Source organism: Melanostigma gelatinosum, assembly GCF_949748355.1.
Source record: "Melanostigma gelatinosum genome assembly, chromosome: 11".
NCBI classification, from domain to species: domain Eukaryota; kingdom Metazoa; phylum Chordata; class Actinopteri; order Perciformes; family Zoarcidae; genus Melanostigma; species Melanostigma gelatinosum.
In genome coordinates this window covers 4,285,588-4,424,807 of record NC_136644.1, presented here as the reverse complement: position 1 = coordinate 4,424,807, position 139,220 = coordinate 4,285,588, and the positions used below count along the sequence as shown (strand labels likewise).

General features: G+C 42.7%; 10 protein-coding genes across 15 annotated transcripts; 3 read left to right on the top strand and 7 right to left on the bottom strand.

Annotated features, from left to right (window-relative positions):
• Positions 1-3,152: 3,152 nt before the first annotated feature.
• Positions 3,153-4,876, top strand: LOC306784900 (fibroblast growth factor 20-like; the record flags this gene model as incomplete). Its single annotated transcript, XM_079279085.1, has 3 exons — positions 3,153-3,486; positions 4,376-4,479; positions 4,631-4,876. The coding sequence occupies 3 exons, from the start codon at positions 3,153-3,155 to the stop codon at positions 4,874-4,876; spliced, it is 684 nt and encodes a 227-aa protein (XP_079135211.1).
• A 22,670-nt stretch (positions 4,877-27,546) lies between these two features.
• Positions 27,547-31,613, top strand: kpna7 (karyopherin alpha 7 (importin alpha 8); the record flags this gene model as incomplete). The annotated part of the gene is made up of 12 exons (XM_079279411.1): positions 27,547-27,890; positions 27,970-28,113; positions 28,186-28,268; positions 28,648-28,816; positions 29,010-29,109; positions 29,392-29,474; positions 29,845-29,931; positions 30,041-30,217; positions 30,429-30,662; positions 30,831-31,013; positions 31,130-31,276; positions 31,530-31,613. Exons 1-12 carry the CDS (start codon positions 27,825-27,827, stop codon positions 31,611-31,613), a joined length of 1,557 nt encoding a protein of 518 aa, XP_079135537.1. The 5' UTR covers positions 27,547-27,824.
• A 975-nt stretch (positions 31,614-32,588) lies between these two features.
• Positions 32,589-35,076, bottom strand: xpa (xeroderma pigmentosum, complementation group A). Of its 2 annotated transcripts, XM_079278191.1 has the most exons (6): positions 34,724-35,076; positions 34,523-34,628; positions 34,071-34,097; positions 33,734-33,899; positions 33,282-33,399; positions 32,589-33,177 (listed from the first exon to the last, which is right to left on the bottom strand). In XM_079278191.1, exons 1-6 carry the CDS (start codon positions 34,998-35,000, stop codon positions 33,023-33,025), a joined length of 849 nt encoding a protein of 282 aa, XP_079134317.1. In that variant the 5' UTR covers positions 35,001-35,076; the 3' UTR covers positions 32,589-33,022. The 2 variants fall into 2 exon arrangements, with proteins under 2 accessions (XP_079134317.1, XP_079134318.1); XM_079278192.1 differs by lacking the exon at positions 34,071-34,097 and having other exon boundaries at positions 32,592-33,177.
• A 2,380-nt stretch (positions 35,077-37,456) lies between these two features.
• On the bottom strand, positions 37,457-53,788 carry LOC306784786 (N-acetylneuraminate-9-phosphate synthase-like). Of its 2 annotated transcripts, none has more exons than XM_079278911.1 (7): positions 53,663-53,788; positions 42,864-43,000; positions 39,519-39,734; positions 39,336-39,435; positions 38,881-39,035; positions 38,359-38,625; positions 37,457-38,198 (listed from the first exon to the last, which is right to left on the bottom strand). In XM_079278911.1, exons 2-7 carry the CDS (start codon positions 42,993-42,995, stop codon positions 37,989-37,991), a joined length of 1,080 nt encoding a protein of 359 aa, XP_079135037.1. In that variant the 5' UTR covers positions 42,996-43,000; positions 53,663-53,788; the 3' UTR covers positions 37,457-37,988. The 2 variants fall into 2 exon arrangements, with proteins under 2 accessions (XP_079135037.1, XP_079135036.1); XM_079278910.1 differs by lacking the exon at positions 53,663-53,788 and adding an exon at positions 44,779-44,879.
• nansa (N-acetylneuraminic acid synthase a) lies at positions 51,650-56,253 on the bottom strand. The gene is made up of 6 exons (XM_079278912.1): positions 56,050-56,253; positions 55,126-55,341; positions 54,944-55,043; positions 53,663-53,817; positions 52,646-52,912; positions 51,650-52,522 (listed from the first exon to the last, which is right to left on the bottom strand). Exons 1-6 carry the CDS (start codon positions 56,179-56,181, stop codon positions 52,313-52,315), a joined length of 1,080 nt encoding a protein of 359 aa, XP_079135038.1. The 5' UTR covers positions 56,182-56,253; the 3' UTR covers positions 51,650-52,312.
• Positions 56,254-57,036: 783 nt separating this feature from the next.
• On the bottom strand, positions 57,037-65,213 carry clta (clathrin, light chain A). 2 transcript variants are annotated; one of them, XM_079278082.1, is made up of 6 exons: positions 64,971-65,213; positions 64,274-64,302; positions 63,545-63,662; positions 63,210-63,321; positions 61,949-62,002; positions 59,316-59,698 (listed from the first exon to the last, which is right to left on the bottom strand). In XM_079278082.1, the coding sequence occupies exons 1-6, from the start codon at positions 65,146-65,148 to the stop codon at positions 59,578-59,580; spliced, it is 612 nt and encodes a 203-aa protein (XP_079134208.1). In that variant the 5' UTR covers positions 65,149-65,213; the 3' UTR covers positions 59,316-59,577. The 2 variants fall into 2 exon arrangements, with proteins under 2 accessions (XP_079134209.1, XP_079134208.1); XM_079278083.1 differs by lacking the exons at positions 59,316-59,698; positions 61,949-62,002 and adding an exon at positions 57,037-58,173.
• Positions 65,214-66,555: 1,342 nt separating this feature from the next.
• gne (glucosamine (UDP-N-acetyl)-2-epimerase/N-acetylmannosamine kinase) lies at positions 66,556-79,387 on the bottom strand. 2 transcript variants are annotated; one of them, XM_079279535.1, is made up of 14 exons: positions 79,269-79,387; positions 72,921-72,992; positions 72,592-72,740; positions 72,251-72,497; positions 71,883-72,090; positions 71,636-71,788; positions 71,334-71,546; positions 70,862-70,949; positions 70,161-70,371; positions 69,711-69,840; positions 69,358-69,579; positions 68,381-68,563; positions 67,937-68,053; positions 66,556-67,736 (listed from the first exon to the last, which is right to left on the bottom strand). In XM_079279535.1, exons 2-14 carry the CDS (start codon positions 72,972-72,974, stop codon positions 67,501-67,503), a joined length of 2,211 nt encoding a protein of 736 aa, XP_079135661.1. In that variant the 5' UTR covers positions 72,975-72,992; positions 79,269-79,387; the 3' UTR covers positions 66,556-67,500. The 2 variants fall into 2 exon arrangements, with proteins under 2 accessions (XP_079135661.1, XP_079135662.1); XM_079279536.1 differs by lacking the exon at positions 79,269-79,387 and adding an exon at positions 75,225-75,235.
• Positions 79,388-94,537: 15,150 nt separating this feature from the next.
• cplx2a (complexin 2a) lies at positions 94,538-109,127 on the top strand. Its single transcript, XM_079279253.1, has 4 exons — positions 94,538-94,738; positions 96,194-96,278; positions 105,401-105,579; positions 107,389-109,127. The coding sequence occupies exons 2-4, from the start codon at positions 96,248-96,250 to the stop codon at positions 107,575-107,577; spliced, it is 399 nt and encodes a 132-aa protein (XP_079135379.1). The 5' UTR covers positions 94,538-94,738; positions 96,194-96,247; the 3' UTR covers positions 107,578-109,127.
• A 217-nt stretch (positions 109,128-109,344) lies between these two features.
• tmod1 (tropomodulin 1) lies at positions 109,345-125,955 on the bottom strand. Of its 2 annotated transcripts, XM_079277829.1 has the most exons (12): positions 125,676-125,955; positions 121,911-122,008; positions 121,546-121,683; positions 118,778-118,934; positions 117,500-117,616; positions 116,042-116,131; positions 115,009-115,139; positions 114,437-114,544; positions 114,009-114,152; positions 113,105-113,249; positions 112,385-112,484; positions 109,345-111,395 (listed from the first exon to the last, which is right to left on the bottom strand). In XM_079277829.1, exons 3-12 carry the CDS (start codon positions 121,666-121,668, stop codon positions 111,377-111,379), a joined length of 1,134 nt encoding a protein of 377 aa, XP_079133955.1. In that variant the 5' UTR covers positions 121,669-121,683; positions 121,911-122,008; positions 125,676-125,955; the 3' UTR covers positions 109,345-111,376. The 2 variants fall into 2 exon arrangements, with proteins under 2 accessions (XP_079133955.1, XP_079133956.1); XM_079277830.1 differs by lacking the exon at positions 112,385-112,484.
• Positions 125,956-127,744: 1,789 nt separating this feature from the next.
• On the bottom strand, positions 127,745-138,073 carry tdrd7a (tudor domain containing 7 a; the record flags this gene model as incomplete). The annotated part of the gene is made up of 20 exons (XM_079278594.1): positions 127,745-127,959; positions 128,632-128,792; positions 128,980-129,164; positions 129,508-129,665; positions 129,824-130,004; positions 130,477-130,587; positions 131,765-131,899; positions 132,030-132,113; positions 132,617-132,751; positions 132,828-133,039; positions 133,116-133,227; positions 133,414-133,606; positions 133,783-133,976; positions 134,435-135,205; positions 135,357-135,527; positions 135,928-135,980; positions 136,847-136,884; positions 137,229-137,343; positions 137,511-137,655; positions 137,870-138,073. The coding sequence occupies 20 exons, from the start codon at positions 138,071-138,073 to the stop codon at positions 127,745-127,747; spliced, it is 3,573 nt and encodes a 1,190-aa protein (XP_079134720.1).
• Positions 138,074-139,220: the final 1,147 nt, after the last annotated feature.

Sequence of the window (139,220 nt, the reverse complement as noted above, 5' to 3'; positions counted from 1 at the left end):
CCACATGAAGCATGGATCACTCTGTGAGCACAATTTAGCCAAAAGTTGAAAACAGATCAAACAATGACAATCAAAACCTGTTTATACAAATAAGCCCTTTAAAGGGTTGAATATGTATTAAGCCTTGAATTTGTTCCTTTCATTTCTACTTTGGTCATAATTTAACAAGATTAGCCTATTATGGTAACTAATAGGCTCCCTAATTGGTTAAAAATTGTAATAATTATTGCAAAATTACAACTGACCAGTAAAAAAAATCCTCAGAAGTTGAATGCCCATGATTTTTACCTGTAGTTTAACACAATTGACAAAGATGATATTAAATATTGACTGTGGTATAAAATCTGTCAATCTCGAACAGAGCTCCGAGCAGAAATGCATTCGCTCATGCACACCCTCATTTGATAACGTTTGCACAATAAAGGACAAAGTCTTTGTTGTGGTTGATTTTTGAACCCCAGGCTTGTCTGGGGACATAACAGTGGTGAGATCTCAAATGCTCATGCAGGTTCTAAGTGGCATGTAGAATAAATAAAGAGTCTACGTTTTGGGACCTTCTGAATCTGTCTCAAGGACCCCTGGAGTTCCCTAGACCCATGTTTGGACCACTTGCATTAATAACCTCAAGGCTACTTATTCAGTTATTTCATTATCCAGGCATTCGATTAGGTTGTAATTTATTTGTGTGTGTGTGTGTGTGTGTGCTATTGTGTGGGTGAGGGGGGATAACCCTGGGGGCCTCCTCCTCCTCTATGACTGCTATGGTGGCTATGGTTGGCTTTACTCTCTGTCCAAAGCATGCCACAAACCGACAGGACCGTAAACCAACATAAAATATATTCTAAAGCAAACCATGTTACCCTGGGAACTGTTTACATGCACCTTGTAAGCATGAGTGGGAATGTGGCACTGTAGTTGACACCTTCATCGTGGCCAGGTCGATATCCAATGCATCAGGATCTGATCAGCCTGCGGCGATTCCGATCGATCTTGTCCCCTCTGAAAAAAAACAAGTTCCCTTTTCTACTGGTCATAAATAATAATGAAGCTAGGGAAAGAGGGAGGAGGAAGCACTGACGCCACACGCATAGATGCCCACTCAGTTTAGCCGTCTGTCTTACACACATGCACACAACCACATCCACGACATAATATACGACATATAAAAAGATGAGCGCAACAGTAAAACAAGTAAAAAGGGTGCCACAATCACTCTTTCTCCCTGGCATGCATGGAGAAATCGGCACAGTACAAAATAACCGTCGTATAGCGCGCACACAAAACACCTCTGCACCTTCAACTCATTTATCAACGCAATTCCCAACGGAGGGGGCAGCTGTGTGTGCGTGTGGGTTTTGTGTGCACGAGCGCGTGTCTGTATAGCTGCCAAAATCAATGCCATATAGGCAGGAGCATGGGCCCCTGTGCCACTGCTTTGGTTTGACCCCGAACAAAAGCCCACATTTGATTAATACAAATGTATCTTCAGATTTTACATTAGTCTGATTCAAAGTACCCAATCTAAAAATTCATGAATGTCTGCAATCTGCTTTTGTTCTGCAAAAAAAGACGCTGAATTGAAGATCTTTTGTCTGCAATGATTTCCAGTGGAGGTGACCAGTATGACAGTTTGTTACACAACTATAACTACTATATGGCCAATGGAATGAGTTCAAAGTTATGATTAATAAAAAGATATGCATAAAAAATCGTTCATTTACATAACGAATTAACTGCTCCTGGCTCTTCAAGTGTCAAGTGTCGGGGTATTATCTAAGCTCACAGTTCAAACAGGTATATATTCCCCTCTTCTGGTTGTTATTGCCTGATCCCCTTACAAGATCCCTGCACTTTGAAGCCTCTGTGTCTTTGATTCGTCTTTTAAGACCACAATTAAGGATATATGGGCTCCTGCGCTGTTCAAAGCCCATGTGGAAAGATCAATGAAGGGATTGACAGTCAAGTGATGTCGTTTGCACAGGTGTGTGTGGGTGCGTGTGTATGTTTGTGTCTGTGCGGGCGCTGTTAACGTGAGGCTGGGTTACATAAAACGAGCGGGGGCAATAAATCAACAGCCGAGTGCGAAAATTACGCAAATGGGGGCTTTCCTCTCTCTCTAGCCGCACCTGAGTCATTTCGTTCAGGAGGCGTGGGGCTGTAAAGCGTTTAGGGTAATGGCAATGTCACTTTCATGCTGTTTGACACACACACACACACACTTACACACACTTACACACACACTTACACACACACATACTCCTCCTCTCTATGTCCATTTCACACACAAGTCGCTGCTGAAATGCGGACTCCCCTCTCACTGGCCACTGCTGAAGTGCCCATGAGCAAATTTGCATAGCGTCTAAATGAGCTTCAGTGAAGTCGTTGTGTTGCTGCAAGGGGGGGGGGGGGGGGGGGGGCGCGAGCATGCCATGCTCTTCCAAGTCCCTGCGCTCTCTGCACCGAAACTGAACATCAAAGGTGAGACAGGAGAACGACAAGCAGGGCGATGATGGGGCACATATGATGGCGATCGGGGCATAAAAATGCAACTCGGGGTTAATTACGCAAGGGAGAACTGCGCAACATGCTGCCGCTGGAGGAGAGAGCGGAGGGTACCGCAGAAATAAAGGGCTGAAGTGGATGGACAGAGACAGAGAGAGAGAGAGAGAGAGAGAGAGAGAGAGAGAGAGAGAGAGAGAGAGAGAGAGAGAGAGAGAGAGAGAGAGAGAGAGAGAGAGAGAGAGAGAGAGAGAGAGAGAGAGAGAGACCCTGAAGTGCTCTGGAGCAAAGGGGAGTATCCCGAGGTGAAGAGGATAGAGAGGGAGCGGACAGGGGACTGGAGAGAGGGATAAATAGCAGTTGAAGAGGGGAGAAGAGGGGACACTGACTGCTGCAACCGGCGATATCTGCATACATCAAGATATAGCGCGGGACTTAAATCTTAATTTGATGAATGATTAACGGTTCTGGTGAATGCGCCAAAACGCACTCATTGGGTATTTTCTCAGCCAGCACGTCCAACTTTTCTTTTTCTTCTCATCACGGGCTGACCCTCGTTTGCTGGTTCGTACCGAGGCTCTCCTCTCTGCTCATCACTTGGATCTCGACTTGGACCCCTCTTGCTGTGATCCGGATCGGCTGTCTTATCTGTGATGGGGGCAGCGGCGGAGGTTGGGAGCTTCGTCAACGGATTTGTGGACAGCTTTGGCCCCGCGGGCGCCGCTCCGGCTCGCGTTGGCTCTCATTTCATTCTCACGCCAGCTGGGGCGGTGGACTACAACTCGGTGACCGGACTGATGATGGGGGGACATGGCCAGCAGCAGGACCACCTGGTGTCCGCGGAAAGGCTGTCCCGGAGCCTGGCGGACCTTAGCCATCTGAAAGGGATTCTGAGGCGGCGGCAGCTCTACTGCAGGACCGGCTTCCACCTGGAGATCCGACCCGACGGAACCGTGCAGGGCACCAGGAAGGACCACAGCATTTTCGGTACACAAACCCTTCACAAAAACACCTATTATTATTATGATTATTATGATTATGATTATTTTTCGTGATAGTATAGTCTGATGTAGAATTTCTGCTCTAGGTTATTTTGTAAGATGCAGCAGACTGACAGGTACCCTTATAGTGGAGGCACTGGAAAACACACACACACACACAGAGAGAGAGAGAGAGAGAGAGAGAGAGAGAGAGAGAGAGAGAGAGAATTAAAACAACATCCAAACAGGTTATAATCAAATGCTGATGGACATGAAGTAGCCCACTGTGATGGCAGCTGCTGCTGCTATAACCCTGAACTGTAGTTTATGCTAACAGTTGGTGTTATAATGCATCCAGAGAAACACAGTTCATTTCAAGATGAAAAAGCTTTCCAGCAGGATATTGCTTTGAGTATTTCATGTTTGCACTTTTTTTTTTTACACCACATTTCCTTCTCGAGATTTGATTGGTCATCAAGATAAACGTCTGCAGCTTACTGCAGATCAAAAGTAGACCTCTGAGAGATTTATTTTAGTGCTGCAGACTGGAGCACTTCTGGCACTTGATTTATTCCATTTGAGACTTGGTCGAACTTCGTGCCAGAGGCCATTCCAGATGCCCAGCCTTGCTTGTCAGAGTCAGCGGGTGTGGATATACATAGAGCTATTTACTGTCATTTTTCTGTACTGAGCGCAGTTGAGTCTTAGTCTCACAGTCAATCCATCTTCCGATTTATTAAATTTAGCTTATGCCTCTTACTGTAATTATGTCACAAATACAGATATTGCACAAGCAGCAGTGGAACAAACCTTTGCAGGACTAAAGTCAAATGATTGTGCTCATTGTAATAATGGTCTGACAACTTAATGTAATGTAAAGTAATGTTTGTGTGCAGGTATTTTGGAGTTCATCAGTCTAGCTGTGGGTCTGGTTAGCATCAGAGGGGTGGACAGCAGCCTCTACCTCGCCATGAACAGCAAAGGAGAACTGTATGGATCGGTGAGTACACCCACTATTGACTACGCACTGAACACCAAAGGACTTTACTGGGCCAATTCTCAACATATCCGATTCGTAACCAATTGCCAACAGGTGACATATTTTGCATTGCTGTACTCAGATTTCCTTCTGCTTGTCTTTCTTTCTGCAGGAAAAGCTCTCTGCAGAATCCGTTTTTAAGGAGCAATTTGAAGAAAACTGGTACAACACCTACTCATCCAACCTCTACCGGCATGGCGAAAAAGGTGCATTTTACTTTGTTGGTTTGAACAAAGATGGGACGTCCCGGGATGGAACGAGGTCAAGGCGACATCAGAGGTTCACTCACTTTCTACCAAGGCCTGTAGACCCGGATAGAGTACCGGAGCTATACAGGGACATACTGGGCCAGAGCTGAGACTGACGGGGCATTACCATGACCCTGTCAGAGGCCGTCTGAGCTGAAAGGCAACCCAAGTGCACCTAATCCTAAACCCCTTCTTGAGGGACACGGAAAATCCTGTTGATCTGGGGATCATAAAAAGTGCTCCAAATCAACACTCTCCACCAATGGCATGGAGGAAGAAAAGAGACCTTCTATGAACCACACTAGCCGGGGAGTTTGACTTAACAGCACTAGGGATCTTCTGTGGAAGATGTGAAGGCCCCTTGACAGACACAGGCATCTGGGCCCCTAATATTGCCCCTTTATTGGCCTATGCAGAGGCTCCAGTGGCTAAACAGATGACATTTGGATTTGTTTAAGCTTCCCTGCAAGTCCAAAAATGCATGTTCAAGAGGGCAACAATGTGGGAACGAATAAGTGAGATTAACAACTGGCTGCTAGTATATTGCTTTTTACTGCTGTCGCTGATGAGTCTTGTCAATTCCACTGTTGTCAGTTAATTTTATTCAAAACACTACTGTGGCTGCTAAGTAAATTATTTATTAAAATGCTTAATCCACTGGCTGGTTTACACTAAAAGGTAGTTTCATGCACTGGAAATCAGCCATGTCTGTGGTGGGAAACAAATCTGAGAGTTGGGGGAATCACTATTCACGGACAGTCTTCTGGGATGGCTCGGAAGGATTCTCCTTTGAAACTGCTCCAAAGAGAGATGCTGCTCAGAACATTTTGACTTTTTTACAAAGCCACGCGGAACAAGCAAAGAAGTGCTGATCCAATGGAGCTTTATAAGGACTTGTTCTGTGGTGTACTGTGGCGAACTACTGCGTGTTCTGTTGAAACTCTAGAGATGCTTTCTAGAACCCAGTGAAGGATTTCTGTTGTTCTTCCACCGACTGCGGTCAAACAACGAGCACGGGACCGACAAAGACACCTTTACATACCTGTTGACAGATTGTATTCTTATTTATAAGTTTTTGTTTCCTAGGACATACATATATTTATTTCAATATATTTATTTATTTTGAGAATATATTTTTACAGGTATGAGATGAAATAAAAAAAATATCAAGAACAAGCCATGAATATTTTGTTATTTGTTGTGTCATCATCATATGAACTGCTGCTTTCCATTCTCACAGTGTTATTTATATTCATGTCAGTTTTCAGACTTGACAGTGTCGAAAGACCTCGTGTCATATGGGTCACTGATGAGGCAATCTCTTTACAGTCCAAAATAGGGCACTGTTGCAATATGTCCATTTATCATGTGGACATCTGGGCTTATTATTTGATCTGCTTGCATGTCTGCTTATCTGGAGCTGTTGTTGGACCAACAAGTCCTGGACCTTAAAGCTGGTGTCCAAAATAATTAGAAAATAAAGAGAATGGTCCAAGTCTTTTTTGAACCCCTCCTTACCTGGTAAACTCCCACAAGTTTCAAACTCCACAACCCCAGCTTGTGTTTAATATCTAGTCTTTAGACCCATACTCAAGTTTCTCAAGTGATGTCACTTGAGAAACTTTCTCAGACTTGACAAGGCTCCTCCAGAGCCACAAACGACATAATATGGTTCTATACCAGCTCAGTAAACATACAATACCACAATACAACAGTGAAGTTTAATAATAACCTACATGAATCGAGGAGCATACTTTGCCTTTTCTCACCATACAATAGCACCAATACCTCAAATACCACCTTTTTGCTACTGTGATCTCATCCGTAAAGTTTGTTTACGAACCACCGTGAAGAAAAAAAACATTAGCCTTCAAATTCCTTCATGATCAGGAATTCAAAGTTATGTGACAATAAAACTTTGAATTATAGATCAAACTGTCCTTCAAATAATGTTAGCGAGAAACAAAATGACCAATAAAAGCCTGGTTTGACTGAATTATTTCAAGAATTAAAAACAAAGGTTGGTTTCATGCATTTTTGTTTTTCTAAATTGTTCCTGTGACCATGTTTTCACTGATATCATTGGGAATCTTCAGATATATATTTTAACTGACTGACTGTAAGAATGTCTCACACAAACACAGGAAGGAGAAAGAGAGACCGAGGGAGAGGTGACACACGAAGAGTATGTGCTCCATACTGAAAGAGATGTGATGGCAGTAATGGGAACGGTGGAGAAAAATAACATGAAGTCATCAATGTAAAGAGACAAGCACGCACTTCCTCTGACAGACACTGCAATTAGACAAGTGACTGGCAGGCCGAGTGCACTGCACTCTTTCATCCTCCCCTTCACCATCCCTTTATCTCTCTCTTAACCCGCCTGTCCCCGGTGAGTCACCCCTTCTTCTTATGACACCCGAGACTGAATTGACCAGCAATAGGTGAGAGTAAGACAGCTACGGAGACAGAAAGAGGGGTGCTAGAGTTAGGAAATGATGGAGGCAGAACAAAATACTACAGTACGAGAAACAAGAGGGATAATTGTTTTTCAGCCTGCTGAAGGCAGCTCTGTGTTTAAAACAGTGAAAAACAACAGTTGAAAACAATCTTACCTCAAGGTCCAGTTAGCAGTTTTTGATAATTTGATGATAATTTGTGTGTATGTGTATTATTTACTCAATAGTGTTAAGTTTGCCAAACACATGCTGTCGTTCTCATTCTCAAAGCTCTTTCTACTGCAGCGCTGAAAGTGACTCTTTACTTCTTTAAACTTAGCACGCAAACAAGGCTATGTCAGACACCCCACCGTACGGGCCAACAAGCCCTTTGTAGTAGATAAACAATGCTGCTACTACTAATGTGGGGAATTAAGAACTCAGAATTTACAGGGATGTATCTGTCTCAAGCGTCAGTGTAAACTCTATATGTGCTTTGTGAGAACTGAAAGCTGTAGTTAAGGCGTTAAATCCTTAACTACATGGAAAAGACAATTCTCTGACAACTGTGCAAACTCCATCTGCTGATGATAATCTCGTGGTATGATCAAAAGTTGCAGAACTAAAGCTACTAAATGGGGCTTGTTTTGTCAATGTCCGCGTGTATGTGTGTCTATTTGTCAGTGCGTTCGTTTGTAGGTGTTCTGATAATTCAAGCGTAATCAGATTAAGGTAAAGCGGAGTGAAACTGGAGTCAGCATAATTTAGTTACCAGAGCTCAGTAACTTGTCAACCTTTCGTATTACCTTGGCGCACTAGAATTACCTGGGGACCATGCGTGATGTAGGAATCTACCCCCACGAAATGTGAAGTAACCTTTGTTCTACTTTGCACAGGCTAAGTGCTCTAACAGGCTTTAGGGGGCTATGTGAGTGAGGTACAATGCTTGGACCCCCTACTGTGACACCCAATGGACCCCTGCGTACTGAGGATCGGAGCGAAATAAAGACTGACCTCACAGAGAACTGAAGCAGATCTCGGTGTTACCTGTCAGCCTGTACCCTTCAACATCTGGCCTATGTTTGCCTGACACTGGGGAAACACCAGCTCTGTCAGATTTGTCTGAAATTGTTTTATGTCTCCAGCTGCATTTCACATCAAGGAGATATTGCCAGGTCGGTGCCAGCATAAAGGCTCATCAGCTCGGCAACGTGTTTCAGATAAGATTACAGGGTGCTGCGGTTTACATCTGCCCAGTTGTGCAGGCAGGAGCACGGCTACATTGTGTCTAGTTAAGACACGGGTCAGCGTGTGTATAATCCTCTGATAAGGGCATACAGTGATGAGCCGGAGAGAACATCAGACAGACAGCCCCTGAGTACCAGCATGTACCAGACTGACTGAGAGTGTGTGTCAGACACAGACACACGCACACACGCACTCACTCACACAAACACAGAGATCTTAAAACCAGGCAAGAGAGTAAGAGAGGTATGACTTGAAAGTGTGTAAGAAACAGGTGGGTTTCTAAGAGGAAGAATTAGGAAAAAAAAGCTGCATGTGGGTTCTTAGTGTTGCCGGCCTGTCAGGTCACAATCTTCCTTTGAAGTGTGTGTGTGTGTGTGTGTGTGTGTGTGTGTGTGTGTGTGTGTGTGTGTGTGTGTGTGTGTGTGTGTGTGTGTGTGTGTGTGTGTGTGTGTGCATGGAGGGGGAGGCATGTTTATGTGAGTCAAAGTGACTGCGTAGATTCATGTCAGTACAACTTCTGTGTGCGTGTGTGTGTGTGTGTGTGCGTGTGTGTGTGTGTGTGTGTGTGTGTGATCTGTGAATCTGTGTGAAGGTGAGCCAGGGGTTCTCCTGACTAGAGGGCTGTCTGACTGATGTGTGAAGACTTGCGTGTGCGTGTGTGCGTGTGTTGCTGTATCTCCACCATCCACCCCCTCTCTTCACTCTCTGTCTGTCCTCTGTGGGGTTTTCCATCGACTGGTTAGAGCTCCTCTTTTGGACCCACGCAGAGATAACCAGAGCGAAAACAGTAGACAAGGGGAAAATATCATCTTCTCTTTTAATCATTTCACCTCTTCGGTGCATCTTGCCTGTTTATTTGATGTCCATTTGAGGTCCAGCCACTGTCCCTTTTATGTTCCATAAAGTGTGTGAGTGTTTTTCTCAAATGGCAGGTGTAGAAGTTAGTGATCTCTGCTGGTACCGATCTACGTCCACACAGGTGTTCTTCCTGCAGTCGTCAACATACACATACACACATACACACATACACTCACACACTCACACACACTTAAGACATGCGTGCACAATCTGTCATCACCTCTCTGTGCGTGAGATTAATGGTGCCGTGTGAATGACTCAGCTGTGGTGAATTCAGACAAAAAGAAGAAAAGAAACCGATGTGTCCTTTCCAAATTCTTAGACGTATTCGACAGCTATGAACTCGTCCGACTTTGGACGAACAAATGACTTAACCTCCTAAACTCTGACGTGGCTTCATCTTAAAACCAAATTCACGTTATGCAGCGACACTCTGTTCAAACACACGAAACTTAAACTTCTCTTGAATCGCCGACAATTTCAACATGCAGAATCTTGGAGTTGCACACGACAATATAAATGCACAGAGTTCAAATGTGTTCATCGAAACATATCTACAGTACGCGCCCAACACTTTTGAAGATGATCCATGTGTGTTTTGTTTTAGGAAGAAAGCTCGTGGTCATGAGCGCACTTGAACTTGAAGGCGAGGATCAACTTTTAAAAAAAACAATGTTGACTGTTGGCACCACATGAACCACAGTCTCTTAGTCACATGCTTATATACCAAACCAACCAACTCGTTTCGGCACACACGCTTTGCAGCAATACAATGTCACATGACTATACTTCCAATTTTTGCTGCTGAAAAAGTGAAAAAAATGATTATTTTTAAAGCTGTGCTCATATTTTATGTCAACAATGGATCAAATGACATGTGTAGCATGAAATATGTCGCTTGTTGTGATGTACCACAGAGTATTATCAACAACTCTGCAGTTCCTGTCAGCTCTACAGAGATTCTTAGTCCCTTTCAGCTCATCGTTTCGGTTTTACAGTCCGCAACTTTACTGTGTTACAGACACTTTGTCGCACCCTTCGGTATCTGAGGGCACCGGACTTTCAAGTAACTACAATGTAAAGCTGTCTGCGTCATTGTTAGATGCTCAGAGGTGTTGGAAACTGATGACTTGGTATAAGGAACACAAAGATGAGGGCAGGTTGATCGGTAAAACAAACACAGGTAAAACAAACACAGAACCATCAACCAGAAGGTCGGTATTTGAGACTGGGCTCGAGTTATTTTGAAGTTAGTGATCCTTCTGATGTATTTTCTATACTTGTGTTACATGGGTAGTTTTAATTAGTTCACATCGTGGTTTTAAGCCACATATGTTTTTCCTAAACCATAAAAAAAACAGCCGATGCAGGTTGAAGATATTCACAAAAGCCGGATAGATGTTCTGTATTTACTACACTGAATTAAAATGTTGAAGACTATTACTCTGAACAGCAAACGCATTGTTTAAGGAAAGGGAATACGTTTAGAATAATAGAAAGTAGAGCCTAAACAGGGTGAAGAAGTTGACCAGAACAGTGTTAAATTATCCCAGAGGACACACCAATACACAGTCAAACCACATCAGAGGCTAAAGTAAACCAAGCGCACCTCCAAACCCTCCCGCTGTTTTCTCCCGGTCTGTTTCCAATGAAAGAGTGTTACCTGACATATTGCAGATGAAAGATTCACACCGGTGCACATATTTTCAACCCTGTTATCATCGACAGTTCAGAAGCCGCTGTACGACATGTTGTTGAGCAGAACGCACCGTGCAGATTCCATGTCAAATACCCATCTCACCACTGTCTTCAGCTCATATCCACTCACCGCAAATTACAAACAACACGGAATAAAATTGGGCAGAGAACGAAAGTTAGTTCTTTCATATCCCTGGATAATGTTGTATGTACTACTAAGTTTGTTTCTTAGATAATCATGACAGTCACATTACTTTTTCTGTTTGTTTACAATGTGTGTTGCAATTAAGATTTTCATTGGCCCCACGGTCACAAAACAGTGCCAGCACATATAAAATTCCCTTTTAAGTCATGCAAAAATATCAGCAGGCCATAATCGGTGGTGCAAAGGTTTTACGTGAAATAAGTGTTCGCCTGTAACTGCAAACTGTTTCCATCTTATCACTTTAATTCATTTAGCTGACTGAATTACGCTTCTGTGTGCAACAACAAACTCAGTTGAACCTGCAGGTGTTCAGATTGTTTAAAAAAAAAAAACGTGTTCAGAAAATGCTCTTTGTGACGTTGAACTCAAGCAGAATAACCACTTAAGCTGCCGTAGCTGGACATCCTCTGGATGGAGAGCGACTTTAAGTTAATTTCCTCTGTTTAGTTGTACTGTGTGAAATCTCTGGCCTCTCATTCCTGAATGTGTCAAATGATTGAGGGAAGAAAAGACGTCAAGTAAGAAACACAGCAGCCACACAAGTTTTATGTATAAGTTAGTCAACATGTGGGAGAATGAGTTCCCACTATAATTGATTACATATCAAAACAATACTAAGAATCTACAGACATGCTTGCAGCTTTCTGAGGCTCCTCTTTGACACTGCAGTGAATTGATCTATATGCTAACATCAGCATGCTAACATCAGCATGCTAACATGCTCACGGTGACAATGTCAACATGCACCTCAGGTAATGTGTTCACCATATTCACTATTTTAGTGTCTTGTGCTAATATGCTAATATCAATTGTGAAACTTGAACAAAGTGTTAGAAATTGATAATTTGATGTCTAATGCTAACATTTCTGCATTGAACTGTTTTTGATGATTTTTCTTTTCAAACTTCCTGACACGAGCTCACTGGAAGTGAAACTGCAACTTGAGAGTGAGTGGAAGTGCAGAGAAAGAGGTTCCTGGGAACTGCTGGGAGTGAAGAGAAGGGTTTAGAGATGCGACAGCGGACACTTATTCCCCCGGTGGTTCACCACCCTCGTATTGAAAAAATCATTTGTGCGGCTTCACAGCGGACATGTTCGCTCAATGCTATGGATTCACGGACAAATTCACTCTTAAATTCTTAATAGGAGCAGAAACATCCATAAACATGAGGAGGGGCACAGGGAAGGAGAGGGAGATCGGGGAGTGGTAAAATCTTCCGCAGTTTGAAATATACAGTGAGAGATACAATCGAGTTATGTGTTATGTTGTATTTAATGTGTTCAACAAACTTTAGGTCCCACAACACTTGGAGCATGCCTTGATTTGTTTCTGTAGTAAATGAGTTCGGACCAAATGCTATTTCACCTTTGAAATGATGATAGTAACACAGATTATAACAAATGAAAGTTGTACAAATTCAATGCGTTTGCCTTTGTAAACTTGGTGTATGTACACTTATTTGCTTTCTTGCAAAAAATTAGATGGGAAGATCGATACCACTCTTTCTGTGTTAAGTGTGATGGTTAGCCTAGCGCAGGCATGTCCAAAGTCCGGCCCGCGGGCCAATCACGGCCCGAGGTCAGATTTTATACGGCCCGCGCCTTCTGTCTTAAAATGCATTATTTATGGCCCGCCAGCACAGTCAAAACGGAATGAATAAATCATACAAATTCAACATGCAATTCCTATTTTTATCCTATTTATTTGTATCCAGTCTGGCAATCCAGATCCTTTCAGCCCTTTTCCTCTGGGCGATGTTCCACCTGGGGTTACACTCAATGACAGTCGTTAAAACAGATTTCCATTCATGTAATAAAAAGTGTTTCACCAAAGGTGTCTCCATCTTTTTCCTCTTCAGTATATTGTGTTTGTGTTGCATGAAACGAATAGATATGGTGTTGCCTGTTTCACCCACATACTGTAAACCACACTTTTTACAAGAAATGAGATATATATATATATAAAGGACTTTCAAGATGTGAAAGAAAGGCAGAATAGTTGTTGAGATGTGTTCAGACATGAATGCTTACATTTGGTTACATTGCTATTTGCTGTCATTGAAAATAAAATGATAAAATAACAATGTATGTATAGGCTACTTGTATTGTTTGAAATAATGTCAGCAGGGACTGTTGGCCCTTGGGCATTTTCACATTATCAAATTTGGCCCTCTTTGAAAAAAGTTTGGACACCCCTGGCCTAGCGTAAAGACTGGAAGCAGGGAGGACCAGCTCTGACTCTGTCTAAAGGTCACTAATGAAGTCAATATATCATATTTATTTAACAGAAACAGAAATGTAAAATGTACAGAAGCAGAAATGTTAAAGACAATAATTGATGATTTTATAGGGAGTTCGTGTACAGTCTCTGCTGGTTGTCCACCAGAAAGCTTTAGAGGTGCTGGGAGGTGCAATTCTGAACTTTTTCTTCGATGGTTGACCCGCCCTACCAACTGCTACAGCCACCCGGACTCCCCGTCTGCGAGGCTGTGGGGCAATGTAAAAACTTCACACTGCGTCTGTCTCTGTGTCTGAGACACAAAGGTCATAGTCTGCTTAACAGTTTAACAGTCATTTTAGCCAACTGGAAAAAAACCGCTGTAAACCCATGAGGATACGTGCCATCTGTTTATGGACTTGATATCATAATAAAGCCAGCTAGATTAGTGTGTCCTTCAGGACTCATCAACAGCATGAAAGCTGCCATATATTTTACGCAGGCCAGCTTGAACCTAAAAAGAGGTATCACAAACAGTATGAAATGGACATATATGATTTAGAAATTACCATATTCTTGAAATGAATTCACACCTTGAGGGGTCACAACCCCCAGGACGCTCCTAAATACTCAGCAGACCCTGAATTCAATGATGACCAAAGCTGTATTTTTATTATCAGCCGTCACGGGTAGTCTAACACCACTCAGCCTCTGGGGGTACACACACACACACACACACACGCACGCACACACACGCACACACACGCACACACACACACACACACACACACACACACACACACACACACACACACGGTGGAAGTAATTAAAGCAAGTGGAGCTAAATTGAAGTATATTGAACTCATCTCTCACACGCTCCCGCTCTGTCAATAGATCACTCGCCAAGTGCTATCGACTGCTGCAAAGACTTCCCTCTAACACACCTCTTTGCAGTGTGTGCTTCAGTGTGTGTGTGTGTGTGTGTGTGTGTGTGTGTGTGTGTGTGTGTGTGTGTGTGTGTGTGTGTGTGTGTGATGTGAGCTACAGGAATGAGAGAAATGGACAGAGAGGACAGCAGAATTTAGTTAGAGGGAGAGACATAAAGTGATGCTCTGTTCAGCAGAATTGGCAAAAGCTCATTTTAGGACTGCCCGTCATACTAAAACTCTTCATCCCTCATTTCCCCTTTCCTCTCTCTCTCTCTTTTTGTCATATTTTCCTGTCACCTAATCTGCCCTCTCTTTTCCCACCTCACTGTTTTATTCCTTCTCTCTAAATCCCTTCATCTCTATCCATCTTGTGGGAGGGGTAATGATTTTAACTAAATGAGAGTCTTGCACTTCCCCTCCCCACTAGATTAGCGGATCAATGGAACAGCGCTTGTGTGTCCATCATGGGGGAGATGCCCGTGTGTGTGTGAGTGTGTGTGTGTGTTTGTTAAGTCCACCATAGACTGTATCGTCATCATAAATACACGATACCACAGGTGACTCCGCACTGCACCGAGGACAAAGCCCTGCAGATGAGAAACGACAAGTAAAAAAATGACGGCAGAGCAGCAGCAGGGGAGCAAAAAGCTATGGATTTTTACTGAATAATCGGTTGGAATTCTCCACAAGGTCTTGACATGACAAATGTGTGTCAAGCACACCATCAATGGTGGAGGAGAAGAATGCCTCTGCTGCTCTGTTGAAATGCCTTTCCCCTCTGCTTGATGTGAATTCAATTGGAGTTGAATTGACTGTCTCCTATTTGTGATCAATCCTAAGTGGGTTTGCATCCAGCGGCTCAGCCTTCCACTGTATGTCTGAGCTGCACCTCCTTCCATTTATTCTGTTTGCCTGCCTTCCCCACACATCTCTCTCTATGTGATGCTCCTGATGTGTTTGATATGATTTGAAAGGCTGAATTATATTGATAATATTTCCAAGTTGGGGCGCATTTGCCATAAAGTTTCTCACGTTTCTTTTGGGCTTTTCAGTTACATTTAGTTTCCTACCCCTACAACCATCCCGTAGCTACCATGCACACTTATTGTAGAAAGAAGTCATCGTAAAAACGTTAGCGTTAAACATGATCATATACTATTTGAAACCTGCGGCCTGATTTATGTGTGTACAGTCAGTTTTGTGCCTAAACCCTGCATACACGTATTTCTATGCATAAAACATGATTCATCCATTTATTTTTGTGCTGGAAAATATGATCACATTCAGAACGATGTCTAACCACGTGCACCAACAAACTCTTCGTGGTAAACAGGTATAATTATGGGCAAAACTATTCCTAAATTACAGATACACAACCCTCAACTCCACCTCCAAGACCTGTATTTTTGTTTTTATTTGTAAAACAAGGTAATCATTTCGAGTAAGTTAATGCCTCTATTTCTCTACTGCACCACTGAGCACCTGTTGCTTAATATAAGAGATCCAGAGGATCTGTTAATAACATTCAGTTGTTATCCAACAGTGACACATTATAAAAGTGGTCCTGTGCCTCGCCTCTCCCCATGCTGCAGCGTGCTGAACAGGCCACTTGAGGAAGTGTCATATGAGTGTATTTTAATATGCTTAAAGGCGCCACACCATTTCATTAAAACAGCAAAATATTGCACAGCAGGGAAATCTTCAGAAGAAGTGCACACCACATCACTCGCGGTCTAACCTCCTTCGCTCGTAATAACCACTGGTATGGCAACCGCTGAACTATAGAAATCGTGGAAATGATGGAGAACACAATTTGAAATGCAATCCCGTCAGGAACAATTCAGGAGCACATCATGTATAATGTCCATAAGTGAGAAACTTTCCCACATGAACGCTCCTGGAATGCTTCAGGGTCTTTCCTATACAGCATCGAACCTCATTGTCTGTGATGCTTTATTTGTTTTGTTTGCTGCTCTGCATTAAAGGTCCAGTAGGTGTAGATCTATTGGTAGAAATGGAAATGGAAAAATGATCAATATCTAGAAATTGTATGCATAATTTGATACATGAGGCCCCTGCACTGTGTACATCTGCGCGCATCCTTTTGCTGGTCCATTTCCACATTTCTTATTGCTGTCAGTGGAATTGATTGGAAGTGATTTGTTTGCACATTTGCATTACCACACTCTGCAAGTACCTAGAGTGTGTATCAGGTCACGCACCACTATTTAATATAGATATCAAGCGGCCTTATTGAGCAATGAAACCTGAGAGTATTTGGCACGCAAACACAAACACACACAGACATACACACCCACACCCACACACACACACACACACACACCCACGCACACCCATACACCAACACACGTCCATGCATGCTGTGTGCAGATTTCCGTTCCATATGGACGGCCTATCAAAGCATGGTGGTTTCCTCCTGTTAGTGTGACAGCTCTTAAGCCTCACACATGAAAGACTGACAGGGAAGTTTTATTACACCTTTTCTCAAAGCAAGAAGTGTATGAATGTGTGTGTGCGTGCGTGCGTGTGTGTGTGTGCGGGCGTGTGCGTGTGTGTGTGGTACTGTGTTCTTAGCTTGTGTAGACAGTCAGGCAGAAGAGTTGTCAGATTTTCAGAACAAGACATGGCTTCATAACAACACAGCCTTCCTCGATGCTTTTATCTGTTGCTGTTTTATGAAACATGTAGCTGTCGGTACAAACACGGAGGCCTAATCCTCACACACACACACAGACACACACACAGACACACACACACACACACACACACAGACAAGGCTCAGCTGGTCTGTTTTATTTCATAATAAAGCCTCTAAGAGAGTACAGTACATCATATGCTGATGCAACAATGTCATGCCAAAAATATAGAAGTCAAAACATTGACTCGGTGGAGATCCTTGAGTAGAACATTTAAAGGGATCATCTCAAGACATTTTTATACTGGAGGTGGGAGTCGAATGTCAGTTTATCCCACTTTCTGTCTGTGATGAAGTCCTTGGAACATAAAGGTGATCTCGGTAGAACCCCCTCGGTTGGATCTATTTGAAGATAGAAATGGATTCTCAATAGAATATATGGTCATAGTCAGCACCTTTACTTCTAAGAGTGTGCAAGCTACATTTCATGAGACAAGCTGCATCAGGATCTCGCTTCTCACATCTGCTTAACAATTTCTTTGGGGAAAGAAATCATGAAAAGGTGGATTAATACAAAAAAAAACTGCCGAAAAGGGCTGTGAACCCAACCCAGCTCTGTGTTTGGTCTCTACCAACTCCTGAGGGAAATGCTCAACTGTATGTTCAACACCTCGTCGCCAACAATATCTGCCTTCATGTTTGGTACTGAGCCGGCAGTGTATAATGTTTGTTTTTAAAGCATTTCAATGAAAACAATGCTGAGAGCAACAGAGTTAATAAACCAATAAAGTTCATTATATTCACCCGATCCCTTGTTAATGTGGAAAAACATCAATTAAAGCCTCAGCAAAGAGTTTGAGTCATTTAATTGCGTACTTTGCGTGTCACCTTAATGTAAGTACGATAACTTACACGACAGTTAACTACGACAAAAGGAGGATTGGCCTGTTAAAACTACAGCGTGCATGTACAATGAAATCACTGGATACACAAGTGAACTATAATGATTATGTTATCACTCAGTGGGCTTGTTCTTACCAGTCACAGCTGCTGTGCGAACACAGACACAAACACGCACACAGGTAGAAGGTATCTGATCATGTCTGATTTTGTGGTTGTGTCACCTCTGCCTCACCGATAATTTCTCTTTAAATGAAGAGAGAAACAAAGAAATATATATATATAGAGAGAGAGAGAGGTGCTGCGATGACAGTAGCCATACCTGAGTCATTACGACATGTGGAGGTGACGGACAATATTTTAGAAAAGCATCCGTCCTTGTGTGTGTGCAAAATAAATGTCAGCGGAGCTATGGAATGCTTGTCTTATACGTAGGCTACCTCATGAACAAATACAGACAGTAACTATGTCAACAGAGACCTAAGAGCACTGTAAGAATCATGCAAATGCACACACACTAACCTCCACACACACACACACAAAACCACACACATGTTATCAGAAGATCAGGATATGAGTGATCACTGCCTTTCTAAGCCAGGGAGTTTCCTTTCCCGACTGCGGCTCCATTAAAACAGTGTGTGTGTGTCGGTGTGTCTGTACTCTTTACCACTTCCAAGCAGCTTTGACCTGCCAGGAGATCAACAACCTCGGCACCTCAGGTTGTTCTTAGATATACACACTCATGAGCGCAGGTAAGCACATGCACTCACACACTCACTCTCCTTCTCTCCAGGGAAGCAGTGTATCATATGTTTGCTCTTCATTGGCGAACCTTGGAAGTGAAAGAAAGCAGTGTGTTTGCTCATCAAGAGCCCCATTCAGTCATTCTGTCACTTGTTGTATCACAATACAAAGCTGTAAATGACACCGTAGATCACATGCTTCAACACTACGAGTAAGATGTATGAGGGCAAAGCCTCTGACCTGCCGGCAGCCGAGGCAAAGAGAGTGACAAGCGAACAGTAGTATTGAGAGGAAATTTGGTGCACTACTGGGTACCGAAATCAATGACATGTAATTATAATGCTACGCTCATATTCAGGGTATATGAAATGAGTTGTGTACTTTAAGTCATTGAAAGCATAGAAGGGTTTCCAGCTCTGCAAATGGGGGTTTCTTTGATGTAAACAAGGTTGAAGACCCCTGACAAACACTTTTATTCAAAGACATTAGCTAAGGAGAACATATGTGTGATTTTGGGCTGTGTAAAATAAATTGACTTGACCTCATAGATTCAAGTCTCAACAAGGACTTGAGACTTGACTTACGTGAAACTCCAAAGACTTGAGACTGAAAGACTTGTTCTTGAGAGGTGAAATCCTAGCACACAACTTGTATATTTAATATTTCATTAATTAGGTGTGACTTGGACATGCTTCTCCAACAGACAAAGCGGTTCTGAATTGAATTGCTAGAAACTGGGAATTAAATGTTGTGAAGAAGGTAAAACAAAGTTTTCCATTCATTTCCTCTAAAACAAAGTGAAGCTCTTCTAGCTACAGCGCAGAAACTATGTGCAGCATTGGCCACATCGGTTTGCTCCTCTTTCTACTTTCTTGCTCCGGTCTGGTTCTCTCCTCCAAAGAGGCTGAATCCAGGCCAATCCTGCCCAGCTGTGGAGCGTTGAGTCTGGACATGTCAGGACGTGCACACCCCTGAACATCCACAGAACTGGTGATTTATCTGTGTGGGACTTTAGTGTGCTTTAATCGCTGACAAGAAACACACACACACACACACACATGCAGGCACATGCACACAGTGACAGGTGAAGTTTGTATCTGCAGTGTGTATGTGAGAGAGTAGAGTTCAGTCAATGTGTGCACTTTGTGTCAGTGTGTTTATTCCAGAGTATGTGTGTGTTTGTGAGTTTGCAAGAGTGTATGCATAAGTGTATGTGTCCCTATACCGATGCTTGAAGTCAGGTGGGCTGGCACATCTATGGTCCCCTTTGAAGGTGTGTTCATGTACACACACACGCGCACACACACACACACACACACTGACCAGCTGTTTCTCTCTTCCATTGCTCTTTGATGTCTCTACTTTTTCCATCCTACCCATAGTGCATCTCTCTCACACACACACACACACACACACACACAAAAACACACACTCACTTTTAAAAACTAATGATAATTGACCTTTTCCCCATAGAGTCCTGCTCAGATAGAGAATTAAATAAAAAAAATGTGACATTCTATTATAACAAGAATGCAAAAACAGCCCTATCTTAATAAGTCATTGAGTATGTTATTGAACGTTAAAATCTAACATTGGGAACAAAAATGATTTGACATAAGGGTCACTTGTTACAATGGAAACTGGAATCAGTGGAAGTATCACTTTTAGAAATAAGGGTTCCAAACAAGTTCTTCTGAAGGGCTGAGGTTCTACCCAGAACCAGAGAACCCTTTTTTTGAAGAAAGGATTTTCAAGGGTTCTTTGTGATTCCATTGAGAACCCTTTTCTTCCACAGAACCCTTTTTGGAAAGCATGGCTGTTAAACAATACAGCCCACACACCCCAAAAAGCTGTGCTCGTAAACTATTATTGTTGTGGATTTGCGGGTCGAATGGTTTTAAGGGGCATCTTTGTTTCTTTGAGAGTTTTGTCAGTTTTTGTTTGTCAGAATTTTTTTTTCTTGACGAAATATTATTGTTTAAAATAAAGCAAAATGACCTGAGCTCGCCACTCTTCTTGCTGTGCAAGTTAAAATAAAATACACAATACAAAATACGCTTTTTGTAGTGAATCTAAATGTATATACTGTATGTACTTTGGTGTATTACTGTTGTCTCAGCGCCATTTTACAATTCTAAAAAAGTCTTTATGAGTGACAGCAAACAAGAATAATTATTTGTACACACACGCACGCACGCACGCACGCACACGTCTGTCTGTCTGTATGACAGTCAGGTATGGTAATTACTGTTTAGATTCAGCCCTCTGCAGTAGGTATGTGTCTGCAGTAAAATGGACAGAACAATGCAGAAATCAACACGCCTTTTCTTCAATAAATGTCACTGCTGTTTTTGCACGGGGACACACTGGCGCTAAAAGAGGGATCAGTTTCACAATCACTCGTACATAATCCATGATGATACGCACACACACGGACTTTTATGTTCACTCTTTCAATAAGGACTTTGTTGTACATTTCAACACACTACTGGCATTGTGTTTAGCATTGCTGATTTATTCACTCTGATTTCCACGTTGTTGTTTGTTAAACAAATGAATACGGAATATTCTGTACCAACAACACCGTGTAGTTTCTGTGAAGCATTGCATTTGAACCCCGGCTGCATGGGAAAAAGGTGACTGTGTTTATGGTGGAGCCTCAGATCACCAAAAAGCTCAGTTTTGAACCAAACATTTTCCCATGTAATCTTCTTCTAACCATCTTCCCTTCACCTTGGAGCCATTAAGACCTTCTAGTGTTACCTGGCTGTGGCCCAGCGGAGCCCCAGAGCCCCAGCCTTTGTCCAGGCTCGGGCAGCAGGTGAATAGGATGCCAATGCGAGGGGCCTCTCAGCCCGGTAACACCCGATACCTGGCTCACACCCCCACAACAACACCCACCCAACCCTCTAAAGTCCTCACTGGACCCCTAAAACCTCCAACTCCTCCTCCTTTTGTCTGCCTGCCAGCTGGCTTCTTCACTCACAGACACACACCGAGAATGAAGGATGTTATTGTGGACGGTATTGCCAGCTTTGCCCCCCACTGAGAGTATGTTGTGTGTATGTTCTCAGTTCTGCCCCGTTTCTTTCTCTTTTTTTTGTCTGTGAGGGCTCTGCCCTGTTGTCTGAGCCTCATATCTCTATGAACTCTGTGTTCACCTTTGAAGTTCTCCATGCATCTCCTCGCCCCCTCCGCCCCTCCCCATCTCTCCTCCACCGCTTTGATTCCCTTTCTTGTTTCTGGGAGTTGGCCGATCCACAGATAATGCCACTCAGTCTCTTCCAGGCTACATGTCTCTGAGAGAATCAGCATACATATGAAGAGCGCACGGAAAATGTTCACATTTTGTGATTTTTAAAATTTTGTTTTATTTGTGCATTTACATATGTGAGTATGTAGATAAAGTAACACATACATGCAGGCAAACATTTGGGATGAGTGTTTGAAAACTCTTGCACAAGATAGGTGTGTACAACAATGGATGGTAGTTTAAAAAGTGTGTTTGTTTGGACTGGATCGCTGGTGTGCTTTCGACACAAACTGTCCATTGCACTCACTTTTTACAGCATGTCACCAATGTGCTGAAATAGCACAGTTACTTTGAAGGCCCGCAGGTGGATTAAAGGAAGCCTCACATTTACATGCTGACGACAGTTTGACTGGGCTTGCTTAAGGACAACACAGTGAAACCTTTTCATTGCTTTTTACTGCCTTTCGCAAACAGTCTTAGCCATCACCCTTCGGTTACCCACAATGCATCTGTCTTATATTGCATCTCCATCCTGTTTCTTTTTTCAGGACGTTCTTGTTGTGTTGCCTGGACACTGTGCAGATTAGAGGCTATCCTGTGTGAATTTGAAAAGTTGTTGAAATTTAACAGGATTGCAAAATATCATCACAGTATATGTAATTCTTCAACTGTATATAAAAAAATAAAAATAAAAAGCACCACTTCTGTAGTTTTGATGGAATGATCTTCTTATAAGTAGATTCCAGTTGTCATGAAATTGTCAATATTCAAATGTCCATGTCTGTTCACTTTAAAGGTTTCTCAGCCATGTTTGTTTGACATTGGAACAAAGAAAACTCACAACAAGATCCACCTGTTCAGGTGCTTGTTTTTTGAAGTATAATAACAATTGTGTTTGACTTAATTTACTGTATTTTGTATTTACTACAATCATTTAGAAGATCCCCACACTAATGACAAAATGCTGAGTTCGTAAAGGCTTTGCAAACTTTAGATTACTCATTTAATGACATCAGACAGATCACATCTGAACTTTTATCAAGCAAGAACACATAAATATATACTTTCCAAGGTACGAATACATATAAAACACCACAAATGTAACACCATGAACTCTTGATCCTATCATTTTGATGCATTACTGTGTGTAATTCATCAAAACGCATGCACAAAATCGCACACATCCTACTTGTAAGTGATAGAATGTTAACAGCAAATAACAAACAAGTGACATAAACCTGGTGTTATGGTGACACGCTACTCTAGAAACTGGACACAAGAGATACTATAAAGACGTGGTGCGATTGGGAGAGTTGGCATCATTTTACATGTTCAATATGAAGGAATGTGGAACATTGTTGTACATTTTATATGACAAAACATCCACAAAGAGGATTTGTAATCAGTTTGTATATTTATTTATGAGGCATTTTGTGAACTTAATATTACTCAACTTTGTTTCCTGCGTCTACGTCATGTAAACGTTTCTATTTTTTGACCGATCGTCAGAGAAAATTTGTATTGATCTTTCAACCCTGTCTGCCAATAAACATCTGTGAGTGTGTGAGTGTATGTGCACATGTGAGTGTGTGAATGCCCGTGTCTGTGGGAAATGACAAATGGCTTATTTCGATCTCTCAGCCATTGAGCCCTCAGCCTGTTTATGCAAACCAACAGCGAGGGCTTTGTCAGCAGAAACAAATGATCTATCAACACACGCACACACACACACACACACACACACACACAATGTAGCAGCCTGGTCCATTGTGAGTATGATGGATTGGACCTGAGGTGTGTCTTATCCCGGTTATTGACAGGCAGGTATTGGAGTGGCAGCATGAAATATTAATCGAGTGGAGCTGAACGCCAGTGTGTCTAAGAATGCGAAGGAGAAAGAGAAGGGCAGAGAGAAAGAATGAGAGAGATGTTTGAAATACTGCATTGACAGCAGTCATACCTGAGGCATGACAGCATGAAGACTGATGAGTAGTATCAGAAAAGCAAGCACTCACATACCACACGTGTGTCTGAGAATTCAAAATGATATCAGTGTGAAATTATTTGTTTTCTCAATGGAAATTCCCTCCATCTTTGATTTCATGTGCACAAACACGCACTTAAATGTCTCTCTCCCTCTCCCTCTCTCTCGCTCTCCGTTACAACCCACATCCTGTTATGGTTCTTTTTCTCTCCTCCGCTTTGATATCTAAGAACCGCTGACTTAAGTGCACAGACAAAGCAGACCTTTGTCTTTACAACCCTGCATGAATGTTTGTCATCATTATTCGCAATCTCTTGTGCATGTGTGTATGTGTGTGTTTGACTGTGTCCGAATTCTTCCTACCATAATGATAGTAACACACACACACACACACACTCACACACACAACAGTAATCCTTTGCCAAGGATTTGTCCTCGGTATTACACTTTACAGTAAAAAGCAAAGAAGGTTGAAACATCCCTCCACTATTAAATGTAGGGAGGCATATTATGCACAAGTTTGTGTGCGTGTGTGTGTGTGTGTGTGTGTGTGTATTGACGCAGCACTGCAGAACAATCTATACTAATGATTTCCCATAGACGCCTCAAGTTGATCTGGGAACCAGGGAGAATGAGAGGGAGAAAAGTCAAAAGAGACGGATGAAGGGATGGAAGGAAAGAAAAAGGGACAAAGGAACAAGGCAGCACTCGGGATGGAAGGAAAGTACGGAAGGATAAACACCAGTGATGTGAATCCATGATTTACAACTGAAACTCTGTCAGAACAGTGCTGACTAAATGATGTGCTCACTTTTCTCCTTTTTTGGTTCAATTTTGTTGACCACTTCCTGAAGTTATAAGTCATTCATAGGAGGAACTTTTGGGCTGCCAGGTTGCTCAGAATCTCTCTTGCTGGGTGACTCATTAATAATCCCGTCAATGAGATGCTAATGACTTTCTCACTTAACCAATAAGTTCGTAATTATTCTGCTGTTGTAAATGTTAATAAATCATAAGTCTGTCGTAAATATAATAAATCATTTGTGATGAATGGATTCTGGCCCTGATGCTTGAATTGCAAATGAAAAGACAAAGCACGAAAAATGAATTATTTATCGTTTATACAGCCATTAGCTAGACACACATTAGAAAGTGGTACATGCTGTGACTTGAAGCTGTAGCTTTTTTGTACGTTTTTAATAATAGTAATTATCCACTACAACTGATGAGGAGTCTCTGTGAGTCTCCTGTTTTTGAATAAAGGATCATGTAACAGCGAATGCTTCTGCATACAGTGATTTGGGTTTGCGTATGTGTGTGTGTGTGTGTGTGTGTGTGTGTGTGTGTGTGTGTGTGTGTGTGTGTGTGTGTGTGTGTGTGTGTGTGTGAGTGGCCCTGAACCTGCACAGTGGAATTTCCTCCATTCACCTCACATTGTTCAGACTTAACAAGGAGTCAAAGACAACAGGGCAGGAACACTCCACACCCTTCAGGGCGTCTCTGAGGAACCATAAGCACTTCCAGGTCAAAAGGCCATCAGGATGATCTTACGGGCAACGAGGCCAGGTCTCTCACACCCACACCCACACACACCGCAGAGAAACTCCACATCAACAGGTCATCATGCCACAAATGATGTACAGAAGTTCTGTCTTTTGTGAAACAAGTGAATCTTAGAGCGGTGTAATGGGGCAAGCTGAATTCTCTGAAGATGTATTTTGCAGATTTTTTTCTATCGCTCGCCATCTCCTGAAGCAGAAATTCTATATGTGTTAATACCTCTGGCCAAAGCTCACAGTCGTCCTCTGAAGGACATTCCAACCTCTACGCTAATGATAATATGAATGTAGCCAGAGAGCATGAGAACAAATGAAATCGTCCATCTCTGTTTGTTCTCTCTGCGTTCCCACGCCTGACAGAGGGAAATCACTGACAGAGAAGCAGGGAGAAGAAAACAGAGCCGAGGTAGAGGAAATGTCAGGGCGACTGTCCGACAAGGGGAATAACCTTTTGTCTTTTTTCCTAATTATTTCATTGTCCCCCTGTCAGGTAACTCATGCTCATCGCTTTTAAATGATCCTGGACTGGCAGCAAAAATCGGACTTAATCACACGTTCAACCCTAAACCACAAAAACTGGGCCCTAAACTGGAGCATGTATTATTCAACAAAACTCTTCAGTGGATAAATCAATGTGCAGCCCCCGTTCCGCTTTAATAGCCTAACCCGTGTGTTCTCAAGCGTCAGATCTCTATGAAAAATGTATAACAAGCTGACAGACACACTGCTGACAACATCTTATCACCATTTTATATGGCTGTTGTGCTGATGTATCACCAACATTAATGTTCATCTGTCTCTCCGTGACCGTGGCATCTGACTTATGCAAGTAAAACATTCACACTTGCTCTGTTTTGGTCTTCTGGCTTTTCAGTTTGCTATTTTCTACATGTTGGGCAGGTAATGACGTGTTTTTATCAGGGCTCTGTGCTGCAATAGGATGTCTGTGGGGACTAATGTGAACAGCAAGACTAACCATGGAGAAAATGTGCAGCCCTTAAACCCAAACAATGAACTGAACGAGGCTAAAAAGCAGAGCTGTACCCTTGAATTATTAATTCTCTGTGGGTTTTACCACAACGGGCTGTTTTTACATGGAATACTATGATTTAATATGAATATACATTTTGTTTGGTCATGTTGCTGTGGCGCAGACGTACCCAACCAAGTCTTAGGTTGGCAGCAATGTGTTGGTGTTTTCCCACAGTACAAGTGCAAGTACAAGTACAACGCTATGTATCCTTAATAATGTGGACATGTGATTGTGTGTGAGACAGCAGGGTGTCAGAAAGAAGGTTTACGGTGCTGCATTGGACTAAAAGACCATGACGAGGGTTGTGACCTACACTCAGAAAGAAAGAGTGTTTATACATGAGTCTGAGCGCTCACAGTCACATGACCCTTGTGTGCATGTGTGTGTGTGTGTACATGTGTTATAAAGAGGAAGCCATTATAACTTGGTCAGGGGGAAACCTCCACTTCAGCTGCTATTGTTCAGCCCTTCCTGGTTATTACAGGGGAAGACGAGACTCCATCACTGTCACACTCTTTCTCTGCCTCACTTTCCCCTCTTTCACTTATTTGATCTCTTTATGTTCATCTTTACCCTTTTTTTCCGACAGAGATAAAGTTCAAATACGATGAATTCATAATGTTTAAGCAATACATTGGATTTAAAATAAAATCACATTTACACACTCAAAAGTGGGCTTGATGAAAGTGGTTTTATGCTGCCATCTATTGTCTAGGAACGGCCATGACTGGTTACGACCACGAAAAAATATATCATGTGGAATTCCAAGGCGTATTGTTGCTTATTTTACAATGATTAGTATTACTTCAACATCAGACATGTATGTAGGTACTAAACAAAGTAAAGTCAAGCGTTTATCTTGTTCTTTTATCTTCTGCATGACACAAACGGATCAAACGTGCACACTTTTCTTTTCATAAAGACTTTATTAACAAGGCTAACAAGCAGTTCATCATCGTACAGCTGCAGGTACATAAGACACATTAACAACATAAGCGTCTGAACAAAGGCCTTCAACTAAAGACTATAATAGCACTACAAATTGCACGGTATTGAAAAATAAATAAGTAATAAAACACACCATTCTCTCCAACACATAAATTGCAAAGAAATGAGTTCACAGACCCTTGCCCAACCTAATTGGCGCTGGAGGGAAAGCTGTTTTGGTTACTTCATTGAAACGCGCACAGCCTGCACGTGAATCAATCACATCTAATTAGATCCACCTGAGGCGACTCTCCTCCTCATAACCTCCCCGCGGTAGGTCTCATTAAGTATTCACCAGTCTCAGTTAAGCAGAGAGCGCGGGGCCACCGTGCGTAAACGTCCACCATGCCTACCAAGAACGTTGTTGACGAGCGGATCTCCAAATTCAAGAACAAGGGGAAAGACCCAGCGGTAAATTGATGTTGCAGCTTCATAGTCGTCGACGTACATAATAATAACTTTATTGACCATGCATCTCGACCTCTGGCAGAAACTTCGAGAGAAACGCATCTCGGAGTGCGTGGAGCTTCGCAAAGTTCACAAGAATGAAAGTTTCCTGAAGAGAAGAAACCTAACGCTGTCGTCTCTCCCGGACGAGGAGGCCCTCTCTTCTGATTATATCTCCAACGCGATGGTCAGTTCAGAAACCTCTTTACAAGTTCGTTCTTAAACTAGTGGAGCCTCTAACGGTGCGTCTGTCATTTAGGTGACCTTACCCATTGAGGATATCATTAGAGATGTGAACTCCGACTGCAAGGAGTCCCAAACCCGAGGGTGTCAGGCAGCCAGGTGAGCATCACGGGTCGTTTTTCAACTTTGGTATGAACCATAATTTGTTGCATACGATGCAATTGCTCTCGTGTCTTATGTGCAAAAATGAGTGATTAGTTGATCACCAAAATTGCTTTGATAATTCTGTAAACGTGCAACATGCATCATGCAAAGACTGGCAAATAAAGCTAAGGTGAGGACTGAGTTTTTGGTCCTAAGGAACTATCTTTTGGATTGTTGAAGAAAAGCACCATATTGAGGTGATCACCTGTGGAATTGTAATGGCCATTTTACACAACCTATTGGGTTACTTTAATATCTCCAGTGTTCTACCCATTGCAACGAATGGAAGTGAAATCCATCGCAACCTGTACACTTCTTTCATCCTCCCCCTCAGGAAGCTGCTGTCTCAGGAGCGTAACCCTCCTCTGAAGGAGATCGTAGACGCAGGTCTGCTGTCCCGCTTTGTGACCTTCCTGTGCATGGATGATGAGCCGAATCTGCAGTTTGAGGCGGCGTGGGCCCTTACAAACATCGCCTCTGGAACGTCTTGGCATACTCAACAGGTGTGAACACGGTATTGAACATCTGTGACGCACAAGCATGGTTGGCCTAATTATTGTGACTTCAGCCATTTGACTGAAACCGGTTGTCAGGACCGTAATCATCTTGAGACTTTAACACAGACTTCAACTAAATGGTCTTAAAGGATTTCTTTATGGCTCGACGGTCCAACACCACAGTGTATTTGTGTGTCAGGTGGTGGACCATGGGGCTGTACCAGCTTTCATCGCCTTGCTCGCGTCGCCCATGTTGCACATCAGTGAACAGGCTGTCTGGGCTCTTGGAAACATTGCAGGTAACATGCTGAATGTTTTAAACCATGTCTGGATTTGATTATGAATTGACGCAGCTGATACATTTAGGATGTTAGTAGGGAAATAGTTTCCAGAATGACAAAAACTAAAGATGTTGCTCACTTTATGGACCATTAACTCTTACTATGTTGAGCTATGAATTGACTCATGCTTGTGTCTTTCACTAAAGGGATTGGTTTTGAAAAATAACTCTGGTGCACAGAATCTACATCTGTCACTGTGGTTTGCGTACTAACGTCACAAAGCGTGACTTCTTGTTACAGGTGACGGCGCAGCTTATCGAGACATCCTGATTGAGTGCAACGTTGTCCCAGCCTTACTGGCCCGCATCGCCCCAGACACACCAGTAAATCAAAACTTCGCCTCAATCTTCATGGAATAAATTTACTCCGACCTCTCAGAAACTGGCATTGAGCTTCGTAAAGAGGGCACTCTGCCAGCTTGCACTGCGGTGTGGATTTTAAAAAAGTGTAAATGGCTTTAGTAGACCAAAAGAGCCCACGTCGTATACGTCTGGCACATAATTCTCCACAATGCAACTCTACCACAAACTGTTTATTTGGATGTATTACAACGTTTGCTGATGCTGTAGCTTTGCCCCGCTAGCCTCAAGTAGAGATGAGGAACTGGCTACAGAATTTGACTTGTAGATGGCGTTAACGTCAAGTCTAAATGTTGTTTCTGTATTAGTCCTGTTCATAATGCTTTTACCACAGGTTGGCTACCTGCGTAACTTGACATGGACATTGTCCAACTTGTGTCGCAATAAGAACCCTTTTCCACCGGTGTCTGCAGTCCAGCAGGTAAGTGAAATCAAAGTATCTGCGCTTTGCATCCAGCGCCACAGAAGATTCAATCCAATGCAAGACAGGTGCTACAATGCCAGCAGGATGACTGTAACTCTTCCTTCAGGTGCTACCGTCTCTGATCCAGTTGCTCCATCTCGGCGATAAGGACATCTTGTCTGACTCATGCTGGGCAATCTCCTACCTCTCAGATGGTGACAATGGCCGCATTGATGTTGTAGTGAAAACTGGCATTGTCTCTCGGCTGGTGGAGCTAATGAGCCACGAGGAGCTCAGTGTCGCGGTACAGTGCGCTTGACTCATTCAACCCTCCATGTCCTCAACGCGCTATATAATTCAAACATTGCATGAGCTGTCGGATCTGCCATCTGCATGTGACGCTAAAACGATTGTTACTGCTACATGTTAGGATTCTATAGTGACGAGTAACGCACGTTCGCTTGGTGATGGGCCAGAACTATCAAATAGTAATCGGTTACCTATCTGCCCTCCAGACCCCAGCGCTCCGCTCAATCGGGAACATAGTGAGTGGCTCAGACCTGCAGACCCAGGTGGCAGTTGACGCTGGAGTTTTGAAAGTCCTACCTCAACTGATGAGGCACCCGAAGGCCAGTGTGCAAAAGGAGGCAGCGTGGGCGTTGTCGAACATTGCTGCTGGCCCTTGCAGACAAATCCAACAGCTCATCACCTGCGGCCTGCTCCCCCCTCTGGTGGAACAGCTTAGGAATGTGAGATAAATCATGACAGTCTTTCTTTTCCTCCGACATCATGTTGAACTGTAGTTTTAGAAATGATTATTCTTGCGCTAATGCAAGCAGGGTCTACTTTAATGTTTTTCACTGGACGGCAACAAATGTTATGTGAGAAGTAGCTGAACAATTTAGTTTTTTCCCCAGGGAGACTTCAAAACTCAAAGGGAGGCAGTGTGGGCAGTGACAAATTTCACCAGTGGGGGCACTGTGGAGCAGGTGGTCAATCTGGTGCAGAGTGGAGCCCTGGAGGGGATCATCAACCTGTTGCAGGTCAAAGATGCTAAAGTCATTCTGGTCATAATGGAAGCGATCAACAACATCTTCCTGGTGAGGGGGCCAGAAAACTCTCAAATTCTTGCACCTAATCATAAAATGTAGTACAATTTGACTTGGAACTAGAAATGGGCGGATGAGAGGGCTGCTTTCAGTAACTGACTTTTCAGGCAGCGGAGAAGCTCGGTGAGACGGAGAAACTTAGCCTTCTGATTGAAGAGCTGGGAGGCCTGGACCGCATTGAGATGCTGCAGAACCACGAAAATGATATGGTGTACCAGGCTGCTCATGCCCTCATAGAGAAGTACTTCGGTGATGTAAGTAGCAGAGTGGATGACAAATTGCCTAAATCCATATTTTTAAGAGCACACTTAAGATTAGAAAATGAAGTGGATTTTCATCGGTTTCTTCATACAGTTTTACAACAAAGTAAATTCATGGAAACGTCTCATTAAGCTTGTGCCATATCTGAGGGCAAGGGAGCCCATTTAAAATGGCGCCAATGTCTTTGTAATTGCAGGTTTTGAAGCGTACTAACATTGTTCGGTTCTTCTTTTTTCTTCCGACTAGGGTGAAGTTGTGGGGGTCAAGGTCGACAGTACAGATGATGGATTTGTATTCAACGCTGATGTTCAGGGAACCTTTGACTTTTAAACGTGTTTTCCATGTTTGAAGTAATTTAATAAATAAAGGTTGTACATGAATTGAAATATCTACTTTGCGTTAGTAATTGTATCATAATTTCCTGACCTGTGACTCGTGATGATAAAGAAAGTTGGGCAATCAGCTAAAGGGACTTACAACCAAATACTCTGTGGGTTAGGGTTCAGCTTTGACTTCCTGAAATAAAATGCAGAACTCGCCCACTTAGAAGTAAAGGAATGACTGAATTTATGCTTAGTCATGGCTACTTGGAAAAGGGAGTGTATTGTTTGTGGTTGACTGTTTTGTGTAGCATACAAAGGATTTTGTCAGCTGCTAGAACAATAACTGACTACCCACTTCTGGCTAACAGACTTTATGTCACAGTTAAGTCATTACACTATGTTAATGATGTAAACATATGTAGATATTTTAAAACTCAAGTATTGACCGTTAAAAAAAACTGGCAATTTTAGAACTTGAAACATATTTTCTAAATAAGTTTAAACAGTTTAGGTTTGATGATAAAATGTTAGGTTGAAAGAAGCATAAACATGTTTTATGGCTCAATAACCCTATGCAATATCGATGGAACCCTTAACTTTGGTCAGTAAATTATTTTCCTTCGCTATAAAGTTTAAACAACCTTACATTCGTTGGTCATTTTTACCCAATGCAGATATAAGTTATTGGGTCCAAAATAACCAACTTGACACCATGTTTTTTGAGAAATTGAAAGATGATTGTATTATGATACATTTCTGGTGCTAATGGATTCTAATCTGACTAATAGTACAGTCTTGTCTGTAAAATTTAGATCGTCATTTTGAGGTATAAATAACCTTTCAGACACAAGGTGGGAGCTTTAATCACTTCACAAGTGGAATCTGCATTTTATGAGTTGTATTATCCCTTTAAAGGTATTTCAACAACTGGGATGGACTAGCCTGTCAAACCATGTTAAAATAATGTACAAACAATTGAGACGCAAACTGTTTTCAAACTGTATGTCTACACTTCAAGAAAAATATGGAGAGAAGTATTTTGAAGACTTTCCACAAAGTCTCAAAATACAAAAGAAACTTAGAAAAGAAATTAACTTTTTATAAAAATTGTTTACAATACAGCAAGATGTCAATATGTTTGACATATTTTCAGTCTAACTAGTAGTATGAATATCTGGACAACGACAGCTTGTCTCATTATAGCCGACACTAAGAATCAGACATGAGAAACAAAGCCTATAATGAAATATGACTTGTGGCTTAATGCGGAGTTGAATGAGGCCATACTTCACATGACAGTGATTACATCACGGTATCATGTGACCGAAATCTGCGAGGTAGTATTTCACAGCACAGAATATCTTCTCCTTGTAGACTGAACAGTCAGTGTGTGTGTGTGTGTGTGCTCGCGAGTGTCTACATCTTCTCGTAGGTGAGTTCATGTCCGCAGGTGGTGCAGGTTTTCTTGTAGAGGTCCTCCTCCGGATCCACCACCTCCTCTGGTCCGTACTGATGTTGGTGAACGCTGGTGTCTTTGGTCCACATACTGCTCCTTACCGCCCTGCGCAGCTCTGACACACAAACACAGCTATATGAAATATCCACACGTCCAGAGCTTATGACGCTCATCCCAAATCCAAATGTTGATGTTTACACAATTCGTAATGGAACTGACCTTTGACCTTCTTGTTGAAGCGTTTTTGTTTCTGCGTCTCTCGGTTCTCTTCCCTCGTCTCTTTGGCCTCCTCCAGGGCCTCCTCTGAGCCCCACACCTCCATACACCTCTTCTCCACCTGGTTAACACGCACAAATACATAATTCAGACAGACTCATTAAAACACACAGAGCAACGAGGGGTTAGTTGGTCTTTGACTAAAATGTTTGTGGCTTTGATGATTGACTCACTGATTGTTCCAGCACTACTTCACTGCTTGATGAGCTCTCATTATTTGTATGTTGGTCTTAAAATCATATTTCAATGTTCTTTTTTTAAATAGTTTGTGCAATTCCCAATTTTCTTTTCTTCAAATCATTGCAAATCATAATTCCTGCTTAACATCGATATTAGACAACATGGGAAAACGTATTGATTGTGACGCACATAGTCCCCCGTCTTCCAGCCAGTACCTGTAGTTTCAGGTAGAGCTTCATGTCTCCCCAGGTCGGGTTATGAGGGTTTTTCTTCAGTGTAAACCTGAGTGGAGGCTCTCTCTGGTCCAGGTCACAGTCCTTCAGCAGGTAGTGCTGCTTGGCCTCAGTTCTGGAGATTAGCTTATGCTTCTCCTCGTTGTCTCTGAGGGGGAAAGAGGCTTAAACTGTGAATACATTTCATTAACATTTGGTTAACGACCCAACCACAGTGATCCTGGCAGACTAAATGTTCGTCGCTGCAGCCCGCCTACTCCTTTGTAACCCTGGCCACCACAGCAGAGAAGTACCCCAGCCAACCCAGGTAGTACGCAACTGAACTTGGAAGAGCCACAGCCTGACACTGCAGGGGACAAAAGAAAAGCAGGAGACATCTTTAGGCTGGGAAGAAGCCAGCGAAACGCCCAACGCACCCACAGTGTAAGCAGCTGCAGCCAGCTGAAATATCTTATGTAGCGTCTCCCGGTCACGAAGCAGCGGCTTGTGATTGGAGGAGAGTATTACCCAGTAGAGAGCCTGCAGGAACTCATGCTTTATCAGATAAATGCACATCATCATGTACAATTAGCATACAATATCCAAAATAATGGTCGTACCAGAATTTACAGGTATTCTCCATAATGAAGAGGACATAATGCTTTTCTAAAAGCTGCATGAAAAACTACTTGTTCTGTGTGTGTGTGTGTGTGTGTGTGTGTGTGTGTGTGTGTGTGTGTGTGTGTGTGTGTGTGTGTGCGTGTGTGTGTGTGCGTGTGTGTGTGTGTGTACCTGCACTTGTCGCAGACAGACAGGTCAAAGCTGTTGCTGAGGTACGAGTCCATAAAGGGTTTTTGACAATCATCGCACAGCAGGTAGTCTGGCTCGATGACTGGGGCTGGAAACAAAACACACCCACACTCAACACAGTTAAGTCAAATAAGCATGCACGCGCACACCCAAGCCACCGAACACAGACGCTCAAACACACACCTGGCTGATACACAACCTTCCTGGTCCTCTGCTCTTTCTCCTCCTCGTCCTCCTCGATGAAGAAGCCGGCACCAGAGTCGATGGTCTTGGAGATTTTCGCCGACGTCGCCCCCTCCACAGCGGACGACGGGCGGCTCGCTAGTCGCGCTTGCCGGAGCATCAACGCCTGCTGCCGGTTCCGCTCGATTTTAGCCCGCATCGCTGCAGAAAGCTCGGGTTCGGGACTTTGTTCCGGGCCGAGACCAGCTTTCAGTCCCTCTGACTCTGATGGATCCATGCTGCTCTCTCAAACAGCGATCACCACATAGCAATGAATGAAATGGCACTCTGGACCAGTCGGGGCTCGTGCCACACAAAGTGCAGCATTGTAGGACTGTGGTTACAAAACAGTTGCACGCTTCCGGTTTTTTCTTCTTCTTTTGATTTTAAATTGTTAGGTGCATTACCGCCACCTATTGCTTGGGAATGTGAAGCACCAGAGACTTAATCCTATCATTAGTGCCAAGTTAGTGTTCGTGTGGTTAAGATAAGGGTTTTCTTTTTGTTTTTGAAGGGGTGCCACTTGTCATATGTTTTCCATATCGGCCATATTTGGCTCAAACACAGAATTGAATTTCATAAATGTGTGACCAAGTTCTCAAAGCCAATCATGTTTGTTTTGAGTGAAGATTTCATGTTGGCAATCATTTTTGTCCAACAAAATGAATATAAATATATTGAGGTTACATTGTAACCTCAACATATTCCAAACTCATGTCAAGAATCACAACAAATGTTCCCTTAAAGACACAAAAACGAATCTGAATCTTAGTTGGCTATTTTCAGCTTTGAGAGATTCTTACTTAATTTGTCCTGCATTAGAAAGCGTTGAGAGTTCTTTGTGATGGTTACGCTGTGTAATGGATGGATGGATGGATGTAAGGAACAGATGATGGCAACTGAGATGGGTTGAAAACATAAAGTAAAGGGTAGAGTGGTCATCAAAAGAGAGGAAATAAGGGAAGATGAATGGATGAATGAGTGGATGAAGGGATTGATGAACAAATGGATGGATGGATGGACAATTGGACAGATAGATGGTTGGATGGATTGATGGACAAGTGGACAGATAGACAAAGGGAATGATGGATGGAGTCAGACTCACCGTTGGTGCCGTCTCCAGCTCGTTCACCTGGTTGCTGCCCAGGAGGGCCTTGATAAGATATTCTATTTTGGCATTGAACTTCATGAATGTCACGTAGCAGGTGTAGCACGACAGCAGACCGAGACTTTCCCCAAACGCGATTTCGTTATCCAGAAAGAAATAGATGAGCATGAGCAAGCCAATGATATAGAATGAGACATCTCTGAACAGAGGCCACCAGGTGAGGTTCAGCACCTCTTTGGAGAACATCCCTATCACAAACAGGATGTTGAAGACAGCGGAGCCCACGATGGTACCGATACCCACGTTACTGTGGGAGACAAAGACTCCAATGACAGAAGTGAAGAGCTCCGGGGCTGAGCCACCTGCTGCCATGAAGGTTGCTCATCCAGGAATCCAGTTCAAGATTCTTCTCATCACATACAAAGCCCTTCATAACCTCGCCCCTTCACACCTTTCGGACCTCCTGCACCGACACACTCCCACCCGCAACCTCAGATTAATTTAATTTTACAATAAACACGATCACAAAAGTTATTGAAGATGGAGATTTATGAAAATGGTGTAAAAGAAAACTAGAGATGGGAACACACCAGTTGCGACACCAAATCGTACCAGGGGCGTAAAGTGTGTGGGGCGCCCTTCCCCCCCTTCCTATCCCCCCTACTTCTGGTGCCTTGCCCGGACCACCCCCATCGTTTCTCACCTCCTACTGTTCTTATCCAATTAAACAGAGGCATACTTAATGGCGTATATAGCTAAGTTATATACGCCTCAGAGAGAGACCCTCCATCTGTGAGCGGGGACGGCCCAGGTAATTGGTGAGATCTATATAATGAGTCAATGAACAGAACGTTTCGATGGGATAGCTGAAGCTAGCTGGCTGGGATAGGATCAGCTGATGTCATTCTCACACACTCCAACCAAGGCAGCTAAAAAAGACTGAGGCTATGCTACATGTCCAATATATGATAAGAAAACATGTAAGATCAGACTGTTGTTTTGTTCTAACATAACCCTGTTTTGCTGCGTATAGCACACTAGGAAAGGTCAGTGTTCTGTACAGATGTATGCTTTTCTTTCTTTCTCGTCTCACAGGTTTCCGTGGATCGTGCTTATATCTGGACTGTGGTCTTGCCTCACACACACTGCTATCATTATTATTGGTTATTCTACTATATCCACTTGTGCTGTTATTACTAGTAATAGTTTCCATCATTATTATATCTACTACTCTCATTTTATGAATAATATATGTCATATGCATTGAATGTGTTGTGGGAGGTTCCTGTTCTGATGTGAGGGTCCCAGGAAAGAGGTTGTCACATGTGTACGGATTGTAAAACTGTGGTTTGTGATTTTGGGCTATACAAAATTGAATAGATCAAAAACAATGTGCACTCACCAAGTCAATGCACAGACAACATCAGTGTGTGGTATGTTATTTCACAGAAACTAACTGCACATCTAAAGATAATAAACCTACCATGAGAAGGAGAGTACAAAGTGAATGTGAAGGAAGGAGTCGATCCGAGCATCAAAGCGATGTAGCAAAGACAAAGGAAAACCTCAGGGAGGAAATTCGGGTAGCATTTTATTTGGAGGCTCCACAGGTTTCATCCGGACGGGTTTGGGTTCATGACAAAAACAAGGTTAATTGAGAGAGGGGGCATTTCTTCTTTTGGTTTTGGGGAAGCGTCTGGCTCCAGTTGTCTTATTGTGCTTCTCTCAAAGAAGCAGCACAAACACAAACCATGCAGGATATCATGAACTTACATGAATGAGCAGGTACAAGAAGAATACAATGAGTGTTTGGCATAGGGGCTCTGTGATCTCACCGTTGTGTGAGGAGATGACCAGTAGCCGCTTCGTGTGTTCAATGTTCCTTTAATCTCTACAGAGCAGGCAAAAACTACAGTGAAAAGTATGTTAAGTTCACAGTAACAACAACTGGCTTTTGTGCCACCTCAGAAAGCACTGCACTAGTACTGACCACAGGACTGAGACTACTACTGAGCCTCTTGTAAGAGACACAAAATGACCCATATCGCCAGAGGAATCGACAACGTTTCCTCCCAAATGATGTGCCTTTTCTACCCATTTATGAACTCCTTGTCATCCTCAGCACTTATTGTTCTTGCAGTACCCGTTCACCATCTCTGGCATGACGCTGTCGTCCTCCTCCACGTCCTCCGTCACGGTCTTTCCCACCATTTTGCACAAGTCCTCGGCCGCGATACCCATCGGCTCGGCCGCCTTCACCGCCAACATGTCCTGAGTCAGGACGGTTCCTTTGGGGATCTGGACCTTGGCCACCACAGATTTACCCAGCTTGGAGAATAGAAAATAAAAGGTCTGAAATTATTATTGTTCTCATGGCACAGTAGAAATGTTTTCTTAAAGGTTATCTGTCTTTCTAAACAGTAAAAATGTAATTTAACTGTGGCTCGCATTTAAAAAAAAAGGTTTTTGTGGAGCCAGAATATCTCACCTTAGCATGGCATGCCTTCTCACAAGGTAACATCTGCTTGATGCAGCTCCCCTGCGCCATCTCCACCTCTCGGATGCAACGAACCAGCTCGGCTAGCTCACTGGGCTCCAGAGAGGCGCTGTGGTCATTTCCTTTCCAAGTCTTGTCCAAGGTTACGTGGCGCTCGATGACCTTTGCACCCATAACTGCGGCCGCAATTGAAATACTGATCCCAGTCTCATGGCCGGAGTACCCGATGGGAATATCGGGAAATTCCTTCTGGTATTCCTGTAGTTTACAAGTGGGTGAGTGTTACTCCGAAATCTCTCAGACGATTGACACCACACTCACATTTGTGAGTTAAATTTGAAGCTAGAGCCAGCTGCCGGTTAGCTTAGCTTAGCATAATGACTGGAAACCAGGGGGGGGGGGGGGAACAGCTAGCCTGGCTCAGCCCAACAGTAACAAAATCCACCAACTCCTGAAATGTCAAACTATTCCTTCAAGTGAGACGCTCAGGATTTAAAATCCTACTTTTCTCACCGATATCACTTTGAGGTTGACATTTTTAGGATCCACAGGGTAGGAGCTGGTGCACTGCAGGATGGTGAAGTTGGGGTTGTGCTCCTTCACTATTTTGTAGACCCGACGCATCGTCTCCATGCTCTGCATCCCGCTGGACACCACCATGGGCCGTCCTGACGCAGACAGGAGGGCAACAGCCTGATCAACAATATGTATAACATGGGCAAAGGGGAAAATGCAACCCTTCTCTCTCCTCTTAATGAGCTCCTGTAGTTCAACAATCAAGCGAAACTTCATTCATTTTTTTGTTTCTTACCTAATTTCTACCGACACATTTGTGCATTCTTTCTGCTTCTATTTCTCTTTTATTGTTTTACTTAATATAGTATTTGTTGATGTAATGGTGAAGTGCACTGATGATTTTAGCATTTAAATATGCAACATAAAATACATCTGCTGCAGTTCACTCTCACCTTTCTTGGCGGTCTTCTCCATATAAGAGAAGTTGTTGGCGTCTAGTGAGGCCACTTTAAAGAAGGGCACATTAAGCTCATGGAGGAACTCCACTGCCATCTAAAAGACAGAAAGAAAACATATGGTTCAACTTCAACCTGATTAAAACCACAGAAAGCCTTCTACAAACGTCTCTTTCTTACCTCATCCATCCCAGAGGCAGTGAAGAAGATCCCCACCTCCTCTGCATATTTCTGCAGTTCCCTGTACTGATCATGGCTGAACTCCAGATGGCGCTTGTGGTCACCATAGGTTTTCCCCCAGGAGTGAACAGAGTTGTACTCGCGCTCCAAGGCTTTCTTGTTGAATTTACACTCCAATTCACTCTTCTGGAATTTGGCGCAATCAGCACCGCAGTCCTGTGAAGGCAGAAATAAGTGAGGGATTAAAAAGAAGGGAAGCTTGGAAAACATACTAAGTAGTGATGATTGATTTTAGGGCTCCTACAGATTGTGCTAAAAAACACAGTAAGGTTCCTAGAAAGGACTATTTCATACTATGGAGTGGTCTCACCGACGTCACGATCTCCTTAGTTACGAGGTCGGCCGGCCATGTTGGAGTACATACAGAACCTACATGGCGGCGCGTAAGCAAGGAAGTGCGGCGAAAATACCATACTTTGAATCACTGGATAGTGCATCAAAGGTTCGCTACCTGGCCAAATTGAAGGTTATTGGTAACTTGGATCCCTATACGATGAGTGCAGATGGTTTCAGTGCCGATCCTACTTATCTTCCATCGGTAAACTACGCCAACATCTACACGTATCTCGTGAACACCCCGAGTCCTTACACAAAATACGAGCTGGAGTGCTACAAAGGGCTCGACGCTTATAATCAGTTTGTCAGTGGATGGGTCCGAGACGTCAAAGCAACGGTCGTCGAGAATTCTCATCTCGTCATTGGAAGAGTAAATATATACAGATCTGGTCAAATATTTAGCAATATTCAATGTTTACTCAGCGCAAACAGACACGTGTGTTTGTTTACATTGTACATGCACGTCATTGTGTGCGTAGGAATTCACTTTCAACTAACTCCTAACTTCATCCCCCCCCACACATATATATATATACATACATATATATATGATCTGACGTTAAACTCATATCAAGCAATACTGAGGCTGCATCTCTGTGTTTCGCCTGTTGTACACGCTCGACACGTCTCTGGCACCGACTGCTGTCACGGGCCGATGAAGCTTCGGTAAACTTCTCATGTAAAAGTTTAATTTATATTTCCTTTATTAAATACTGTTCACAAACGAATTTGTAAATAAAATCACTGACCACTTATAAAGTGATCCGCACATACTCTAGTGTACGCCAAATTCCATTCCTTTAGATCTCGAGAGATGCGTGACAGCCATTTCTCGCGAGGTCGCTTGGATAGCTCCTTCGTGTCATTTCCTTGATGTGTAATGACCGCTGGCAAACGAAAGAATGATTTATTGTCTATCAGCTCTGCTGCCACAACCAAAGACAGCACAAAAGTTCACCACCGATAGGTTATGCGACTCAGCCGTGCATGCCAGTGGCTTTGTGTGTACTCCAACATGGCCGACAGCTAAACTGTGACGTCACACGAGACCACTCCATTAAGAGGAGACAGTGTTCAATTACTACACTTGTCATTCATTATTTCATTATGTAACAGAGTTAAAGATTTATCTCTGATTTGTAATATTTGAATTGTGTTTGTCATTTAACGATCCTGTTAACTGTATGTGAATTTGTATCTTAATGAGTTATTTTTATTCAGCGTTATTTTATTTATGCATTCATTTAATGTTTCCTGCGGAAATGACGTCCCATCTCTTCTGACTGCACCTCCTAAGCTTCCGTAGTCCAGTCTTCTCCTCGCCATGTTTTGTGTTGTTGAGGGTAAGTTGTGTGTAAGAAAAAATACTGTCGCAATATTTTGGTTGTGATCTTCAAAACTGGAACTGTTTACGCTGCACACCTTGGTAGCCGCTGATGCAATCACGTTATCTGACTGTTATGTGTCACTTTGACTGTTGGAAGTGTGAGTTTTGTGACTATTTTATTCGGTATTTTTGGGCGAACTTTTGCTTTTGCGTCGGGCCGCCCTGTCCCATAGAAAAGGCACGTGGCGACGCAGCGATTTCATTGCTGTCCACTTGATGTCGCTGTTGTTCCGTATGCAAAATGGTGGTTTGTATCGTTGAGGGAGCAGGAGTGCAGAGGGAGACCAGAAGTTAATATATGCGTGTGTTGTATTGTCTTCTGCAGCAAATAAATGCTGGAAAAGCATCCCCTGAGTCGTCTCCTTCAATGCCCCTATCCAGGTCGGTTCCAATTATACCTATTAAAATCTATTTCTAGTGTTACAAATAGTTGTTTTTTCACCAGGTGAGCTGATCATGAATTAATGGGATCTAAAAGCGGCATAATAAGCAACATATATGGGGAATGAAGTTCACATTAATAAATAGATACAAGATTTTTTTTACTGTGGTTTAATTTAGTTCTTCTAAAGGAAATTATTCTAGAAATTAACAAAAACGTATCACTGAAATAACTCAAAGTTGTCTGTATTTTACAGGGTAACTGGGACCAAAATACACTTATTTTCAGGAAATAATTAACAATATACACCTGCAAAACAAGGCTCTACTGAAGGTTTAAAGGAGCAGCCACACTGAAGTGTTTCACTAAAAAGTTGTGTTTTTAGTTTTATATGTTAAGTGCATTTAAAGTTTCTCACCCATTGCTGCTTCTTTATGTCTGTGAGGTATTTAAACTGAATACACGTAAAACGGGCGTGTGCTTTGGCTTCAGTATAGATACAGTTACCTCAAACATCCCAGTATGATTTAATGCAAACAAAATGTAAGTATCAAACACGCATTATTACTTGGCAGTTAAATATTTAACATGTATTCCAACACGAAAACAATCAGTAAATAACACTTATATAATATAATATAACATGTTTATTTATTGAGATACCCCTATGGACCTTGTTATAGGAGGTAAAGATCAGGAGCATAGCCCCGTCTCTTTTGTGCCAAACCGATTAGGCCCCCCAAGCCGCGCGTTCTCAGAGTGTCGTGCACACAGACAGCACGAGCAGACAGCACGAGCAGAGAGCACGAGCAGAGAGGACGAGCAGGAAAGGCATATATTTTGCGCAGATATCATACTTTACACACATTACTGGGTACATTCCATAGTTCAAAATCACAAATATTGACAATTTATATAATTTATGATAATTATAATTTTTTATTATTATTATTATTATTTTTTGTGTGGCTCATGGTGGGGCCATGCCCCATGGCCCTCTATTGACCAGCCGCCATTGTATAGTAATGATTCAGACGATGAGGCGACAAATATTCAATCTGCACATTTTTAAACTGAGTTCTGAATAAGTTAGTTCTTGTCTGTGTGTCTTGGCTGTTAAAGATAAGAACATCAGAAAATATACGTATTCACATTCAATATAAAGTGTCGATTTTATTACCTTTGCCATTTTGATCATTTTCTTGGCAATCTCAATGTCTCCCTGGTGATTTTGTCCAATTTCAGCAATGATGAAGCACGGATGATCTCCTCCGATCATTCTACCGGGACACAGCTCGAACGTTAACGGCATTTTGTCTGCAGAAAAGAAAACGGAAAACAAACTGGTGAAAATAACGGAATTATTTAGCGGTGAAGGAACGGACTTCGCCGGACTTGAATCTGAAAGGATGAGTTCATGTGCTGCACATGTAATATATGCGGTCGGACTTAACAGGAGCAGCCACTCCTGTTCAACTACTATATCCTGTTCAACCGGCCCGTTTGGTCTGACAGTGATAGGCCACTGTGACACCGTCACACTGCCACCACCTCCTTATACTAGTGGAAATTTTACATTATTTTAAGTAAACTGTTTTATAACTTGTTTTTGTGCAAACTATCACAAGCTTGCATCGTATAACTTGTGATCCATGTGTAACAGAGTTAAAAATGTACTTTATTATTCTGTTGAGTATGTGTGAATTCTATCTTTATGAGCTATTTTATTTAGCGTTTTATTTTGTTCTCGGCGTCTCGCGTCTTTTGTACCTCCAAAGTCCCCGTAGTCCCGACTTTCCCTCACAGTGGTGTTTCGTACTGATGAGGGTAAATTGTGTGGAATAATATCGTTGCACTGTTTTGTTGTTTTCTTCGGAAATGTAACTGTTTACGTTACGTACTTTAGTAACTGCTAAGGCGATGACCTTATGAAGCTGTTACGTGCCGTTTTGACTGTGGGAAATATAAGTTTACTGGCTGTTTCAGTTCGCCTATTTGGCGCCATTTACTTTTACGTCAGGCTGCCCTGTCATAACGTAACGACGCAGATACTTTGGCATTCCTTTGTGTGAATTCTGTTGTCTTGCATGTTTAGGAGCGGATGTATACAGACAGAGTGAGACCAGGAAGAAACTAATGTGGTTTATGTTGTCTTCTGCAGCGAATAAATGCTGGAAAACTACCCTCTGAGTCGTCTCCTTCAATGCCATTCCAAGTCTGTTACACATGCAGCAGCTGACTTCCTGCACACACATCCTCTGCTTCTTGCTGTCGAACAACAAGCACTTATATGTGTGGTGGAAATTTATCATATGGTTCTTTTAGTTATAACTTGTCTCACTTAAACCTGCATATACCAGCCTAACCCTGTTCCCAAGAAAAGGCTGGGAACCTGGTCTTGGTGGGTGAAGCCGCTGACAACATCTGTGAGGGGGAGGGTGAAGGGAGAGGAGACGAGATAACGCGCATATATACTCTGCTTTGTCTTTTTATTGTCGTTAGATCTCCGAACCATCCGTGGGGAAAGAGCTCTATCCATTCAGCTGAATTATTATTGAAGTGTCTGTTCATTAAATATGTTTTTAGTACTTTAAGAAGTTCCATCGTGATTATTTGTCACAGAGAGGTTAAAGAGATTTTTTTTTTCCCACCACAATATGCATGGTGTGTCTGTTACGCAGATAAAGCACTTATTTTTGTGGTCGTGAAGGACTTCTAGCAGAAACACTGGGACCATTCCAGATTCTCCTCACCACCCACACACCTGTGAATGTGGCGGAGCAAGTTACTTTGATCCACGCCAGCCACTGTAAAAAGGTTCCTGCACCTACTGACTCACAGGCAGCACTACGGTGACTCAGCACAATAGAAAGCACGAACAAAGCGCCACTCCTGTTGCACCGTTGAATACATACACCATACAAGGAACTCCAGAATAATCGACTCACTGACTGTACACTGTACACTTGCACATATGAGTTAGCCATATTATTTGCCAGACACCCCATCAGCACATGCATACACTCACTGACAATATACCTAATTGGCATTATTTCTATGGGATTTGTGGGAAATCGATCTGCTACGTTATTTACCGTCTTTAAACTGACGTCGTTCCGGTTCCATCGCCCATCGATACAGATGGATCGGGACTACAGTCACAAATGAAGTTATAGCCGCTATGTCAAATTAGACCAAAAATGATTCTGACTTGCATCCACGTCCCGACTGGGTACCTCCTCCACCTTCAGCGGCCAAGTCACACCGATCACACGCAGACCCTGACTCAGACTACAGCGACCACTCCGATGATAAAGACTCGTATGAGAAAAGACTCATGTCCTCCACAAGCTTGCATTTATATTAGCGTTGCTTCCAACACACAAAAACAGCAGCGGTATTTCTTTGTGATGGCAATATGACGATACAAGTTGAATCAATGTGAATTGTTGTGTTTGACTTGAAAAATGTTCAGCTCTGACAATTGTATATATTATGTTGATCAAAAATGAGGAATGTAATGGACATTTTATGTTCTTATCAGTAAACTGTTTTATAACTTGTGATCCCTGCAGCTGACTGTCTGCACACATCCTCTTCTTCTTGCTGTCGAATAACAAGCACTTGTATGCACATGATCAATGGCTTACGGATAAAACGTCCACATCCGTGTGTCCATTGTTATGCAGGTAAAGGTGGAAAACTCCCATGCGCCCATCCCAAAATGATATAAGAAAAGACAAAATAAGAGTCCAGTCAGGAAGACTATACTCTTGCATGCCTGTAGTTTATTTCTGATACATCTTCCAATTACTCCTCACGCATGCACATTCATTATTTGCATGCTGTTATTGTTTGGGGCTGTTTTCATAATATCAGCTGTCTAGATCGCCATGGTCTCCTCTATCCAACAGCACAATGACATTGTTAGCTATACCATCTTGCTGCTGTCCCTCTTAAAAAAGGATCGTCTCTCTACCTTCAGTACAGTGCTGTCACGCAACATTTAGAAACTATTACTATTAATAGAAGGGCCACACGTCGCACCCTCGAAAAAATGTAACCTTCCTCTCAAATACAGCAGGCCTACATGCATCTCGGTAGAGACTACAAACTATTTTAATAAGTGCAAGGAAAAGTTGCCAGGGGCAGATTTTTTCAAACAGAGATGATGTTCATATCAGGTGAGAAATGTTGCCATTGAGTGAAGACATTTTAGAAGCCTGCTGTTGTGCATATCTCAAATAGAACAGGTGGTGCTTATATTTTCCCTGATGAGACCTCAATCATACAGAAGACTGCACCTGTCGTCGCGTCCCACGTTTGACGGTTGGCGGTTATTTGCACATGGTGCACAACACCACGCCCAAATGTGTTTAATCTGCAGTTTCCCATTTGTATAACCGCAGTTCTTTTGTTCTGACCGGCCAAAGGGGTCTATAAAGTATTCATTCGTGCAGCTATAAGTTCAATTTATGATATTATTAATGGCAAAAACACCCAAGTCCAATTATTAAAACACACTTGCTTCAAACAAATCTATACACATCCTACTCCTGAATAATATATTTTGAAGATTCATTTGGGGAAAGAAATAAAAAGGTGTTAAGTAGAAACAAAACACTTCATACAATTATTGTAGGCAAGTGTTAATTGTTGGACATTTGTGTCATGTGTTTGACATGCAGACATATAAGTATTACTGTGGTTGACATTTGAAAAAGAAAGACAAAGCTAGATGAAGCATGTAACCATTCTTGTATAGTACAGTAAGCAGTCAGTGTCAACAAAAAAAGTAGAGCAAAACAGAGATTTGTCAATAAGAAACATTTCCAGGGTTGACTGCTACGATGAAAAAACATCTGAACATTTTGACCAGTATGGCTCACACAATGACAAAACCATTAATTGACACAATAACTATGTTTTTAAGCATGAAATACATGTTTTGGGTGAGCTACTACCTTATGCAGACATGCAAATGAGTTGTGATGTCATTACAATGTAAAATGCTTTGAGAATGTGAACGAACTGATGTATTTGGCAAACATAACCCTTGAGTTATATCTTGGTTAAACACTTTGTCTGGGTTCGGCGGAGTGTTTGCCAAGTGGAAACTTCCCAAAACCCAATATAGAGCAGGACAGACCTGTCTATGTTACCCTTTACCCGACTCTGACAATGGATCCCATTATGGATGTCCTAGATCCTAGAACATTGCATAACAGGGTGTAACCTCACAAAAGGTATGTGGTTAGCTCATGACACGCTGCAGGGTAGCTCAGTCTATTCTGCACATTGACAAGTACACAAGCATCTGTGACAGAAAACTGACAGACAAATCTCTTACATTTAAAAAATCATACTGTTGAGTTACGTTACAATATGATTTGACAAATTCAAACGAATGGAAAAGTATTTTATAAAGTCCCAGAATAGCATATCGGAAAACTGAAAATATAAATCATGTAGAAGAATATAAAGTTGTGGATAGAGAGTTGTATTTTATTGTTACTTATTGTAGAGCTGTAACAATTGGTTGATTAGTCGATCGACAGAAAAACAGCCAACAACTATTTTAAAGATTGATTGATGGTGAAAGTTATTTTGCAGCAGGAATGTCAGAGGATCCTGTTTTTGGCCCCTCGTGTGTGGAGATTTCCTGCTTTTTAAATGAACAGCCTAACCATTAGCAGAAGACTAAATATCTTAAAACTGAACAGTTGGGTGGTAAAGAGTGCTGGGCTGGGAAACAACACAACTGAAACTCTATGTTTGAGATCTATATGAGTCACTGAATAGAACGTTTCAACGGGATAAGCAACAGCCATGTTTACGTCCTATCAGCTGATGTCATTCTCACACACTCCAACCAAGGAAACTAAAAAAGACTGCGGCTATGCTACATGTCCAATATATGACAAGAAAACATGTAAGATCAGACTGTTGTTTTGTTCTAACATAACCCTGTTTTGCTGCTGAGCGCACTAGCAAAGGTCTGTGTTTTGTACAGATGTATGCTTTAATGTTCATAATGAAAAACAACGTTTCAGTATTCGCTTTGGCTACATTTTTGAATGAGCATGTTCAAGTCTCTGAACCATGAGTTAGCTTTTCACAACAGATTTGAATTTCTCATTCATTCAAGTAAAAGTGTAAGTACAAATGTCTCCAATTTGCACAAGAACTTAACATGACAAATCAAAGGTGAATTGTCTGCTTCCAGTACGTGCAACACATTGCTACACAAATAAATGTACTGTATACAAATCTGCATGTCATTTTTCTGCGTACAGTTTAGACTTTTCTCAGTAAACGTTGCTTATTTTTGAAATCTGAATCTAAAAATCTTATTGCGATTTCACAATAGCTTTCAGCTAAACAAAATGGACATTCTTGTATAGTACAGTAAGCAGTCAGTGTCAACAAAAAAAGTAGAGCAAAACAGAGATTTGTCAATAAGAAACATTTCCAGGGTTGACTGCTACGATGAAAAAACATCTGAACATTTTGACCAGTATGGCTCACACAATGACAAAACCATTAATTGACACAATAACTATGTTTTTAAGCATGAAATACATGTTTTGGGTGAGCTACTACCTTATGCAGACATGCAAAAGAGTTGTGATGTCATTACAATGTAAAATGCTTTGAGAATGTGAACGAACTGATGTATTTGGCAAACATAACCCTTGAGTTATATCTTGGTTAAACACTTTGTCTGGGTTCGGCGGAGTTTGCCAAGTGGAAACTTCCCAAAACCCAATATAGAGCAGGACAGACCTGTCTATGTTACCCTTTAGCCGACTCTGACAATGGATCCAATTATGGATGTCCTAGAACATTGCATAACAGGGTGTAACCTCACAAAAGGTATGTGGTTAGCTAATGACACGCTGCACGGTATCTGTATTTTTACACGATACTTATTTATCTGTTATTACTGCCATCATTGTTATTCATTTTTTATATATTTTCTATTTCTACATATTACATTTTTGTCTGCTATTATCATTACTAGTAGTAGTCGTAATAACAATAATGATAGTAATAATAATAGTATCCTTATAATTATTACTATATTATTATTTTCCAAATTATGTAATATTTATGGAAGCCCATTTCCGCCACTGTGAGGAAAAAATAAAGGTCCTGTTATCTCGAAATTTCGACTCACTATCTTATAATTTCGACTTACTATCTCGAAATTTCGACTGACTATCAAAATATGTACTAGCATCATGGAAACTTTTAAAGAACTGTTATGGGAAAATATGTCAGTCTACTGTTTTAGGGTTAAGGAATTTGAGTTTTAGAAGAGCAGGCACTAAAAACCTTGTGTCTTCTAAATGAGTCTCGTAAATTTCGGATCCAGGGGTCTTGTGATCTGTTATCTTGGTGTCTGTTTTCCTGTGCATTATTTGTCTTCAAAGACGGCAACACAGATGTTTAGATTACGGTACTTCCTGATGAGCATCAGGGAGAGCATGACCCTTTTTAGGTATTTATGATGTGTGATGGTTCACCGGTTTATTCCGTCTCTGCAATACTGTGACTTAACTCTTTAACCAGTTCATGGGGACATCAAAGGACGCATCTGGGTGTATCCCTGGTTAATTGTGGGGCAAACTGATAAATAAGGGATTCGTAAACCGGCCATAAAGTGCCTTTAGGGTATCGTAAAGACAGGACACTGTGCTTCAAAGGAAAACATCTGCCTTGCCATTTTTATTATCTTCTGTCCTCTTTTCTTGTTTGTTCTCCGTTTGCAAATCAAGATAACAGCATGCTGACTGAGGATAAATGTCCATGCATTTGACTATGTTGTCAGAGCACATCTTGCAGATGACGGTGATGTGTCTGTGAGACTGTGTTCTCTTTGCTTGCAAGCAAATAAATTGACTATTACAACTTTGATCGTTCATCCAGACTGTTTCATTTGACATTGATGAGAAACATTTTACACTCTTCTCCCGACTATTCATAGAAATATTCCACAACAGAACATAGTGTGACATCTTGGTATAATGGAGAAGTAAAAACAGGCCCTGCAAGATGTCAGCACCTAAAGACCTGTTGTCTTAACTGAAGACATGTTCACACATGACCTATTCTGTTTCTCGGAAGGGTAGTTTAAAAGACAAACATGGAAACCACAACCGACTCACAGTTGACCTACCTGCATGACCCAGATAAGACCAGACTAGACACTTCCTGCATGGGAGTCTGCAGGTATAAAACCATGTTGAATGTTGTATCTTGTTGACGCTCACGCCACATACTGCTGAATGAGTATCTGTGGTGCCCTCTTCCCTTGCAAGCAAATAAATGAACAGACACAACTTTGAATCTTTTGAAGCCTTGATTGATTTGTGAACAACTCTCTTCTCCCGATTTTAACATAGAAATCTTCCATCACAGCACACAGAATAACAGAACAGAACTGGGTAAATGAGCCCTTTGATTCAATAAAGTACCATAAAACCACAGCTGACATACAGACTGATGTTTTTTTTTGGCAGAGCACCCAACTGAAGTTCAGTGCAGGAGAACCGCAAATTGTTCCTTATAAGCCGCAGCCAACACATTTTATATCTAAAGATAGAGTGAGTGTTTCTCCACCAGCAGCTGGAGGTAAATGTCAGTTCGTCTGACTCAGTGGTTGATTTTAAAGGTCTTATAATCTGCGATGTTGGTTCGGACGGCTGGTGGAAGGACAACCCATGCAGCTCACCTACCACCATGAAACCAGAGGCCTCAGACCTGACACCTCCGATCCTCAGCTACAGAGAGCAGGATTACTGCCAGTCCAGCAGCACCGGCAGAAGACAACAGTTCAGTGTCTTGCCCTGCGGCATGTTCACAGAGATGAGAAAATAAGTTAAAGACATTTGGCTCAGTGTTTTGGGACAATTGGGACATTAATGCACACAATAAACAGTTTGCAGTTCACTACAACACTGGCTGGATGTTCCTATCTATTCAGTCAGAGATGAGTTGAAAATCTGGCTTGGATAAATCCAGCTGCACAACAGCACCATCTAGTGGTTCTTTGACTGAAGCTGTCCAAAATGCCCTCCTCTCTGTAGTCTGCGCATAAATAAGATGTAGGACTGGGGAAGGGTGCAACATCTCTGGCTGTTGACCCAAAATCTGATTTCCATCCATGCATGAAGCAACATCCACTCAAATGAGAGGCTATTGATAGTATTACAGCCGTGTTTGAGTCTTTATTGAAAGCTGGTGTAGTAATGGAGTGATGATTCACCAGTGCGCACACTAAATTGTCGGGTGAAGAAGTCTAGGTCCGAGGAAACCAACTGAGTGACGATGTGTGGTCCCAATCCTGAGAAAGAGAGGTTTCCTCTCTTCCATGATTCATGGTAAACATCTGTATGCGCATGACAAGCCGACCTGGACTGACTGCTGCTTTTAATGACATGAAGGACTCATTACTGTCAGCGCCGACATGAAGGACGACCTCAACTTGACACACCGTTCACACAACACGTTAACCAAAGAGACGGTTACATGACAGTCGTTTTGACTCAGGAACATGGGGGGGAAACAAAGCCCTGTCGCATATTTCTCTACTAGACGATCCTGCAGCAGCTGGCCTTCCTCTGTGTCTGCGTGCTGTTGCACAGGATATTGTCACATGGCTCCTTATGCTGTTTTACAGATTAGAATAAATGAACGCATTAGATTTGCCTAACATTACTGTGAAACGAAGTACCACCCTTAATCCTGACACGCTCCTTCCTACTCCAGCAGATGGAGAGCTGCATAACCAAGTCAATGCACAGACAACATCAGTGTGTGGTATGTTATTTCACAGAAACTAACTGCACATCTAAAGATAATAACCCTACCATGAGAAGGAGAGTACAAAGTGAAGGAAGGAGTCGATCCGAGCATCAAAGCGATGTAGCAAAGACAAAGGAAAACGTCAGGGTGGAAATTCGGGTAACATTTTATTTGGAGGCTCCACAGGTTTTGACATGTTCAGTTAACATCCGGACGGGTTTGGGTTCATGACAAAAACAAGGTTAATTGAGAGAGGGGGCATTTCTTCTTTTGGTTTTTGGGAAGCGTCTGGCTCCAGTTGTCTTATTGTGCTTCTCTCAAAGAAGCAGCACAAACACAAACCATGCAGGATATCATGAACTTACATGAATGAGCAGGTACAAGAAGAATACAATGAGTGTTTGGCATAGGGGCTCTGTGATCTCACCGTTGTGTGAGGAGATGACCAGTAGCCGCTTCGTGTGTTCAATGTTCCTTTAATCTCTACAGAGCAGGCAAAAACTACAGTGAAAAGTATGTTAAGTTCACAGTAACAACAACTGGCTTTTGTGCCACCTCAGAAAGCACTGCACTAGTACTGACCACAGGACTGAGACTACTACTGAGCCTCTTGTAAGATTATGGTGGGTTTATCACTTGAGCAAAGTAACCGTTTGAACCCCAGCTGTGATATATTGAAACTATCAGAGCAATGCACGAACCAATTACTCCTCGTCCAGGACAATCCCATCACCACCAAACAAAATGACCAGAGGAATCGATCACGTTTCCTCTCAAATGATGTGCCTTTTATACCCATTGATGAACTCCTTGCGACCCTCAGCACTTCCTCTTCTTGCAGTACCCGTTCACCACCTCTGGCAAGAGGCTGTCGTCCTCCTCCACATCCTTCGACACGGTCTTTCCCACCATTTGGAAGATGTCCTCGGCCGCGACGCCCATCGGCTCGGCCACCTTCACCGTCAACATGTCCTGAGTCAGGACGGTGCCTTTGGGGATCTTGACCGCGGCCACCAAGGACTTACCCAGCTTGAAGAATAGAAAATAAAAGGTCTGAAATTATTATTGTTCTCTAAAATGTTTTCTTAAAAAGGTCCTCTGTCTTTCTGAACAGTACAAGTTAAGTTTCCTAGTGGAGCAAGAATATCTCACCTTATCATGGCACGGCTTCTCACAAGGTAACATCTGCTTGATGCCGGTGCCCTGCGCCCTCTCCACCAGTCGGATGCAACGAACCAGCTCGGCCAGCTCACTGGGCTCCAGAGAGGCTTCGTGGTCATTTCCTTTCCACGTCTTGTCCAAAGTTACGTGGCGCTCGATGACCTTTGCACCCATAGCCACGGCCGCAACTGAAATACTGATCCCAGACTCATGGCCGGAGTACCCGATGGGAATATCGGGAAATTCCTTCTGGTATTCCTGTAGTTTACAAGTGGGCGAGTTCTTTTTTTCTGACATGCATACAATGTTTTGTATTACACTAAAAGTAATTAAATTAAGTGTATTTTTTAAATGGGAGTTACTAAAATAAAGTTAAAGCTAAGCTTCTGGAAACTGCTCACCTGGCTTTGTCCATTGGTAACAAATCTGCCTACCAGCACTTCTAACGCACCCAAGTTAACACATATGTTGTTTGTTTATTCCTAACAAAAACTGAATGTACTGTATACAGTACATCACGGCAGTACATTGATATATATACAGATACACGAGTAATGAGGCAGAAAACAAATGAACCAGATTATAAGATACTAGCCTATTGTCTCTCAGAGTTCCAGCAGGCTGAATTATGCGTGTTTTTGCTGTAAATATATTGTTATAATGGTGTGGTCCCGGTAGTAGAGGTGAGATGCTGCCCCCCACTTCTTTGGAGAAGGTGGCCAGGCATTACACCTTGTAGCTTTAACCTCATAAGAAAGTGTCAATTCTACACAGCCATCAAAACAGGAAGATTCATCTTAATTATTGTAAGTTTAATTTGGGGAAATAAATGCTAAAAACACAAATTGCAATAAGACATGCGATATCTTAACGGCTTTTAAAACTCAATATGCATCTGCTGAAAACGTCTACGTTCAATGGAGTGAGACAATTTCCCAACTCAACTTGTTTGAGATCTTGTTTCTGTAGCAACCTTTTGATAAAGGAGTAATGCTCTGTTCTTCTCACCGTTATCACTCTGAGGTTGACATCTTCAGCTTCCAGAGGGTAGGCGCTGGTGCACTGCAGGATGGCAAAGTTGGGGTTGTGCTCCTTCACCGTTTTGTAGACCCGACGCATCGTCTCCATGCTCTGCATCCCGCTGGACACCACCATGGGCCGTCCTGACGCAGACAGGAGGGCAACAGCCTGATCAACAATATGTATAACATGGGCAAAGGGGAAACTGCAACCCATCCCTCTCCTCTTAATGAGCTCCTGTAGTTCAACAATCAAGCGAAACTTCATTCATTTTTCCTCTCCCACTTTTTAACTAATTTCTACTGACACATTTGTGCATTTTTCCTGCTTCCATTGATGTTTTATTGCTTTACTTAATATAGTATTTGTTTATGTAATGGTTATGAAGTTGTTAAGATCTGGCAGGAGCGTGTTTGGTTATTAGCAAGTATAAAACTAAATTATTGACATCAATAAAAATGATTCATGTCAATAAGATTATGAACAATCATCAATAATAACGGGGCACCACCTTGAGATCATGGACCAACAACCAAACTATAAATTAAGTTTAAAATTGCTGTTCGCTCACAATGTCCACAGTCAAAGTACTGTTCCACATTCAGAGTGAAGGTTTGAATTCGAGCACAGACCACGATATCCAGCTATAATCACAATAGTGACCACGCCATGCGAGACTACAAAAATGCCGAATCGAACAGTCATTTCTAAACAAAACTCGGCGGTCGGTAAACGTACGCAACACCACGTTCAAAATACAGTAAACTCAAAGAAAACAAGGTAACAGACACACTATGGCCCATCTCTGCCCAGACACAAGCCTCTTACTCTGAGATGACTTTGTAGCGGTCGATGAGGTTCTTCGAATTTCTTCATTAAATTTGGGATCAAGAGCTTCAATCCACTTCTCTTTCGGCATCCAAAACAGTCTATTGTTCGACCAGCGAATGTAGAACTATTCCTAAGTTTTCTTAAAAGCAACAACGTTATGCACGCCCCCCTTTCATGCGAATCGAATTGCGTGGGATGGCTCCGAGCTGGAGGTAATGCAGATTTTTATTGTCCCCCTGTGGCGCCTGTGGCCCTCGTCCAATGAGACCCCAGTGTTAAGTTTGTGAGACTTAACGTCTGGTGGGGCTGTTCAACCATGTAGGCCCAACTTCCAACTCCCTTTGTTCCAACCACATGGTGAAGTCCCAACAAAGTGCACTGATGATTTCAGCATTTAAATATGCAACGTAAAATACATCTGCTGCAGTTCACTCTCACCTTTCTTGGCGGTCTTCTCCAGATAGGGGAAGTTGTTGGTGTCTCCTGAGCCCACTTTCAAGAAAGGCACATTAAGCTCATGGAGGAACTCCACTGCCATCTAAAAGACAGAAAGAAATGCATGTTTAAACTTCAACCTGATTAAAACCACAGAAAGCCTTCTTCAGACGTCTCTTTCTTACCTCATCCATCCCAGAGGCAGTGAAGCAGATCCCCACCTCCTCTGCATATTTCTGCAGTTCCCTGTACTGATCATGGCTGAACTCCAGATGGCGCTTGTGGTCACCATAGGTTTTCCCCCAGGAGTGAACAGAGTTGTACTCGCGCTCCAAAGCTTTCTTGTTGAATTTATGCTCTAATTCACTCTTCTGGAATTTGGCGCAATCCGCACCCTGGTCCTGTGAAGGCAGAAATAAGTGAGGGATTAAAAAGAAGGGAAGCTTGGAAAACACACTAAGTAGTGATGATTGATTTTAGGGCTCCTACTGATTGTGCTAAAAAACACAGTAAGGTTCCTAGAAAGGACTATTTCATACTATTAAGAGGAGACCGTGTTAAATTACTACACTTATCATTAATTATTTCATTATACCTATTCAAATTTATTTCTAGTGTTCTTCTGATGTAGTTCTTCTAAAGGAAATTCCTCTAGAAATTAACAAAAGCTTATAACTTAAATAACTCAAAAGTTGTCTATGTTCCCTGTAACTGGGACCAAAAGACAGTTATTTTCAGGACATAATTAACAATACACACCTGCAAAACAAGGCTCTGAAGGTTTAAATGAAGTTGTCTTTTTAGTTTTATATGTTAAGTGCATTTAAAGTTCCTCACCCATTGCTGCTTCTTTATGTCGATGAGGTATTTAATTAAACTGAATACACGTATAACGGGCGTGTGCTTTGGCTTCAGTACAGATAGTTACCCAACATGGCCACGAACACAAGCCAAACTTCATTTCAAGTAATGATTCAGAAGAGGAAGATAAGGCGACACAAATATTCAATGGGTACATTTTTAAATTTAGTTCTGATTACGTCAGTGCTCGTATCAGAAAATATACGTATTCACATTCAATACAAAGCGATACGTGTCGATTTTATTACCTTTGCCATTTTGATCATTTTCTTGGCAATCTCAATGTCTCCCTGGTGATTTTGTCCAATTTCAGCGATGATGAAGCACGGATGATCTCCTCCGATCATTCTACCGGGACACAGCTCGAACATTAACGGCATTTTGTCCACAGAAAACAAACTATTTAGAATTATTTAGCACGAAGCGAAAGCAGTAGCTGAGACTTGAATCTGACCGGACCAATTAATGTGCTGCACATCCAGGATGTGGGAGGACTTCCGCTTGTAGTATGACGTACTATCCGGATGTCCTTTACAGATAAACAATAGCACAGAGATCGAGAAGTGCTCGAAGTGCTCCCTGTGCTTCAGCTGCATATTGACTGTGAGACTGTCACACTAGCACTGCCTCCTTATGCACATGCAAATATCAAAACTAAACGAAAACATTCATTTGAACCCTATGACAACGGTTCTATTCGGTATACAATATTTTGGGTGAAAAGCAAGCTGAGACAGGTGGAAAACTCTCCCATATCCCCAAATCACACGAGAAAACACCAAATAGATGCCTCTAATGAGTTAGTACTCTGAGCGACTACAGTACAGACCTGTTCATTCTGTGTAGTTTGCATTTTTGTAACTGCAGTTCTTTTTGTTCTGACCGGAGCATTTCTGTAAAAAGGGATCTATATGTTACAAGTTCCTTGCTGCAGAGTTGGGTGACGATTCTCTCAGTTCGTCGTCACTACAAGCGACCGCTTTCATATTACACAATCGTGACCCACTGTTCGCAAATATTGATCAGTGCAGTAATAAATTCAATGTCATATTATTAATGGAAAATTTGACAATGATAAGAGTGCAGCTAGCAAGCTAATAAGCCGGATATTGAAGCTGGTGGCGACTAAAATAAAGACAAAATCGTTCCGTGATACCTTCAGTTGACAGCCACAATTCTGAGCACAGAATAACATTAAATATCCAGTTGAAGAATGACAGGATGACAGCTTTCAGTCACTTTTTACTGATATTGAAATCAAATAGACAATGAACACACAACAGCTGGCTAATATCTAGTTCTCTTCAAAACCACAACTGTCTAATTTCAGTGACATAATTGTTTTATATACTGTATATATATTGCCTTTTGTATATGTACATAGGTACACGCATAAGAGTACATAAACACACTGTTGAGGTTTAATCGCACACAAACGGGTCATATTTATTGTAATGACTGGACTTTGTTCAGTCCCTGACTTGAGAGGGGAGGCTTTTCAAAAGGAAATGCATAGATTGGAACACAATTTGCCACAAGCAAGCTCTACACACACACACACACACACAGAAGTACACACTGAATTTGGAGTTCTGTCATTGAGTTTGGTCCCTAAAAAAACAAAGAAATTCAGAGATAGTGTTTTTTTTTTTTGCAAGGATGGGAAACAAAGGGCAAACCATTAAACATCAATCAACCCTCGTGGGTGAGAGACGGATTCATGAGACGGACAGGTTAAGAGAGCAGAGCATCATGGGAATGATATTGTTTGGGTGTTGTGTGACGCAGGTTGTAGTGTAGCTGTAAGCCCAAACGAACATCAACCCTTCCATTTTAGTGTCCCAAGTCACCCGCATTACACGAGACCTGGTGTGGCTCTAACAGGCCTTGATCTCAGTACATTAAACAACGAGAAAGAGGAATCACAAGGTCTTGACAGGTGAAAATCTTTAGGCGGGGGGGGGGGGGGGGGGGGGGGAATGGTGAGCTGGTGCTTCAAGGCTAATCTCTACAGCCCTGCCAGGTGGAGATAGATGACTGTAGGACCACTGGCTATATCCTTTCACGGGGGAGGGGAGGGGGGGGGTTCACAGAAGGGGTCTAAGGCCCTTTTTCCTGCAGACTACAGAGTGGGTTGCTTGGTGTGCGTGTGTGGTGACAGACGATGATATGGAATGACGCCCCGAGCAGTCTTGGCCGCCTAGCGGACTAGCGGGTACTGCTTCAGGGAGATGAGGACGGAGCGCATGCGGGACACGTCTTTGGCCTGCTTGCTGGACTTGGGGTTGAAGTCACAGAGCCGAGCCACACGCTCCCACTCCGTGCCCGGGTTGTTCTCATCCAGATCTGAAATCATTGCCTCCTCAGCCGCCCTACAAGAAACAGGGGAGAGGAGACGGAAAGGACACGGAGTAGAAAACAATCAGTGGGGGAAGTGGTAAGACACACCAAAGTACACATACAGCTCCGAAGAAGTCCTCTGCTGATCACCAACACACACAAGCTCAGGTGGAAAAACTCAGTCTTGCCTTTGATGATTAAATTGTCAGAAATCTTCAATAAAAGTCAAACTTTCAGTCAAATTTGAGGAATTGTCCAAAAAAACATTTAGCATAAATCCCTACAATCTCTTTTTATGGCTTGGTGGGACTTTGATGGTTCAGCAGAGTCTACTTTAGGGCAGGACAGTCCAATCAACACACAGAGATGGACATCCATCTGTTTCATCCCCTGTGGCATGCCCCCCCCCCCCCCCCCCCCCAACTCCGCTTACACATTACAGTACAGTCACCTGCATTATGTGACTCTCCACAACAGTTAATAAGTAAGGTACATACAACACACTGATGAGAAATACAAAAAACAAACCAAAAAGCTAAACAAAGTAATCAAAGTAAGGCCTGTAAGTAAGGCCAACCTCTTTGGTTGGTTAAAAATGCCGTTCTGTACAGAATTGGGGGAGGGGCGTTTGCCCACACCCTTACACTTCAACTTGCCTATTTACACTGTTCTTATTCCTCAGCAAGACCCAAGTATGGGAATGAAAAAACTCATCTGTACACATGTCCTTGATTAAAAAGGAACAATCATGGCAAGTTTTTAATTTGTTTTTATTTTTAACCAAGCCCAAAAGAACTGGAAGCACTGCTGGGCCTTGGCCATGCATTGCACTGCACTGCAGCTGAAAAGCAGGCTATTTAGAGGTGTGGCAAAGAATGCGTATATTAACAGATCAATTACTGTCTTCCTAGTTACGGTTTGGCGTTTGAAATCATCCATCAAACAAAAATAAATAAATAAATAAAGACAAATAAAGATATTTACACTGGAGGACTTACCACATCACGTGAACTTAAAAAAACAAAAGTAAAAAAAATAAATAAATAAAAATCTGAAAATGGATCAGTGACACTATCGCAAGACATTTTGAGACGCAAGCCACAGATTATGGCTAAACAAATGTACAGTCAGCCCTCCTCACACCCAACCCACAAATATAGTAATATTTTCCACTGCCGTAATACTTTCCTAATTACAAGGATTCTTTTTTATTTCCCACCCAACCTGCAAGCACAAACTCCGCTACAAACTACAACACAGTACACAAAGCAAAATGGGGATGAGAAGCCAATGAACATTCACCGTCACAACAAACTACAAATACACAGAAGGGACTAGGAAGTACCACAACATCACAGAAGGGACATTATAACAAACCTCTATCTAGGCAGTGGAGCTAGCTGTCGGGATAGTAAACTGTGCAACATATCAATTATCTAACAGACACACAGCACTGCATTGATCCCCTTTTTAAAGATATAAAGTATTTGGAGGTTGTGGGGTTTCATTGTTTTACTTAACTGGTCTAGGCGGTAGCAAGGATGGTTAATGTGTGTGCTTTAAGGTGCATAGGAAAAGAAAACAGGGAGAAACAGTTTCACAAGTCAGAATTTAGAAGAGAAAGAGAGAGCGAGAGAGAGAGGGAGGGGGGGTGAAATGAAAGACAACAAAAATGAGCTTAATGCAGATGTTGAAAGCCAGCATGCAAAAGCGACCATTTTTTAAATGTAATCTTTTTTTCTTCAACGGTGTTCAGAATTATTCTGATGTGCAGCCTTTGGTTTGGTGAGTGGAAAAGACATTTTTGCTTTATGCTATATTTCTGTCACAAACACACAACTGTTTTAACTAATGTTCAAGAGCTCACCTACGAGCAATATTACCTTGTCTCAAGACATTAACGCAATTCATTTAACAACATTTGCAGCTCCCACTCCCTCCAAACGTTAGTAGGCATTGTTCAGGTGCATTCATTCTCATCACATTTTTGAATTCCCAACATTTGTGTGGGAAGTGGTATTCACGTCACACAAGCCTTTTTGTTCCGACTGAATGCTTAGAAATGAGGTCCCTGGAGTCCCCCTCAGTCTCACACTGACAAGATGTGTGATAAAGGTTCATTCTACACCAACAATCCCACATATAAAGGGAATAATACGCTGCATAAACTGCATTGAGGTGTGGACTTAATAAAAATACATACCTTAAACATAAAAACATGTTCAGGTTTACATCTATTAATTTACAAATACAGTGAAAATGTAATGACAATTTAAAAAAGGAATAGAGCTCAACAAGCAAGCTGATGAAAGAACTAGAAATAAAGATGTTTACCAGGGAAAATGTGATAGCTTCCAGTTATGTACTTTTTATGTTTTATCACTGCTGCAGGTTTGATCTCTCCTTGAATCTGAAAACCAAACCCGATGAATAATATCTTAAAAAAAAAAAAAGCGTGCACACCATAATGCAGCCTAACCGCTGCTCAATCGTCATTTTAGAGCAAAACCAAAGGCTGCACAGCTCGGCTCACTGGCCAGCTAGCTGGGGCAATTAGCACGTCATCGTGTCGTACAGCAGTAGCTACGGAGCAGCTGACATTCTGAAGCATGAACACGCAGCTCAGTTTGAAGCAGTTGTGTAACCATGATATGACCAATGGTGCTTTCAATTAAGTCTTTGCTGTGCACTTCCTCTGAGCGAGAGGAAAGAGATAGTGAGTGCTGTGACTCAATATCACAAGTCAAGTATATCTGCAGGCTTAAGAAACCCAAAATCTGAACCGTTTAATGCTACCTGGAAACTGAGGAACCAAAATAATACAGAAACTAAAATGTATTTCTGCAGAGGGGATTAATGTCCCTAAACTATTTATGACCTTTCTGCAGGCTATAAAAATGTAAAATATTCTTAAAAAGGAAAAACAAGATGTCAACTGGAGTTTCTGAAGCCTGCAGATAATCCTCCAATTAAAGTCCAAATAAAAAGAATACAACTCGACATCACACAGTTTGGCACTATCCTGTTCTGCACATAACCCTCGTCTTTACATAACCGAGTGGCTAGGGCTGGGAATATGGGAAGTTACTTTCAGAGGAAGGAATCATCACCAAAAACAATGCCAACTCTGCACATTGTTCAGTGAAATAATATCTTATTTTATAAACAAGTTCAGGTGAAGTTTACCCAAACAAACTAGTCCAATTCATAAAACACACTTGCTTCAAACAAATCTATACGCATCCTACTCCTGAATAGTATATTTTGAAGATTAATTCGGGGAGAGAAATAAAAAAGGTGTTTAGTAGAAACAAAACACTTCATACAATTAATGTAAGCAAGTGTTAATCGTCGGAAACTTTGGCTGAAGTGAAGCAGGAAAAGAGTATGGACGTGGAAACGGATGTCTGGTGATGAAAGGATTAATTTCATTTCCACGGATGGGACGGAGGAGCGTGGCGGTGAAGTGGCATGCAGTCATTCTCTTTACGGATAACTTCCTGACAGGCATCCACTCACAGATGACATGCAGACATATGGGGGAATAATTATTACTGTGGTTGATATTTGAAAAAGAAAGACAAAGCTAGATGAAGCATGTAACAAAATCCCAAATCAAAGTAGTTCAAACATGAATATGGAACTAAAAAATGTCAACACAAGGGGAGGTAACTATACTGCCCGAACTAGTAATGAGATGATGGCAATGGTTGGATGCTCGGAGTTGATGACAATGGATGGGGAGGGGGGGGGGGGGGCTAAATAAAAAAAACATGAGAAGGGAGGATGTTAGTTGGAGCAACATACACATAACCAATGAGCTCAGAGAAGGGCTGCTTGTAGAAGTCTTCATCCAGCACCCTGGACAAACATCCGCCCAAAACGACAGAGCAGCAAGAAGAGAAAAGAGACAGCGATAAAGGGGAGAAGAGGATGGAAACAACAAGCATTATAGGTTACCACACAACAATGAGCTAAGGCATATCATCAAAGGCTCGGGGTTTTGTGAGGACTCCTAAATCCATCTGTCAGGTGGTTTCACAGGCTCAGAGGCCGTCAGCTGATTGTGTCCAACCTCCTCGAATCTTTAATTATACGTCTGCGGTGTTCCGTAACACGCCAGCAGCTCTTCACACACAAAACTAATTCCACCAGGGAGAGAGCAACTTCAAAACACCTTCTCAACCAATTAACTGAATCCCCACAATATGTAACTAACTGTTGATAATAATAATAATAATAATAATAATAATAATAATAATAATAATAATAATAATAATAATAATAATAATGATTTTATTCAACGGAAGCTACCAAAAATATGTGCTAGTTACAGCTTCTCTAATGTGAGGAGTCATTTGCTTACCTGTGGTTTAAATTAATGAACTATTTGGCTTTTTTTGGGGGTCAAAAATAAATGGTAAATTAGAGAGGTTGGAATCTGTCTTTTCTATTCATTTTACTGGATAGATCAAGTGATTCATTGATTAGTTTGGAAAAGAAGAAATGGATTAATCATGAAAATTATTGTTAGTTGCAGTCCTAACACAGAAGTATTTGTTGCAAGGCTACAGAAGAGAGTGTGTGTGTGTGTGTGTGTGTGTGTCACAGCATGAGCTACGATGCTACTATATCATCATGTTCTTGGCTCATCTACTGTAGCATCTGAGGTTGCCCCCTAAAGAAAAAAGGCTCAACTACACATTATTATCATCCAAGAGTGGCGCTGCTGACTGCATGGTGCGGGCTAACGAAGGGGAGGAACATTGACGTGTTGGCACAGCACCACATTGTCTTTCTGGAACCTTAAATGCTAAGGTGGACCCATTGCTGTTCCTTCTGGAGACCCTACACACCGAGTCAAATCTTAGTATTCAGTTATAAGTTAATCTGTCACTTTTTTAACACCCTTTTTAAGTACATAAACTTTTTGCGGATCCTCCATGTGATCATCTTGGGTTTTTTTTGTTGTCCGGACACAAATGTGACTGTGTTCCTACTCATGATAATATCAGCCCTCCCTAATTTCCATTGTTTCCCCGTTTCCACCCCCCTATGAAACCAGTACCTGTTATTGGTTTTGGTTTTCTCCAGCTGCTCGTTCTGCCTGGCGTGCCACTCTTCCAGCTCTACCTTGGCTTTCTCCTTCCACTCGGACTCCTGCGTCAGAGAGTTTTGATCTAGGGAAGAAGATGAGCGTGGAGATTAGCGATAAAGAAGTGAAGAGGCAGATGGGACGGTAAACACAGCAGCAGGGAACAATGATATGAATGACGGGGCACATTTTACACACCAGCCCACATACTATTGAAAAAGGTTTGGCATAGATCTCCTGATAACAACCTTTACGTCTCACTGGTCTGTGCTGCTCCTTTATAAAAACACAAGGTGGTCTGGGCTTACCTAGCAACTCCAGCCGCTCGCCTTGCTCCTCCCTCCACTTGCGTAGGCTTTCAGGTTCGGCCTGCAGCCGGTCGGCACTGGAAATTGCTGCATAGGCGTCAGATGGACCGTTGATTTCCTGAGAAACAAGGGAGACATGCAGAGATAATGCAGTGTTACTTCAGAAATCCTTTTTATCAATACACCGAAGAAACCTTCTCATCCTGAATTATTCATCTCTCCAATATATATTTAGTATGACTGTTCTTAAAAGTTAGCTGTATACTGTTTGAGAGGCTTTATTTAAATTTGGGCAACTTTGAGTTGAATCAGCTTTGCCCATCTCACTGCCAGAAAGAAGTCCTGACAGTGCAAAAGGCAGCAGTGTTGCAACGACAGCACAGGAAAAGGAAGTTGGAGTGAATCTAACTGCCAGATGTTGAAACCTCTGCGGTCAGCACTGAATTCACACAACTAGCACTAAAAAGGAAACAAGTATTTTCCACACCACCACTTAAATACTAAAAATATGTTTGAAAATATATGAATGAGAAAGCTGCAAAATACAGCTCGCAAAAGACCTACATTTAGAGAAGATTAAAGATGTTTGTTTTGGACGGATGTGTACTTTGACAGCCGTGTTATGCTCACAAAGTCTCCCAATCCACACAAAATACAGAGGGACAAACACCAGGACAAAATAATTGGGTAGAAATAGTTAACAATCGAAACAATGTGAGAAAGTATTACCCCATGAAGCTCTCCGTTGACGGCACCATCTGCAAAAATACAAGGAAAATAGTTTGTTAGTAATCAAGTACACAGACACAACTCTATAATGGCAAGACTTTGGTTAAATGGGATTATTTTACGATCGCTGAATCGGCAAGATTGTCATACACACATATTTCATAATATGATATGTCAGCAGTTCTGAGTCACGACTTGCTAAACCACAACGAAGCGACACATTACCGGCCAAAGGTCGTCGAAAGCTCTACTGATGTCCTACTGTGGCTGTAACTGGCAGACACGGTTGTAGCAAAATGTCGCGCAGCCAGCAAATAGTCAAGCCAGGAAGCAATGTGGCACAACAGAGTACGGTAACGCTCTGTCTGACGTTATCAGACAGCTTCATTCATTTGAGCTTGGATCCGTCACGTAACAAACAGTAACGTTATCATCCAGTTTTCTGTTTCACGTTACGTCTTCATTTTACGTAGCGTTGACACAGGTTTACGTTACCGTTAGCTAGAAGACCATTTGGCTAATTTGCTAGCTAAGCCAACAATAGCTAGCATCAACCTTCAGTGTCCATTTAGAACCAAATTAAGATTTAACGGGAGTTATAGTTTATTGCATACGCCCTAAAATGAACTAACTAGACGGACAATATTAGTGTGGAACGGAGGGAAACGGCTTCATCTTGACCACAACGGAGACCCACCGGTAGAGTCTCCCAGCGACGAGGGGACCTCTCCGCTGTCTAGGATGCTGAAGCCTTCGTCGTTTTCAATCCCCGCGATTTCGCTCTCCTGCTGGGCCAAAAACGCGGCAGCGGGATCTTCATCCGAGCCAACACCGTTTCCAGCGGGGGGCGCGTTCAGCATGTCAAAATCATCCATGTTGTGAGTACTTGTGGGAGGATAAAGATGAGAGGCTGTGTGCAGGTGTGGACCGAAACTGACTCGCTGGCTCAACGGAAGGAAAGACTGCAAATATAACAGAAAAAAAGGTAGCAAAGCGGAAACGGAAGATTAACCAATCAGAAACCAGGATGGGTGACTGACAACACAGAGCACTAATCACAAAACAGCTACCTCTAAATGGGACCAATCAAATCTGTAAACGCTCCTGCATACGGGTCCCATGACCTGCTACGTGCTGTCAGTGCTAAAAACCCACAGTCTGAGATATAACGTTATATATGTATATAAAAAAAAATATATATAAGTATATATACATACATAATTTAAAGCTGGTGGAGCACCTAAGCAACGTCTGTTGTGTCCATTGTGTTTAGCCCAAGCATAAATGTCATGGTAGTTAATTATTAACTGCTCTGAAAACCTCAAAGTGCTCAGGTGACAAGCAAACACTCACCTGACTGTGCTACTACAGCAGCCTATTTCAAAGCTAGAATTTACCAACATAAAAAAACGTTTGCTCTGAGCTGAAAACCTGTGTTGCTGAATGTAACAAACACAAGGACGAAACATATGCATCCAGTTGTTGCCTACTTTACAGAGGCCATGAAAAAACAAAGATGGGTCTCCTTATTGATACAGGTAAGCATTTTTCAGAAGTACAGTTCTGTAACATCTAATGTCACTGCATTTTCTAAATCTTGGGACTTGATTGAGGATGTTGGACTAGATGATGACCTGGCTCCTTATTCCCTGAAATTTACACTCAAGATAACTACTAATTGTTCAAAGAAAATGACAAAGTAATGTCGTCATTCAACTTTTCATGATTGTAATTTAACATCATCAAAATAATTAAACAAGTGAGGAACATGGCGGAACATGACTCACAGTGCACAGATATTAATACATTTGATGATGACTGAGTGGTGCAATACTGACTGTTTGATGGGCCTGGAGTGATTCTAAAACTTAGCAGAGGGCACTACAGTGAAAGATTCAGATACCGATTCTTTGTTGTTGCTCCAACGTGTTACTGGTTTTGGATATAGAATGCAATAATCAGCAGTGTTTTAATGGGCGACCACTGTTTCGATGTAAAAGTCCCATTTACAGTACTGGACCCCCAGAAAGACATCGCCCCCAATATCAGATTTGTTTAATTTCCTCATTCTTTTACTTGTAACATGTTTGTTTTTTTAATTGCATGTCTCTTATTTGGGCCTTTTCACTGATGAAGATGTTTTAAATGCTGAAGGCAAAGATATTTGTGTTTTGCATGAGCATTATAACAATTGCGGTTTTTCTGCATTGACATTCAAACTAAGAAGCTGCATAAACACCCAAAGAGAGCAACCATATTGTGGACCAGGCTTTTGCAAAAAGTCAGCAGGATTTGTACTAAGACGGTACATTTATTTGGACATAAACCCCCAAAAAATGACAAAGTAATACATCCCAAAAAAATTCCATCAGCGTGTAATGCACAATACAGTATGTAATTACATACAAGCCATATACATCATTTTAAGATCAAATATATCTTCCAAAGGCACGAAGAAAACTTCAAAATCAGTTTAAATCTTCATAAGGTCTGTGGTAATGAAATGGTACAAAGAAACACCTGACACAGGCAAACTATTCCCCTTCTAGGCTATCCTCAAACTACAGCAGCTAAATCAGTTCTTTCCCCGATACACCTAAAATAATTGAATTACCCGAACGTTACCCGAAGCTCAAAACTAGACCAAATTGAGAATGAAAACTCCAAACAACATTAATGGAAAAGTGAGACGGCAAGCAATCAAGGTGAATTGACAGGAAGCTGCAGAAGAATGTTTCAGCAGTATTTTGGTCACATCGGATACAAGCTTTCTATAACAGACTTTTCCATCCACCCACATCACATCAAAGTAGAGTGGGTTAGTCCTAACCTGTATGGGCAAATTTGGTTTGAAGATGGCATTAACGTTTACTCAAAAGCTTAAATGCTGAACCCCCCCCCCCCCCCAAAAAAAACCTGACTATGTAGAAAAGAATGGAATTTCTAGCCTATGCAATGACACATGACATATCCAGATTGGAACTGCACATCTGGACTGGTGACAGCATCATTCTCAGTCTTGGGAATTTGTATTTTTCAATCTACACATCGACACATTTTTTAAAATGTTCAACCTGCGGTTTACACTGACTGATAGTTTGCACACATCGTCATTGTCTAGCCTTCAAAATGTATGCTTATGTATCAATCAGGGCAGTACAAGTACTACTTTCAGTTGTGCCGTCCTTTTGTTGGTAGCAGTCCTTCGTAAATCAGAATGATATCCTTCAATATTTCCTTCTGGTCGCATAGTCTAAAACCATGCTTGCCGCTCCGAGTAAAGCAGGTTCCTCCAACTCCGATTTGGCAACCGTGATGTTCTGGGCAGAGACGAGGGCTCTCTCAGAGATGACGTGCTGCACTGGAGCCTGGTAGTAAGAGGCCAAGATTCCGGACAGAATCACCAGCGTGGGGTTCACTATGTGGAGGATGTTGACGATGCCCACACCTAGCGCTGTGGAGGCTGGAGAGAGGAAGTGGAAGACAGATAGAAATGAGACTTTGCTCTTATTTTTAATCGAAGATTTTATGAGCAATGACGTGTGAACTATGAAGGACGGTGAGGGGCAAGAGGAAAATTACACTAATTGTGTTCAATGCAAAGCGTTCGAATCCCTGTCATGACAAGAGACTATTTTCCGTTCTTTAGTTTGGTGCTCTGACCTTTCTTCAGAACAGCGTCAGCGTTGTAGTTCCCCAGTCTGGCTGCGTTGATGAGGTGGGCAGCAGTGATCGGCTCCGTGAGCTTCATATCCATCCCCTCCACCATCAGCAGGTCCTCTGAGAGACACACCAACACATAGGTCAGATGTAAGAAGCTACATTTAATTAACTTGTCAAAAACACTACGCCAAGTTTCTTCTTTATCATACTAGATTTTAACAAAGGCATCAATTCTGAGTTCAACGGTAGTTAGAAAAACTGTAAGGAATAAGTTTATTTCTAGTAAAAAAAGACTTTAAAATTCCTCCATCCAATAAATTCAACCAACTTAAACACGCGATGTTTAGAAGACACACCTTTCTGAGCTACTCTCTGGATCATCTGGGCGTAATAGAGTCTCGGCACAATCCTTAAAGCTTCATACACACCAAAACAAACGCTCACCGTCGTGCAGCCTTTTGGCCTCTTTCTGCAGGGCCATGCCGGATGCGTAAGCCTCGATGCATCCTCTGCTGCCACACGAACACTCTGGGCCTTCCAATGAAACCATGATGTGGCCCAGCTCTGCAGCGCAGAAGGTACTGCCATGAATCAGCTCGTTGTGATGGATAATCCCTCCTCCAATACCTACAACAAAGAGTCAAGATATTTACTTCCTCAGATCGTAGCTGCAATTAAGCAACTGATTTGAGTAATTTAAGTAAATCATTCCAATACACTCATCATTTCTTTCAAATACAGCTGTAGTGATGATCACAATGTGCTTCGTGAGACAGGGCTCACGGTTTAATACACTCACAACAGGTTTCGTATGAAATAAAATATACTACGACAGCAGCAAATTCATGACTAATTCCTATTTGGCACTAAACTGTGCTTTGATAGGCTTCGATATGTCCCCAGAGAGACCAGATCTACTGTATGTTGGACTAACATTCCCCAAACACCTTAGTTGGCCATAAGCTGCAATTTCCAAAGCAATCGTGGTGAATGCGACTGTGCAGAATAAACAAAGCAGATTCGATTGACATTGCAAATGGCGGAAACTTGACGAATCTTAATGCAGTTTACCTGTTATCTTATGGTGAGAGATCACAGCAACAGTATTTTGCCTGGCAACGTTGCAATCAGTTGCACATCTACTTTTCCAACATATTCTCGTACAAAATTACTTAATTTCTTACCACGGTCAAAACACTGTTTGCTCGACTACCACTTGCTGCACACAAATGGCGGCAGCACTGACGAGTTATATTCATTAAAGAGGGTTGATCTAATATGAAAAACACTCCTTGAATCTGATGAATCACTTTATTCACATTGAGGATTTTGTTGAAGGGCGTTTCGTTTTTTTTAGGGTGATGTCATAAATTATGACAACAGACGTTCAAGGCGTCGTTCAAAAACCTCAACAGACTCACCTGTTCCTGTGATGACAGTGACAAAGTTCTCCACCCCTTTTCCGTGACCAAACTTCCTCTCAGCCAACGCGGCACAGTTGCCGTCATTGTCCACCCAGACGGGCAGGTGCAGTGCGTCGGAGATGGGTGTCCTCAGGTCCACAGAGGACCACTCCTGGATCAGCTTCGTGGAGTGCAGGACCACTCCTTCTTGGGGGTTTACACGCCCCCCAGTGGAAACTCCTAAGATGTAGATGAGAGATTTTAGAGGAGCAATGACATGACAGTTCGATAATAGATAACAGGTTTGTCAGCTTCACAGACTATTTTCATTCATTAATGCGAGTGTGTGTGTTTTCTTTTTTCCTTCATACCAACACCGAGGATTCTACAGTTCAGGCAGACAGCGTCCCGCATGGCATCTGCACACATCTTTAATATGAGCTGCATCCTGCTGTCGAAGTTCTTTGGATTGGGCTGAGTATACTTCTTTACTATCTTACCCTAGACAGAGAGGGAGGTAGTAAAAGGGGGGAAGGACAGAGTGGTGGCAGGGAAAGAAAAGAGAAGAAAAGCAGAAGAGCATGAAGCAGCTTTTATTGCAGATCGTAAAACTGAGGCACAAACTGAATCACAAAGACGACAAACTTCTTAGTGTCTATAAATCATGCTGAGTCACATCTTAGACATTCGAAAGTTGTAATTTGAATCATGGCTTTATTGATAACCATTTGAAAGTAAACACGTTCATAATGCCAAAGAATCAAAGTATCAAAAAATGGAGAAACATTCAAACAAACGATTACAGAGTCCATGGAGCATACCCTCATGCTGACGATCGCCACCCTGAGGTTGGTCCCTCCCAGGTCAATAGCCAGAGCGCTCTGTGTCTCCAGGATGTGATCGATGTCCTGGGAGATGGAATCTTTTACCGGGGGGAAACAGAAAGTCTTCTGGATGGGCTCGTCCAGCTCAATGGCCCGTAAAAACTTGAGGATACGAGGAACTGCGTTTCCATCGCCGTAAATCTTAGAGCTGATGGGAAACAGAAGCGCAGAATGTAAACATTGTTACATGGCTTCTAAGGAATAAAGAGCATCAATCCTGTACTTAAATTAAACATTTCCACAATCTTCTAGAGGCAGGCCGCCATCGTCTCACAGATCTCTAGGGCCTAAAACTGTGTTGCACTAATGATCACACCTCAGCGATTAATGTTGAGGTAGACATTTTTTGACCGGACAGAATGGATACTTTGCATGGCCCAAAGTTTACTCTTATTTCAGACCCCAATACTACCTGTGTGTTAGCCAGAGGTTGTGTGAAAAGGTCATTTTAAACACTCTGTTCAGACAAATAGAGAGAATCTATAAACAGGTAGATCATTTCAAAGTCATGTAGCTGGTTTCTCGATAAGGAGACAGATTTTGACTGTGACGCTGGGCTTTGTGAATTAGAAGGCTGTCAAGATGTCATTGGAAGCGCAGTAAATAAAACTACGTTACTGGCAGTACATTGGTCATACCAGGGGTATCTCTTTCCAAACTGCAGCTCCAGAGCGTGGTAGATCTTATTGTGAGTGTCGGCATCTCGGACATGTAGAACATTTTCACCTGGCGGAGAGAGAAACGTCATCAGCACAGCTGTCGAGCCCCGAGGCAGATTCATTCAACAGAATAACGCTTGCTTTGGAAATCGCTAATAATACCGTAGCAGCATGTTTGTCTTCCAGCTGCCACCATCCTCTCATATTCAGAACAACAATAACTTGTGTCAGATGACAAACTGTTTGCATGAACACATTTTGTAAAGCTGAAAAAAGCTCTGTCAGCAAAGACATAAAGAACTTTTGCAGAGCTGCCCCTTACTTCAGCAAATGTGGTGCCTCATTATTGATTTAATCCGTATTTTGAGCTTCGTCTGTCAGACAGCAAATCAGGACCATAATTACGGCAGAGGCAGCAAGTAACTACAATCTTGTTTTCTGTCATGCGTACCCGTTTCTCGGCCAGTTTGCCTTGTTCCCAGGTTAATGACGGGCGTGCCAAAGGCCCCCGCCTCTCGTACCCCACAGCTGCTGTTTCCGATCATGCAGCCGGCGTGTTCCAACAGCTGGATGAACTCCTCAAAGGGAATGTGCTTTACTGCCCGGAAGTTGGGGTGCTGCTCGATGCCCTTCTTTCGCATCACGCGCACCATCTCCTTACTTCCTGTTTACATAGGAAGGGGTTTGGTCAAGTGAGATAGAGGAGCCGGGAAAAAACAGAAGGAACTAAAGGGACCAGTAAGTGAAACTAACCGGCGTCAATGTTAGGGAAGAGGATGAGGGTCTTTTTGTTGAAGGAGAGCAGGGCATCCAGCATCAGCCCGTAGATCTTAACGGATTGCTGGATGTCAGTGGTTACTGGGTGCTGCAAAGCCACAATGTAGTCACACTGCTGCACCGTGGCACCTGCAACATGAATCAAGCCCCGCACATGACATACAAACATACTCTAATGTCTCACGCTTTGTTTTTGCCCCATGACTGTTTCCCCCCCCCCTACCCAGCCAGCTCCTGATGGTATCCATGTAGTCGTCTCTGTGATTTGTTGACAGCAGCTTGTCATATGAGGGGCAGCCAGCAAGCAGGATGCGAGAGTGGTCCTCGCACATGGCGATGAGGTGCTGCTCTGCCATGCGTGTGCAGCAGGCGTGGTAATGGGCCAGTTTACTAATGGCGTGGCGGATTGAGTCATCGATTGTACCACTCACCTGGGAAAAAAGGGAGAGAAAAGATTATGTTATGTGGCAACAATTACTTTCTTACATTGCCGCTTTGAAAAGGTATCACCGCATACGATACACACTGTGTGTAGTGCGGCATTAACAAGTCGAATTTTCTCGTATATATTCTCTCGCCCTGCCTCCTCACCTCTCCCCCCTCCAGGTGAAGTATTCTAATGTTCATCAGCGCTGCAGCAGTTGCTAGGGCCAGCGCGTCAAAACGGTCCCCATGGACGACCAGGATGTCAGGGCGCAGCCTCTGTAGGACATCCGGCAGTTTCACAAGTGCCAGCCCAACGCTCTCCACCATGGCGGCCTCGTCCTCTCCTCTCACTATGGTGTGGAGCTTGGAGCCGATGTCAAAGTCATCCTGCTCGATCATACGGAAAGTGTTCCTGCGGAGCGGGAAGTAGGAAAAGAGAATGAAAGGAAGAACGTGAATGTATGGTTATGGACCGTTGTGTTGGCTAACAAAGGATGCCGTCATACCCATAGTCATCAATGAGATGTGAGCCAAGCACCACGACTTCCAGATCAAACTCGTCAGGGTGGTTTTTGATCCCAAACATGATGGGGGCCAGTTTGGAGTAGTCCGCTCTGTTGCATGTTGCCACACACACCCTCAACTTCCTCTGACACTACACCAAACGGAGGTGTAACCACACACAAACACACACAGAGACCATTAGTTGATTGGAATTTAGCATGCACACCACGTAGAAACACCCCTCTCTCCCATAGTTGTTTAATTGTTCAAATACAAATGACTGATAATGTCCTAAATGTTTTCACATGGAGCCAAAGACACGAAGCAATACCTGATTCTCGTCTTCTGTCTTTGTCCTCTCCATTATTTCTTTGCTCCTTTGCATTCTCAGAAGGTACAACTCCTAGAAAACAAGGACAAAAGAGAAGGTGAGATCCAGTAATGGGTTTGTAATGCGTGATTTTAGCATTATGTTCAGTACCCTAACCCACCCACAGGTCATACTCACCTGGATCTTATGATTATTCAGATGCTGTAGCGTGGAAACATTTTTTTTAATTTTACACAAAGAACACATGCTGACCATTTTTTTTTTCCAGAGGTGATAAACATGCTGTAGGACAGTACATGGCAAGGTGGTGGTCACACACTCACACCTGGTACACTCTGATCACATGGCAGAAGGAAACTGGCCTTGAGTGAGTTCACCAAAGTAAAGTGTGCAAAAGCTTTTCTCTATGCTTATTGGCTGTTTGGTCGTAAGGGGTCAGGACGATTGTCCACAAGAAATGATGACAGAGGTAATCGAACTTCAATCCCTCGTAGTGCCTGGATATGTTTACAACCTATTTGTATTAGTCCATTTCATTTCAAGATTTAAGATCTGCGTTGCATATATGTTTGACCAAAATACCCAAAAAAGCATCCGAGGACCGTAATCGAATACACTCTTCATATTCCAACACATGAATTCGGCTGAGGTGATGGAGTAAATTGCTAGTCTTGCCACCAGAGGCAATAACAGCGGCTCGACAAATAGGGTTGGGTACCGAAAACCGGTGCCGGTATGGTACCGGTTCCTATACGACCGGTATCTACCGGACCGAAATGCAACGCAGATTTCGGTGCTTCCTTTCGGTGCCTGAGCCGATTGAAATACTTTTTTACACTACTCTGATGACTCCGTCCTAGGTTAGCTCGTCCTAGGACCGATGCTAACGATAGCATCGGTCCTCCGCTCCTCACTCATCATATTATTACAACCGGACGAGCCGTGCGTGCTTAGAAACAAACCCCTCCATCATTCTGACGAAGCTTCGGCCATGATTTATTTAAAAAAACAAAAAACGAGATCTGTCATACGAAACTTTCTTCTTCTGCTTTGAGGTGTAGCGGCGGTTGGCAAACGACGAATTGGCTCATTACCGCCACCAACTGGTTAAATAAAATAACATAAGTCAGGAGAGGTCTTATTTTGCAAGAGAAGGCAAATATGCTCATATTTCTGCAAAATAATTGCTGAAGTTTGAAGCTGTAGTGTGTGTACAGTGTGTGTGTGTTTTGTATTTATTTTATCTATAATTATTTAAGTATACTGTAAACCAGGGGTGTCCAAACTACGGCCCGCGGGCCAAGTACGGCCCGCGGTCCATTTTTAATTGGCCCGCAGCAACTTCTAAAAATATAATGTAATATGGCCCACACTTGAAACTTGCGCTTGACTGTATTGTACTTCTTAGTTTCACCACTAGGTGGAGATACTGTGTTGAACAAGGCAGCTTCTCCACAAAATAAGAGCAATCAAAGAAACGTTTAGCCCCGGATGATGACACGTTCTACACTGGTGCCGAGCGAGAACAGAAAGTTAAATGGCAGTTAGCTCAATAAGAGTATTTTTTTCCGTGCAAACAAAACACAAGAAAAAGTCACAATAGCAGCCACGAGGTAGCTCAACTCATTGCCCGCCACGGGAAACCTTTCTTAGATGGTGACTTCATAAAACAGTGCCTCACTAAAGTCGCAAGTGCCCGGAATAAATGCAGGAATTCAACAACGTTAGCGTGTCCAGAAACACAGTTGTGCGGCGAATCGAATACTTGTCAGCTAACCTAAACCATCAAGTGTCAGATAAAGCTCGTGCTTTTGCGTTTTACTCCATAGCATATGATGAGCACAGATGCCACAGACACCGCACAGCTGTTAATTTGTTTGCGGGGAGTTGACGATCATTTCTGCATTCGGAGCTGCTTGATTTTAGGAGTCTAAAGAGCACAACAACAGGTAAGGACATGTTTGAAGCTGTGTCAGATGCAATCCGACGGGTCTCTACACGAGTCTCTACAGGCGGGCGCGAGCTCCAGCGCGAGCACTACTCCTCCAAGACCCGTTTGAGAGGAGAACTTTGAGGAGAAACTGCAGTGCTGATATCAGATCAGCCTGACCTCACAATCAGACAGCAGACTAGCAGGAAAGGGAAGCAGCACATGCGAAGCTACTCGCTGTAAATAAGATGTCCTGACGTGTTTGTCAAAGTGTTATTTTCTGCTTTTTTTCATGTTGGAATAAATGTTAAATATTTAACTGCAAAGTAGCAATACGTGTTTGATACCTTAATTTATTTAGCATTAAATCATACTGGGATGTTTGCTGAAATTGATTGGATGTGGCACAGCCCTACCTAGAACATGTTCCACCAGCTGCCATGGCTTTCAATATTTTTCTTTCATTGAGAGAGACATCGAGCTGTTCTCAACTCCCTTCTATTTGAATAATGAGTCTGTTCGACTCAACATACGTGAGCAAACATCTCTGTTAAATCTGAACAAAAGCACATTGAGAACCAAATTTGATTGATTTTGCTCACTTTAACACACTAGGGGTGAGGCGATCGGACCTGAGTGGCCCAGCCCTTGGTATATTTTTCTGTATGTGGCCCTCAGTGAAAAAAGTTTGGACACCCCTGCTGTAAACTGTTAACAGTTAATATGTTGTTCATAGTTTGAAGTTAAAAGGACCAGGCCTGTATGACAGAGAACGTGCTTCACTGCAAGAGAGGGTTAAAAAAGCCACAGCAGTTTGTCTAACAACTGACACCTGGACATCCCTTACCAAGGCTTCAGTGTACCCACGCCTTACTCATGTGACGGCACGGAGACTGTGCATTGTAGCAACTTCAGTCCCCTCAGAGAGAATCTTCTCCAAAACAGGGCAGATAATTACGGAGAGAAGAAACAGGATCAGCCCCTCAAAGCTGAGGCACTTGGTCTTTCTCAATGTAAATCTTCACTGAAGGACAAAACTCTGGATGCTGATTTTTTTCTTTTTGTTTTACACATTTGAATTTATATTTTGTTGTGTGATTCTGTAAGCTTCTGTATGTTGTTTCACTTTAAATTTGTTAAGTATTAAAAAGCTAAAAGTTTAAAATAGTTAAGTTAATTTGTAAATAGTTAAACGTTTGTTTTTGCACTTTCTAATACTTTTTTTTTATCACTCTGTAGAGTGTATAAATAAGTGTATTTATATAATAAACATTTGATATCGTGCATGTTTTTTTTTACATTAGTAATTCATATTGCGCATAATATTACATTATTGTTGGTAATAAATTAATTTAAGCACCAAAAAATCTGAAGAGCCATTTGGGAGCCGAGCCAAAAGAGCCGGTTCTCTAAAAAGAGCCGGAATTCCGATCATTAGACTGTAGCGCTCTGAGCGGCAAACAATATATTTTGCTGCCTGTTGAGCGACAGCAGTTGTTTCGGCTATGCACCGGTATGACGGTGTGTGAAAAATTCATATCATACGAGAAATTAAAACCAGTGTTGTTCAAGTGAGCATTCCGGACTCGAGCCTTACTCCTTCAAATATGACTCACTGTCCATGAAACATGATTAAATCACGCGTGTGAACGCCAACCTAAAACATATTTGAGTATTTGTGTGACGTAGTCAAAGCAACATTAATCCATTCCTCGTGGCTCTTTAACTCTTTTGTGGCAAATATGAAGAGAAAAAAAAACCAACCTCTTGGACTAAATAATGTGATTTACCCCGAGTCTCATTCAGCCCACCAGTGACTTCCACTCAAGCGTCACAAGACAGCATCAGCAGCCAGTGTTGTGGTATGGGGGCAGGGACGCATGCAGAGAGCAAAAGGCAGAGATGGCACAGCAATGGCGGCAGACAGAGATACAATGCACACAGAATATAAGAGGGGCAATGACAGACAGTGAGACGGGAAGGAAGGATGTGAAGATGAAGACAAAACATATGGTAGAGCGATGACTTACATGTGGATTTATCCACAAAGAACGCGGTTGCTTTTCCATCCCTCGCCTCTGTGGATTATCAGCTAAAATCACACCCTTTTTCCAATCCTTCTATCCTATTATTTCTCCCTTTAGCCCAGCCGCATTAGGCAATGAAGGGAAGAAATGTGTGAGCCAGCAAGCAGCAGAGGAAGGGAGAAAGGAGGAGAGAGAGGTAGGGTGACAGACTGATACAGCTGGGGGAGGGGCTGAGTGGCATCCGGGTTGGGTTTATTTGGATTGAAGCTTGTGATTGGCTGATTGGAAGGAATAAGGGACATGTGGCAACCTGCTGGACATCAAGCACAGGAGATCGTCTCATCCCTTAAGACAATCACAAAAGCACTGACTAATTCTTCTGAAATTACAGAAACAATATACCTCAGATGAATCTGCAGTGATTCAGAAAGTCATTTGTAATATGTCCAGTGTGATCCTAAGCTTAAAAGGTCTCTGGTGCTGCAGAGTGCAAGTCCAGCTGTGGCGCTCTGAGAGCAAATTGGAGGAAAATTAGTTTTGAAAACATTTCAACTCAGAATCCATGTGCTTCTGACCAGCTTCTTGGTCAGATGCTGGTTCTTAAAGAACTGGTACTAATAAAATGAGAGTTCACAAACACATTTTTGATTGGCCAACGCAGGGGATGAATAGGCAAAAGTTGGGACCGGTCAAACCATACCGTTGCTTGTTCTACTTCGTCGGAAACCCCGCTGCACCTATCTAGCTGGCTCTATCCCAAGGAATACAAAAGCTGTAGGTTTTTTCAAGCAGGGCTAATGTCAATATGAGCGCGGCCTCAGCACCATTGGCTGAAAATACATTGTAGATGAGGCAGATGCACCAATTACTCCAAAACACACTATACAGGGTCATTACACGAGCCACAAATTGGGTACAACATCAACAACTTTCTAACTGAAATTCTAAAAAGTCCATCTTCTAGGATAGCTCTCGTTAAGTGACCCTCTGCAGCCTTCCGAAGTCTGCTACGTCTCTGATTCACGGGAGAGTTCACTGACCCACTATTGGGAGTGTTGTGTGTATTTAAGAAGTGCAGGGACGTACAGGCTTGCCTCAACGTACCAAAAGAGTTCAATGTAATGTTGGGATCTAAGAGGGCCGTGTTTGGGTTATCAGCATTTAAGAAACTGAATTCTTGACATCAATAGAATTATTAATGTATGTAACAATTATTAATGATTATTAATAACAACGGGGCACCACCCTGCGAACAGGGACCAATAACCAAACAATAAAACTAAGTCTCATAATTAGTAGTCACTCATAATGTCAATAGTCGGGTGCGACTACACATTCAGTGACAGTGAAGGGTTAAGTTCGTACACAAGGCTACTACATACAGTTTCATTATGCACATATGCACAAGTAATCACAGACGACTGCTCCTTAAAGTATAACAGAGTCTATTAAATCAAAATAGTAAATGATCAAATCAATTAATATTGCAACCAACAAACGTTATCACACAATCTTATATGCCTAATACCTAAAGTCAAATGAATAAAATGGATGAGGACATCCATGAAGAATGATGTCCTGACGTGTTTATCAAAGTGTTATTTACTGCTTTTTTTGTGTTGGAATAAATGTTAAATATTTAACTGCAAAGTAGTAATGCGTGTTTGATACCTTAATTGTTTGCATTAAATCATACTGGGATGTTTGCTGAAATCGATTGGATGGCCCAACATAGAAAATTTTCCACCAGCCGCCACTGGATACTGCAACAATTACGCCCAGCTTTATCAAACTAATCTGTACTGAAGGAAGCACAAGCAGTATTGTGTAACAAGCAGCCTGCTGTGCCAGTGACAGCACTTCGGATTTGTTGCATCTGTAACCCAGAAAGTACAACCGATTTCTCTTCCAAAGACATTCATCCACTGCAGTTCACGTCGACAGTCTTCCCATCCCAGTAGTACGACCCTTTTTACTAAACGATTCCAAGCGAGGTTGTCTCCCTAATGTGCATGAAGTTCAACACGTCAGACTTCATGCAACGTTTCTGGTCTGTTCCGCGTCGTCCGGAATCCCACAATGCCTTGCGAACATGAATGGCGGCGAACTTCGCGTCACGTCGTTCCGCCTGTGTTTTCCGTCAGCTTCAGAAATACGCTAGGCAAATTGGATTTAAAAAGTACAGGCTGTATCATATCAATGCAGAGTTGTTGGGGCACGTTTTTCAATTCATCCGTGCATGAGTTAGTGACTGAACGTTTCGCAGCGGCGTAAGGGAGGCTGACGTTAGCTGGCGAACCCCACATCACAGTTAGCTGAAGTTATCGATCCCTCTTTATCAAACATGATAGTACCCTGATACGGATTCCCACCTAGAGACTATTAAGTTACCTTGAATTATCCGGATACGTTGTCCTCATCTAATGCTGAAGCAATCCGTGGTTTGTACCGTACTTTCACTTATTTCCCTTCTGTTTTGGGGTTTCAGTAGTTACTAGCCAACGTTACAGGGCGAGGAGGAGTCGCTATTATAAGACCGGATGTGCTTTGTTCGGACCTTCACAATAAAAAAATAAAATACATTGTACTTCTCAGTAATACATATATATGTCAAATATGCAAAGGAACCATAACCAGATTCTCAATTACAGAGGGGTATTCATTTGTTATGTGTCTTTAAGAGTAAATCATCTCAGCCGGATCTAAATGTACAAACCACGTGAGTTTTGACGTATTGTGTCTGAAAACTGTACTGCCACCAGGGCACCATTAATTTGACCTTGATGAAATGCAATTGAAACATCCTTTCTTCTTTTATGGCATGAACCCAGCCTGCACAGAGAAGCACTCACAAATCAAATGTCAAAATGAGTGATTGAACAACAGCACCGGTGCCGAGCAGTAACCATACAGCAGCGGTGGAAGTGGCAGCATTTTGTCCCAGCTGCAGCCCCCATAGCGGCTGCTGCTATTTTATAACTGTGCTGCATTGCAGGGCTATTTACCCCACAATCATCGCTGCGGTTGCATAAGAACTGACATCATTGTGGTAGTTTTGACGAGCCCTGAGAGGGGAATGGGTGGAGGAGTCTTGGGTGGAATTTGCCTGAAGAAAAAAATGGAAAAGTTGAGAAAGAACGAGACAAGTTTGTAGAAGGATTGAGGGATCAGGTGAAGAGAGGACCAACACAATATGTAAATAAAGAAAGGAAGAGAGGAGAAGCAGATTGCACAATTGACAGATTGGCTGTTGTGTGTGTTGACGTTGAACAGGTATGGGTTAGGGTGTGGGGGGGATGAGTCACAGTAAAGGTGTGTGTGTGTGTGTGCGTGTGTGTGTGTGTGTGTGTGTGTGTGTGTGTGTGTGTGTGTGTGTGTGTGTGTGTGTGTGTGTGTGTGTGTGTGTGTGTGTGTGACGCAGTAGGACGTGTACAGAGACTCAAATGCACTTACTCTATCTCCCCCTCTGCTCTCCTCCTCCTTCCACTCAACCCTGCAATATCACAAAACACTGCTCTACATTACTGTGTGTTTGTGTCTGTGTGTAAATGTAGAGGAATACTCTTGGCCTCTATCACTCTGTGCCACAGCTTTTAACATCGATGTTGCACTGCAGGACAGACTGCTGTCTCTGCTGACTTGCACATAAAGAGATGTACATGTACTGCACACCCAACACCATGCCACATCTTTTATTATTCAGCCAAATGAGCAAACTGACATCTGAGCGATGACACGGGACCTTTTCTACTGTCTATGAATTCTGTGGACCCTATAAACTCATGGTGTCTTACTTCCTTACTGTGTCCGATTTTATTCATTCTGAAACATTCTGCAAAGATTTGAGTATAAAACATGTTTTTATATGGATCTGACTAATTTATTTTGTGTTTATTTAACCTCATAACAATGTGTTTAGTATATTTATGTGCATGGGACACTGTGTCATCATGGCAACATCAAGGCGTTCTGGAGGTACTTTACCCAGGAATGAAGCGTATTTCCTGGGGTAACATGTTTTTGGTGTTATTACCTGTTTATTACCTGGTCATTACCTGTTTTTCAGCCTGTTTTAAGCCCACATCTTGGGGGGGAGATGCAGGAGGGTCCAGGGTGGTCCAGGGAGGCGTTCTGGAGGTCCTTTACCCAGGAATGAAGCGTCTTTCCTGGGGTAACATGCACTTGAAGTGGATGTAATGAGATGCAAATGATATGCGTATTTGTTACTTTTGCTGCTGTGGAGGTATTTCTCTGGATTTTTCTTACTTTTCCTGCTTTAAGTGCATACATTGCGGGTAGGTGCAGTGAGGTCCAGGGAGGTGTTGTGTAGGTACTTTGTACTAACCTCAAACTCCAAATGTTGTTTGCCTTATATCTGTAATGATGATGTGATATGAATTACTATGAATTATTAAGTTAAATCTTTTTTTAAACAAATACTCAAAACAGACACTCCCTAATCCTGTAATATAGCAAGTTCACATGACAGTAATAGCACCCATGTGTTATGTGAGGACAAAAGCGTTCCTATCTGATTTATTCCCTCACAAGCGTGACCCCTCTGTTCTTATTTGTGATTTCTCACAACTATTATGTTGCGCTCTCTTTTATTCCCTTATTCCCACCACCTGAATGTACTATTCTAACGTGCAATAGATTTAATTGAAAAATCCTCCTTGTAAAAGTGCACAATGTAATCATGTATGACGCATGGCCCTCCTCTAACATTTATAAAATCAGCTTCACAGCAGCTGCGGAGGGACAGGGAAGGAACTGAGCCATTGTGATGCATTAAAACAGAAACGTATCCATGGGGCTTGGCTGCACTGAAAGGGGCCGCACTCCACTGCAGTCAGTGTCTGAAACGCGGCTAATGTGCAAAAACAACTTGTGTCTATCCTACATGATTACTAAAAGACAAAGAGAAAATTTGATAGACATATATGAGGCTTCACATGTTACCATGTTTTCATATTTTGCAATGTTTTCACACAATTATTGAATATTGAACAACATCAAAAATGATGAGAGAGAGAGACGGGGAAGTTTGAAAATGTGTGACATGGCCTCTATACATAGAAGTCATGAGGCCACATCTTGTGACTACGTCATGTGGTTTGGTCCTTGTGCAGAAGCAGACTAAAAGCTGCCATTCAGGTCATGGGGACATTTTTATAGTTCATGTCTGAAAGGTGTTTCAAATACTTTTCTGTTTTCTTGAATACATGCAGGAGCAACTGCTAGGATATGACATAATTTATCCTGAGGGAAAGTGTGGAATGTCAATTTCACTAAATCAATGCTGAAGTTCCTTTGAGAATTACTTTGCTAGGTTCTTTTTCACGATCACTAGACTAAAATTAAAGCAAAGCAAGGAGTGACGGTCGATACTTTCATGGTGTCATGAAATATGAAACAGAAAATCATCAGCTTAGAGGGAATGTTGGTGCGTATGTCTGTGTTTTTTAATTTGCGGAACGGCTCCAAACTTACTTCTGTAAATAATAGAAACTTAACATTTTAAATGAAACCCTTACAGAATAAGCTACATCAAATACCAAATTGTACCATGCTCAACAACAAACATGCAACACCACCCCTCCTATACATTGTGCCAATGTGACGCAGAATACCCAGAAGGCATCTTTCTTTCTTCCCCATTTTCACAGTCCCTCTCTTACATCCACACACCTAATAAATGTTGCAGCTGGATTAAGTTATCCCGTAGTTTAAGTTTTTTAAATTTTGTAACCAGCCAGGTCGGGATGCAGAGAGCAGCTTATCACAGCCGTTGTGTGTGAGATAACAGGAGAGAGCGCAGGATTTCCCTGCCTGAACAAGTACACAACGACAACGGCAAACAAAACAGTAGCAGATAAATAAAATCCCTTCCAGACACACAGATTATCAATTGTTACTGTTTATCTGCCTTCCCTTTAATGTACCATCCTTTCTCTTTCTTTGGTCACCACTTTTAACACTGTTCCTGCTGCTTTATTGATAAGGAGATAATCAAGACTCACTAAAAGGAATTGCCAATTCAAGGAAACTTTGAAGTTCAAACAGTCTCCTTCTCTTTGAAAGGAGAATGATGTTGGAACAATGTGGAGCTGGATTTTGAAACTAAATATAAGAGGCCTCTTTAGCTGGCCTCCAATTATATTAACAACATGCTAATTATCACATTTGATTGCAAAATGAGTAAACTCATAAATAACTGCCAACTCAATACTAAACAGCAGTTCCACGTCGAGACCTGCATGTAATGAGCTGCTCCCTTTAAGAGATCAAATAGGCCACATTTAGATTAAATGTTGCCGCAGGGGAAACATGTTTCAGTTGCACAACATTATCTTTCCGTTTTGACTGTTTGCTTTAGAAACAGTTTGGTATTTGGGATCAAATATCTGATTACTTCTTGTTTTCTCTCCACCCATATAACCAAATTACCGTGCAAATATCTGCGGTTCTCAAATGCACTTCTCCATATTGTCCACAGTGGGGCAGCAGTGTAACCAGACGGCCGATCTCACTGCCATCATCACGACTGCAATGCAAGCCAAGGTCTCATTCAAGGGCACACATCATATCTGCAAAGTCACATGTAAAGCAGGGAGAGGCTGCGTCAGCGTTTCCAGCTGAAGCAAAGAGAGCAGCACCGAGGAGAAGAAAACGCTTTCACCTTAGACATGTATTGGATTGATCTAACACCGACCAAATAGATCACACCCTGCTGTAGTTGTAAATATTTGAAGTTAAAAAAAGAAGAGCACAAATATGTAAGAAGTATAGCCAAAGAGTGCTTTATTTTACAGTCCTTACTTAATGGCTGCTACTTGTTTGGTCATGAATATAGTTTTCTACCAGGCAATATTCTCACTGTGCAATTTGTGTTGTAAATAATGATGCATAGTTTTCTAAAGGTACAAAGTGTGTTGCACTTTGAGAATGAGCAGGAGAGCCATCATAACTCCAAACCCCCCAAGCCTTACCTTTTTATAGCCATCAAATAAGCATGGTCCCTCTGAGTGTGCATATAATGTATTCACGGATTTCCACTGCACTGGAAAGCTCGTCATCAGCACTTTCTCTCTCTCTCTGTGTGTGTGTGTGTGTGTGTGTGTTTGTCTCCTTCTTCCACAAAACATAATCAATAAACACTGATTCATAGTCTTAGTGGAAGAAGGAGCAGGAGAGAGACAGAGTGAGTCTGCAGTGGCATGTTCTGTATTTGTCAGCAATATAGTAGCTGTTCTACATTAAAATACCAACTATATCATAAAATATTAATAATATATAGACTGTGATGCAGTTCTATTACATTGTTCTTAATGCTATTTTAATTCAGTGTCTGAGGGAATGACACCGAGATCGAAAAGTGGCCGATGGTATGCCACTGTGGTTCAGCGGTAGGTACCGATCCCTATTGGTATGTTGTTCAGCGGTAGGTGCCTATCCCTAGAGTGGTATGCCACTGTGGTTCAGCGGTAGGTGCCTATCCCTAGAGTGGTATGCCACTGTGGTTCAGCGGTAGGTGCCTATCCCTAGAGTGGTATGCCACTGTGGTTCAGCAGTAGGTGCCTATCCCTAGAGTGGTATGCCACTGTGGTTCAGCGGTAGGTGCCTATCCCTAGAGTGGTATGCCACTGTGGTTCAGCGGTATGTGCCTATCCCTAGAGTGGTATGCCACTGTGGTTCAGCAGTAGGTGCCTATCCCTATTGGTATATATGCTGTTCAGCGGTAGATGCCTATCCCTAGAGTGGTATGCCACTGTGGTTCAGTGATAGGTGCCTATCCCTAGAGTGGTATGCCACTGTGGTTCAGCGGTAGGTGCCTATCCCTAGAGTGGTATGCCACTGTGGTTCAGCAGTAGGTGCCTATCCCTAGAGTGGTATGCCACTGTGGTTCAGCGGTAGGTGCCTATCCCTAGAGTGGTATGCCACTGTGGTTCAGCGGTATGTGCCTATCCCTAGAGTGGTATGCCACTGTGGTTCAGCAGTAGGTGCCTATCCCTAGAGTGGTATGCCACTGTGGTTCAGCGCTAGGTGCCTATCCCTAGAGTGGTATGCCACTGTGGTTCAGCAGTAGGTGCCTATCCCTAGAGTGGTATGCCACTGTGGTTCAGCGGTAGGTGCCTATCCCTAGAGTGGTATGCCACTGTGGTTCAGCAGTAGGTGCCTATCCCTATTGGTATATATGCTGTTCAGCGGTAGATGCCTATCCCTAGAGTGGTATGCCACTGTGGTTCAGCGGTAGGTGCCTATCCCTAGAGTGGTATGCCACTGTGGTTCAGTGGTAGGTACCTATCCCTATTGGTATGTTGTTCAGCGTAGGTGCCTATCCCTAGAGTGGTATGCCACTGTGGTTCAGCGGTAGGCGCCTATCCCTAGAGTGGTATGCCACTGTGGTTCAGCAGTAGGTGCCTATCCATATTGGTATATATGCTGTTCAGCGGTAGGTGCCTATCCCTAGAGTGGTATGCCACTGAACCACAGTGGCATACCACTCTATGATTGCATTTGTTTTCTTCTAAACATGCTGTACATTGTGAGTTTTGTGATGTACAAATGCCTCTTCATTGTCTGTCTTGAGAACATGTATTAAACTGCAACAATTATGTATTGAATGTTTATTGTTGTTCTTTTATTTGTTAGGAATAAAATGCAAAAGTATTGGGTGGTATTACCCTTTGTAAATAAACGGTAACATTCTGGCATATACCTTAAAATCACCGTAAAACCCAGTTATCCTCCTATCACATACCGTAATCAAGTATACGGTAAGATACCGTAAAAGTAAATTACGTTTGGTTCACCGTAAAAAAACTGTAAATTGCTGGGGTCCCTGCTGCCAGTAATTTACCGTTATTTTACGGTAAAGTTGTTTAGAGTGTAACCATAGAATGTAATAAGCCCCAACAACAAAATGTCTCATTAAATAAATATTGAGGCTATGCAGTATACATTATCAGGTTTGGCTATCCTTTTTCCCCGTACACACGTAAACAGTGATTTCTTGCTTGCTCCGCCCACTCCACTTTGCACTTTGAAGCACTTTGAAGCATTTTGAAGCATTTTATTCAGGAAAGCGCTCTGCAAAGACATTCATCATGTCACTATTATGACTCTCAGGAACACGGGTACTAATGGGGCTAGTTTATGCTGACAAGTTGGATAACAGAAGGTTTTCCAATTTAAGGAACATCGCTTTCAGCCAAACACTCTCGGCTATTAATTAGGATGACTTCACACAACAGCCAACACACACACACAGTCCTCTGTCTCTCCTCTGTGCTCTTTCTCACTTGTTGGCTCTCTCTTTGATGCTCACATGCTCATAAGAAGGCACACACACACACATTCATATACGCTTAGATGCACAAACACACAGACACACATGCACCCGAGAATGCACTCTAAAAGCTGTGGGTGGTGTGTCTCATATCTCATGCATCACTCTCCGTGCTGGCTCATCTTCGTCTTTCTGTTTTCCTTTCTCACCTGAATCAGAAGTCTGTTCAGCTCTGCAGTCAGTCCAGCTCTTCTACTTTACCATCAGCTCAAACAATAAGCTTTTAACACGGTTGCAAAAGATTTATGCTATGAAGTCCTGTCTGATTTGTCTCCACTGAATAAAAATCACATTTCCTTTTTCTGCCAGTTGTACCAGAAAACCACACCTATACGCGAATAGAACAGTTTAAACAAAGCCAGCTAAAATACTACAAGATGTGTCTTATTTCTACAGTGTTTACTTGCACTTTTATTATTTCTCATTTGTTCGACTCAACCTTTATTTGTCCTGCACCGTTTTGTGTAAAAGATTGCAGACAGTCACCTCCTCTCGTTTCCCTCAAAGGAGCATCTGATTACACACGGACGACCTGCCAGAGGTGTTCGACAGGAAACTGCCTCCAGTGCAGTTTGTCTCCTCGGGCAAACACGACACTTTGGTCCCACTCCAACTATCTATAGACTATACTGTCTATGCTTCCTTTGTTTATCTTTAGGGTGGGTGGACGAGGAGGCAGTGTCACTTCATGACGATGAGCTAATGTAAGCATTCACAGCAGTCTGTGAGCACAGACTCACTGACCGTTTTGTATTTGTGATACATCCTCAGGCATTGTCATTCGAGAAAATAATCATTAGTTATAATCAGGGAAATAAGTGTATCTACAGGCTGGCAACACTTAGTTCATACAATGTGATTTTTTGTAGTCCTCCTTCAGATGGGTATAGAGGCTTCAGTTAAATCTGTTCCGGTCACATTGATGTTTTTGACCCCATGAGGGCAACAAGGGAAATCCCATTTGCGTAACAATATTTCAAACCTAAAGAGTTTATCACAGGTTAAGCACAAAAACTGCATCTTAAATCTAGTCAGAGGAATCCACATGTCTGCGCTTGCTGTCCACTGCACTACCTTCATGCTCGTTTTTATCTGTGTGGTGGGCGTGAATCCAGCTCCCACCACGCTGTCACGTTCCTCTCTTCCCTGCATTGCTCCGTGACAGTTCTACTGCACTAGCTTTCTAGGGCACGATGCGCTCTGCTCTGGATGCTTTCCAAGTGTTTTTGTAGAGGAGAGTGGGGGGCCCAGCCTCCTGCAGCATTTTATTCCGATTTCAGACAGGTGCAGGGGAAGAAACGGAGGAGAGGGAAGGCAGCAAGGGGATTTGCACTGCCCACACCCTGCAGTCAAAGTGTGTGGACAACACAGGCAAATAGACAGTCCGGCGACTGGGCCACCAGGGAACAGACGGGACACAAACTTGCTCCGAGTCTGGAGAGGTCATGTCCCGATCGGTGTTTTTCCATCGACAGCACAGTGATACTCATTCTCTAAACGGCACCCTTCCTTTCCTTTTGTGTGACTTATAAAGGCCAAGTGAGGAAAAACATTTATGCATAAACAGCACCGTTAATGTGTTTCCAGGTGTCACGCTGAGCTGCTTCCCTCACCACGCCTTTGGGCCTGCTGTTGGACCTCAGGCAGGGAGAAAATGATCTCTTGACACCGCAATACGGCACGCTCCGATGTCACGCTTGAGTGAAAACCCTGTGACTCCAATTTTGGTGATTCAAATGTTGTATTGAGCGATACGTCCGTACGCCACTGTGTGGTGTTAAGAAAATCGACAGACTGTGGATTCAACATTTTCAAAGACAACAATGTTTACCATTTTGGAGGTACAGGGTTTCCATGGGACAACTGAGATATGCCCAATGTGTTCAAATTCAACACGCGTAAAAGGACAGTGGCTACATGGTGAGTGAGTGATGGCAGTTTTCACCCAAAATACATGAGTGAATGAGTGCAAATTCACATTTTTTGCTCTAACACCAGATCACCGCACGTGTTAATTCCATAAAGATCCATCCCACTCTGCTTCTGATCAGCAAGTACATGAGGCCTTCTTTATTTGGATTCATGATTTCAACTCAGATGTGGATGTTTTTACAGTCGCATACCAGAGCCACACCTTCTGTTCGTACATTTCACAATAAAAGCCGATAAATATACTCTTCCTAACCGTTTACCATTGGAAAATTCGGTCAGAGCACATTACCGTAGAAACTCAATAAAATAGCTTACAATAGTTAAGCTATACAGCACTTTAGCCAAGACAGACTGCCAGATGATGCTCTGGGTCAATAGGATCCCGGTAGTTGGTCCTCTGCCTGCGTGAATCTATCACCACACAGTACAGCAACGTGGCTTAGGATATATGACACATCATCACATAAGACACATAAGACATTTTGCTTAGTGACCCCACCCTTTGTGTTTCCAGACACTCGTTCAGAAGGGCACCAACACTCGAAGACAAGCCTGGTGAGGAGGCCCCATTCTCTCCAATTAGAGATCAGTTCCATACATTCACTCATCTTAACCATCTCAATGATCAAACTCAAGTTGTCATTTGAATTCTCAACACACACAATGCAGGGAATCATACATTGTCTAAACAATCACATGGCAATGTCAAACTGATGACACTTACCTTGCAAACCTTTTCTTTTTACTTTTAGTACATATTGCAGCTGCCCTTACAAAGTGCATACTGTTGCATGGATTCAATTAGGACATATAGCGACTTTGACCCTTTAAATTACAAATCTTTCCAAAAAGAAACCAGAATTTGTTCTCCTGTGTGACACACAAAGTCAGCGAGGTAATGAGCTATTCTGCGAGCTATTTGGTTCATAAGGCCATGATATGCTGTTTATTCCCGAGTCAGTCAGTCAACCAGTCGGTCATTCAGCCTTTCAATCAGTCAGGCTGCTCACTGCACTAAGACATGAAACTGTGATGCCTTTACGCATTGCAGCAGTACACACCTCCCTCTGTCTGGGACTTCAGAGGTCCTCTACGGGTTGATGGACACACACACAATTACATGCAATCCCTCCGCCTCCTTTCCCTCCTTCATCCCCTCCCTCCGCCTCCTCCTTCCCCTCTCTCAGTGTCTCCGGGGACCTCAGAGTGCAGCAGGGATGATGGACAGCAGACTAATATCCAAAGCTAACGACTCCTCCCCTCTGACTTCACACAGTAGGCTGACAGAGGCCACTGTGCCCTTCAGATGGAGGAATATGACCCACTACAGTCTTGAGGAAACATCGACGGTGGTACAGCCTGAAAGCATGAGCACAAAGAAGGATGCATATACGCTGTGAAATCATTAATATTATAATCTGTTCTTTGAAATATGAATACTGTGCCTCTGAGAGATTTGAAATTCTATAGTTATGCAGTCACCAAAGGCATCACTAGGACATCACGGTTTGTTCACCTCACAATGCACTGGTTCAAGAGTTTCAGTTTGTTTAAATACAGAGAGGATCAAACAGTCAAACAGGGAGGAATTAATGAGACACACCATACATTTAAAAATGTATCTTGACGATTTAAATTTTCACCCTCAAAAGTTCCTTTTGATTTGATCATTCTGGAGATCATTATGTATTTAACAACACACTGGAGTGGATGTATGAATCCTTTGTGCGATCTTGGGACAGTAACTGTGTAGAAAGTTGCTTGGGTCTGCAAGGGGGATAGGGTGAGAGCAGGGACGCAATACCGTTGATCGAGGAGGCAACTACAACTTTTATTGTTGATTTAGACCCACGGAATGTCAGCAAGAACGTCTGGCTTCCTCCAGTTGACCCCCTCAGACACACTAAATCTACACTCCTGCTACAACACTGTTGTAACTGTTAAAATGTTGTCTAATGACAAGTAACAAAACAGCAACAAAATGCAAATACATGTTGAGAGAATTACACAAATCGGAGCGTTGGGCTGCAGGACATGATGAAATTGCATGGTGGAAAATAGTTGGTGTGATAAATGGGACATACTTCAAGGTGACGCAGACCCGGTGGCCCAATGGATGAGCGGCAGCCTCCAGAGCTGGGGATTGTGGGTTTTGAGTTTCACTTGAGATTGCATTTGTGTCCACTTCTGTATATTGCAGTTAAATCAGCTGTGTTTTCTATGAACAAAATAGATTGAAGCACAATTCTGTACAATCAAACGGTACATTATCATGAAATGTTCTGAACTACACCTTTAAAGGGGTCAGTGTAGCATTTAGGGCGATCCAGTGGCAGATGTAGAACAAAGTATTCATACGTATGTTTTTTTTTTTTTTTTTTATGAAGGTATTTTTATTCTGACTGTGCTCTTGTTATAACTGGCTCCACAGTCACTGTCATGCCATCCTGCCGAAACGTTTTGTGAAGGATGTTTTCGGCTGCCACTCCATACATGTTTCACCCTCTGAATAATTGTTCTCAGGGTCTATCAGAGTACTTCACACAGTTGAACGCTTCATAGTGACTGTGTCCGCATGACATTCTGCTGACTTATTGGCTTATTATATCACAATGAACAATATTTGCCAGGGTCCCTAGGCTTTTTTTATCCTCTGTGGAAATTTTTTTTTTTTTAAATGATATTAACTGTAACATTACTGACAACATAAGCACGCAGATGCACCAATCCAGCAAATAGGTCTGATGTTGTGCGGCTAATGTCGGGCAGCTATGAGTGAATACATTCAAAGGGATCTTGAAAGGATTTCAAAAGCCCTTTCACTGAGGATCTACTGATGCAGACACCTAAATCGTTGCCTTTTTGCTACGTCCTGCCTCGAGAAATGGCACAACTGGGTCGCTGTCCTGAGACATAAGCCACCTTTTCATTGGACAGCAGCGGTGCCCAGCCCCTCTTTGTCCCGGGGCAACAGCTTCAGCAGATCAGAAGCAGGCTGTGTTTCCACAACCGCCACATGCACATGGAGAGGGAAGTTGTTATGCACATGAGTTGAGTGGCCCTAATTTAATACCAAAGTAAAGGGTGTAGTTGTAGTAGTAGTTGCTTACAGTGAACCCTAACTGTTGGTCATATGTATGCATTGCATAACATTCAAAATGGCTGACTGTTAGTTTTGAAGACAGCTGGAAAAACAGCACTACAGCTGTGTTTTCACGTGACAATGCTATGTTAATTTTCCATTCTTTTGAATGGCATGCAGTCCCTGTGGAGCTCTGCCATGCATATTTAGGTGGAAAATGCTAGTAACGTTTTCAGACGGCATTCATTGTAATTGTCTGTGTTTCATAGGTTGCTACAGCGGGCGTAGATTGGTATTTTTCTTTTATTTTGGAACACATTTATTCTGACTGATAACCTGGATGCAGGCCACATGCTGACATGTGGACAATTAAGGAAAATACAAGGATTTGAACTCCTGTTGTGAGACTCACAAAGACTCAACAAACAAAATAACATACAGACGTCGTGTTACATATGAAACAAAGCAGAACAGGGTGCCATATTATCACATGGCTGTTTGGATATTGTGCAATTAAAAATGCAAAGTGTCCACAAAAGCAAGCAAATTGTTGTAAAAATCATAATAATTAAGAATAGCGCAGATATGGAAAAGTCAAATATTGTATTTAAAAGCATTGTAGGGTGGTAAGAAATTGAACTTCACTGTCCAGGATGTTGTCGTATCATGTGTATCACTTGTTTCATGCCGTCTGTATGCGATAACTGTAGAGACAGGTGTGGCGATACACTGTTAGAGGAGAATATTATGTTTGGCCACACTCAGCATTGAAACAATAGTACAGTGGATATGGGTCAGGAGCAAAAAGTGGCCAACCTCTGAGCATACAATCAAGAGACGATAAATCATAGGCTCGTAAAAAGAAGTAGTGATTGTGGGCAGTCAGAGGACAAAAACAGAAGCGCGCGTGTGTGTGTGTGTGTGCGTGTGTGTGCGTGTGTGTGTGTGTGTGTGTGTGTGTGTGCGTGTGCGTGAGAATGCACTCTGCAGTGATTTCCAAGCGTTTCTAGGCTGTAAACAAGGTGATGGATGCTGGTGCCAGGGTGTGTCGAGTGGACACAGCCTGCTGTGTCTTGATTAATTGATGGGAGATACAGCAGTTTAAGCTCTCCTAGGTCCTCTTTGTGCTCTCTGCAGGTCTGCCTCATCATGTGTGGAAAGTATGGCAACGTTACTATGAGGACACAAAAAGGAAGGACATTGAAAACACTTTCAGGGGCAGCAAAGGCTTATTTCAGAGCTAATGACTTCGTCTGGCTTCAGAAACAAGGCTCGCTTAAAATGATAAATATCACATTCTTTATTCCCTTATATTTGTCCTCTGATACCATAACACGATGTCATTAGCTTTAATACCTCTCGCTACCTCCATATCAGGATTGTCTTGGTGTGAGGTTGCTTTGGAATATTTCTGCCCCTTAATAACAATGGCTTAACAATTCATTTCCAACATTTTGGTTGTTTTTTTCTCATCCCTCAAGTCAATTGCCCGGAGATAGTACCCGGAGATAGTAGTGTCATTGGTCAGTAGGGTAAGTAAGCGATCAGATGACCATGTTGAGAACAACCTCCAATCTAACCATGTTTCCCAACATCTCACTACATGCTAATATGACTGATTGAAAAAAATGTGATAATAAAACCCTTAAAGTTGAAAGCTAAAGAAGGGTTGACAACAAGTGATGCAACCATTGACGGGAAAGAATGAGGAAAACCTAATGTTGACTTCTGTGTGTAGATGGATTACTGAGTGGGCCTACCGGGAACAGGTGTCTGGGGTCCCCCTGGCCTTCACCTGCAAAATGGCATTCAAAGGGAGAGACTCAAAATGACCTGAAAGAAACTTAGCAAAACTACAAAGAGATACGAAAGGACTACAAAGACACAACGCAACTACAAAGACACTCAAAATAACTACAAAGAAACCCAGAACAACAAGGGCGAGACACAAAAAGACTACAAAGAGATGTAAAATAAATTCAAATAAACACAAAATGACCACAAAGAAACATAACACATCTACATAGACCCTCAAAATGACGACAGAGACATACAAACCAACAAAAACAACAAAAAGAGGCGAAACAACCATAAAGTCTGTGTGTCTTGGTCCTATGTCGGAGCAGTGGTGGGTCCTTTTGCATGTCTGTGCCCAGGGGCCCATTGTCCCATAATCCGCCCTTGAGCTCGAGCATCACATTATGTGCTGCTGCAGACTCTTCTCCAGCTTGCCAAGGAAATATTTTCAAGGGACTGTTGAGTTGACATAACACCAGTATAGATTCCTTGTCTGCCAGCAGAAAATATGATATAAAGGACCTGATTTTACCTGCCAGAAACTTGAACACTGTCTTTTATTACAACTACTTATGAGCCTTGTTGTTATCACGTTTGATTGCAGAGGGTTTGAGGATAGAAATGATCTATCAGTGAACTCATTTTACTTGATGCCACTCCCTGACTGACTAATTATCCATGTATCCTTGTTTTATCAATGCATAACACAAAGTAGAAAAGCATGGACTGAATCAAAACATGGAAGTGAATAATGAAGCGTTTTAGCATCTTTCAGCTCTCTGTCTTGGTCTAAGAGCCTGCCACTTAACGGTTTTGGTTACTCATCGCTCTCAACCTTTTCTTCCGGCAGCAGAAGGCAGAAGAGAACAGAGCTCTGATAAACCCTCTGGACGCGATGTGCTAGGCACCAAACAGCAGACAGACACAGCCCTCCTGCATTTCAGCAGCTAAAGAGCCAGATGTTTCCCTTAGGAGTTGGTGGAGACCAAAAACAGAGCTAGAATAAGAGTTATTGGTCTGAAGTAATGCTAATGGTGTTCTGAGTGCTGCTTTAAACCTCTGTATGTATCTTTAACACGATTGTGTGAATAATGATTTGATATTTTTAGGGCAGTGTATGTAAGTGTGTGTTTTCCATTAAATGAAGTGCCTTTTTGTGATATGTTCTCTATGCAGTAATACTCACGTGCCACGGTTTGATGAACCGCAAACTAATGAGTTAAGAGCTGTGAAGACATGAAGGGAAATCTCATGAAATGCTGATTCGATTTATGATGATGATGATTTATGATCTCCCACGCATTGAGTCTAGTAGTCGGCTACCTTCAAAGTACTTTTAAATGTTTCTTTTCAGTTGAAATTGGTATAAAAAAAATTAAAATGGAACCCTGCACTTGGGTGGTATTACATTGATGTGCTCCCCCCCCGCCCCTCGCTCCCTCTGCATGCTCTCATCTCGTCCTGCAGGAATAGACTCTCTTCCTCCGCCGCTGCAGCCTGACTCTGACACAACCGGCATGTCTGCAAACTGAGAGGCGCGCAGGAAGACACACAGAGAGGCACAATCCCTCCTTTAAGACGCACAACTTGTGTTTTTCTTTCTCCCCGCTGAAGCAGAAGGCGGAGGGTGGTTATCACACTGCGACGAGGCTTTTTTTCAATTGGAGGGATAAAGACTTGAAGGAGGATCAAAACAAGGTAACCGAAGCCCGAACAGCCAAAGATCAAGAGATGTTTGTGTGTGTGTGTCGTTTACGGTACGGGACCAGGCTCGCGCGCTTGGTAAAAGATGCTGATGCTTCCATACTCTTCGACACTGTGCATTGGCTTCTATGTGCGTGTGTGTGTCTAAGCTTGTGGGCGCAGTCATTTAAAGGGGGATCGTACAGTACGGTACTGTAATTGTGCCAGAACGCTGCACCGCACCAGGAGCTTTGAGTGAATACTGTAAGGGTTCATGAGGGGAAACTGATGCTGCTGCAGATGATGATGATGATGACGATGAGGACGAAGGAAACCAGGAAATTATTAGGACGTTGCGCTCGTGCAGATTTGACTTTGGGGCGAATGCAAATGACTCGAGGACGAAACAGCGATGTAGGAATAATGAGTGCAGCAAGTTTTTCTGGAGGCTGCCCCCCCCCCAGTAGTCTGCTGTGCCGCAATGGCAGAGGGATGCTGTAAAATGCAGCAAAACTACCCGTGAGGTTGTTATGTCGTAAAATGAATTATATGATAAAAAATGTCCTTTTAAGTAAAAAAAATGTGGCTTTAGAGTCGTTATTGCGCTCTGTGACTTCTATATATCATATGAATACTAAAATGATAACCTGGATTATTATTATTTTGTAATCACCATAAAGCACAATAAGGTCTGTAAACTCACAATTGAGTACCTTAGACATAAAGTTCCAGCAGCAATATCATATAAAATAATATAAGTAAGGTCATGTAAGGTTATTATAAAATGCCTATTGATCCACTTTAAATCATCCTTTATCATAAGCATATCAAAAGGAATAAAATGCTCTGATGCTCAATATAAACTCACAAACGTGAAGTGTAAGACCTTGAAGGAAAGCATCGTATCTGTACGGCCGTGTTATGCCCTTGCAGTGATGCTCCCCAAGGCCCATGCACTGACATAAACCATGCCTCCACTTGCTCATCTTTGACCTCTGCATCTGCTTTCTTTCTGTGAGTTATTTCCAATGAGGGAACCATGACAGGCAGCGTCAGCATAAATCCATACAAGATGTAGTGTTGGTTGTAAATCGAGGGCACAGGTGCCTTCGACGAAACTCAGGACACAGTGTTGTACTGGAGGCTAAAGTCATCTTAACCTAGTTTCGTCACCCTTTTTGTTCTTTAGAGTCAAGATGTAAATTCATAAGTTGACGCGAACTAATTAAGATGTTGTGGTTGTCGTAAAAAGGGGGAAGAACATCTTTGTTCTTTGCCAAACAAAGATCTCTGTCTGGAGGTCGTTTCTTGTCCGCATTGAGCCTCATGAGCATCATCATCATCCTCCTCATCATCATCCTCCCCCATCCTGTCAAACACTTGTATATAAAAATCACTGGAATGAAACTGCATGTCCCAACAGTGGTATTCATGCAGTCACAGCTTGTGTATTCTGTCCCCTGGCTGCAGGTCTGTCCCTGATAACCTGACCACTGAAGGAAGAGAACACAGAACTGCTTCATCATGAATTTTGTAATGAAAGCTGCGATGGGAGGTGAGTAGTCTGCCGGGATAGAGGTTGATTTAATAGCACTGCAGTGTAAAGGACTTAAAGGGTTGTTCCGCAGCCATAGCAGCAGTACTGCACTAGTACTGGTAGTTATGGGGCTACTGGGCTGATATAATCCACCCTGCACCAAACTCATGACTTCAAACAACAGCTGCGCATTCTCTCTCTCTCTCTCTCTTTTTTTTTCTTCATCCATCTTTTAAAAACCTCTCAGGGCATGACATCCTGTTGGTTAAGTCCCGGGCTGTTATAACATGATATGCTCAAGATTATGGAAACCTGTTCATGGTTTGTGGCTCTGCATTTCTGCCTTTGCAGAAAAAATGCCTTTGTGACCAGTGATTCCCTAAAAGCCTGAAACGTCTCTGTTAAGGCAGTTAGGACTGCTGCAGATGAAATAGGACTGCTGCAGCATGTAGCAGGTCTTTTCATGCTCTAATACTGTACCAAAGTGCCAAACATATTATCTTTTCAAGAATGCAGCACCCTTATTTCTTAGCTTGATCTTCATGCATTTTTGAGTTTACCCGATGGAATTTGCACAAAGAAGGTTGAACTTTCTCCTCATCCTTATAAAGTTGTGATAACATGAAAATCCCTCCAAAATTAGAGTTATTAGGGTTTCAAATTACTTTAATAACAAGGCAGTTTTTGCTTTTTAATAAGACAACTGTTGGCTTCTTTTTTAAACAAGATAGAATAGAGAAGGGCTATTTTCCGAAGAACTATGACTAAAATTTCTTTTTTTTCCACAAGACTTTTGTCCTTTAAAGCCTTCAGGTATTATCCGTTAGAATATCATCTGAGCTATTATTTGCCCCTTAATTAGTCCTCATTATGGCCCTGTAATTCATCTGCCTTGTTGGCTATCTTCAAGGGGAAAGGCAGGAAAGTGGCACCTTTAGCTGTAATACAGCAGTCGAACACACACACACACACACACACACACACACACACACACACTGGTCAGTTGCTGAGCTGTTGCTGTCCAGGTTACAGAGGTGTTAGGACTGTTGCAATTAGGATGTGGAGTTGAAGCCGCTGCTCATCGGGATGCAGAGGATGGCAGCCCTGCCTCGCTCTGCGTTGCTGCTGTGCTTCGTGTCTGCGCTATGAATTCTTAAATCAACTGCATTGCATTGGATGCTATTTTTCTTTCTTCTTTTACTCCGCAGAAGTCGGGCTGCAGTCCGCCTGCGGACTTTGGGAATAGATTTGACAGTGTGGGTGTTTGCCTGTGTGAGCGTCTGTGCCCTGCCTGTGCCGGAGAGATGTTTTATGGATATTGTATAGAGAATGTGTGTGTACTGCATACTTTAGGGTTTAGATTTCAGTGTGTGACAGAGAAAGCTGAGAGAGTGAGAAAGGGTGCAAGGAAGAGAATGTTTAATAATGCGTGTGCATGTGCTTTAATAATCAATATGTATGGCTATCAGGGTCATTCGGCTGTTCTGTCGTCAGTGCAAGCCGTCTTTGGTTGTGGGCCATGTCTACCGGCGGGGACACAGTGACCTCTTTCCACTCAGATGTCGGCAAAAATGCTGACACTGCACTGGCAGCAAATCAGATAATGAAACAAAGCAATAAGCAGGTAATCAATCCCCTCAGCGATCAATCTGATGGTCAGCGCCAGTCAGTCAATACATGAGTGAAATGTGTTTTAATCAATTTAGGCTGCATTATTGAGCGTACCTGAGTCTCAGTCCACTAAGTCTGAGTGGTGTAAGCTGTTGCTTGGGGACGGTTACTGACTTTCCCTTCACACATTTCCTGTCTTTCTTTAATGTCATCTATCAAATAAAGGCAAAAAATAAGAAAGATGAACATATTCTTCCTCGACCTTGCAAAGAGCGATAACGTTGCTAATCGGCAGTGCAGCTCTAGAGATGGCAATGTCGGTTGGTCGGTCTACCTCGTTGGTCTGAACTGAAATATTCAAACCATGACATGTACAGCAGTCTCTTGGGTGAAAGCCCTGTTTTTCTTTTTACTCAAACAACCACCCCAACTACCGTGGACTCATTTGAAACATATTTTTGATATGTCAAAAGCAAACGTAATCCATGACACAATAGTTTCCCTCAAAATGTAATTGACAATGCAGTTTCGTTGTATGGGCACGTCATTCTTAGGAGACAGCGTTAGGACACTTAACTAAGATGTTACAGACACTTGCAAGAGAGCCGAGCGAGGTTTACCTGCGGTGAATCGGCAGGACTCTAATCCAGATACATCTGCAGAGTTCAGATGTCTGTTGGACGTTCTTCTCTGCGGCGGCCATGTTAGCTCCTTAGCCCATGCTGCATTGCCTTTTGCAAAGTTACAGTACAGATACTTCTGTGTTGTCGTCGTAACAGATGAAAGTATCTTAAAACAGATGTGGCACTACACATTAATTAGTAATTAAACAATTGACAAAAAGTTCAATGTAAAACTTTTTGGAGCTTTATTTGTTAATTCTCTTAAGTTCAGACACCTGGCTGCTTTTGTTAACAACACTTTACTCATCCTCCCACTGGTGTCTGGAGGCAGCAGCTACAGCATATGTGCATCAAGGAACTTGTGGTGCAATATATAAAGAAATGGCTTCTTGATTGCATGCAATTCTGGACCAAATGTAATGTTTAAAACATGTTGCACTGAATTTCCTACAATGAGTTTAGTTTGAGAACAAACACAAAGTTGGCCTTGTATGACAGTGACTATTGGCTTGCTGAGCTGAAGGCAGTAGTTTAGAAGACAGACAGATAATTGTGCACATTTGACATCCTAATCCACGCGTACCAAACAGTACAACATGGATTCTTCTTGCATAGACATGTTGTTCCATCTCACTGTAGTCAGTAAAGGTTTTAAGTATCGTGTGCAGTCTGTTGGCAGAAAGCTTTTAATCTACATGAGTCAAACATGTGGAGTGTAAGCTCCATCTTGTTACATTGTATCAGCATTCAGGACACAATGGGAGTTACTTTCTGCCTGGATGAATTAAAATCAACGGAATTTGAAATGCATTATTTTGAAGTGACTTATCTGTCACACCACATCTCAGGAATGTATTTGACATCAACTGGGAATTCAGTTCATTGTAATTTGTGTTATGAATGCTTTTTTTTTGGGAGGCTTTTTCTAAATATGATCTCAATTTGGCACTGCCCTTTTTATATTTTGACCAAAGGCATACATTAGATATGATTTACACCCACTAATTATTGTCTTTCTGATTATGATTTGATATTATTAAGGTTTACGTTAATAATTCGATTTTAATTATTATTTTTCCAGTACGTTGAGACTTGAGATTGAATCTGTTTTCCCAGCCCTAGCCAAGCTTATAATAAATAATCGTGCACCTCGCTATCTCCATTAACAATTTAACTTTTTTAACAGACGCAGTTAGCGACTCACTGTTGGTTCCTTTGTAATGAATCCCATCTGGTCTGCAAGAACAGAGGGATCCAGACTCATTACCGCTGACGCAACCAACACCTCTCATATGTAATCAACATTGACTTAACTTGTCGATGAGGGAGTTTTGAAATTAAAATATACTGAATTATGCTTTACTGTACAATTGGGATTCATTAGCAATCAATCCTGCAAGATTGTTATTCGGGAGCCATGAAACAGGGCCTCACACAGAGTTTGCACCCAACCATAAATTCTTACTTTAGTTTCCTTGTGCATTGATTTATTCTGCTCCTGAGAGCTTCAGCGCTGACTCTGCACTTCTCAACTCTTAAAAGCCGAAGTTAGTTTGACAGGATACAGGGCTGTTAAGCCAGGCAGACATTAGTCCTGAGGTATGGCGCTCCATCAAACCCTGAAGGCCTCAGGCAGCAGTGAAACCTTGACTGCATCAGCAGAAAGTCAGCGCTACACAGCTAATAGGCGACTGGTGAGGTTTAATTTACAGAATTAAGAAACATTTAACTTTTGCATCAAGTCTCATCGATAGATGTGAGGTTTGAGAATCTGCTACAGGAATAAAGAGAGTCTGACAAACAGTAACTATACTTAAATGTACATTTTAACGTACATATTTGTGGATCAATTCAATTAGCAGATGAATTTAGACACATCCCGGTAAGCTTGATATCAGGAAAATAGGTCAAGAAGAAGTCATTTAAGTATTTTCAGCATTAACAGTTTCATTGGACTGGGATTATGGCTACCAGTTTTTTTTGGTTCTTGGTAGTTTTACTGATATGATGCATTGAATTAGACCATTTTATGACGTTTAAAAGCGATTTAAGTAGCTCCTTTGATTGAGTGTCAAAGCCCCTTGAGGCAAATTTGTGTTTTTGGTTCCATAAGTCAAATGTACTTGACTTGAATAAAGAGGGGAGACAGTTCTCATTTTGCACAGCTAAATGAAGATTAGTGGATCAGTGGTTCTATGTGCTTTCTGGATAAGACACTTGGCTCGTTAGTACTGTGGATACTTAAAATAGCTCATGGCAGTGAGTATCGTCAACCGAACTGAAGCTTTTAGGCAATTGACAATGATTTTTTTTTTCTTCATTTTGCAAAACAATGCAAAAATGATATCCCTCCAGAAAGCGTTTTTTGAAAAGCTCGTCACTAAGATGAGTGGACTAGAGTAGACCCCACCACGCTCAATGTTCAGCATTATCTTTCAGTAACTGATCTCCCTGAATCACATACAGAATTATCAAACAAGCTGAAGCTACTTTGTCATGATATTGAAAGCCCATTTAGTTCTTTTATCAATATTAATTAATTCTCAAACTTAACTTTGACTGGTTGGCTAAACAAAGTGTCAGCAAGTACATCGGTTCCCACTAATGGGTGACATTTTCAGTGGATAAGTGTGACAAAGCTGTGTGATTTGAGGCAAAATGAAAACTGAAGACACCCTGAGATGTTCTCCCCCCACCTCGTCTCCTCAAAAAACAGATAATCCCATTTAGCAGCGCTCTAATATGATTGGCTGAGAGAATCAGGTCTTCACCGCTGACACAGACACACTCCCCCCCATCTTCTTCTTCTTCTTCTTCTTCTTGTGCGGTACTCACGCAAATCAGATTCAGTTCATGAAATTGACCTCGAGCTCCGCCTACAGTGAGGAGTGTGTGTGAGTGCGTGTCTAACCCACGAGTGTTTGCCAGTAGGTCCAGATCTCATGAATAATGCATTCAACCATCCAAGGCTTGAATCGTGTGAGAGAAACTGACAGAGAGAGGAAAGGGGATTTGTATTAAAAACATTGTCTATGACCTTTCTTTGAACATATAGATATATATGTATATGTACATACATACATATATATCTATATATATAGATATATATAACATAACTGCGACCAATTAAACAGCACACTTTATCCGCCTTTACCACCGATTTCTCACCCTGCCACGTTTCCCCCCCCCCCCCCCCGCTGTTTAATAAGCTGTATTGAGACAATGCATCCTGAAGGCCAAACCTAGATCTTCATCCGCTTTCCCACCACAGTTTGGATTTAGAGAGGGGATTTGCCTCCAGAACCTGCAGTGGTAAAAGGAGTAGATAAGCACCGTTTATCTGATCAAAAAGTTCAAGCACTGGGAGAGTTAGCTGAGGTTAGTCTTATGTCCTCCTTTCCCTCCCGAGACTTTGGATTTAACAAAGGTTCAGCAAAGCACTTTCAGAAGGAAAGGATTAGAGAGATGACACCGTTTAACGTGCGAGGTAATGTCCAAGTATTGAGAGGAGAATCCTTGTGCAACTTTACCTCTGCTCGGCTTTTATTAGCTTACATATTGAATGCTATTCCGACAACTACTACAACCTTATGGAGTGCGCAGGGATGAAGTGTAGCCGCACTTTATTCAAAAACATAGCTCGACACAGCTTATGCGACGCCTGAGAGCTTAATAGATTCATTCTGGGTTGAAAGGACATTGCTGTATCTCTAAAATGGCTCACAAAGCATGAGCTGGGATCATAGCTCAATATAACTCAAGGCTTTGTCTCTCAGGATCCTCTTTTTTCTTTTTTACATTCGAACAAAGACAATCTGGATGTGCTAATACGATTTTGTGAAACCAGACCAAGTTTGTTTTGGTTTGGCAGTTAGGAGAGGTACTGGAGGGCTTTTATTCTGGGCTGGGATGGGAATCTTCTGACAATGAGGCTTAGCTGGCAGTGAGTCACTGCTCCACTTTCAGGATTCGATAGCAGTGTTTACACGGACTGTGTTGAAGATATTCAGGTATAAGACCATAAACTGATCCCGAAATAGGGATGCACCGATCAGAGTTTTTCAGTCCCGATACAGAAACCTGGGCGTCGGGTGTCGGCCGATAATGACCGCCGGTACGATACCGGTGTTTGCCTCACTGTGAGGAAGTGATCGTTCTGTGTAAGGCGACACCAGGCTTGACTTAAACATTGCTTTCCTAATTTTGTAAAACTAATTGTAACAAATAAATACAAATATATACATTCCATAAATATAATATCATAACATCGTACACCAACAACCTGGCAAAACAATTACAAGTGTAAACCTTTTTAATGCAGCCACAAATTGGCCAAAACTTAAACAGAAATTGAATTTCCAGTAGATGATGTATATCGTATATAAACATAGAAGTGAATCCTGTTTGCAGATACCAGACCCTGGCGCGTGTGAACGTTGAGTTCAGTTTGGATATTCACAGTTTGTGCAGGCTCATTGTTCTGCAGACTAAATCCAAAGTCAAAGAAAATGTTGCCATTCGTCAGCTGCACGGATTCTTAATTGGTCCTTTCTTAATCCCTGTTGCGGTGTTTGCTTACATCAGCAGCTGACAAGAAAATAAAGGTGGAGGCGAGCTGTTTCCTAGCAACGCAATTAAGATTAAAACATATTGTATGCATGGCGAGTGGTGATTAGAGTTAGGGCAACACTTGGACATGGATACTACTGTACATGGACATGCCCATACATACACCTACTGTAATCTGCACATTCAAACACACATGAGAAGTAATTGCTCAACCACTCATGCACGAGACCCTAAAATGGAACGGAGCAATTATTTATAGCCACATGCGCATATATAGGGCCACTCACTGTATGGGCTCTTCAGCTCTCCTTCTAACCATCTTTCTCTCACGCAAACACACTTAAGAGAGCAAAGATAGCATCATGGTCGGGGAGATGTCGCTGTGTCAGCTTCTCTGTGCTGCTCATTAAATGCTGATACAGCAACACCTTCGTTCACTTCGGATTTCTCTCTGAATTTCAGTCTCTTCCGTCTCTTTAACACCAGAGGGGCCAATTAATGTGACTGATCTAGTAAAAAAAGAATACATTGCAGCTTTAAATTACTACGAGGTAATTAAACTTGAATAAAACAGTTAAATATTTGATTTTAAACGACGTTTCATACACTGCTGCACAGTCATCAGAACATATATTAAAAAAGAGATCCTAAAACGTAAAGTCGTGATTGCACAAACCTCACTTTTTACAGCCCGCAGTTTTCCTGATTCCTTTTTATTTCCGTTGCTTTCTTTTTCTCCTCCGTTGCTCTTGCACTCATCCTTTCCCACTTCATCCTCTCCTCTCTTTTATCTCTTCGCATTTTGCTGCAGTTTGTTTTCTTTACGCTGATGAGTGAATGATGGAAACGACACCGGGGGCAGCTGCAGACCGGCGGGGTACTCTTTCTTCTCGATGGCGTGCTTTCTCTCCTCAGATGTTCCCTTGTCTGCCTGTCAACCTCTTCCTCCTGACTTAACTCTCCCATTCATCCTTCATCACTCTTTTCCTTCCCTCCTTCCATTTATCCTTCTGTCACACTCTCGCTCTCTCTCTCTCTCTGGTTCCACAGAAATTGCGGGGTAATCCCACTAACTGGAACAGCTCAGCTAATACAGTAGCTTCTGACAGATTCTCTCCCTCTCCTCATGCTATTCTTCTTTTTTTCTAAATATGTCTTGTCACAAAATTCAGCCGTACACTGACTCCCTATCTCCCATTTCCTCATTTCTTCTTCTCTTTTTTCCCCTCCTCCTCCTCACGACTTATCTGCTCCTGTTTTTGCCAAAACCCTTCAGACCTTTGGCTTTTCTCCTCATCTTTTTTTCTTCTGTTGATGCTTGTTGACAGCTTATATGGGTTTGCCGAGCTCAGCACTTTTCTGGTATCACAAGGCATTATTTTACGGGATGTGCAGCTCCTACAGCGACAGCAAGAAGGCCTGCGTAAGACATATTTCGGGGCTTGTGCCTTGTTGTGTAAAAGTCATATTCACGCTGTACATCGCTTAAAGAATACGTTTATATTCTACAAACACAAAAGCATTGCGATGGAAGCCCACTGTGAGGAACAAACGCTGTTAAAATCTGATCTCCATGATTGAAACACTGTACGCTCAGACTCAGGCATCTATTTGAGGAAATTCTCCACTACATCGCTCTTCACATATCCAAACGCAGCTTGCTCTAATACGACAGGCGCGATCTTCACAGACCATCCAAAAAACAATTATTCGACCTACACTCTCCCACTGCTTCTGCCCAAAATCATGCCTGAGAAAAGGCACTTTAAGAGCATTTCCCGTTGCGCATTGGTCGTAGAATTCACGCCAGAATTCTGAAAGACAATCGCTCACAACTCCTCCATCATAATATCCCATCTCAGGTGGCAGTACAAGCTGGATTTTGATGTCTACATCTTGAAGTCCATGATCAGAGAAATGTGCCATGAGCTCTGGCAGTACCTGCCCTCTGTGAACAGCCACTGTTCTCTTCACTCTCTCACTGGATGGCACGGTTTGTGGCGAAACAGGCAGCGTATCATCCAAATTACTCTCAAAAACATCCTCACTCCCACCCTGTGTGGAATATAGTGCAAAGCCAAAATTGTCATCGCTTGTAGTACTTCCAAGAAGTATCACATCAGGGTTGACTGTTTGAAATGTGGCAGATGTTGGGGCTGTAGCAACACTGAGAGAAGAAGTGGAGGTCTGATTCTGAGAGCGTTCTCGTCAACTATGGACACAGCCTTTGCCTTTTTAAAAGTTTTTTTCTCGTTCCAATTCAAATGCTCACAGACAGTCCTAGGGGCCGGTTGTCCTTGTGTCTCATGCTTTTATGTTCTTCTCTCTCTTTCTCAGGAGGTCCTCCTGATGTGGGCAAGATGCTGGGTGGGGAGGAGAAGGAGGAGGACCCCGACGCAGCCAAGAAAGAGGAGGAGCGACAGGAGGCGCTGAAGCAGCAGGAGGATGAGAGGAAGGGCAAATATGCCAAGATGGAGGCTGAGAGGGAAGGCATGAGGCAAGGCATCAGAGATAAGGTACAATCGTATGCTGTATAGTAAGTTAATGGATAATTGAAATACTCATAAAGTTCACACAAGGAATCAAGTCAGAGTCTCGAAAACAACCACGAATACAAAGAAATGAAAAATGTAGAATTGTGAACACTAAACTCCAAAATGGTGTCAAATCCATTGTAAGAAGTTTTGATGACTTTGGATGCCGTCCCGTCTATTTATGTTTCAGGAGCTTCTAAAGTTCTTCTCATCTTGGCTGCATGACAGCAAAACCCTTTTTTTTTTTTTAAACAACAGACCTGTGTTTGAAATAGACTATCATCAGACAATTTTCGTGTGCTTTTATGTCATTTTAAAATAGATCAGTGGAAAATCAGGAAGGAGCGGTGCAGAACTGAGAGAAATGAGGAGCCATGATTCATACGAATACATTTGAATTTAAATGGTTGGCTCAGAGAGGACTGCTCTAGAAATGCAAACTCATATCTAAATTTTTGTTTGCATTTTCTGACGAAACCACAATGTCCCGTAATGACTGAATGAGCATTAGTATGCTTTCATTGTACAGTTAGTGTAAGTGTTCGCTTTAAGCTCCCCTCTCCACAAATGTGAGGCTGTGGGGCGGCTGTGATGGTATATAGAGGCTGCAGTGTAACCGCCTCACTGCAGAGGCAGTGCGAAAGACAGGCAGTCTGTGGGTGGGGCAGGTCTGAGGGGAATACTGTGAATCAGCGGGATGAAAAGTGGCGCTCCTTCCCTGGCGCCGCACCTCCTCTATTCCTCCCAAGTTCTCCCTGAGCAAGGAACGACTCCCAAAGTGCTCGTTACTGAGGGGTTTCTGTCAGCAGCGCTGTGCCCAATACTGCGAGAAATGTCCATATTACAGCTGTTTTATCCAGATGTTGGGAAATAGAATGACATTATTAACAGTTTTGGGTGGCATCAGTTTCCAAAGCTGGTGTGATTATTGTTGTGTGACTTTTCCAACAAATACATACTGCGTGTTTTAGACATGCACTGTCATAGTGTGAGCACTGAAAAGCTGCAACCCATCCACCGGCTTTTGACATATTCCATAGCTTTGCTGAAAGACACAGACAGGAACAAGAGGAAGACAACGATGAAGGGTTAGCAGCTGCTCAAATCACAGGAACACAGGGTAACTCCATGGGATGGGCGAATCTCAACGTTCAGTATAGGATATGGACGGATGAGTAGCTGTGCATGTGCATTATGTCGTATTCATGTTATATTGTAGTTATCATAATTACAATTTACCAACTCACATCCCCCGCAGACCATCATTCAATTTAATGAAATCCATTCATTGAATGTAGCGTTACATGGTCAATGAGCAGTGTTTTTCAACACACACGCCAATCCGTATTACATCCCATGCTCACGATGCTTCAAGCAGACATGTTGGCCTCAGCAGAAATTGGTGTCAAGCTTTCCAGGGCAGAGGGCAACTCCATTGTTACAGCTGAAAGATGTTTTTGGCCTCTTGAACTCCACAACAGCTGAAAGCATCAAAGGAACAGCACTGGGAGGCACAGCGGTTGTTGGTTTGGTGGCCATAGCGGAAACAACAGGTCATGTGACACACTTGGAACCAGACAGCAACCATCGCAAAAGAAAGTTTGAAATATTGAAGACGTGATAATACCACACCCAGCAGAACCAATCACTAAAGCCACTAAATGCAAAGTTTACAGACAACAATGCACCAAATAACAAAATAATGTCTCACATTTGTGTTACTGCCAATGTAGTTATGCATTTACTTTGCACCCTTCACTCTTCCAACATATTTGTTTGTTGAACCAACAGTATGGCTTGAAAAAGCGCGAGGAGGCCGAGGCCGAGGCCGCAGCCGCCGCAGAGGAGTCTGTAGAGGGCAGCCTGACTCGACCCAAGAAGCTCGTGCCGGCCGGCTGCGGCGACGAGGAGGAGGAGAGCATCATGGACACAGTGATGAAATACCTGCCAGGCCCGCTGCAAGACATGCTGAAGAAGTAGGCTAGCTCGTTAGCTAATGCTAACGTTATCTAGCTCAGTTCATAGGCTACATTCACAAAGTTGGCTTAGATCCGGGGGGGTTTTTCCCCACCCACGTGACAGATGTGAGCATTGCTTTGTAAGTAATGTTACATAACAGGAAGTTTAATCTGGCGTGTTGTTTTGGTGTTTGGACAAATCTAAGTTTTATGGTGGGGAAGTGAATCAGATGTGAAGCAGCAGTGTGAATGGCAGCCATTAGACTGAGCTAGGCTGACCCCAATGGCCAGGTGAACGTTAGCTATGCCACACTGATGAAGCTAACAGCAAGCAGATGGGCTAAAAACACAATGTTAGATGGTTTAGCCTTCTAGTCTGAGACGTTTTAAGCTCCCTCCTCTCCTCTGCAGAGCTCTCTTGCAGCACTGAAAAATAACCCCCTTGTCCGCCATGCTGTTAACTCAATTTGTACATAAATAAATGAATACATTACAAGCCTGAAGGTGGGCAAACAATCATAAAATATTATATGAAATTATTATATTAACTGTGTCTGTCTCCAAAAAAAAAGAAGAAAAAAAAGATGTGATAACTTGATAAGCCATATTTTAAAAAGGAAATTTAAACATTACTGTTGTGTGCTCCTAAAGCTACTGTTTTGTGTTGGACCACGTCTGAAATTTATGTAAAACTTTTTGCACACAGTGTTACACATCCTCTGTCAGATCTATTGTCTATCTCCCCTACACATAAGTGTAATAACATTCATGTAGTGTAGTGTTTAAAAATGTTTGTATTCCCCTTGTTCAGTGCGTCTCCTTCTTACGTCTTGCATGGCATTTGTCTCGACACGTTTGTTGTGTGAGTATCTACAAACCCAACCCCCCCCCCCACACCCCTTTTATCCTCTTCTTTGTCATGCAAAAAATATTTACGGCAATAACTCCTAAGTTTGAGTGTGTTTTCACTTCCATGCAGATATAATCGTTAATAATCAGTCATGAAAAAATGATACGTAAGCATTCAGGAAATTTCATTTACAGGTTTGCAGGGTTTTCTTTTTTGTTGTCTCATTGTTTTTCGAAAAAGAATGACCGTGTAGCCGTTCATACAACAGCCAAAACCTTAAGCTTTCAGCCATAAAACCAGTATATACAATATATATACAATATATATATATATATATACTATTACTATCAGGATCTGTAATAGGGAGCGAATACTGAATGAATCTGTATGAATAAACAGGAAACATGAGTTTTATATTAAGCGGTATAAACCTGAAGGTGGACTACATGTCTGGATTTTGCATCATGTGAAGAAAGAGACCACCCTCCCTCAATACACACACACACACACACACACACACACACACACACACACATACATGGTGAGTTTGGCTACTGGTTCAGTTACACAGAAAAACCAGAGACAAAGTGATGCTTGATTTCGTTCTTGTTGTTGGTTTAGGTGTGAGAATGAGCCGCTGAGCGCGGCGTGGAATGCCATTGAGCAATAAAGGATTATCATGTATGTTTCTGCCTGAGATTCAATAAAAACTTTAAACCTTGTTCACAGACATTAAAAAGGCGTCATCTTCTGTTCTCCGGAACGTGTGGAAATTTTAACAAAATATTTAGTTTCATCTTTATAATTATTAGTATGTACCCAAGATCTTCCATTGTCCATTTCAAGTGTTAATTGTAAAAAACAAAGTTGACTTGGTGTATTTCCTCCATATTGCCACAGGGTGACACTGTTGTCTATATAGGAGTACACAAAGACATATTTCAAGCTTTATTTATTCATTTATTTGCAAAAATTCAACCCAAAAAGGTGAACTATCTAACAAAACAGAGTCAACCACTAAAATATCAGAAAACACGAGACAGAAAAAAAAGAACTGGACACACAAAGACTTTGAGTGGCCTCTTTTGCCTCTCGGCATTCAGTTACTCGTTGTTTTAGAAATGTTTACATCCATAATTACCAGATGTTGAACAACACCCACATCACTGATGAGAGAGTAACAAAGCAGTGATATTAAATAACATTAAAAGGGTTATCAAACCCTAAAGCATGCTGTCAGTATCGGGTACAGTTGTTGGCATCGAGGAAACATGGATGATATGGATGTCAGGTCAGATTTACTTTCCAGTCTGCAACTTTTGCTTTTTAAGCAGAAACACACAGACACATTTCTACACACAGTTGTGTAGTTGGTAACAAGGACATAAACATGTATTCACAGACATGTTTCGCCCTCAATGAGAAGAACATGTCCGTCGTGAACTCTCAAAGGATTCATCCAATATCAGAGCGTAAAACAATATTTCAGATGTCCGGTGTTGATTTAAGACCCATCACAGCTAAACAAGCATTTTTAAAACTGCTGTTAAGGTTTGTGTTATTCAAACACAATGGATGGATTTGTGTAATCTGACAGCTGTAAAGACATTAGAGGTTTCCTGTGTTTGTAAATCTGTGTCCACTGAAATATTCCCAACCTGGACTGAGGCGTTAATGTGAAACCTGTAACAAACAGAAAGTACCAAACCACACATTTTAGCTCCAGTAAATGTAAAGTAAACACAAACAATCAACAAACCAGACCTGGTTGAAAGTGTGACAGAAGTCCATTCAAATACTCGCTGTTACGTTGGGTTGTTACAGTCTGACTTGTCGACAATAACTTCTATATAACAACACGGTGTTCGTGGGATATAATACAGAGGGTTCAGAGAGTATTTAATGTCAGTAAACAAAAGTTGGCAGTTGCCATTCCCAGCTAGCAGGAATGCTCTGCAGGGACCGCTAACATACATGCTGGATAGTATAACAACGTAAAGTGTAATTAGAGTGTACATTTTCATTTACAGAAACATTTTTACACAAGTTATCACGCTGTCCAGCACAATCAATCCATGAAATGAAGTGTTTGAGTGGCTTCTGATTCTTTCCCAGGTCTGTCACAAATAAATATATTCCGTATATAGCGACAATATCTCACAGTAGCCAGGTTTATAAATCAAATAGTCCATGACTGAAGAATTTATGAAGCTTAGTATTTGAGGACGGTGAGTCACTAAAATACCGTTTACACCGAATTAGAAAAACAGGCTGCGACATCAGGTCAAAATCCAATATCACAGAGTTTTCTTTGGGTCGAATGAATTGAAATGGGACATTGTCTTTGGTGAATAACTGGTAGAAAATACCTTTTATGTCAACCTTGAAGCAACAGTAGAAGCTTTTGGGAACAGCAGTAATGACAGCATAACTCATTTACAGCATAATAATAATTCAGTCAACTCATCAATAGAAACAGGGATTTCTAAAAGTGTTCCGTCACCTTTCAGTGGGCCCACATTCAAAACCACACCTCCAGCCCCCTTTATTAAGGACTCCAGACTCTCGAAGGAGATATTAACGGATTCACAACGGCAACGCCTTCCCTGGTGAGTTCATACAACGAGCTACAGCAAATGCCCACGCCTCCAACCCAAGTCACAAATTCAAACTTCAGAGCACAAAAATAAGCACACAATCTCGTCTTTTGCACTGAAAGCTCAGAAGGACACTGCCGATAAATCCCATTGGATCCTTTAATATCTGCTAAAAAAAATAAAAAAAAAGAGTCTGGAAAGTAGAAAGAGTTCAGAGACTATTGAACCTGAAACGATGGGCGTGGTCTTCTGGGCAGGCCATCGGAGGGTCTGAGGCTGGAGAGGACGGGGTTTGGAAAGATGGTAGGATGGGTTCAAAGGGCAGCCCTGGTTTCTACACATTCGTCCGAGACTTAGGGAGGATGGGACCTCCCTCAAGCCTTCTCTTTCTTACTGTAGATGGAGGAGAGGAGACAGATGGACAGATGAATAAATATAGCGGTATGAGGGGGAAGGAGGAAGGAAGGGAAGCCCAGAGAAACAGAAAGATTAGAAAAACAGACATTTATCACCATCACAAACAACAACTTTAGCTAAAGCGCTATTTCCACGAGTAAAGCAAAGAGATGAAACTGAAAAACGGTAACAAGCTTCAAAAAGCAGGACAGAAAGATTGAAGTTGCAGCTCTCTGTCTTCAAGTGGTTCAAGTAAACTCACTTCTCTCTAACGCCAGAACCCAAGAGAGTCTCTCCATTTACAAACCTGCTGCAAGAGACGTCACCTGAGGTGATTCATCAAATGTCTCTCTTTTGTGCTTTAGTGGTGCATCAAATATGGCCAAAAACATCTGCAATGTATTAAATGATCACAAACAAATTGCCACACAATGAACCTGACGACTTCGGGGCCACCGAGGGTTTGGGGAACCGGAGCAGTTGCCCACGTTGCCAGTTTAACAAAGAGTAGAAGAGAGGACAGAGGTGGAGCAGAAGAGGCCAAATGCCTGCAGACAATGCAGGAACAGTAGAAACAGCACATCTGGATAAGAGAACGATCAAATGAGTGAAAAGGCCAAAGAGAAACATAAAGAAAGTGGCCAAAGAATAGATCACAGCACTGATTTATTACTGGGAAAGTGATGCCAAAACAGCAGATGAAGACCATGAAATAGTTCTGACATGAGATATATTCTGACTATGGGGACCGTGGAGCCAACAGCAGCTACATTTGGGAGCCGCTGTCAGTGGTGTCTGCAGATCAGAGAGGACTAAAAGCTGAAAGGAGGGAAAGTGACGATAGGTTCTGTGGAGAAGCAACAGAAACTCCCGGAGGAGTATGACAGACGGTGGCAGAGGTCTCCAGTGGTCTGGAAAAGAGCCAGGTGATGTTGGCAGCAGAAAGGCAAGGCTGTGCGTTGTTGTTTTTAAATTATTTATTTTACTTAGTCTTGGACTTGAACTTTTTCCCAAAGGCCCTTTCCAGCTCAGGAACAGACAGAGTGAGGGTGAAGGAGCCGTCCGACTCCGACCTGACGACTCGAGCTTCAAGATGGCGAGGGGAAGGAAAACAGCACGACAGGATTACGACACACGGACTTAACTTCAAGTGGTTTGCGACGCAACACGAGCACAAATGTCATCATAATTCCGCAACCTAAAAACGGGTTGCCAGGTTACGTTCAAGAGCATTCACAAACAAACTTAACAAGTGCTTATTTTGTGCCGCTTAAAAGTTTAAAGGAGGTAAAATCAACTCATTAGTACAAAAGACAGCAAGTCAAATAACTACTGTTGTGCATGGGCATAGCAGGAACCATCTCGTCCACCGCTTTCATTTCGTTCTCTCTCTCATGCACAGACTCTTTTCTTAGTGCTGATGTCATAACTTAGGAAGCCCGTGTTTTGATTGGCCGGGACTCTCTGGCCATACGGCCGAGTTAACGGCCGATGATGTCACTCTGATCCTTCCATTAGAGTCTGATTAAAGTAGAACCCGAGGAGATATAGTGAAGATAAAGTGTCAGCACTGACGCACGTAACCGACACTGGCAAATGCAATACTACCGAAAGACTGCGTACAAGTTACATAACCGCCATTACTGGACCAGTTCGTGAACTTTTGTCATGTTCCAAATGAGTCGCGTGCGTGTCAGTAAACCCACCCAGGTCGTTGTTGTTCATCATGGCGTTGGAGCCTCGGAGGCGCGGGCCCTGCTGGGTGAAATGATATCCAAACTTCAACAGCGTGGTGTTTTTCTCCAGCATGCTGGCTATCTCCATCTCCACCTTGTTGCCCAGTGGCTGGCTCTGGAGTTGGGAGAGAGAGAGAAATGGAGGAGGAGGAGGAGGAGGAGGAAACACAAAGAGTTGTGTCGTGATGATCAAAGACGGTGATATTTAGGTCGCGATATGGAAACGTTAGGCGAAAGAAACAAGAAGAGGAGAACGCAAAATGACTGCCATCCTCTCCGCAGACTGCGCCGCCACGGATGAGGCGGGGATCTCCATGGCAACAGAGGATGAAGAGGCAGGAGTAACATGCTTCATCAGGATCATTCAACAAGTTCAACTAATGAGCGCGCTTGTTAGTCACAGATGTACAACTATGCAGTATGACACATGGCAATGCAATCCGGGAGCATTAGACCGAAGTGGCAAATATGGCCTGTGTAAACTACCTGACACACACACACACACACACACACTTACTCACATTGCTTTGTTTACATTAAGGGACATTACATTTCTTTCCCCCCCAGATTCGATCTTTCTTCCAGTTCACATTTAAAGTGACTGATATGTGACATCAGCGTTGACGGATCTCGTCCTCGCATGCAACCAATAACACACACATGTACGTTGAAACAACAACAGAAAATGTTACATTTGCGAGACAGACATTTAGAGACAAAATGACATCACACACATGCACGCTCTCAGCAGCTATTGTTGGTTGATTGTGATTTGGGCCACTTTTACTTGTCATGTGAACGTAGCCTATGGGTCTGCATCAATACTATGCAGGTGAGGTTATCTGTGTGTGTATTGATGTGCGTGTGTTGGTACCTGATTGTCTATCTTGAGCTCCTGCAGTATGGTGTTGTACTGCAGTGACGCTATGAGGAACAGGATTCCTGTCCCTGTAATGAAGTTGGACTCAACGTTCAGGCTCTTCAGCGTCGTGTTCACCTTCAACATCTCTGCCAGGGCCTGAGGAAACACACATAACTGTGTCTTACTTACCGGTACTTACAGTTGTTTAAAAAAAAGGTTAAAAAGGTAAAAAAAAGACAGGAAAATAGACCATTCTTTTTTTTGTTGTTGCAATAAAGCATGACTGGCATTAAAATAAAGAGTGACTCAGATAAACCCTGATAGAAGACAAGTGTTAATAATAGAATGATACCATAACTTGGGACTTGATTTCAGGTAGACGGAGCAATTAAGCAGGTAACATGGATTCTGTGCAGTATTCTGTAACAGTTGTGACTTACGAATGCGACAGGGTCGTTGCTCCTGGTTCCTACAATGCTGAACCTCTCCACCACAGTGTTCTTCATCAGAGCCTCAGCGTACGCCTTCAGAGTCTTCACGGGGATGTTCTGGGTGCAGAAAGACACAAACATTACAGCTCAGAAAATGTCAATAAATGAACGTTCTTCACATAAATTCCCAGTTTTTTCATATTACAGAAACATGACATTTTGCCAATGGAACGCCTAAAATGTGTTTCATGAACTATAAATGTGCTAGAAATTCAGTTTATGCTCTAAAAAGAATTTCATATTGCATATTTGCAAAATATTAAAACAAACTTATTTCATTGAAATAACTTTTTAAATCCCATTTGCAAAACTAAAATGTAAAAACTAAATTGTGTGCACCGAGGTTTGTTTGTTTTTGCTTTTTGGAATACAACCAAACATGATATGAATCTTTTAGTTTCCTTCAGCGGTACTAAAAGTACTAAAACAAATACCACCGGGGACAGATGATATGTTTCATATCAGATGTACAACTTTACAACATGTAGGTTGTCAGAATCCAAAATAAATCAAAATCAGACCTTGATGTTGTTGAGGTTGACCTCCACCAGGTCAGGGTCGTTCCTCTTCACTCTCAGCAGGGTCTCTTCTACATCAGTGGAGTTGGGCTCCTCATCGGGGACTGGTTTGTACTGGGTGCACTGGATCACACCTACACACACATGTACAGGACACACAGAGGATATATGCTGATCGATGAACATACATAGTTGTATTTCTTTCATCCCACTTTACAGGCAGTCAGTTTACGACCATTTCAATGCTATTCAAATATATACACTGAACACAAAAAGCTTATTTCTCAAAGTGAGCACTTTACCTTTCCCAAAATATTTCATCCGCCTGACAGGTGAGGCGTATCAAGATGCTGATCAAACATCATTGTGATTACACAGGCGTACCAGCCCAGAAGGCAAAGATCTTAATTCACGCGTTCATCTACGCTCCGACCGTCACCGATGGTCGTGATCAAAGAACGAGAGTGCGGATAAAAGCAGCCGGAATGAGCTTCCGTCGTGGGCTCAGCCTTCGAGATTCAGTGAGGAGGTCAGACATCTGCAGCTCCTTCGCGTCGAGGTGAGGTGGTTCAACATCGGACCAAGCTAAGAGGCCCCGGGGTAGACCCAGAACACGCCGGAGGGATTATATATCTGGTGTGGTCCACTTGTTTTTTCACTGTGTGCTTTGGAAACACTGACCTCAGTTGCAGTCATGTGAAACAATGCTCAAACTACAATGCTCAAAAAAACAACAAAAAAAACACTTTTTCGTGCCGACATTCTGCCGACGTGAGATCATTCCGCTTGATTCCGGTCCAAGTCAACTCGCTTCAACATTTTACTCGAATGAGGCGATTCTTTTTCTGCAAACTAGTTGAGTGATCTGCGTTATTTTAGGATACTTTTACTGCAGCCCTGCAGCAAATGCGTCTGTGATCGAGCCGAGCGAAGACAAGCTTGTGCAACTGGCGGATCACAACAAATATAAGTTGCATAAGTTTCAGTACGTGCGTACTAACGTGTACACGCGTGTGCGTGTGTGTGTTTCACGTACTGTTCAGGCCTTGCTTGTTGACTATGGTGCTGCTGGCCAGGGCTTCGTAGTACTGCTGGTTACTCATCAGGGTGTGCATACCCAGGATGGCTGGAAGACAATAGAAAGACTCAATGAGGATGGAAAGAACAAAGGGCATGAACAGCGTCAGAGGAAGAAACACAGAGAGAGAGAGAGAGAAAGAGGAATGCTGAAAAAGAGTCTAGAGCTTCAATGATTGACGAGTTACAGCCGTACAGTTGACCACCGTGCTGATACAGACAGCACATCGGCACTTGCAGCATCACGAGCAACTCACTGTCCTTTTCAACGATCAAGCTGAAAGGTTTAAGTTAACGGGGAACATGTACTGTTGTTTGAACGAGCAGCTACTCTGAGGATAATACGAGATAACGATCAACTCGTTAGTTTGACAGAGACAGGAGAGAACAGAGAGACATAAACAGTGAGGGAACACAGGCTGCCGAGCTGCTCTTTGTAGGAGAACGTTACCTTCATCAACTCCGGGGGCTCGTGCTCGGAAAATATTTCTGCAACAGTATTGCTTGATAATACATTTCTGTGGTGCTAATGCAGGGAGAATAGACTCCGGTAGTGGCTGAAACTAAATGTGTTTACATATTGTAATGCATCCCTCTCAATAGAGATTTTACGTAGCGTTTACATCCGGATCGGTCATTACACTGACTCGATGATGTAATGCATGTACAGCGCAGACTGTGTCCCTGAGTCAAGCTGCAGGGGTTTTACTCAATGCCTGCCTGACACGAGCTGACAGCACGAACATGACAAGAGGGCCAGAATCGTTCCATGCAAAGAGAAATGTGTGTGCAGTCTACAGATACCCCGGGTGATGTTCAGCTGGTGAACCGAGGTATCCAGCAGGGATGGAGGAGATGGAGGGATGAGGGATGAGGGGGAAGGGTGGAGGGAAGATGAAAAGGATTGCTAGAGGAAACGGAGAAGATTTGGATTAAGGAAAAGTAAATGAATGAGGGGAAGTCGAGGCCACCGATTAGTGAGAGAAGATGAAGAATAGTGAGACACCTGCACTTTAGCGCATGAGATCCAGTCCATGAATATCCTTCATTCAGATGTTTTCATGTATGTATGTGGGGTGTCTGTTTTTTTTAATGTTAGTTTTTAGTTTTAAAGAAAATCCGAAATCCAAAAGGTTCATTTTCTTTTTTTATATAAATGCTATAAACACATGAAAAACTGATTTCTTCACTTTCTACGATTGGAAGTATGTTCTAAAGTGCCTTCACCACGAGGACGCTGATAATTGTAAAGCTGTGGTAAAAGTAGTGTCTTCTTAAAGTTGCAAATACAGCAACTTTTTGATAAAGAGACACAAAACAATTACAAAACACAAAATAGGAGAAAAATGAAACCTCTGAACCTGAAACACATCCACTGTGTGTATATAGGAGATGGGGGTGGGTGTGATTGCGATACCTGCGATATCACAGAGTTCAGCATCAGATGCACTCGCCAGCGCTTCTTCTAGCTCCGGCTCCAGGGTCACATTCTCCATGATGGGGTCCACCCTCTTTTTTGGCACAAAGGCTTTCCCTGCAACACGAGTGGATGGACTCAAAACAGAGACACACACTACAACGACCCGCATCCCTGGCATGTAACGATTAGCTAATAACATTTTGAATATGTTGTATTTGCTGGAGACTTGTGAATTAAAGGTCCCCCTCCGCACTCACACAGGTGTTTTCACTGAATCTGACTAAGTAGACCTTTGCAATTAATGTCAATGCAGCCTCTACACAGTCCTGAGGAGGAGTCTAATCAGGCAAATAGGTGAAAACACCTGTGTGGGTGGACAATAGGAGTGCAGGGCCATTTAACATGACAAATAAATAACACGGCGGCTGGACATTTGACACTTTATTATGTAAAGGTCTGTGGAATTAGCTGAGGATAAGCATGTACTTCGACATGTTTTCCGTGCAGCAAAACACGACAAAATGGCCTTGACATGGCATTTTGATTTATCGTAGTCGGCAAAGCACAGGTGTAACTTATAATATTAACGATGTCTCCGTTGCATTCAAGTATCCCACTAAGACACAACAGCGAGCCAGCATGTAGCAACAGGAGGCTCCAAGTCTGATATATTTGAGAAGAGTCACAGAAAGACGACACTCTGAGATGACATGAAGGCATCAGATGTTAAAAGCCTTGCTCAGCGGTACCTTGACTGTACAAGTTGAGGGAAGGGAGATTGTTACTCATTCACTTTCCCCACCTGCAGTTTTACAGCTGCTCTTTTAAGTGCACTAAAGCAACAACGACAGCGAAGAAGTTCATGACGACAGTGACGACGCGGAGACCTACTAGAGTTTCACATCGAGATGTTTGGTATCTCTCGCCATCCGTCACGCACCTCTGTGTCCACACTGGACCGGTGCTGCCGTGCTGACAGGCCCCACAAGGCCTGGAGTGGGGTAGTCTTGTGGAACCAATCACCCTTCAGGGAATTTAAAAAACATCCTCCTTCTCATGGATACCTGAGATGCCCATGCTAGACGTGTGAAATCAGTATTTTGTAGGACACCTTTTAAGGTTTGCGGCTTACTTTAGGTCATGATCAATTTGAGCGTTAACGTGAATCTTCTCCAACGTTCTTGTCATCTTTTCACTTGACAACAACAGTGCAAGGAGCGAGACAAAGCCACCTTTTGATCGAAGTAGGTCAACTATAGGTTAACAAGTCCGTACCTCTCTTCTCCCCTGTGAAGGGCACCGGGTCTTCTTTGTCAGGATCCTCTTTGGCCTGTTTCTCCAGATGGGCCAGCAGGTTGTCTCTCTGAAACATTCCCGTCGGGGATTTCTTGGTCTGGTCCTTCTGCCGCATCCCAGCTGGCAACAATGCATTCTAGACAAGGATGAGAATTTACATCAGACTGGCACTGCGTATTAGGGGGAAAAAGTCGTTTTTTCCCGAATTAGTCTCACTTCATTCTTCCAATCACAGCAGTTAAGTCCTGACATGCAACACCAGTGCAGAACAATGTAGAACAAATGACTCCAGGATGTTTTCCTTGCTGCAGTAATACTACTATATAAAGCAGTAATCTCCATTACACATCTTCCAGGCACCAGTGGTACCATTGCCTCCAGTTAGAGGTGAGGAACGAATCCTTTGTGCATGGTTTGTGGCCATTTAAATGTATTTTATACTGAAAAATGAACAGTTTCCATTTAAATGGATGTCTGTTAAGTTACTGTCTTTGCCGACTGAGGACACGGTGGTGATTGTGGTCAAAAACACACCTGCAATCGCCATACGTGTCGCGATAAGTGACAACGTAAACAGAGATCTTTGCGATTGCCGGAAAGTTAGGACACCTTTAACCCGCTGTAGCGTGCACATTCTCCACATTTATGAATGGCAATGAGAATAAATAAGATCATCACCAGATGAATAAAATAGACCAAGGAATGCACGGCACATTAGTGATTGGTAAGTTTAAAAGAAACCCGTTTAAAAAACAAACGTACACAAACCCGCGGCAGAATACACGTTTACTTTTCATGCATTTTGCAGGTATTCACTAACATGAGACCAAATTGTGGCCAAATCTGAAATGTATTATTTGTAATACATTATTGTAACAATTTTGTGGAGGGGGACAACAAAAATATGATAAAATATTACACTATTAAAGCATAGTGAGATAGATCTTCGGTGGCTCTGGTTAATGTAACTCCAACATCCTATCGCTACACAGAACCAAGACATTTCCCAGAGCTTTGCTGCTCGCCACGTTATTTTCAACCTGAAGCAGCATTCAAAGCCAAGCTCTTACACGTGCTACTTATAGCCTCATATCTTATCAGTCCTCTCAGCACTCGCAGGCTTCTCTCTCCTCGTCACTCTCACTCTCTCAGCAAACCCTTTTTCGGAAAAAACATACCAACTTATTTCCCCAGTACGCCACACATTCACCATTATTATTTGGTTTGAGATATACTCTTTGGAAGTAAAAGAGAAACTTCTCTTCTTCTCAGTTTCTCTCATTCAGTCTTTCCAGTGGCGGCCCGTAAAATGTTCACGTGACTTACAGAAGTATTTATAGTGAAGCCAGGAGTATAGCACACCGTCACTGCCAAGCTTTTCATGTCACACTTTATATCAGCTGCAGATAACGGGTCCCCAGCATGTTATTTTTACCAGCATGAGACTCTGTCTCTCTGACTCCTGTCCTTTTCTAACTGTACCTTCCCCTGTCATCCCAACCCCTGCCTCGTTTGGTCTCTGTCTCTCTCCTCCTCGCAGCAGCCTTAGCAGTCATCTACGAGCACACGAATGCCACCTCAAAGCAACATTAGCATTAAAATGTTCACTAAAAATAGGAGGTAGTGCAGCTTTAAGTTATGTAGATGAGTGAACATTTTCTCTTTAGGTTGAACCTTCCACGATTTGAGAAATGTCACCAGTAATCTCGGTACACGAGATCCGTATCAGCCTATTCCAGATTTGAAAAAGCCTGTTCGAGCTTTCATCCAATCTTAAGGGAAGTGACGGCTTAGAAAAGTAAACAATATGATCCAGTCCAAGTTGTAGTGTGCCATTGTATGACTGTGAGGCAGTACTGTATGTGCAAAAAAACACAAAATGCTCTCAAGATGATTGACAGTGAATTGATATTTCTACAATAACAGTGAAGCTGGCAGACGTGTTTTTTTTTTGTCCAACATGATGACTTTTTTGTTTTTTCAATGGCTTACTGGAAGTGATGTGAGAAGTCCTGCTGGGAAGGTTACAGTGTGTGTCAGAGCAAAGGGGCACTTTGCTGTTGTGAAACGGGTTACCCGCATAAACAGGCACAAACAAGGTAAGCGACGCACGCACTGCCTCCCACTGTTTCCTCTGTTTACGTCATTGAGTCCCTCCGGTCCCTCACTGCTGGCACCGGCCTCGCTAACACACACACACACACACTTAGACCTGCGCATTATACCCTTCCAGTCATCCCCTTGGCATTGAGGGGGAATCCAGCCACTTTATGAGCAGTCAGACATTCATCAGAAAGCTATTACAGCTGCTGTCACCAACTCGACCCATGACACATCACTGAGGGTACCAAGCTGGCGGTGGATGCATCGAATGCAGAGATAAACACGCCATAAAAAGCAACAGAGACTAAATACGAGGCTGACTTATGATGTACTGCACCTCCTGTAACGTAATGACAACATAATACGCCGCCCTGCCTCCCATGGACCGACCTAAATGCTAACAGAGAAATACTCAGACAAACCATGATTTACATCACAGCCGTGGACTCGTGAGTGCTGTGCGTTCAAGGGCATTCACGTGTTTTGCACTCGAAATGAAATTAGCCAACAGCGATGCAGATGAAAACACAAGGACGTGTAGCAGCAGTATATTACATCAGGGGCCTGTCTGACCCCATAACTCTCCACTCACAACAACACAGCGACAGAAACTCCTCCTTAGGGACTTCATATTATAAACTTACATCAGGATCCAGCTCCTCTAGTTCATCCTCTAATCGCTGCAGATCCTCCTCTGACAGTTTCTTCAGCAGCTCGTCCTCGTCTATGTCCCTGTACTTCTCCATCTCCTTCCTCATCACCGACATGATGGCCAGCAACACCTGCGAGGTGGATAATGTCTCTTCAATTCGATTTCTGAGATGTGTCTTGAGATGTGAGATTCAGTGCTGCCAGGGTAAATATACACAAAGGGCTTTGAGAGCTGCGAATTTGAGAGAGAAATAAAATCTTTATCTGTGGAGAGAAACAGCAGAGAAAGCACGAATAACATGTATGGTGAGTGTCACTTGTTGTTACTGTTTGCTGTTAAAAAAAAACCTGCTCTCACCTCAATGGCCCCCAGTGCCTGTAGCGCTCCTGGGAGAGAGAGAGAGAGAGAGAGAGAGCGAGAGAGAGAGAGAGAGAGAGAGAGAGAGAGAGAGAGACCTGGAGGAGGCAGAAGTACGGAGTGAGGACAGATTAATAGTTGAAGATTCATTTCAACTTCCAAGTTTCCTGATGAGGCAGCTTGTGTCATTTTAACCTCAACGGATTTGATAGCTGGATCTCGTCAGGGTATAGCTGGTAGAAAAGGACATTTGAAATGTATTCGCTTTCGTGCTCAGCGTTGGATAAGAAAAAAACGGTAGAACACGATACACAATTTTATAACATGTTAATAAATCACCTTAAACAATTTGGCATAGGTCCATAATTCACTAAATGGTGTCATCTATGGTGTCAAGTGACGTTCTGCAAGAACGTTGGCCATGTATTTAACGGTGCGCAGGATTAAAAAAATAAGAATATTCATGCCTCATGTCGTACTCATTTTGAAAAGGGATGACTCAGACCGTGTTGTTGGTTGGGAGTTGGCCAAACGACTGAGTAATGTAGAAGGTGACAGGAAAATGCGTTTGACAAGAATATCAGTGTTAAATCACGCGTGGTCACTGAAGGTAGCAAGCTGAGACAACCTGTCTGTTCTCAACAACAGATGGAAAAACATTCATCCAGCTCAGTTCAACTACAGCAACCCGTTTCTGTGATTCTAACAGCAAACGAGCCTTTAGTCAGCAGAGTACGTTTTCACCTGTTCACTTGTGGTGTTGACAGTCTGAACCGACGCTCTGTTCCCTCCCAGTGTTAAACCCTGTTTACCCCTCTGCCATGAATCACTGCCACAAGTGCTGTTGATTTTTCTCAAAGTTCTCTGCAGAAAAATGTAAAAGTCGACCGAAGATAAACCTAGATCTGTTTCTCTCTCTCTCTCTGTGTCAGCCTTGGCTGTAGGACCAGATGACTGATGATGGATGAACTGCAGCAGAGCATTTGAGGGTCACAGCACCGAACGCTCGGCATACGCTCGAACGCTCGTCTCTAAGCCACGGCTCCTTAAACCTGTGGGCGAGGGTTTGAAAGGAAGGCGTGAGCTGCTGCTGATAGATGTCCACATGACGACACTAATGATAAGTTGGCCTGCATCAAAGGATGACAATGTTCTCAAATTGGGCAGAAAAAGATGAGATGTAGCTTAAAAACCCAACCGAAATGCAGAAAATATTGCGTTCAAGGAGCGTAAATGCGAGTATAAAGATATCTTTTTCATCTTAAGTATGTCAGCAAGTCTGTTTTGGCTGAACTCCTAACAGGTGGAGTCAAGCGTTTTTTTGGGGGGGGGGTTCTGCTTTCTCTAAGCTTCACAACAACAAGACAAGTTTCCAAAACTGAAGATGAAGAACTGGGCTGAACTCCAAGTAACGCCGCAGGTCTGCTGGAAGAAGCCGGCCTGCATCTGATGATATCAAACAGACCTGTGCCTGTATTTACTGCGTTCCCACCAGCTTCCGCTCCATTGGAGGACATTCACTGGGCCGAGAGGAGAGACAATTAACACTGACCTGAGCCAGAATGTACCGTGTAACGTCATCAACACTTGACCTCTGAACACGGCCTGTCCAGTCCTAAAGCCTCTCAGAATAGCACCACTGATACAGGAGCATTTATCACGGCAAATGTGTGAAAAAAACGTTAGAAATGGTGTTAAATGACACCTGGTTCTTCATGAAATAAAAAAATAAGAGTTCACAAGCAACTGAAATATCTGTTTTTACACCGGATTTACACAAAACAGCTACTTCTGTGACAGCTGCTCAGAGTTTTCCTGCTGTGAAATACACACACATCTCAGTAAAAACTCACACAGAGAGGCAGAAAACTCCCTCAGACAATAAATCAGCGCATAAAACAAAGCCGAGAGCACGGCAGCAGACCTTTAGACGACGTCCTGCTCGATGTCGTCAAACAGCTTACACTGTCATCAACAAAAGAATATCACCACATGCACAGTAAGTGTCGCGTGAATATTTCACTCAAACGTTCCTCAGTTTGGGAAGTTCAAGATAAATTGCTGTCCTCTCTAAGCTTCGGCCAAACTCAGCTGACATAGGAGCTTGATTAGGAGGCACTACCCTCCACACATGAGGACAAACTTGAACGAGGAAGTATTCTTCAGAGTCAGATACAAATAAAAACATAATGCTAAACCTGAACTCTAAAACACCTTAAATATCCTGATCTGCAGGTGGAGCAGTGGACTTGGTCACAAAACATAACCACAATATTCCGACAACGAGACGTTGCTTACAGACTCCATCACGCTTGATGCTATTTATCTTCTGTGGTCGAGGAGTACAATGTGTTTGGTGTCTGTCTAAAACTATTTTGCAAGATTGCAGTTGTTAAGAGATGGCCCAGCAGAAAACAGCTGAGAAGCAACTGGTCAGCTTTCCTCTGCGTGTGGCTGAGATAAGCTACCGGACAGTCCGTGTGTGTGTGTGTGTGTGTGTGTGTGTGTGTGTGTTTTCTGCTGTGACTGTAACAAGGGTGTCCACTTACACAGTGGTGAGCACTGATACAATGCATAGATGCTTCCCAAAATAGATGAATACACGACATAAAGTGTATTTTTTTATGTCAAGTTACCATTTATTCTACACGTGTTGTACGTGAGGTTGAGTAGAGAGTGAAAGTCTAGATCAGTCATTTTTAGACAATCTTACAATCTACCGACTTTTAGTGCCGATGCAACGAAACCCCATCGGTAGTCTCCACTTAGGGGACCAGCAAGGGAGTCGTATGGTGAGGGGTTGAGTGTGTATGATGAGGGGCCGAGCAGCTCACTAGGACTTGAGGTCTGGCCATTTGTGCATTCTGCAGAGGTCAAAGAGTCACTTCACTGGTCAGCGAGCCGCTAGCTTGATACATCACTAATCCGCGGGAAGAACAGACTTATGAGCGCACGTTTATTATGGTGAAACACGGTGCAACACTGAGTTCATGGCAAAGAGGGACAAAGGGCTCCTGTAGAGAGGTGACCAGAGCTGAAGTTTAGTCTCATCAAAGTATACAACACGGTTTGCAGCAACAAAAACTAAGAGGAAAAAGCTTAAGCTCCAAAGATTAAGGCTCTGCAGTGAAGTATGCATCTCACACAAATAATGCAACGACGGTTTTACATTTTCTACTAAAATTGTACATGAATACTGTTTTTGATCACATCATAAACCACCAAGGTGACACAATTTGGATCATAACTCAAGCCTTTCTATTTATTTTTTTGTAGAGTGATTATAAATCTAACTTAAGTTTGTAGGCTACAAAAATGTAAATACATAAATACATAACTGTGGAGCACATAATAATTACTCATTTGGCAATTGGATGACAGGCATCGAATGAGTGGAAATAGAGAAGTGCAGGACTTTTCTTGCAGGTTCCCTGCCGTTTATAATGAGGACTGCATTAAAATGCGCATATGTGCAGGACTGTGGTGTTAGGACTTGCAGAGTTCCGTTACTTTAAGAGGGATGCAACAGCCAGTAAGACATTCTCCAACAGGAAGGAAAACCCCAACAGAGAAATACAAATTGGAAACTCTATTCCTCAGTATAACTGGAGAAGCTTCCTTTATTCTCAATGACATCATGGAAACTTATTGTCTCGCAGTACTTCAAAAGCATAGTCCTGTCCATTATTTGAACCTTGCTGCGTGATCTTCACTAATTTGACTGTTGTACAGTGTGCAGTATAATTTTTGCATTTATTTCCGTACCTCCTCCGGCGCTATTTATAGCCGGACAGTCCCGCCGGGTGACAGCAACGAATACTTTGACCAGATATGGTTTCCTTCAGAGCCGCCTGGAGTCGCACTGCGAGGTCCGCTCTGCTGCAGGCGCACAACCCGGGAATCCGCAAAAAAAACTCCCAACTAGACGACACCGTCCATGACCCGCAGATAATCCTGAATTCAGCAGATTTAAACAGCGTGCTCTCAAGGTTTCCTCCCCACGTCCCTGGTCGTGTCTCGGCGGGTTTGCGGAGGCTGAATCTCATCTCCCGCAAAGGGCAAAGTAAACTTAAGGGGAGAGATCCTCCTCCTCCTCCCTCTCCTCCCCCCCAACACGGCTGCCCTGTCACTCCAGTGATGTCATGCAGTGCAACTGCGTCCATAGTGGGACTCATTGATTCCCTGTCATTCAATCAGTGAAATTAGAACGTTATATGCGTACACAAATACTGCTAAGTGTGCACCGCTCGAGCTCGCTTGTCATAAGCATGTTAGCGGTTTCTCGTGCACACAAATGCAGTGGATTTGCTCAAATGATGTAAAAATACTCCACGTGCTTTTCCTAAGCGACGAACGCTTGCATTAAATCAGAAGACTGATGCTCTCTCGTGTCTGTCTATTCGATATTAGAAGTTGCAGCCAGTTAGCTTAGCACGAAGGCTAAACGTAAACAGGAAGTCCAATCCAGGAAGTTACTGCACCCCAAACACATATTAACCCACATTACGTACACTTTAGTTGTTGAACTTCAATAAATGAACTATAACTATTATTTGTGAGCTTTAGCTGGGTTTTGTTACAGGCATGCTGGAGGTTTTCCAGTTTCCGGTCTTTATGCTAAGCTAATCTAGCAGACTTCTGGCTGTGGCCTTTTAAGTACAGCTGTCGTCCATGTTCATGTAAAATATTGACGCCACTCCTTTAGTTTCTTAAATAAAAGGCCACAGAGAGCTGTAGGTTAGCTTAGCACAAAGAGTGGAAACAATTTAAATAGATTGTCAATACCGATTCATGAGTGTGAACGCAGCATGTCCATACTACTTTCTATAAAGTTGGGTACAGGTAGTTTAGTCCACCTGAGAAAATCTAGCTCTTTTCCTCCGCTGATGGAATGTGCCACATCTGCATGACACCTGCCACATCTGCTCCTCAGCCCTGAACCAAGTTCATGCTGCGACCCGCATCTTCACCGTGTGTGTGTTTGATAACGCATACACTCTATACAGTTATATTTCACATTTAGTCTCTCTCGAAATATAAACTCTCAGGATGAGCGACAAGTGAAATTAAGTGTCACTTAAAAGCTCTCTTATATTACTGGCAGTGCATCCTGACATGGCAGCTCACACTGGCCCATCTCTGTACATTCTTTAAAAACACTTTTAAAGCTTTCAGTCAAAGTACACCCTCTTTTGGCAAAATGTTTTAATTTAACAAAACCTTGTGAACAGCTTTTCATGTTGACACACGAGAAACATTACAATGTATTATTTTAAGCCGAGTAACATGGGGTGTTAAACAAGATGTTCCCATCGGTGAAGTTTAAACAATGTAGATTCATGCGTATGAATTGGAGTCATGCAAAAACATATACAGAACACATGAGCCACACCATTGCATGCACAGCAAACTAAAAACAAATGAGATGGGCGCAGAGTAGAAAAGAAGACAAAAAACATGCAACACACAGGTGACATAACTTAAAAGTTTTGATGAATTAGAGTGAGTTACAATGAAGACTGGCAAGAGCAACAATTGATGGCGTGGGATGTTTTCCATCTTTATTTCTCATTCACTTTGCATCGTGCATAGACATGAAACAGTCCTTGAATTCAGAATAAAATGAACTCCTCAACAAAACATCTATCTCAAGTTGACATGAGACTTTACAATGAACAACAATTGAAATAAAAAGGGACTTTTTCAATGTTCGGTTGGGAGAAAGATCAGGAATGCTGAAAAATGAACCAAGGGCCGAGGAAGTGACGTTTGGCTTCCAAAGTTCACCATTTTTAGAATGTTGGTTAATTTACCAACATGCATGAGAAGAGATCCTAGGACAGCTCACTGCTGATGTCTGCCATCATGCCGTGAATCCAAAGGTCCTTCTCCTCGAATGTAGTGTCCACCAGGAACACGGTCAACCTGCATTGCCAGAGTTGACTTCTGACCTCTGACACGCTTTCCACCTGAGCTACCAGCGCTCGGTCCTCCACGTGGTTCCTGAACAACATTGAGGCCTCCTCCGACCACTGGTGCTGCTTCATACCTGCAGAACAAACAGGGTGCTGGTACTCACAATGATAACCCGAGCTGCTTCACCGCGTGTTGTCAGGGTGGCATTCCACTAACCATAGTTGACTGGCTGATAAAATTCCGGAAATATTTAAGTTGGACATTTTCCATGGGAATTAAAAACGTTTTATGGGCTGAAAATGGAAATGCAAGGATTGTATTTGCTCACGCTGTATCTAATATGCAGATGATTCAGCCATGTTGTGAGTACGCTAGCTAGCAAGTGAACTCTTGGTGTTCTTTAAACTTACGGTTTAAAGTGAATAACCAATTTAAGAGAGAAATGTTTTACCACTAAAAATGAATGGAAATGAATTAAAACGACTCAATTAGCATTCTCAATCAAGCTAGCTACGTCCCACATGGTAACAGCTAGCTAGCAAAAACTAGAAGAAGCCGATAAGTTATTTATCGGTGTACTTTATTTTAGGCTGTCTGTTGGTTAACTGAAATATCAAAATATAGAATATATTCACTCCATATCATCAGAACTTACCCGAGATCATGCAGCAGTAATTGCTGAACATGTGATGGGAGAATGCACTGTGCGTGCAGTGGGTTGTAATTCTACAGAATTCCTATTTAATGGGATGCTTCGATGCAGATCTAACAGCAACGCTACTGAGAGAATTAGGAACAAACTCACCTGCAAGTTGTGCAGTGATGGCCTGGAAGGGCAGCTGTCTGAATTCCTCCATCAGCGGCCTGAGGAGCGTACTGCGGACCAGCTCATGTTTGCCGTAGTCCAAATCGAACACAGAAACCAACCCGTTGGCCAGAATCCCCTTCACCTGCACTCGGTACCAACTAGGGAGAGGCATGCGTCAGTAAAGCCATTAACCATCAGACAATAGCAACCTGTTACAATTCTAATGCTACGGTGATGTCCAAATCAAATAAACTAATCAAGAGGAAGAAAATAACTTACCAGGACATATTGTCCATGATAAAAAGGACCAAAACAGGTGTGATGCATCAGGTTTGAACCACCTACTGCTTGTCTATTTTGGCAGCGTAGATCTGTCCTTTCTGGATGTCTGGGGACGAGTTGGTCTGGTTATAACAGAGCATCATCTCGCCCATCAACACCACCAGCTTATGCAGGTCCTGCCATGGCTGCAGCACAAAGTAACCAGGGTGGCAGGCCACGGGCACAAACACATCCATATTCTGGCCAGGCTGAAAGAAGACGGGGAGAATGGCGTGTTTATAAGCACAAGGCGTTGATGAAATATTGGTTTCCATTCTAATATTTGAAGGCATTCTGGGGTTAGTTTATACCAAACAGCGGGCAGGTACGACAAATGAACTGTCAGCTGAGAGTCTGGTGACAGTGGAGTGATGGATTTGATCCACGGGCCATAAAGAAATATTTCTCTTGAATAGAAATCTACAAATTAACAATTGATGAGTCATGAAATTACAAGTGTGATAGTCAGCAGCCTACAACATGTATACTTTACATCTACCTCCCGCACATGACGAGTGAGCCCCTACAGAGAGTTTGTCCATCTGCACACACCTGGGGGAGCTCCAGTGGGGGAGGCAGCGGAAGAGGCGTGGCGGTCACATCTGGAGCGGATGAGACCTCTGCACCTTGAAGAGGTCCCGTTGAGGATTTGGTGACGGGGTTTGGGACCCAGCTGCTCAGAGTCAACTTCTCTACAAGAGCACTGAGACCTTGTCAAAAAAACAGGTCCATAAAGCTTCGTCAGCACTTTAACCTCAGTCACTGTGCTTCAATGCAAAATCGAAATAACAAATACTGAGTGATCGAGGGAAGCGTCCCACACCTATACAGGACTCTGTGTTTTATGTAGAGTCTTGTGCGGTATTACCTGAATCCATGCTGCTGCTATTGCTGGTGATTATGTTGTTGTTCTGGGTTGTGAGTTCCTGCCACAACTGGGACTGGGCCAGCTGATGGTTGTAGCTCTTGTCCAGCTCCTGACTGTCAGCACCAACGAAGAGGTACATGTAGACCAGCCGGTCCTCTTCATGCTGGTCTAACTTCAAGATCTAAAACAAGGGAACAAGGGGTAAAAAACAACAAAGAAACACATGAACAAAGTTAGAGGCCTTGAGGTGACTGTTATTGTTTTACGCTGTTCTCCAACAAGGCCTTACTTGTAAGTTTGATTTGCTGCGTTTACATTTGAAATATCAACACCACTCCTGCTACACTGCACACTGTTGTGCTTCAAGCAGTCAAGACTTTATTATAAACATAAAATAAACTGGCTACTTTATTTGGTACTCCTTTCTCATACGGAGTAATACTTTGTCCCCTAAACAGCCTGAATTCTTGAGTTCTTCGTGGACTCCTTAGGATTCCGGTCCATATTGGCATGATCGCGTCACACAGTTGTAGCACATGCGTCAGCTGCACATGCGTCCTGCGAATCTCCCGTTCCACCACATCCCGAAGGTGCTCTATACAATCGAGACTGGTGACTGTTCCAACTCGGATACGTGTTCAACTTTACGTTACCTTCATTTTACAGTCGTCAGAGCCCACGAGAGCCTCCTTCACCCACAGAACGGCCTCAGGGCTCCAGTCTCCCTCTGGAACTGTGACGTCAGCCAGGCGACATTTGATAGCCTGAAGAGGTACACAAAAATGGACATGGATTACTAACAATTCTATCAAACAACCACATTAGCATCTTTGGAAACAATGTTCATGAATATAAAAGCCTGTGTCCATGCCAAGTCTCTTAATTGAGTCCCTGTTTCTCTGTTTCCTTAGTCCCTCCCACCAGGGATGCACGGAGATACGCAAGGAAACCATACGAGGACAGAGGAAACAAGGACGTATGCTTTAAGAGAAATGAGACGTCCTTTCCTTAATAGCGTCACATGAAGAGACGTCCGTTTCCGATGACAGCGGATCAGCTGGAGAGACTTCTGACAGATTTTGTGTCTGCACACATGATCAGTGTACTTTTACTAATAAAGACAGTAATGCTCACTGCCAGAGTAGAGATGTTTTCTCTCAACTGCATTGAGTATTTAGACTGTGTTCTGTTTATAAGCGCAGGACCGATTTCTACCGACAGAACGCGCTCGTCTCATTTATGACGTCATTGTTAAACAACCCTGAATATGATTACGGTTTCTCTTGAACAATGGAATTAATTTATAAGGCTCCATGTTTCGGGGGAAATTGAAATGATATAACTCATGCGAGGGTGCTGGTAGTTAGAGGAGTCTACATTCCAGCCAGAGGGCTCCGCCCACTCCTTCAGGAGAGCATTGGGGTCCGGTATGGGAGGAGGCGCACCTGGAGCGGATCTCGTCATCGGGGAGGTGAAGAAACATCAAGCAGGAAACCACTGATCAGTGTATAACTCGTCTTCCGTCTGGTATGAAACTCCAGTGATATTTAGAAAAATCTGATCAGTCCGATCAGCTGCAGCGTCCAATCAAATAACTGATGAACAATGAGGGGGCGTGCCGGTCGCTAAAATACTTCCTGGAAGGCTGTTCCCGTGAGTCCTTGCTCCTCAGAGCAGAAATAAGAGCTTCAGTTTCACACGGTGTCCCCTGAAGCCAATCGGTGTAATTTTATTAGATTCATTTTTGAAAAACTGTTGGGGGTTGAAGAAATATCACTGTAAGCACAATGACAATCTCCCCGACTTCTTTGTCCACAAATCTTTGTGGCTTCAAATCAATTAGCACAGAAAGGATGCCTCGATAGGCTTTTGATTGGTTAAAGATTAAGGTGCAGCTACTCCCAAAACAGGCACACGCGAGAGCACACACACACAACTGACCAGTGGTGGGATGACGGTTAAGTTTTTGAGGAAAACATGGGGGATCTCTCGGAGATCGGTGACCTCTACAGTTGCTGGGACACCAAGATCAATGAAGAGGATCTCGATCACTCGGTTTCCGTAGACGTTGGTGATCTGAAAACAAGAGCAACAACAAAGAAATAAGACCTCAAACTGTCAAGTCAACAACGCAATACACGGATACTGTATGTCCAAAATAATACACGGTTTTCAAGAAAATAAATGAGAATGGTTCCGTTCTTACCTCCACTCTGGACCACTTTCCTTTGTAGCGGGCGAGACAGAACTTGCCAATGAAGGGTCTGGACACCAGGGACTCAGAAGTCATCTGGTCGGTATGATTAAAGAACACACAATATTAAAGACAGTCTACCTTTCCTGAGACGACTTTTGTGGTTGACATCAAAACACAGCAGCTGTGGGTAACACTGCATTTGTGAAATGGTAAAAGCCGATACATATACAATTAATAAAAAATACCACCTCATGAGCTAAAACTAGATGTAATTGGGAGCCTAACCATGAAGTGGTTTCAAGTAGAATTTTGAAGTTGATTCTGTATCACATCAGCAGCCAATGAAGGAATAAATCTGGCTTATCGGATTAGGAATCAGCGAAAAATGCTTCGGCTTTTATGAAGTTGAATATGACTGATCTTCAGCTATCAAAGGCACATCAAAGATTGGGGTGTGGCATCAATTGCAATGTGCTCGAAGGGTCTCAAAGATGTGTGGCAACAGTACTGTGACTCAGTGTGGGTTTACATCCCTCCCCCTTATCCTATCACATCTCCGAGGCAAGGCTCCCTAACAGAACCAAGGTCTGGTTAACCTGGGAGATGAAGAAGCTCTCCGTTTCTTCCAGGAACTTGCGGAGTCTTGCGGATCCTCTGCAGGGCAGCTGGCAGTAGACGATACCGTCTGCACACACATTTGTGACACACACATCCTGATAGGTGGCATTTACCTACAGGCAACAGAAAGAGTGTCGTTAGATAACGCAGGCGTCGCACTGTACGTGTAGTTAGCACCACCATCCTTACAGTCAGAGGGTTGCTCATGTTCACGTCCTGGAGAGCCTTCAGGCAGGCGGAGTTGATGTTGATGTCATCATCCTGCGATGTGTCGTACAGCACTACGACGGGCGTCTCATTCTGTTGACTCGACTCTAATGTCTCCATCAGCAGGATCTTTTCGACTGCCAGCTTGTCCAGAGAAGACAGCACCAGTGGATGGGAGCTGAAAGCCTCTAGACCTGGGAGAAAGAAAACAAAGAAGGATGGGAAGCAGTGGAGGGGGGGGGGGGGGGGGCATCGATATCCTCTATGTACCTGCAAGTCCAACACTTATAGCCTGGAAGGGCAGAGAGAGGAAGTCCTGGTGCAGCTCCAGCAGGTTAGTCCCACTGGTTTCCACAGAGGTGCCATGGTCCATAAAGTATACCTGGCAAACAGACAAAAGCTCCTTTACTACGGTAAACACTCAGCCACCCTGTCTTCTGAAAATTGCCACACGCTGCGTGAAGAGTGAAAGTCAACATTTCTGAACGGGGTACGTCACTAAACTGCTGAAACATATTCAACCCCTTGACGAAGTGAAACTTGACAGCCAGCTGACTAAATGAGTTACCGTGACCGTGTTAGGGGCCGTGACACCCATGACTTGAGCTCTCGTCAGCTCCTCTCCAGCCTCCCCTCTGACTGCTACCAGCTGACCAACAACGGGTTTGGACAGAGGATGGTGGGCGGAGCTTTGGCTGTAGAAAGAGTGCATGGCCTCCTCCATGGCTTCCTGGGCGGCCGAGTAGTTCTCACCTATATACCTGATAAGAGAGACAGACTTTTCTCAATCTGAGCACGGCAGTCTTCCAAGAGCGGTAACCCGTGTGTTGCATTAACAAAGCAACCACGAGTAGTTGTGTTATCATAAGATAGAAGATTCTGCACATCCAAGTAAGCTGGCTGGCAGACATTGATGTATGCTAGAATGATGTCTCACCTTACAGTCACAGCATTGCTTCTCTTGGCATCAACAATCAGAACAGAGGGGTACTGCTCTGAGGGAAGAACCAGAGAGGGAGGCACAGGATCCAGGACCTCCAGACCAGAGGGAGAGAGGTGGCTTCTGCACAGCTGGCCTTCGTGGCCTTGTGTGGCTTCCATGTCATCTCTTGTGGAGTTATACAGGATGGCCTGACCACAGCAAAAACAATCATGGAAACAGGTTAGCAGGACGGATGTCCCTAAACTCACCTGAAGAATTAAAGCTGACAGACAGCTAGCAACTCATGACGTGATGCGGCAAACACTTGCAACGTAAAGCGGCCACGCCCTCAATTATGCTCAACTTAAAGCCTTAAAATAATTTTAAAAAGGTAAGTTATAAAAAAAAATTTAAATCACCCCCTTACAGTTGTCATTAACAAGTAAATAAGCTATAGACAACAAAACTTTGGCCAAAAGCTGGGCATTTTAACATGGAGGTCTATGAGGACTGATATAAAGTGGCCATTTGAGGATCTGCAGTTTTTAGTTGGCTTCACTTCTCAGCACCAGACGTTGCTGCTTGGCATCAAGTGTGAGGACAACGAGACTTCAATTCTACTCGTAAGGACTTCCTGTAACTCTGGCGTACGCTCTCATTCACTTACCTTCTTCTTGTCATGCGGCATGGGGTACTCCACAGTGAATATATCCAGCAAAAGAGACAAGTTGTCCAGAACATGTTGGGGGAACGGCATCTTGTACGTGTCTACAAAGAGTTTGGGCAAAGCGTGGGCCCACAGACCCCGACTGTACTTGGACAGGAGCTCCTTTATTCTCTGACGCACCTCAGCCGACACAGAGGCCGCGGGAGATTTGGAGGGAGGACAAGGGGCAGAATCAGAGGTCGGGGAGAAGGTGGCCTTCAAAAGCGGTAAACTTGCCGGGCTTGGTTGGAGGGAGGAAGCGCTGGTCGACGCAGGGAAACTCCAGGTCGGGGTTAAATTCAGCGTGTTTTGGTTGTGGGTAGTCGTACGCAACTTCTGATTTTGTTTCCATTGACCGCTGGCATTAACTCCATTAGTTACACAGTTGGGAAGCTGTGGAGCAAGAGCCGGGTTGTGGGCAGGGCTGCGCAACGTGACTGAATTTAACGGTTTGCTGGAAGACGCGGCGACAGGTTGCGGAGGAAAGATGAAGGTTGGCTGAACCAAGGGGCTTTGGGGGGAACCTCCAGGTTTAGGGACAGGAAAGGGAGGGGACGAAGGTTGGTCGAGCGTTGAGGGACGTAAAGAAACGGGTGTGGTGATAGCTTTTGAATCAGTGGGTGACGCTGGAGGCATGTTGGTGGTGTTTCTTCTGGGAACAATACTAAGCTTGGGAGGCAGAGGAGGGTAGGTTAGGCGGTCAGCTCGGTTGGTGTTGGTAGGTTGCTCCACCTGTGAAAGATGAGCAAGAGATGGAACAAGAAGGAAAGACATTTGAACAATTCAAAAATATCAAAAAATATCTCAAATATCAAAGAAACTTAAGACTCACCGGGCTTCATGATATCAAATTGATCGGGGGTATAATTATCTGCTGACTCACCATTATGATGTGTGTCCACTTCTGCAGATCAATGAGCGCCTGAGGGTGGAGCTTCTGACTGAACATTTGACTGTAGACCGCCGACAGTTTGGACATCCACAACCCGGTGCAGTACCTCTTCAGGAGCTGAGTTATTCTGCTCTGCACCAGCTCCACGTCATACAGACAAGACTGTTTGGGGAGATGTCACATGGATGATCACTACAAGCATGTCCCTGTGCTTTTCTGATTGAGTTTTCTCATCAAATCAATAAAACACTAAATAGTACAAAGTATTAAAAGAGCAGATGGAAAACAACCGCTGTGATGTCACTGATTGGGGTGTGGCACAAGTGCTGAATACCTAAACATAATGCGAAACTAAAATAAACATGCAAGAAGCTCGTTGGTGAGAGCTCGGCTGACGTGTGAACTCATGAATGTAATATAAGTAAATATAAAAGGCACGGATTAACCCTTTGATTTAGTCTCAAAACATTTTTATTGGTGATGTAAATACGACCACACAAAAAGCAATGCACTGCAACTCAAACGTACGATGTCGGGTAAAATGAGAACAAAATGATGGTACCTGGGATTGGCCGAGTCTGGAGACTTGTTCAGGAGGCTTCTCTGTGGAGGATTCTACGAAGGAAGAGGGACAGGTAAACAAGTGCTGACATCAGCAAACACAGTGCAGCAGATTGATATTTAGTCTCGTTAGCATAATCCGATGTTTGTTCTGGCAGTGTTGCCCAATGTTGATATTATAACTGATGTTGACATATAGCAACTAAGTGGATCAGTGGGACTTTTAATTGATCACTATCAGCCGTATAAAGGCCACTTTGTTCCTCATGTCTGTGATCCGCCAGTTGTCAAAGCCCCCCAACTGCACTCATGTCATCGTCAAACGGAGACAAATTCAGAAATATGAATATAGCAGCAAACAACGATTTGCTGCTATATTCCTCCTCTATAAAGATATAGAGGAGGAATGAAGACGCTCTCCCTCTGTGTGTGTTTGAATCCGCTTCAGCTTCTCTGTGCTTTGTTTATGTAGCCATGCATGCGCGTTAGTGCCACGTGAGTCAATGTGTGCGTGCCCCATTGGGTAGCTACTCGCCACGGCCCTCGTACGGCAGATGCAGCAGAAAAACGTCTTCTCTAACCTATATATTAAGCACAGACCCGCCGGTCCACCGGCTCAGTCGTCACCATGTTGAGAGCTGTGCGTCCCTCAATCATACGATATGCTCCGAATTATGAATTTAGCACCTAAAACTAAATTGTTTTGGATCGATTTAAATGTAGGTTGTCTTTTGGCCGTGCAGCTCGTGTTTAGCTCGATTCACAGTATTAACAGACGTGGCTTGGAATCGGGGGCAAAAGTACATTACACCCAAAACCAGCGTGTTCTATAAATGATCGAATAAAGCAGATTATATTTAAAGGGAATCAATTAAATGTTGTGACATTGATAAAGGACGCACCAAGAAGGTCCCACTTACCTCTGGGCCTCTGGCAGTTTGCCACGTTCGTCTCTTTCCTGTTGGCAACAGAGCAGTCTCTTGAGCATATTGTGCTTTTCACAGCAACGCAATACAAACACCCTGCACTATTTGTTGTAAGTACGATTAACAGGTAGTGTTAGAACGCTGGCTTTTATACTTATCTACTTACACAGAAAATGCACAAGTACCTGAAATGAATACTTAACAACCGAGAACCAGGTGATTTAACAGAGCTGATTTTAGCTGCATGTGTATGTTCACCTGTCTGAACATGTGTATGTTCAGAGAGAACACAATCAAAAACTCTGCTTCATTCATTTTGGATATTGTGCAACTACTGCTCATTATTTCTCGATTAAAAAATGTTTGTTTTTTTTACCTGTAGTCTTCAGAGGCACTGCAGCCTCTGAAGCCACCATGAGACCTAGAACGGTATGCTGGCCAACTAGAGGCACCGAGAGCTGAGGGTTGGCGGAGAGAGGACCGTGGCCTCACTAAATGCACGGAAAGATTGAAAACAGGTCGCGCAGGGTGAAAGGAGGAGGTGGGACACAGAGAAAGGTTAGAGGTTAATGTTTGCGCCTCTCATCCCTCGTTTTCATGAATAAAAAAGCAGAGATAGCGCCCTGATGTAACAGAGCGATCAGCAAGTGTCTCCTACCGTTATGCATGTACGGGTTTGAAGGTTTGAATCTCATCTTGCAGTTGACGAATTGGGAGCGACCGGATCTCTTGGAGCTCTTCTGCTTGGCCACAAGCTCAGCAATGTGAATCGTCTCTTTACACACTGTGGCAAAGCATATTACCTACAGAGTAGATTCACTGTATCGTTAGAAATTCACAAAGTGATGCATACCGTATACGGTTCAGCAAATTTGACAACCTACAAACAACTTTTTTTATGTTGTAATGAGTTCCTCAGTTTTGTGCAGAGTATCAGTATAGCAACCAGCAATATAACAACCAGGTAAAAAATGGTTTTATAGATGGGTAAAGTTAAGAAAAAGAAACAGCCCTTACATTGCCCATGCGGTACTCCAAGCGGACCACAGAGGGGATGCTCTTGAGGTAGTCCTCCATGTTTGAGAAACGAAGCGTCCTCAGCGGGATGCTCTCTCCGCACAGTGACCGGTACTCTGACTGGAGGGTGCTGATGGACACGCCATCCTTGCTGGACTGGAGCACAGACCGCAACAACTTCTTGATGGATTCGCTGTCCGACATCCTGGGAAATTTGCAGTAGAATAGAAACAACAGACATGTAAAATCAGTGGGGTTAGACCAGCTACATTTTCTCTTTCTTTTTTAACGATTCTACCATGTAGTTTGGAGGCAGAGATTTAGGATTTTCTCACCAATGTGAGATTGTAATCCAACCCTGCTTGGGGGGGGGGGGGTAGGCAAACTAGGTCAACGACGTCCTGACGCAGTTTCACTCTTTCAGGCTCGATTTCAGATTCTCAAAGCAACAACTTGATGAATTTTGGTTGTTTTGTGCGTTTTCTTCCATGTATTATCATGTTGGTCATATTGCTGCGAAGCGTGCAAACGTTGGAGATCCATTATCGGACTCCAATCTCCCCGGAAACAACGGGTGTTGAACGGCCCAGCTAGAGACGGACAACGTGGCGCTGGCTAACGTTAGCTGTTAGCTAGCATGAAATTAAGTTGTTGTTTTTTAGCGGCCCGCAATTAACCTTTGGCAAACACGTGACGGCAATGAGCAAGTGCGTTAGCTCAACTTTAACGAGGGCCAAATATGTGTCCTAACTTACCTGTGATTTTCACGAGTTAACGTTTGCCAAAGTGCTGTGGTGTCTTCACTGTCACCGCATTCAAAGTGTCGCGCACGTTTACGCCCACAAGTTCAAAATGACGTAGTCGGTTAGTTCGCCTTTTAGACCAACGTTAGGATCACGTTTATCTAATTAGCGTTTATCTAATGTGCACTTTTTAGGTGACCAACGAGTCCGTTGTACAGAAAATAGCCATTGCAAAATATGCTGCTTTTAAGTGCTGTCGGAAATTGTTGCATTCGAAGTTAGGCACCATGATTAGCTAGCTAATATTAAAAACATGAATGGGAATCACATCTTCTCTTTTTGAGTCAAGCACGGCAATGCAGTTTTTTTTTTTTTTTTCCAACTGAAAGCATTTGTTTGTGCAGCAATTTACAATATAGCAGCTAGGCACACATTGAAATTCAGTTACATTTTATAAAACAAACGTAGAATGAGTTGTGGCTCACATGCATTTCATGAAATCAACATTATGAGACAGAAAGATGGCCAGCTTCAGTGCACCACATCCATTTGTAGATTAGATGCTACAGAGGTTAAGTTTAAAGCTCAAACTTTCTTTAAATTACATC

Bases quoted from the DNA above. Each gene is read 5' to 3' on its own strand.
- xpa (XM_079278191.1), bottom strand. From the start codon at position 35,000: ATGGATCCATCAGAGTCAGAGGGACTGAAAGCTGGTCTCGGCCCGGAA. The intron at 34,098-34,522 runs GTACACACACAC...TGTCCCCTGCAG, and splicing joins TCTGTCTGCGACAAGTGCAG to TGTCAGGCTGTGGCTCTTCC. The intron at 33,900-34,070 runs GTTGCGTACTAC...TTTCCCCCTCAG, and splicing joins CTGTGGCTCTTCCAAGTTCA to AGACAACGAGGAGAAGCATA.
- LOC306784786 (XM_079278910.1), bottom strand. From the start codon at position 44,809: ATGGAACCGGAACGACGTCAGTTTAAAGACG. The intron at 39,036-39,335 runs GTGAGAGTGAAC...TGTCTGCGTCAG, and splicing joins GGAGAAGACCGCCAAGAAAG to GACGGCCCATGGTGGTGTCC. The intron at 38,626-38,880 runs GTGAGAAAAGTA...TGTAAACTACAG, and splicing joins TCAACCTCAAAGTGATATCG to GAATACCAGAAGGAATTTCC.
- nansa (XM_079278912.1), bottom strand. From the start codon at position 56,181: ATGCCGTTAATGTTCGAGCTGTGTCCCGGTAGAATGATCGGAGGAGAT. The intron at 52,913-53,662 runs GTGAGAAGAACA...TGTAAACTACAG, and splicing joins TCAACCTCAGAGTGATAACG to GAATACCAGAAGGAATTTCC. The intron at 52,523-52,645 runs GTGAGATATTCT...CTATTCTTCAAG, and splicing joins AGAAGCCGTGCCATGATAAG to CTGGGTAAGTCCTTGGTGGC.
- clta (XM_079278082.1), bottom strand. From the start codon at position 65,148: ATGGATGATTTTGACATGCTGAACGCGCCCCCCGCTGGAAACGGTGTT. The intron at 63,663-64,273 runs GTAATACTTTCT...CTTGTTTCTCAG, and splicing joins TCAACGGAGAGCTTCATGGG to GAAATCAACGGTCCATCTGA. The intron at 59,699-61,948 runs GTATGTTGCTCC...TGCACCTTAAAG, and splicing joins TCTGAGCTCATTGGTTATGT to CACACACATTAACCATCCTT.
- gne (XM_079279535.1), bottom strand. From the start codon at position 72,974: ATGCAAAGGAGCAAAGAAATAATGGAGAGGACAAAGACAGAAGACGAG. The intron at 69,841-70,160 runs GTATGCTCCATG...CTCTCTGTCTAG, and splicing joins TGGCGATCGTCAGCATGAGG to GGTAAGATAGTAAAGAAGTA. The intron at 67,737-67,936 runs GTCAGAGCACCA...TCCTCTCTCCAG, and splicing joins TGACGCTGTTCTGAAGAAAG to CCTCCACAGCGCTAGGTGTG.
- cplx2a (XM_079279253.1), top strand. From the start codon at position 96,248: ATGAATTTTGTAATGAAAGCTGCGATGGGAG. The intron at 96,279-105,400 runs GTGAGTAGTCTG...TCTCTTTCTCAG, and splicing joins AATGAAAGCTGCGATGGGAG to GAGGTCCTCCTGATGTGGGC. The intron at 105,580-107,388 runs GTACAATCGTAT...TTGAACCAACAG, and splicing joins GGCAAGGCATCAGAGATAAG to TATGGCTTGAAAAAGCGCGA.
- tmod1 (XM_079277829.1), bottom strand. From the start codon at position 121,668: ATGTCGGTGATGAGGAAGGAGATGGAGAAGTACAGGGACATAGACGAG. The intron at 117,617-118,777 runs GTACGGACTTGT...CTCGTGTTGCAG, and splicing joins CTTCACAGGGGAGAAGAGAG to GGAAAGCCTTTGTGCCAAAA. The intron at 115,140-116,041 runs GTACGTGAAACA...ATGTGTGTGTAG, and splicing joins CAACAAGCAAGGCCTGAACA to GTGTGATCCAGTGCACCCAG.